Source organism: Rhinolophus hipposideros (assembly GCF_964194185.1).
Source record: "Rhinolophus hipposideros genome assembly, chromosome: 11".
Taxonomy (NCBI): domain Eukaryota; kingdom Metazoa; phylum Chordata; class Mammalia; order Chiroptera; family Rhinolophidae; genus Rhinolophus; species Rhinolophus hipposideros.
The window spans coordinates 64,751,581-64,895,759 of NC_138057.1; the positions used below are offsets into that span (position 1 = coordinate 64,751,581).

At 42.5% G+C, this 144,179-nt stretch overlaps 2 protein-coding genes across 2 annotated transcripts; one reads left to right on the top strand and one right to left on the bottom strand.

Moving 5' to 3' along the window:
• The first annotated feature begins 14,664 nt into the window (after nt 1-14,664).
• SNX30 (sorting nexin family member 30) lies at nt 14,665-109,925 on the top strand. Its single transcript, XM_081066116.1, has 9 exons — nt 14,665-15,050; nt 54,136-54,327; nt 63,061-63,171; nt 72,974-73,132; nt 75,856-76,051; nt 77,474-77,673; nt 90,169-90,255; nt 101,063-101,215; nt 103,759-109,925. Exons 1-9 carry the CDS (start codon nt 14,895-14,897, stop codon nt 103,816-103,818), a joined length of 1,314 nt encoding a protein of 437 aa, XP_080922242.1. The 5' UTR covers nt 14,665-14,894; the 3' UTR covers nt 103,819-109,925.
• Nucleotides 109,926-115,849: 5,924 nt separating this feature from the next.
• On the bottom strand, nt 115,850-125,671 carry SLC46A2 (solute carrier family 46 member 2). Its single transcript, XM_081065882.1, has 4 exons — nt 124,193-125,671; nt 122,685-122,768; nt 122,157-122,313; nt 115,850-116,758 (listed from the first exon to the last, which is right to left on the bottom strand). The coding sequence occupies exons 1-4, from the start codon at nt 125,325-125,327 to the stop codon at nt 116,701-116,703; spliced, it is 1,434 nt and encodes a 477-aa protein (XP_080922008.1). The 5' UTR covers nt 125,328-125,671; the 3' UTR covers nt 115,850-116,700.
• Between the last annotated feature and the right edge of the window lie 18,508 nt (nt 125,672-144,179).

The window sequence follows — 144,179 nt, forward strand, 5'->3', positions numbered from 1 at the left end:
GGGAGAGATGGGGTGGGACAAGGAAGTCATATAGAAAAAAAAGGATTTTTTTCAGGCAAGGTCACCTTCCATTGGGGGACTGTCACGCAGGGGACCCTGCTCGCTGCGCCATTTGTCGTGCAGGGTCTCAGCTCCCACTCCCCGCCCAAGAATGCAGGACACGGTAAGGCCAAAAAGGAACACCCACGGAGCCATAGATAGGGGAATCAAACCAATATATTCTCGCTGGCGGCTGGGCTGGAGACACAGGAAGCAGGATCTACATAATCTGCCTAACAGCAGTCTGCGCTTGCCAGCCACCATCCTCTTGCTAGCCCCCATTCTCCCTTGCTAGCATAGCCACAGCCGTTATATTAGTGGTCAATGGCCTACGGGTTACAGCTGACGGCCAACTAGCCACAGCTGCTGGCATCTGATCACAGTTGATGGCCATTTACTACCCGAGCCAGCACCTTTCTATGTGAGGCCGAGAGCCTGGAAACTGCTTTTTGGGGTTTTGTCCCCACACTCCACCCCTACAGGGTCTCGCCTCACAATCTACGCGACAAGCGTCTTCTGCGAGGGGCCCTGTGCAAGGAGCCTGGAGGTGAATGCACTATCCTGAACACAGCCAGGCTCTCTGGGCACAGCCAGGGTTTCTCAGGGCACCACCAGTACTTCTGGGCACAGCCAGACTTCCTGGGCTTCTTAAGGTACCACCTGTCTCCCCGGGCACAGCCAGCTTTTCTCAGGGGACCACCACAGTACTTCTGGTCACAGCCAGACTTCCTGGGCTTCTTAGGGTACCACCTGTCTCCCCGGGCACAGCCAGGGTTTCTCAGGGCACCACCACAGTACTTCTGGTCACAGCCAGACTTCCTGGGCTTCTTAGGGTACCACCTGTCTCCCCGGGCACAGCCAGAGTTTCTCAGGGCACTGCCACTCTCTCTGGACACAGCCAGACTTCCTGGACACAGCCAGGGCCTCTCAGGGCACTGCCACTCTCTCTGGACACAGCCAGACTTCCTGGACACAGCCAGGGCTCTCAGGGCACTGCCACTCTCTCTCTGGGCCTCTCGGGGTACTGTGCTGGAACAACAGCGGCTCACATCAAGGTGCTTACATATTATCAATGGCGGCCAGTCAAGACACAAAAGCAAACATTCTCGCCAGTCCCACTACATGGTGGTATGTTCCCAAACAGTCAAGCGTCCATTAAATCAGGGATAGAAGGCAATTCCCCATAGTCCATAGTCATTCGCCAGGGCTGTCCTGGGGGTGAGGGATAACCTTGACCTCACCCTCATCTCCCACAGAGGACTCAGCAAGTGTTTCCTCCTGGGACAAGTCCCGCATCCGGGCTGCCTCAGCAAGCAGTTCCCAGCCCACAGGGCGGCAACAACCTTCGCTTTCTCCACTTTCTCCGGCCTCTGCTGGTTGGGGAACCGTCCACATCTTTCCACCCCTCCATGGGGATCGAGCTCTCCGGCAGCTGCTCCTCCTGGTCTTCCTCAGACTGAGCTTTCATACGCACAAACTGCTCCACTGCCCTTCGGAAAGCTTTGGCCAGCACTGTATCCTGCCGACCACGCCATGTGTCACGCAGGAGACCCTGCTCGCTGCGCCATTTGTCGTGCAGGGTCTCAGCTCCCACTCCCCGCCCAAGAATGCAGGACACGGTAAGGCCAAAAAGGAACACCCACGGAGCCATAGATAGGGGAATCAAACCAATATATTCTCGCTGGCGGCTGGGCTGGAGACACAGGAAGCAGGATCTACATAATCTGCCTAACAGCAGTCTGCGCTTGCCAGCCACCATCCTCTTGCTAGCCCCCATTCTCCCTTGCTAGCATAGCCACAGCCGTTATATTAGTGGTCAATGGCCTACGGGTTACAGCTGACGGCCAACTAGCCACAGCTGCTGGCATCTGATCACAGTTGATGGCCATTTACTACCCGAGCCAGCACCTTTCTATGTGAGGCCGAGAGCCTGGAAACTGCTTTTTGGGGTTTTGTCCCCACAGGGACCAAAAGGGTCTATTAGGTGAATGACCTCACTGGTGCTAACCAGAAAATCCCAGACTGACTGGTTAAGATTACATTTCTGGGGAAGGTTGAAACTGCAATTAGGTTAGGTATTAAGTTTCAGTTTGGTGACGTGGGCTTAGCATAAGTGACTCCATTTAGGACCTGTTGTTTCTTTTGAACACATGACTGAAGCATGACATTGATTCTTTGCTGTATGACGCTAGATTTGCTTTAAGAAATGGTAAAGATTGCATTATAATCAGTAATTTGATAACATTAAAATATAACCTAATATTCTGCAGTAATAATTTATCATGTGTCTCCATTTCAATGTTTTAATATGATATAGAAAATTTATGATTCATGTCTGAATCTAAGTATTACTTTAATAATTGAATTGGCAATTTCAGTTGTCATTCCTTTACCAAAGAACATGTTTTCCCCAACTTGAAATTAATAAAAAAACTAAGAACTACAATCACTCAAGTAAGTTCATACAATTTGACATTACTGTTGTTAAATTAATTAAACAGGGAGGCCATTAGACCGAGGTGGCTCTAATGCCATGGTGGCATTCATAGGCAAACCAAAACCAAAGCCTGTGAATACCTCAAGGTTACAAAATTGAAATTTAAGGACGACCAGTCACAAACAGCCTACCAGGCTTTAAGCTGTAGCCAATCACTAATTAACTTACTTTGCTTCTGCTTTTTCTCTGTAAAATGTTTCTCCCTAGCTCCTATCCGTGGAGCTCTCCTAACCACTTCTGGTTTGGTGCTGCCCAACTGTAATTGATTTTTTTCTCAAATAAACTCTTACAGTTTTTAATATGCCTCAGTTTAGCTTTTAACACTGTCCATGGAACACAATTTATGTGAAAAATTTTATAATCTTATAATAATGTAAATATTATTTTGCTGCTATAAAGGCAAGAAAAATAAATTTTATGAACTATTTATGTATTTATTTTATTACTCATATCAAATATCAACAGACCACCCAGACATGCAAAAATAATAAAGATAGCTGTCTTTGATAGTTAGCCAACTTTCGGTCATTTTAAGGCCATGGCTTTACACATATTTGTTAGCTTAATTTATAACTTTCAAATATTTAGACATATGGAATGTGAGCCTGCATCTGTTCTCTTGCCTCAGGTCCCACAAATGCTCGGATGGCCTGACTGGGCACACGTTTACCTGTGTTAAGCCTGCTGCTGTTCTTTCCTCATTAGCAGAAGAAAATTAAAATCAAAATATTCGGCAGTTTCTTGATCTTTAAAAGTAAATGTGAGAACTAACATCTTTTCGTTAGTCAATTATATAGTGGCCATCCAGATGACTCAGCATATGTTATATTTTATATTCAGAATGTATTCAGAATATTAAGAAAACTTTTACTTTACTAACCATTGTCACCCCAATAAACTTTAATTAAAAAAAAAAAGAGTATTAAGAAAACTTGTAAGGTCATCAAAATAAAGATGCTGAGAACACATACCAGTTCCAGTTAAAAACACACATTATATTTAAAGTGAACAGCAAAGAGACATAATTCTGAAATGTAAAAATATTCTAATTAAGTAAAATCAAAGTTTTTTTCTAAAATTGGAAATGCTTCTATAGTGCACCTCAAAGAATATGGCATAAATTGAACCTTGCTTGTTAACACGTCTCACATCTGATAAAAATGAGGGAGGACGAAAAGGTGTATGTCTGTAAGTGGAGGAGAGGTGTGGGACGTTAAGGTAGGAGAGGTGTAAGGTGGAAGTCTAGGATTGTGCCTGAAAATTGTCCTGTTGCTACTGAGTAGCATATAAATGAAATTTAAATAGAAAGTGACACCTGTCATAATAATTTTTTAAGTGCTGTGGACTGTTAATTGAGGTGCAATGGAGATTTCGTAAAGTTCTTTTTAGAATCCTATCACCTAGGAGTGGAGAACGGCAAGCTGTAGGTTGACTGACATATAATATCGCTTACCTTGGAAAAGAAGTAGGAGGAATTATAACTATGTTTAACTTAGATGTTTCATGTGCTTTGATTTAAATTTTTTTCCTTATTAGAATATTTAAATTACAGAAGAAATAAATGCGTATTGTAATGTGTGAAAGTAAACAATATGAAGTTGTAGAAAGAAAATGTTAATCTTGTCTGCCCCTGCCCTGCTGCCCCCTCACCCTGAGTCAAAAACCCTAACAGTCTGATGCATTTTCCTGTTCTTGTATGAACATATACATTCATATATGTATATATATATACATATACATTCATATACAGTCATCCCACTATACATATTACTTCACCACTTGCTTTCTTAAGTTATCTTAGACCTCCCAGTACATAAGGCTCTCATTTGTCTCTTATAATATAGGGTAGATGTGCTATAATTTGTTCAACCTTTTCCCTAGTGATATATATGTAGGTTATTTTCACCTTCTCTGCCTCTGCAAACAATGCTGCAATAAACATCATTGCACATACAGCCTTCGGTAATAGTGCTTTTATTTTGATAGCACTACATGTTTGTGCGGGCACTGAAAGCACCTGTTTCCCTGTACCCTCACTAACCGGGGATGAGGAGGTAGATTTCACGTGAAGCTGATGAAACATACATTTCAGGAACCCTTACTTGAACGTGTATCCCTACCCTCCCAACACCCCCCGCCCACCCCTATAGGCCTTGGGAGAAGTCTTGGCAATGTTTTCACAGGGTCATTATTTTTGTCGTATTTGAAAAAGTAAGTTATTTTATCTACAACCAGTTAAGACAACTGTGCCTTTCCACTACGAATTCTCTTCTGTTCACACTTCTCCTTGAGCTGGATGGCCTTGGAGTGGCTGCAGGCATTTTTGAAAGTTGAATTGGGATGCAGGTTAGTTTTAGCAGGATGTATTTAGCAGGTTCACTGTCACTTCTGTGTGTGTTGGGGTGGGGTCGTTGCTAGACATCCTGGTGGAGGAATAGCTTCTGGGTATACTCCTGTGAAGATGCAGGGCCAGAGGTGACATTGTGAAATGAACTGGTTTTACGACACCTGGCACCAGATGTTTAGGGTACTAGAAGAGAAACAGAATTTGAAATGTATGGAGCCAGAAGCTGGTCTGTAGAAAATTCTTCTGATGGTCAGTTACAGAAGTGTAAGCAAATGATTCCATTCTCATTGATGAGTTGCCAAGACCAGAAGTTCTCTCCTATTGGGAATATCCTTGATAAAGCAGTATATACAATTATAAACTCACCATCCTTTTTTTTTTCTTTTTGGTGGAACTTAACCTGAAACAGAATAAGAATTCCTGGGTTCATAGGCTAAAAATCTGTAGTTCTACAAACAGCAGGTATGTTTGGTGGTAAGCCACATATTTTCTGCCTGCCAACATATCAGACTGGATCTTAACACATTCCCAACAATGAATTTGAAGGTGAATTTTATCTAAACTATCAGTAATAAAAAAATAAATTTCAGTCAGCTGTACTAGAAGAAAAACGTCATTAACTTCCTGTTCTCTCTATACAAAATAGTATTATAAAATAGTTGTCTAATGAAGACATTCTTAGAGAATATGCATCCAAAGACTATGAAAAAATAGTATTGCAGAAGTGTGTCAGGCAGTAAATAATCTAAAAAATTTTTGTGATATTGGTTTCATAAAACTTATAATTGTGATGATTTATTTTCTCATTTTAAATATTCACCTTTGTACAAACACAAAGTTTTATATTTGAAGTTTTGAGTTCCTTTACTTGAAAAAGGCCCCCAAATTGTTTAAAGTTTAGGCCTCAGAAAGCATGAATCCTCACCTGGTTATAATTTATTGATCTTTCACTATTTGCCAGCAGGACAAGCAAAAATTGTATCTTTTTACTTTTGTTGACATTTCATAGATCTCTAGTGAGACTGAACATTTTTTCCACATACATATTGACCATTTGTATTTCATCTTTGAATTGACTATCCATATCCCTTTGTCTGTTTTTTGATTGATTCTTATTAATTTGTAGGAGTGTGTGTATTAAGTATATTAATACATAGTGGGTCATTGTGTTCTAAATAATTTTCTCTAGATTATCCTTTGTCTTATTTTGGTGACAGTGTTATTGCAATCTAAGTCACAGACCATACAATTCACCTATTTATTTATATTGTTTTTCCAGTTTTATTGAGATATAATTGACAAATAAAAATTGTATATACCTAAGGTGTACAGTGCAATGTTTTAATATCCATATGCTTTTGAATTGATTATCACAATCAAGCTAATTATCATATCCATCAAGTTATTCATTTAAAGTATACAATTCGATGGCTGTTAATATAGTCACAGAGTTGTGCAACCATCTCTGTAATCAATTTTAAAATACTTAATCACCCCCAGAAGGAATCCTGTACCCTTTAGCTATCACCCTCAATTCCGCATCACGATTTGTCTTTTGATATGTGATATTTTTAGTATCAAATTTCCTTAACTTTCCTATAGTCAAATATCTCTACATTTTCTTTTCCAGCTTTTAGGTTTCCACTTTCCAGTGTGGCTTAAGGTCTCTACTCTCGCTAAGGTTATTTAAATATTCTGCTCTAATATTTTTTTGCATTTACATCTTTGATTTATGTGCAATGTATCCTCAATCTTCTCCTACCCTCTAAGCAGGTAGACCCCCACTTCTTAACTAGATTTCGAGAAATTACTATACCTAATGACGAAGAAGTTTCTATTCTCAAACTTGGGGGTCAGGCCCAAAAGGCCAGAGCAAGGAAGAGGAGCACCCTAAAAAGGCAGAGTCCTGATCAGCCCGGTGTGGTTGCTACGGGGCATATGGTATGTGTTCACATGATACTTCGAGACCTACCTTGACAAGAGAACTTTCTCTTTCAAATAAAGAGTTGAAAATGGGGTCCAAACAGCAACCGTCAGAAAGGAACCAGACTGCTCTTAGCAATGTGCTTCCAGAGACTACGGTATGGGAAGTGGGGGAGAGAAGTACAGTGAAGAAACCTGGTGAACAGTACCTCGGCTAGGTAGTCAAGGTTCACATCCTGATGAGAAATCATGTTGATAGTATGTACCCTTGACATGAGGCGATGAGAATGGCACTTCAGCTCTGCGGTCTTCCTCCCACAACTCATAATCTGAGTCTAAGCCTGAGAAGAACACCAGACAAACCCATTGAGGGGCATTCTATAAACCGCCTGATTTATAGGGTTTATAGGGGCATTCTATAAACCCTGACAAAACTGTCAGGGTCATCTTCCCAGATCAGAGGAGACGGGCGCGTTCAAGGTGCTGTGGCCATTAGGGTCATCTTAAACAAGAAAAGTCTGAGAAACTGCCACAGACCAGAGGAGACTAAAAGACATGACTGTGAAATGCAATGCGGTACCCTGGATGAGATTCTGTAACAGAAGAAGAACATTAGGGAAACACTAATGGAATCCAATAAAGAAGACAGTTTAGTTAATAGTAACGTACTCGTGTTGGCTCCTTAGTTCTAACAAATGTGCCATAATGACAGGATGCTAACAATAGGGGATGCTGAGTGAGGAATACATGAAGACTCATTATTATCTTTGCAACTTTTCCGTAAATCTAGAAGTCTTCTAAAATAAAAAGTCTACATTGAGAGGGAAGGGAGATACTTTTGCCAGCCACATCCTTCCTGAGGGAGTCTATCTAGGCCAAGAAAGCATCCAGCCTTCTGAAAATAAGAGTTGGTGTCTCTTCAACCTAGTGCTTACTTTGAACCAATTATGTGGGTGGGTCAGAAAAGAATTTTGAGAAGTTCTTTCCCCTGTCCACATCCCCCTGCTAGCTCAGAGCAGCCTTCCAGAACGGCTGCTTCGGGCTGTGTGGGCCATTCCATGCAACCCACCCCAACAAGCACAGTGGTTCGCAGTGGCATCCCCCATCCCCAACCAACCCCCAAGCTGCTGCTCAGGATCCCCAGAGGGCTTATTTCTTCACCATTGACACTTGGCTTTGACCACCCTCCCCTTGCTTTAGTGACCAATTCAGACCACTTACCCTGGTTTTTTTGATCTTGGCTCCTCATTTTACTCAACCCCACACAATCTCTTGATTTCTGTACTACCTGAAGCTGCAGGTGAGAGAGATTCCTTCCACCGTCGTTCACTGCCCAACTAGCCCAAAGCCCCCTGGGCCCCATTTGGAAGGAGTGGACAATGTGTAGCCTCTCCTATCCATGGGATGGGAGACCGGCAGCAGCAATATCATCAAATAGAAAGGGCATCCTCTACTTGAGGAAGAATATAGGAGCTCTCTAGATGAGAGTAGCTTTAAAAAATTCTATTAGTAATTATACTAATATATCGAATTATGATTTTGTAGCACGTGTTCCTTTTTTTTTTAAGGGAACAGTGACATGATGTATTATAGTTTCTGGCGTCCCCATAAGTTTCCTGATCCCCAGACAGTACTGGCCATATACCTGTGTACCAACACTCCAGGGGGTCCTGGGTAGTCTCGGGGCTGATGGATGGACTGAAGTCAGCAAAGCAGATCTTAATTCTGAGGCTGTACAGAAATCCGGTGGGCAAGACGAGGCTAGGGTTCTGCTCTTACGTTGGTGTTAAATGACTTGTATTGTCAATAACCTCCTAAGATCCCACTCTGAGGGACTGGCTGTGTGGCTTTTCCTGGGAAGAATATAGCTCTTCCTGACTGAATGACAATCAGTTGAATGAGACTGACAGCTCACAAGGAGGCTGACCTGGAAGAGCCGAGAAACACTGTACCCACGAGAAACGTGGAGTTGAACAAACCTTCCTTCTCGTGTGGGCTTGGTCTAAGTCTTGCCGAGGACTGGGTTTGATTTTGGAAAGAAATGAACATTTCAACAGATAAAACTTCTACACGTTTCAGTGTGTTGGCTTAAACTCAAAGGCTACTATTCTGGCAAGCAGAGAGATTCAGCTTAATGGGTGTGTATTGAGTGCAGCTTCCTGTATGTCCCATTTTCTCCACGAGTGGTGGTGACAGTGTGCTGTGTGCCATATCCCAGGTGGCCCCGCAAGGGGGCTCAGGGAACACCACGCCCCCTGCTCTGCCAATCAGAGAATCCTGAAACTTCAGCATAATTCCTTACCTTATCATGTAGCTGGGGGTATCAGGGGAACCCTGTTTAGCAAGTCACCTTACCTGGATCTATGATCTGGGGACTGAGTGTAGTTTTCTTGCTGTGCCCCGGCACCGTCGGCTCACACTGCCCACGGGTTATACAGAAAGACAAGGCCTGGTGCCTGTACAGTCTCACTACCTCTGTATGATGAGGATGAGCCCGCGAGCCTGCAGTCCTTTATGGCCTGGGTTACAGAGCACAGGAGGGCCTGGCCAAAGTGGGCTTGGCTGGAGCTACCACAGTGGTAGAAGCTGGGGCCAGGATCTGCTGGTGGAATTTAGAGGCTTTGGGAAGGCCCGGAAGCTCTGCCTTAGGACGCAGGAACTCTTCTCCTCCTGTTTTAGAGCTTTTCCTGCATCTTTAAAGAGCAGTGTTTCTTAACCATTTTTTTTCTTACCATAACCTGTAATGGGAAAAGTTTATTAGGTTTAAATTTTCCCTAAAAGGGAATTTAAATACTAAGGAATGAGATTTTGCCGTGTAGCTTTGGAGGGCCACAAGTCATCATAGTATGTAAGACTTTTTTTGTCCCACCCCCACCTCAAGAACCAATTTTCACCCCCTTGGGGACGGTGTTTCCCCTTTTGAGAACGCATGTTATACAAGGAAGGTCCTGCTGTTGAGAACATTGCTACCCACAAAGGGGAACTCTCAGACTTCCTCCTGCCTGCTTGTTTTACACAGCTTCTGAATCCATAAGGATGAGTCAGCTGCATGTTACAGGACCCCCAATTAAACTGCCTGAGACCACAGGGGTGTTTATTGTTCACTTAAGAAATCTGGGGGTGGCCGGATGGCTCTGTTGGTTAGAGCGTGAGCTCCGAACAACAGGGTTGGCGGTTCGAGTCCCACAGAGGCCAGTGAGCTGCACCCTCCACAACTAGACTGAAGGACGACGACTTGGAACCGATGGGCTCTGGAGAAACACACTGTTCCCCAATATTCCCCAATAAAATTTATTTAAAAAGTCTGGAGTTACTGGGTGCAGTGGCTCAAAGAGGCCATCAAGGACAGAGGCTTTTTCCATTTCTCCACTCCACTATCCATAGGGTAGTAGGAATGTCTCCACTCTTGGCCACAAGATGGCTGTAACAGCCCCAGACATCAGGTCCTCCCAAGACCACGTGAAGGGAGAGCGAGGAAGAGAGACAGGACAACAAACAGTGAAAAGCAGGACAACAAACAGTGAAAGGTAGCAAATGACTGGTAGGCAAATAATAGTCGCTGGCACCTCTCTGTCTCTCTCTTATTTCCTCTCTCCTTTACCTTTGGCTTTACCTAAACTAGTATTCTCCAAACCCACGTGTGAATCACTATGTATCCAACATGGAAGGGAATAGCATTAGCACTAGCTGGTTGGCCTTGAGCAAGTTACTTGATATCTCTGGGTCTCAGCTTCCTCATTTATGAAATGAGAGCCCCACACTAGATGCCTTTTTTGACGTGAACTTGCAAATAGTTCTGCTGTTGAGATTCTTGAATCCATCTTTGATGAATATACACGTGCATTTCTGTTGTGTTCTGGGAGTGGGACTGCTGGGTCATATGATGTCTGAATGTTCATCTTCTAGGTTCCTTTTAAGGATGGATCCTAGTGATGGACCCAAACACGATCACGGAGCACACAGCCAGTAGTACATAGGTTTTTCATCCTATCCAAAGATTCACTGCTAATAAGACGCAGGGCCAGGGTTTCCAGTACTTTTCAGCCTGCTTGTGAAGAAAGCCAGGTAGCAGGTGTCCCTTGTGATGGCGGTGAATCACATTTCTATGGCCGGATGAGGCCCAGGTACTATCGGCCCGCAGGGCCAGCCAAGGAAGTTTCCGGGGCTCTGGAAAATATCCACTCCATTGTGAGGCACTTCACAGCCAGCACTAGAAATGACTCTGTCAACAGATAGTTTAGTTCATCTTAGCCCTGCTCCCAAACTTTAAGCACCTGGTAGATTGTCAATAAAAATAACCATAAAAGTTTAGGGTAAAGGACCCTGTAATAGCATTTTGTAAGAGAAGTTTGTCTGTTAAGCAACATTTCAGCCAACAGGAAATTTCTCCAAAGCAAGCACCTAAAATACTATTTACAAAAGGAGGTTTGGAATGTCAATTTATGGTTGAGAGAAATGGGCAGAGCTCTGAGAACAGTGCTTCTCAAAGTACAGTCTATAGAGCAGCATAGCATGAGCACCAGCTAGGAGATTGTTAAAAAAAATGCAGATTCCAGGCCCCTTCCCAGAATCAATCTCTTAGATGGGGGTCTAGAAATTTGCAGTTTAACCAACTCACATCAGTCCACGATCTGTGCTGCATTACACATTGCAGAGGGTCTCCATGCTTTTGGGGCCAGGTACTTTGACATGGAAAGATAAAATGATCCTATCATTTGCCCTCAAACCTCTGTGCTGGTTCTGGGGCAAGGTCCAATTTCTTGTTTGTAAAACTCTTCAGATCCTGGCCTCAAGTGGAACTGCTGGCTTTTGCTTTTTCCTGGGACATTGTTGACTGAATTAAATGGTTCACACAATTTTGTCTGTTGGCAACAGTGCCTTCTCAGTTGCCCCTCTTATTTGAGACAGCCCTCTGTGGCTTTCTCCATGTCACCATGAATACTCTTTGAAAACCTCCTTTGTCCTCATCAGCCGTCCACTTCAGAAGTGCTGGTGTTATTTTGAGGCAAGGCTTGGGATGCCATATAGAATAAAGCTATGATTGTATTGAAAACCAGAAGAGGGTAAGCAGCTAACACAAACATGAATACGGCCTAAGCACATGCTGTACCAGGGGACAGAAAGAGAGAATGCTCCTTTGTGGCACTGCTTTGTTTCTGAGATCTGGGTGCTCATGTAAAGTCCTCACAAACTTTCTAGTAAGATTTACAGGATTCCAGCGTGGCAAATTTAGGAAATTCTGGGGCCGATGGCACTGTCCCCCCGAAAGGCACCAACTTAAGTGCCCAGGGTTGCCTAAGGATGGGGGAAGGCCCCATGCTGTGTTCTTGGGTTCTGATGGCAGCTCCCCATGCCCCCATACACATACATCCACTGTGTTCTTCCTCAGAGCTCAGCCCTAAAAATCCAAGCGTACCTCCACAAATTCCACCAAACGCTACAAGCTTCTCGGCTGTAAAAACTGCACGTTTCTTCCTCACTACCATGTTGCTTTGAAAATTTTTAGTGGAATTACAGTCACATCCTCCGAGACACTTTTAACGTTATTTCAGTGACAGTTTCCCAGCACAAGGAACACTGAAATACAACAGGAAATGGTCAATATGAATAGGCAGCCCTGGGCTAAATTTGAATGGTGGAAACTTTATACCAAAATGTTTTCCATAGAAGTCCACTTTCTTTAGTTTTGATGACTACCCACTGGGTCATTGCGGCCAGGTGCCACTGACCAACGGGAAATTGGAAAGTAAATAAACTGTTCCATATTGCCTTTTAGGAACTCTGGGGGTTTTTGTTTGTTTGTTTCTGTTTTGTTTTGGGTAGGGGCATAGAAAAATGGTACTCTGACCCAAACTGAGCAAATAGGGGTTTGGAGAGCATCGTGTTTAATTATGAAAACTTTAGGATTTTCTTTTCATAAGAAGGGTAGAGAAAACCCAACAGAGAGGGAAAAGAAGTGAATTGACATCTGTTCCATGTCAGCATTTTGCAAGGAGTGTTAGGGAAAGCTATTTCATTCTCACACCCACCACCTAAGGTAAATATCATTACCTGCTCCCTGTCCTCCTCCCTTTTAGGTTAGAAAGCAGGCTCATTACGGTTAGGCAACTTGCTCATGGTCACCCACGTGTGGTGACTCAGGAGGAATTCAAATGTGGTTCACTTTTCACTGTCCTGGTGTCTTGAAGAGAAAGCTGGGTGGAGTCTTATAATAACATCTCTGTTATGTTAAGGCAACCTGGTTGTTAACATAATGCCCTTCAATAAGAAATGCCTCTGCTATCCATCCCTAGCACACTCTAGTTATACGGTATTCATGCTATTTATTTTAATGCCAATCAGAAGAACAGTGAATAGGGTCTATGGTCGTTATAAGCAGTCCTTGAATATAAAAGTATTATTAATTTTACCCAACTCTGAGAGGACCGGACATTGGCATTCCTGTGAGGTAGATGCAGCATTTACATTGTTCCCAGAGCCCCTGTGAATCCTGTTCTCTGGAACCAAGGCAGACACATGAGGACTACAGCTCAATGAATTACACCAGGGAAAACAAGGTCTTTGAAGCTCAGTGAGTCTCCAAGTGATATTTTGGGTCAGCTTCAACTCTCTGCATCCTCCTCCTGCTTGATGAAGTGTCACTTGTTTCGAGATTAAAGTGTGGTGGAGACCACAGTGAACCCCAACTTGAAGATTTGTCAGGTGAAATGGGACAAACCTATAGAATGTGGGACTAGGTAGCAGGAAAGGTACTCCTTCACAATGAGCCACACAACGTGTTACTTTGTTCACAGCAATCTGTTCTTGCGTGGACTGGTGACCTCTACTGACTTGGCCCTAAGAACAAAAGCTGCACAGACAGTTACGGTGGAAAAAGGTGAACTTCCACGCCAAAGAGCTGAAGTAACGACTCGACTATCTCCCCTCTGCTAGCAAATAAAGCTGAGACTCCAGCTCAGCCAAAGGCCCGGAAAGGAAGCACAAAAGCATGAAAATCAACTTAAACCTCTTTCAAAAGGCAGTCCAGTCGAGGTCTGAGTTTGAGTCGTATGTTAGTAGCACTCCCTGTATTTACTGATGCTCTCTTTGGAGGCTCAACCTTACATAAACCCGGCGTAGCTGTAGAGGCAAGATGGCACGGGGATCTCAGCGTGCATCTGAAGAAACCCCACACTGTCTCCTTGTTCGCTGTCTCCTCTGGCCTCATAGCCTTTTATGCCATTCCTTCCATTTTCAGTTATAATATTATAGAGGCCGTAAGCTCCCAACCCACGTGCGTACCCCAAAGCCCCCAGCCCCAAGAGTGGCTGACCGTGGGCGCCTCAGTAAACGCGGGTGGAATGGAACACGATCCTCTAACGTCTTTTTCCATCTCTGATTTCCGTTAAACATTTGCTCTGGGGACAGAGCGCAGTCTCCACAAGGCCGGCCTCTCGGAGACGAGGTGGGACGTTACGAGGCCAGCTGCGGAGGGCTCAGGGCGCACTTCCTGCGGGGCGGCGGGCGGGGCGGAGCCGCCCGCCTCCTCCCCTCCCACCCCCCCCGCTCCCCCCGCCCCCCCACTCCCCCCGCCTCCCACTCACCCCGCCTCCTCCCCTCCCGCCCCCCCACTCCCCCGCCCCCCACTCCCCCCCACTCCACTCCCCCCGCCCCCCCACTCCCCCCACTCCACTCCCCCCGCCCCCCGCTCCCCGCTCCCCCCGCCCCCCCGCTCCCCCCGCCCCCCCGCTCCCCCCCCCCACTCCCCCGCCGCTCTCCCAACCCCAGGGCGGCGGGGGCGCTGCGGGGGCGGGGCCGCCAGCGGGCTGGGCGGCGTGGCGGAGCTGGCTGCTCGCCGGGGGCCAAGGTGCGAGCGGGACCGCCGCGGGCTCGGGCGCGGAGCGGGGGCGCGCGACGCGGAGCAGCCCTGCCCAGCGCGGGCAGAGGCGAGCCGGCGGGTGGCGGAGGCGGAGGCGGCTCGGAGCCGGGCCGGTGCAGGGCCTCCGACGGAACTGCGGCGGAGCGGGGCCTCGGTCGGGGCGCCGGGGGATCCCGCCGCGGCTGGCAGCAGGAGGAAGCGGCGGCGGCGCGTCCCGAGCGGTGCACGCCATGTCGGGCGGGCCCCCCAAGGCCCTGCAGTCCACCGGGCCCCACTCTCTGCGTGACCTGCCGCACCCGCTGGCGGGCTCCAGCAGCGAGGAGGCCGTGGGCGGCGACAGCACGCCCAGCCCGGACCTGCTGATGGCCCGCAGCTTCGGCGACAAGGTGGGGTGCGCTTAGCTGGGGATTCGGGGGTCTCTTTTCGCTCCTGAGGGAGGATGATGGACCCCGAGCTCCCCTGGGCACCGGGCCGCGCCCACCCTGGCGCCCCTTACGCTGGGACAGGCGTGTCCTCGCCCCGCAGATCCTTTGGAAAAAGCGTCTCCTCTCCGCGGGCCCCGTGGGGTCGCAGCCGCATGGGAAGCGACCAGAGAGGACAGGCTTGCTCGGCTGTGAGTGGTCGCGAGCTGGTGACAGCTGGTGGGGAGGGTCCCGCCTGGGGTTGGGGCCGGAGGCGTGTGTGTCGTGCTGGCGCCTGTGACTTGGGAGGGGATCCCGAGTTCCTCCAGGTGCATCTCTGAAGGCCGAGCTGCAGAGGAACTTGTAGCTCCTCCCGTTGGCTGGGGCTGCAAAGAAGTAAGAGTTAATGGTTTTCCGTGGTAGCCCTGGGCAGCCTTGGTCTTACTGCCAGTCGTCTTCTTCCCCGTCTGTCATGTGGGAAGGCATCTTTGTTTAGGTTTGTTGTGTGCACTGAGAAGTCACCTGACTCAGACCCCAGCCGGCGGCGCGAGGAGACTCAGTTGTGGTTTTCTGTCTGGGACTCCATTCACCTCTGACGGCCTCCCACACTGTTTAAGTTTGGCAAAGATTGGTTTTGTGGTTGATGGGAAGACAGCTCGCCCTTTGACCTTCTTTGTGCAGAGAGAAGCTCCTGATTTTCTTAGAGCAGCATAGCCCCCCTGCTGCTCGGAGAGACAGCAGAGTCCAGTGAGTGGTAAGGGGCCGCATCCCCCACCCCCATCGCCATTTCATCTGTGACCAGGATTTGAGCTGTGATTGTATCAGTGCGGCTGTTGCCACTAACTGCAGAAATGAGAATTGTTCTCAACACTTGTGATCAGGATTTCCTCCTCCCAGTAAAATATTAAACGAATTCCTTCTTGTCCTAATAGTGAAGGAAATAGGGGACCTAACTTTCTTTCCCCCTGAGATGGGAGGGCATGTGGTACAGTTAAAATGAGTATGCCTGCACTGGGCACTCAGAATAGCTAGGGGGGGTACTTGATGTACCTTCTTGAGAGAGTTTGTGAAAGCAGAGTGGGGAGGTTTAACGCATTAGGAGCAAGAAGGCTTTAAAAAAACTAATGAAAACCAATGGGTTGAGCAGTTTGAGGTGTGTGTGGGGGATGCTTTTTGTAATTATTTGCCTTTATTTTATAGATTATGAAGTATATGAAGGCTTACGTCACTTGGAAATACCTTCCCCATATTTAACATTCAATATGTAATTGTTGAATGACTGAATGAATAATTTGTTGCTTTCCGTGGAAAGAGAAATTGTCCTACATGCATGTAGGTTAGGAACTGAGATTAAATCTTTTGACTTCCTTCTCAGGGCTGTGTAGGATAGTGAATTACCTACTGCTGTGTAACAAATTACTCCAAAATTTAGCACCTGAAAATTGTGTCTGTGGGTCAAAAATGTGGAAGTAGTTTAGCTGGTTTGTTCTGACTCAGGTCTTTCATGAGGTTGCCATCAAGCTGTTGAGTACGGTTGCCGTCATCTGAAGGTTGGATCGGGGCAGGTGCACTTCCAAGTTCACTCACACGGCTGTTGACAGGCCTTAGTTCCTCTCCATTGGCTGCTTGACATAAAATTGGTTTGCCCCAGAGCAAGTGATCCACAAGAGCAAGAGATCCCAAGACTCAAGCCACAGTCTTATACAATCTAATCTTGGGAGTGACATGCCTCGGTCACATTCTATTGTTCACACAAACCAATGCTGGCACAATGTGGGGAGAGGGCATGAATACAGCAAATCCTTGAATAATGTTGTTTCATTGTAACACTGATGAGATGCTGTAGAAAATTAACTCTTGTTTCTCAGTTAGCATATGGGAAAATTGGTTTCATTAGATGTAATTTCACTTAAAATCACAGAACCCATCGAGGACAGTAAGTTAGGGATCGTTAGGGCCATCTCAGAGGCTGGCTACTACAAATGGCTATTTTAAATATTTGTTTAATGATCCACTCTTGGAGGATACCCGACTCAGAATACGGGCATTTTACTAATAAGCACTGGAAGGACAAATGCCCCGTACCATCAAGATCTTGTTGGTGGGCAGGAAGTCAGGCTCAAGTCTAATGACTGCTGGCTGCCTTTACCGAGACAGTTCTTTGAGAGAGAGTCTTGAAGACCTTATTATTAATTATCGAATATTTAATATGTCTCCTTACAGCAGTAAGGAACAACCAAATGACATCACTCCCAAGGGTCTTATTTATAGTAAGCCACTTTTCCTTAGAGGCAAAGCAATATAATTTCTTTCTCTGACTGGGAGTAACATTTTCCTTGAATCTTGGCATGCACATGTGGTTTCGTAACTCTGGAGAAATTTCTGTAGAGAGAAGCTAGCAAGCAACAGAGGTGAATCAGGACCAGCGGAAGGAAGGCTTCCCTTTGCCCTGCTTTTTCTTGCCCAGGCAGCATGGAGGGCAGGGAGGGAAGTTGAGCATTCTGTTCTGTCTTTGAAAAGAAGCCTGTTCTCTTGCATTTTTTGTTCTCTTGCATTTTTGGACATTACGGTTGTGATTCTGGATTCCTGATTCAGTCAGTTCTGGACTTGGAGAATGAGTGTGACCAGCTGCTCACAGTGTGCAGGGTGATTACATTTTGTGCAGGGCATTGGTTTCTGTGAGCCCAGGATGGTGCCACGAACAGGGAAGGCTTGTGTCTCCATCTAGCAGACACGTCTGAATGGCCTCTGGGGTGTCGGGAAGGAGGGTAATACCATATGTGATGGTCTCTTCATCCACAAAATCTGAAATCATTCAAACCATAGAGTAATGGGAAGAATCCTTTCTATCTACCAAGGGTTGCTAGCAGTAATTCTTTTGCCAGCTCAACTCACCAGGTTTTCTATCACTATGTGCTTCATCTCCACCTAAAATGTAAATAAGCCATTGGCCCATCTCTCTTTTTCATTTTCATCTGCAAACCACTCTGCGTTGCTTCTCCCCTGACTCAGCGTCCAACTCCTGCTGTGCCTCCCAAAACTTGACATTATCCCACTAAAGCCCCACCTGTGGTTAACACCCCTGCCTACATCCTCAACCTTTTCACTGAACTCTTCCACCTACTTCCTGTCCCCTTAGGTGGCTGCCTCCTCTGAAGTCTTCAAAATGGAGGTCGGTGTCTTTTCCTCTTGTGCTCATACTAGGATCAGGAGATGGGGGTCAGTGTCTTCTCTCTCTCTTCACTGCCTTTTTTTAAAAAAAAAAAAAAGATTTTATTGGGGAAGGGGAATAGGACTTTATTGGGGAACAGTGTGTACTTCCAGGACTTTTTTCCAAGTCAAGTTGTTGTCCTTTCAGTCTTAGTTGTGGAGGGCGCAGCTCAGCTCCAGGTCCAGTTGCTGTTGCAGGGGGCGCAGCCCACCATCCCTTGCGGGACTCGAGGAATCAAACTGGCAACCTTGTGGTTGAGAGCCCACACTCCAACCAACTGAACCATCCAGCTCAGCTCAAGGTGCCGTGTTCAATCTTAGTTGCAGGGGGCGGAGCCCACCATCCCTTGTGGGACTCGAGGAATTGAACTGGCATCCTTGTGGTTGAGAGCCCACTGGCCCATGTGGGAATCGAACCGGCAGCCTTTGCAGTTATGAGCATGGAGCTCCAACCGCCTTAGCCACTGGGCCGGCCCTCTCCACTGCCTTTTACAAACTATGTCCTGCTCCTTTGAGGCTCATGTCCTTTTTTGTTCTTTCAGCAAATATTTGAGGGTGTACTAAGAGTCAGGCACTGTTCTAGGAACTTGAGATGAAGCAACCAGTTGAAGCCCCCTGCGTTCATTGGGTACATTTAGTGAGTGCATACTATATTATGGAATAGATGCCATGGAAGGAAAAAAAGTTCAGGCAGGGAGGGGGGTGTTCAGCATCACTGGCCACGGGGAGGGGGATTTGGGTAGGCCTCATGGAAAACTTGAGCAGAGACTTGAAGGAGGTGAGGGACTTAGCAAGTGGATATCTGGAGGAGTGTCCAGGTGGAGGGAACAGCCAAAGCAGAGGCCTGAAGGCGCGTTCCTAGTGCACTAGGGAATAGCTCACAGGCCAGTGTGGCTGGGGCAGAGTGAGCAATGGAAAGTCATAGGTCGAGGGCTTGGCAGGGTGGCGGCAGATTGTATAGGGCCTGGTAGGCCACGCTGAGAACTTTGACCTTTACTTTGAGTGCCAATGCAGGGTCTTGAGCAGAAGGAGGGCAGTTTGTCTTATATGTGGAAAAGGATCATACAGGCTATTGAACTGAGAATACTTTATTTGACTATTCTACTGAATTAGGTTTCTTTCTAGTTAAAAAGACAGAAACCGTACGCATACTGGCTGAAGGAAAAAAAGAAAAAAATACCGGCTCATGTTGTTGCAAAGCTCCAGGTATTTGGCTTCAGGAATGGCTGGAACTAGGTATTCAGATGATGTTGGGAATCTGTCACTTTCTATTTCTTGGCTCTGCTTTCTTCCGTGTTAGATTTATTCTCAAGATAGCAAAGGGATATGTTATACAAACAAGCTTCCCAACTCCAGCAGAAAGAGAGCACCTCTTTCCTGATAGTTCCAGCAAAAGCTCTGGGCTGGTGTCTCAGGGGCCTAAATTGGGTCAGGCGCCGAAACCAATCTTTGTAACTGATTGCCCAGACCTGGAACAGTTCCTTATCTTCAGAGTGTGGAGAAGGGAAGTTTTTGTATGTTTGTTTATTTGTTTGAACTATGAAATATGCATCTGAAGTACATTATCTGTAAAGATACAAAATGTATCTGTATAGTCTAAAGAATAAAATGTATCTATATAATTTTTTATATAGTTTTTAAAGAATAATAACATGAACACTCATGTTCCTACCACCTAGATTAAGCTATAGAATGTTACTAATAGTTTAGAAGCCCCCTCTGTGCCTTGGAAGGAGGTGGTTTCCAAAGCAAAATCAAGGTGCTGTTATTAGAAGAAGGAGGAACCAGTGAATATTGGACCTGCAGAAATAACATGTGCCTTATAGACCTTCCACTGTCATTTTCTAACTTTCCTCGTCTTATTCCTATTCATTAAAAGCTTGAGAGACCCCCAGTTTACTGTCTTCTCAAATCATGTCCTCATCCCAGGGGATTCCATCCAAATCTCCAAAGCTCTCAGTTTCTTGACCCTATTTCCTGTCACCTTCACCTCTTTTTCCAATTCAGTTGCCCTCTGCCATGGCTACGCCCTTGCATTATAACACCTAGAACCGTTCCTGCTCTGAAATAATGCCATCAGATATCATCTTTTCTTGGCTTACCCTCCACTCGGCCTGTAATAACTGACTACACCCGTTCTCTGAGCTCATATTCACCCACGTCCTTTAGATTCTTTGGCTCATCTCGTCCATTGCTCACACCACTGCCCTTCACTCAGTTCCTTTGCTCTCCTTTACACCCAACCTGGATCATTCCATTTGTTCCTGTCTTTTGCCTTCGCCTCGGGTGTGAAGGTGCCTTGAGAATTCCTGCCAGCGTAAAACCACAGATTCCAGCCACACCTGGGGACTCAGTGGGGCCCTCCTCTCTTTCCCCAGGAGGCCGCCGTTCTGCAATGTGGCGACCTGAAGCTTTTCTCTGCTCCTCACACCCTCCACTCCTCCTTCTACTGAAGGCCTTGTGTTCAAGCTCAGAGAAGATAGAAGCCACCATAAAGGAACTTCTTTCACCCAGCTACAAAAGGATCTGAATCTGTAGCCATCCTTGCTTTCTAGCCCCCTGTTGCAGAAGAGAGTCTAAGTTGTTCCTGCCCTATCCGGCCCACCCCTCTGGCCTCTTGGAGACCCTGCTCTGTTTTCCTCCTCCTTCCCCACTCCTCTCAGACTCCCTCTCTACTGGCTCATTCCCATCGATGTTTAAACATGCTCAAGTTGCTCTTCTTTCTGAAAACAAAGCAGGAGTAAAGAAAACTGCTGTGATTCTCCCTTCTCCTCTATCTCCTGTCCGGTTTTGTGACTCCTCTTCACAGCCAAACTTTTTGAAAGGAAGGTTTGCTTCTCTTGTCTCTACTTCCTGACCTCTGGCTTACTGCTCAGCCTACCGCTGTCTGGTGTCTGACTTTCCTACTCAAGGCCCCTCTCGTGACTTCCTTATTGCTAAATCCAGTGGATGCCGCACAGTCCTTATCTCACCTGCCTCTCGGTAGCACTCCATCCTGGGGAGCACCCCCCTGCTTGAAACCCTCTTCACTTGGCTTTGTGTTTTAGAGTGTGCACCTGGAGCCAGGCAGTCTGGATTTGCATCCCAGCTCCACCAGTTACAGTCTTTGTAGCAGCAAGTTATTTTTATCTCTCTGACCCTCAGTTTCCTCATCTTAAAAAGGGGGTAACAGAAGTGCCTACATCACAAGGTTGCTATGAAAATCCGGTGAGTTCATTTCTAAAACATGAAAACGGAGTGCCTGATGCACAGCGAGCCTTTCATAAATGTGAGGTGGTGGCGGTGGGTTTTATTCTTTGAGATTGTGCTTTCCCCGTTTTCTGTGTACATTTTCGTCTAGTCTTTGTCCATTTCTGTATCAGTTGTGGTCCGATCAGGAAATAAAACCACTGTAGGCATCTCAAACAGAGAGACTATACTACAGGGAATTAGAAACACAGGTGATGGAAAACATGAGCCGTCAGGCAGAGGACAGGGAGGTAACGCAGAGAGTAGCAATAGCAGGAAGCCGCCATCATCCGCGGGGCTGGTGGGTCAGTGGGACGGGGTGATGTCCGCAGACTCCAGGAGCTTCTGTGGGGATTAGAACCATGGTTCTGCTCAGTGAGGGCTGCTCAGTGAGAGCTGGGGTCACAGAGGAAGGGGGAGCCCCCACAGAGGAGAGGGAGCAAGTGCTGCCAGGGACACAGTCTGCACCAGAGAGAAGGGGTTGGCGAGGGAGGAGAAATTTCCTGGCTTCTCTCCTCGTCCTGGTGTATCATTAGTGTCTTCCATTGGCTGAAGCCAGAGAGGAGAGTAGAGCTGGAGAGGAAAAGGGGCACGAGCCTGAAGATGACTTGATCCCTGGATGCACTTCTGCCATATATGCCTAAAGCGAGCTAGCCCTGCTCTCTGGGCTTCCTAGTTACAGGAGGTCAAGAATTCTCTTTTGGTTTATACTATTTTCAACTTGGTTTGTCACTTGAAACTTAAAAAAAAAAAAATTGACCATAAAATGTGAAGTGAAAATTGAGGTTTATGGTTTTATGTTGGGAGGATTGAGAAGGCGGTCCTTCATTCCTGTTGGTCAGCCCCACTGTTGGGATGTCCGTCTGAAAGTCAGTTAAGGCGGCAGAAGTGTGTTCTCCCCAGATCCTTGACGTACGAGGAGGCTGTCACGTGCTGGGTGGGAAAGCAGCATGGGCCACGCGGGTCACTTGAGCCGAGCTGCTGAGCTGCCAAAGACCTGTGGCCGCTGGAATTGGACTGAGTTGGGTTTTGAGAGTCTAGATGTGGGGATTCGTAAGACACGAGGTGGGAAGTCAGGTCAGTGGGAGCCTGGAGTCTGCTTTGAGTGCTGTAATGTGAAGGTGTCCCGTTTTGAGCAGGGGAATGTGTGATCAGGGCTTGGGATGAAGAGAGACTGGCAGTGCAAGAGGTATAATAGGAAGGTGTTAGCTTGGTTTAGGTTGGGGTTGTTGTCTGGAAGAAGAAGAAAGATTAGCAAATGTAAAGAGGACTCGTTTTGGTAAACTGGGGATGACTGGTTTTCTAGTCTAGGAGATTGATGCTGACTGGCGCCCCCGGTTGAGAGGGAGAACACAGATTGGAAAGCAAGTGCGAGTGGGAAGTGTAAAGGTGCCCAGGATGCAGTTTGAAGTCAGGAATGCCGGACACAGGTGGTGTCCCCGGGAAGCTCGGCTTTGTTATATAGATGCGTCACGCCAACAGGCCAAATAGAGATGGGAGTGAAAGATGCAGACATCAAGGGCACACTTTTGACAAAGTGGATATTGACAATCACGTGGAAGGCAGGAGGTGATGGCAATGTAGTGTTAAGAAGGGTAGCGTAAGGAAAAAACAGGGTTGAAAGGAGGTCTTTAGGAAAGGGGAGAATTGAGCATTAGTGGAGGTTATGGGGAAGAAGACAGATGTTCATAATAAATGAGTCTCTCAAATTAAAGTAAGTACATAAATAACAGCCTGGCAAGGATACACTAATTCACGTATGAGCGATTGGGTTTGTTTACCAGATATTAGAAGGTCATATGCTGTCTCACATCTGCCTTCTCCCAGATGTGAGAATTCCTTGTTTCAGCTGCCACAGCAGGGCTCAGGAATCATTTTCGTGTGTGTGTGTGTGTGTGTGTGTGTGTGTGTGTGTGTGTGTGTGTGTTGGGGGGTTGCCAGAGATGGACAGGGCAAGAGGGTTATGCAGAAAGTGTTTCAGGACTCCTATTTGAGAAAAGGCACAGAGACAGGAAAAGCACATGGCATGTTTGGGTAGTAGAGTTCAGGCACTTTTCAGAACCCAGCTCTGTGCTAAGTGCTGGGGATGTTGAGAGAGATTTTAAAATAGAAAGTCTCTCCTTGAGAGGTTCATGGTCCAGTGAAGAAGAGAGACACATACACAGATGGTTGCAATAGAATGTGGAAGATGCTAAATGTACTTACTAAGCTCTGCGGCCTTGGGCGAGTTTCTTCACCTTGTACAGTAGTCCTCCCTGCTATCTGAGGGTTTGCTTTCCGCAGTTCCAGTTACCCACAGGTCTGAGAATATTACAAGTCCCCAGCTATCCACATCTCCCATTTCTGACATCTAACTATTGACATCGTCATGGCTCCATGACCCGGGATCACCCGGGCTGATCCTCCTGATGTATCATCAGAAGGTCAGTAGTACCCTCATGCTGTGTCACCATGCCTGCGTCATTCACCTCACTCCGTCTCACCACGTACCATTCACCTCACTCCGTCTCCCCACGTGCCGTTCACCTCTCTTCGCCTCCCCACGTAGGCATCCGTATCATCTCGTCTCACACAAGAAGGGCGAGTACAGTAAGATTCTCAGAGAGAAAGACCACATTCTCGTAACTTATATTACAGTATAGTATAATTGTTCTATCATATTATTACTTATTATTACTTATTAACCTCTTATCTGTGCCTAATTTATAAATTAAACTTTATCACAGGTATGTGCGTACAGGAAACAACATAGTATATATAGTGTTTGGTCCTAATTGCAGTTTCAGACAGCCACCGGGGTCTTGCAACTTAACCCCCACAGGTAAAGGGGACTACTGTAATGCCTCCGTGTCCCCCAATCTCAATTTTGGATTATCTCACAGAGGTGTTATGAAGATTAAATAAGTGTTTAGAATAGGGTCTGGCACACAGTAAATACTATGAAAATGCTTAGTGTTATTACCTTAGAAGTAGACCCTGAGAAAGGATTTCACTGCCAGTCGTTGCAGAAGTGAAGGACAGTGAGATAGGGAAGGGAAGGCAACCAGTCAAAGGCATGTTACAAAGCTGGTTCTCCTGGAGCAGAGCTGGAGCTTTGCTCTCCTGGGGAGCCCTGAGAGCCTGTATAGAACATGCATGTGGGTTATCCCCAGCCCAGGGCAGGGAGCTGGGGTCTTCAAAAAGCAACCCTGTCAGTACAGTCATTGGTTGAGGGCTGCTTGGCTGGGGTGTTTGGCCATGAATCCCCAGGCACTTTCCAGCCTGCCCCGTGGGTGAGCAAAGCAGGGTCAGCAGCCGGGAGAAGCAGTCAGGCCAAGAAATGCAGGTGCTGCCAGATGGAAGTCGGGACCATGGGCACTGAATTGGTCAGGGTGAGGGGACATAGGTGGGGCACTGGCACTATGTACTATTAGGAAGATAACACACAGGGAATGAAGTAAGGAGTGTCCATGCTTAGGAGCATGGTGGCCTCCCCAAAGGAGATGATGTTTGAGCTGGAGAATGAAGGAGAAGTGGACATTTTACAAATGGACAGAGGAAGGAAGAGTAATGCGAGCAGAAAAACCAGCATGTGCCAAAGCTTAGCAATGTCAGGTTGCAGGAATGGTGTGTGAGGGGGTTGGTGAGCGATGTGGCTGGAAAGGTAGGTAGTAGGCAGATTGTGGTCCTTAATGGCAAACAGTAAGGGCTTTCTCCTAAGTGATGGGAGGCCAGCTGTATTGTAAGCAGAGGAGGTGCAGGGCCGTATTTGTGTTGAGAGGTCACTGTGACTGCGCCCCTCGCCTCGGGGTGGGTGGGCGGAGCCAATCGGCATGGAGTCTAGGGAGAAGGCTGTTGCAGCAGAAGGTTGGCGGGGGCAGTTCAGGAGGCTTTGGACTTAGTGGATTCAGGGAGTGTACTGGTCAGGAGTTTGGTTTGCAAATGATAGAAATCCAGCTGGCACTACTGTGTCTGCAGGGTTCATCCATGTTGTGGCATGTGACCAGATTTTCTTCTTTTTAAAGACTGAATAGTATTCCAGTGCATGTGTATGCCACATTGTTTTTATCTGCTCCTCCATTGGTGGACACTTGGGTTGCTTCCACCTCTTGGCTATAGTGAATAATGCTGCAATGAACATGGATATGCAGATATCTCCTTGAGATCCTGTTCTCATTTCTTTGGGGTATATACCCAGAAGTGAGATTGCTGGATCATATGGTAATTCTACTTTTAATTTTTTGAGGAACTCCTATACTGTTTTTCATTGCAGCTGCACCGTTATACAATCCCACCAATAATGCACAAGGATTCCTACTTCTCTACATCATCACTAACCCTTGTGTTATTTTCTATTGTTTGGATAGTGGCATTTTAATGGATGTGAGGTTACATCTCATTCTGGTTTTGATTTGCATTTCTGAGGTGAGTAGTGATGTTGAGCATCTTCCCTATGCTTGTTGCCCATTTGTATATCATCTTCAGAGAAGTATTTGTTCAGATCCTTTGTTCATTTTAAAATCAGGGTATTTGATTTTTTTCTTGTTCAGTTGTAGGAGTTCTTTTCTACTCTGGATATTAATCCCTTATGAGATATATGATTTGCAAATATTTTCTTCCATTTCCTAGGTTGCCTTTTAATTCTGCTGATTGTGTCCTTTGCACAGAATTTTTTTTTTTTTAAGATTTTATTATGGAAGGGGAACAGGACTTTATTGGGGAACAGTGTGTACTTCCAGGACTTTTTTCCAAGTTAAGTAGTTGTCCTTTCAGTCTTAGCTGTGGAGGGCGCAGCTCAGCTCCAGGTCCAGTTGCCGTTGCTAGTTGCAGGGGGCGCAGCCCACCATCCCTTGCGGGAGTCGAACCGGCAACCTTGTGGTTGAGAGCCCACTGGCCCATGTGGGAATCGAACTGGCAGCCTTCGGAGTTAGAAGCATGGAGCTCTAACCACCTGAGCCACCGGGCAGCCCCTGCACAGAATTTTTAAGTTTGATGTAGTCCTATTTGTCTATTTTTGCTTTGGTTGCCTGTGCTTTTGGTGTCATATCCAAGAAATCAATGCCTAGTCCAATGTCATGAGGCTTTTCCCCTATGTTTTCTTCTAGGAGTTTTATAGTTTTGGGTCTTAGGTTTAGGGAATCCACTTTGAGTTAAGTTTTGTATATGGTGTAAGATGAGGGTCCAACTTCATTCTTTTGCATGTGGATATCCAGTTTTCCCAATATCACTTGTTGAAAAGACGGTTCTTTCCCCATTGAGGGTTTATATGCTTTTAAAGCTTATTTCTTACCAATATCAATAAACCACATTAACACTTGAAGTGCTAAGATGAATTTATTCTACAAGTGTGTGAGTGACTTCTCTGCACTATGCAATATATAAAGCGTTATGTTCCTTGGGAGTTACGATATCTGAATTCTGGAATTGACATTAGTCAGGTCTCGGACATTTAGGTAAACAATATTTTACTGTATTTAGAATAAAAATGGTTATGGAATAGTTGTTTTATTGCAAATATAGAAGCCTAGACCTTCTTTAGGGCTATTTAATTAGGACAGAGGTATATTTAAGGAATTGGGCTTGTCTTCTTGCTGGCACCAGCATCTATGCTGCAGAAATGCAGTATAGCAGCCTTTCTCTGCCCTGTCACGTCAAGAAAATCTTGTTTATTTTATGATTTGCATCAGTAATTGTGCAGGACACCTAGACTTTTTGTTCATTCCTTAAAGATTTAGGTGAGTCTATTGTATACCATGCCTGAAGGATACATAGATGAACAAAGTGACCTTACCTTCTAGGCACCTAAGGTCCAGGAAGGGAGACAGAGGAGGCACAAGTGAATAACCGCAATTTTACATGATGGGGGTATATTGTACAGAATGCCGTTGGAGTAATCAGAGTGATTTCTTTGAGTAAAAGAAATTCTAGAGCGAAGCATGTTTGAAGGAGGCTTTGGGTTCCCTATTGTAGGTAATAAGTCTTTTAAATTAATGGTCAATGTTGGAATTTCAGTGAGAATTTGAGTAATTGTTTTCTGGTCTGATAATAATGGGAAATTCTTTACTGCTTTCCAGGCTTAGATTTTATTATGTACATACAACATATGTTAATCCAGTGAATGTTCTTTATCAGAGTATCCGAAATTGGCTATAATACTGGTGAGACCCAGTGCAAAATTAAAATGTTTGTCTCCTTGTTAAGAAATTATTAAAAATTTCAAGACAGCAACAGCCAGAGCATTAAACCTAGTGTGGAACTCTTCTGAGCACAGGATCCCATGTGATCACACAGATTGCACACCCACGAAGCTGGTCCCGAGTGTCTCCTTTGGATACTGGTTTTCGGGTCCTGTTAAAATCACCAATGGGATTTATTGATGATGTAATACGTAATTGTACACCTGAAATTATGTAATTTCATTAACAATTGTCACCCCAATAAATAAATTAAAAAAAAAATCACCACTTATCCATCTCGGTGTTCTAGTTCGGGACCGTTGTCATCCTCTGCGTATACTTGCAATGAGTTGGGGTCCCCAGGGCTTGCTTCTCCAGTCTGGATTGACTGTGGAACTTGCCTGGAATACTCCACCCTCTCTCCATCAACGTCCTAGCATTCCCTGTTTCTAGAAAAACTTAATGTGGTTTCCTCTGTGCCCAGGCTTTCATGTTTAACATACGCTTGCGACTGCTTTTCACTTTTCTCCCTGTTGTTTCTACTTGTTTTTCCTTTGTGCTGGTCACTTCCCCATCAGGTGTGTCCAGCCTGTGTTCCCTCAGTTATCCTCACACTCACCCAGAGATAAGAGTAATGTGTGTTTATCATCATTGCTAACATTTGTGGAACACTTATTTGGTTGGGAGCTTCACTGCAGCATCTCAGTGCACTCTCCTATGGCTTAGTTACTGTCTCATTCCCCTTTGACAGCTGAGGAAATGGAGGCGTTGAGAGGGGAAGGAACTCATTCAAGGTCAGAGCTAGAAGAAAGTGAGGCTGGGTCTTTCCGATTTCAGAGCCCATTCTCTTCACTACCACCACTGCTATAGAACTGTCGTCCTTTCCCAAATCTCTTCCTCCTTTTTTTTTTTTTTTTGAGCTCTTAAACGCATTAGGCCCTGTGTGTTGTATTTCTTATACAAAGCACAGTCTTCAGGCCAAGGGGGATGAAACCATCCTCCGCTGTATCTTAGCCTGTGTCTCTTCTCTCAGTTTCTAGCCTTTTCAGACTCGTCCTCCTCGTTGTACCAGTCTCCCTTGTTAGAGAAGTTTCCGAAGGCTCACTGTCTTCTGCTTGCTCACTCTTCCCATCGTCTCCAGGCTCCTCGGATGATCGGATGAGAGGTCCTTTGTACACTGCTTTCATCTGCATCCTTTTGCCTCAGCACCAAGCAGGCCCCCTGGTCCAGGGTCTGCCCCCACCACTCACTGCTCACAGAGGTCCACAGGGGAGACCTCTGTTTTTCTGCTGCAGAATCTCAGGCCTTTAGAGCTACAGAGGTCTCAGAATGCCTTCTTACATCTATGGAAATGATCATTTGATTTTTCTGCATTAATCTTCCAATAGAATTGATTTCTTAATACTGAACCATATTTGAATTTATACTTAGGATAAGTCCTACTTGGTCGGGTTCGGTTTGCTAATGTTTGATATGGAATTTTGGATTTATTCTATATTTCCTGTTCATTATGCTGTCTCTTTTCTCTCCCTTTTCTCCATTTCCTGACTTTGGGTGGATTGATCTAGTGTGCTTTGTTCAATTTTATTTTCCTCCAAGTTCTATTTCCTGTTTCTATCTGACTAATATTTATAATTATATTTTTCTACTGTAGGCATGACTTAGTATGTGTAACTTTCTTCAGAACAAGGGGAGACCTTGGGCTGGCTTTTACTTCCCCTTCTTTGAAATCATTCTGAATTTAAGTTCCTGATTGTGATTCATCGTTTTTAAAAAATTAATGCCCTGTCTTTTTAATGAATTTTTTTCTTAACAGTTGCTCCAAACTTCACAGTAACATCTTTTTCTTTCCTTCCTTCTTTCTTTCCTTTCTCTCTTTCTTTCTTTCCTTTCTTCCTTTCCTTTCTTCCTTTCCTTTCTTCCTTTCCTTTCTTCCTTTCCTTTCTTCCTTTCCTTTCTTCCTTTCCTTCCTTCCTTCCTTCCTTCCTTCCTTCCTTCCTTCCTTCCTTCCTTCCTTCCTTCCTTCCTTCCTTCCTCTCTGTCTCTCTGTCTCTCTCTCTGTCTCTCTCACTGTCTCTCTCTCTCTCTGTCTCTGTCTCTCTCTCTGTCTCTGTCTGTCTCTCTCTCTGTTTCTCTCTCTGTCTCTCTCTCTCTCTCTGTCTCTGTCTCTCTCTCTGTCTCTCTCTCTGTCTGTCTCTCTCTCTCTCTGTCTCTCTGTCTCTCTCTCTCTGTCTCTCTCTCTCTCTGTCTCTCTCTCCTTTCTTTCTATTGAGGAACAGTGCATTTTTTCCAGGACCCATCAGCTCCAAGTCAAGTCATTATCCTTCAATCTAGTTGCAGGGGGCGCAGCCCACCATCCCATGCAGGAATTGAACCGGCAACCCCATTGCTAAGAGCTCGGGCTCTAACCAACTGAGCCATCCAGCCGCCACCATGTCTTCTTTCTTAAACAAAGCTTTATTCTGATGCATTTTTTTCAGTGTGCTACATTATGTCTATGAGTAATATAAGGGGGAAACAAACCTTGGATGTTACATTATATAACAACATCTGAGAGGTCTACATTATTCTTTTCTTGTCTGAATGGTAATTTAGCTGAGTTTTCCCCCTTAAGATGTGTAGAGATTGTTCCATTGCCTTCTTTTTTACTTTAAAAGCATTTAAGTAGGTTAAAGCCTTTTTGAAAGTCAACTTTTTGGGGTGTAATTTATATAAAATAACTATCATTTGAGCATGTGATTTAGTGAATTCTGGCAGTTGTATACAACTGTGAAATCACTACCCTGTTTACCCAAAAATAAGACCTAGCCAGACAGTTAGCTTTCATGTGTCTTTTGGAGCAAAAATTAATATAAGACCCAGTATTATATATTATATTATATTATATTATATTATATTATATTATATTATATTATATTATACCTGATCTTATAGTAAAATAAGACCGGGTCTTATATTAATTTTTGCTCCAAAAGACACATGAGAGCTGATTGTCCGGCTAGGTCTTATTTTCTGGGAAACACGGTATCACAGTCAAGATACAAATCATAATCTACGGAAGTTTTCTTATGCTTCTTTGGAATCCATACCTTCCTCCACCCTTGGCCCTAGGCAACCACTCATCTGCTTCCTGTCACTATATTAGTTTGCATTTTCTAGAATTTTGTATAATTAGAATCATAAAATATGTACTCTTGTGTCTGGCTTCTTTCACTTAGCATAATGATCTTTACTCACATTTTTTGCTATATCTGTAGTTTGTTCTTTTATTACTGAATAGTATTCCATTGAGTAATTATGCCACAGTTTATCCATTTAGCCATTAATGGATATGTAGGTTGTTTCCTGTTTGGCACTATTACAATTTAAGCTGCTATGCTACACTGAAAAAAGAACAGACGAAACCTGAAGCAAGCAGAAGAAAGGAAGTGAAGATGAGAGTGGAATTAATGGAATAGATAATAGAGGAACAATAGAGAAAATTATTGGAACCAAAATTTGGTTCTTTGGAAAAAAATCAACAAAATTGACAGTCTTTAGCTGGATTGACCAAGAAAAAGAGAAGATTCCAATTACTAAAATCAGAAATGAAAGAGTAGACATTACTACCGACCTTAGAGAAATAAAAAAGGATTATAAAGGAATACTGTGAAGAATTCTATGCCAATAAATTTCATAACTTAGATGGAATGGACAAATTGTTAGACACAAATATGAACATTCATGTACAAGTCTTTGGTTGACATGTTTTCATTTCTTTTGGGTAAATACCTACTAGTGGAGTTAAATTTATGGGAGTGCCAGCAGCTCCACACCGTTGCCAAGACTTGGTATTGTTAACCCTTTCAGTTTGATCAATTCTAGTGGACGTGTAGTAGTAGCTCATTGAGGTCTTAATTTGCATTTCCATAATGACTAATGATTTTGAGCCTCTATTCACATGCTGACCATTTGTATATCTTTTGTGAAGTGTCTTCAAATCTTTTGCCATTTTTTTTTTATCGGGCCGTTTTTCTTATTGCCAGATAATATATGTGTATATATATTGAATTATTTACATATTATGTATATATTCTTTTTTAAAAGTCACTCTATTGAGGTATGATTGACACGCAAAAAGATGTACATATTTAATGTATACAACTTGATGGGTTCGGAGATAAGTATATACCTGTGAAATCATCACCGCAATAAACATATCTCCAAAAGTTTCCTTCTACCTTCTTTATACATGTTTTTATCATTATTGATAAGAACATAACGTAAGATCTATCCTCTTAGCAAATTTTTAAGTATACAATACAATATTGTTAACTATGGTCACCATACTTTACATTAGATCTCTAGGACTTATTTGTCTTCATAATTGAAACTTTGTACCCTTTGACTAACATATCCCCATTTTGCCCTCCCATAGCCCTGGCAACCACCATTCCACTCTCTGCTTCTATGAGATTGACTATTGCACATTCTTTATATACGTGGCACCATGTCATATTTGTCCTCCTATGACCAGCTTATTTCACTTAGCATAATATCCTCTAGATTCATTCATGTTGTTGCAAATGGCAGGATTTCTTTTTTAAGGCTGAATAATATTTCATTGTATGTATATACTGATACATTTTCTTTTTTTTAAAAGTGGGATAAAAATGTTTTGATTATTAAAATACACTGGTAAATTGAGTAATTTACATTGTAGTACTAAGTGGATGTACGTAGTCATTATCAATAAAATAAGAACTTTCCAAATGTCCCGCTAAGCCTCACTCACAGTCCTTGAAAATAGTATGGAATGAACGTGATACAATGCCATGGTCTCACAAAGGTAGAATGGGGAGATTCAATGGCTAGAAGTATTTGTAGTTATGTAAGTCTTGGACTAAAGAAAATAGGACACTAGTCAAAATGTGCATATGGCATTGCACATTTCAGTGGTTTATTTTTAAATATTACATTGTTCCTAATAAAGGAAATTCTGACATTTAAATAAAACTGGAAGCCAAATAGAAAAAAAGGGAAAGGGGTAACAGTAAGAATCACCTCAATGATTTTACAGTTAAAAATTAATGTGAAGTAGAAATAATGATAGACAAATATATCATTTAGGTAATTCATGCACAATGCCTTATTATTTTAATTTATAAATAGAATAAGGATTGTGCTATATAAAGACTATCAGAAAGGTATCAGTGAACAGACATGATCTTCATGAAGTGTGTTGCACTGCCAGGGTGAAAATGCTGTCAGAGCACTGCAGGAGGGCTGGGCAACAAGTTGGTTAGCCTGTCTTTGGTAGGTAGACCACAGAAGTTCCACACACGAGTGTATTGTTTAACCAGTTCCTTTCCAGTACCACGACGTTCAACGTGTACCCATGGTTTTAGCTATAGACTTAAGAATTGGAGCGTGGGGGGTGGTTGCAGACAATTCAGAATTTCGTTGGAAATGTCTGCACATTATACAGTGTCTCACGGAGCAAAATTCCTTCCCGGTCTTGACGAGCAAGTTATTGATGATTGAGTCGTATTGTTTTCTTACAGTTTTTTGTACAGTCTTTGGATACTGTATTGACAGCTTCAGCTGGCAGACCAGCATATACTCCTATGTGGTTTCTGCTCTTGTTGTCTTCGGTTATGATTCTTCTTTAGATCTTTAGCTGTTCCTGTAGGGCCTTGGCCTGCATGCGAGCTGGTGGCAGTGAAGTTCCCGCAGGACACTAGTTCCCGCAGGAGTCTCTGGCCAGAGATGGGGGTGGGGGGCTGGCCCTGGAGGTAGAAATTGAGGGCAGTGTGCCCCAAGTGGGAGGGAAGTTGGCAGGGGGCGCTGGGGACTGTTGGGGTAATTGGTGTGGGGAGGGCCTCATGGGGGCTGTCCTCTCCCCAGGCAGATGAGTGTAGGCGGGGCGTGGTGGAAACCGCCCACATATATGTATTCTTATTAACAGTTCTTGATGTATTCTGGATACAAGGCCTTGTCAGATAGATGTATTTTCCCAATTCTGCTATATATATATAATATATATAAAATCGGAGAGGGAAACAGATTCGATTTTTTTGTTTTTTTTTGTTTTTGGTGTAGGCAGTGCATTCACATGGCACAAAATTCAGAAAGTACAAAAAGTTATCTGGTGAAAAGGCTCCTTTTTGCCCTGGACCCATCATCCCCCTTCCTCTGGCAGCAGGTTTTCCTCTCCAGAAGCAACCGATGTTACCAGTTTCTGGAGAAACTTTCTAGAGATACATTTTATGCCTAAATATGAAACTGCATAAATGTAATGTTTAAAAAAATCCCTCAAATGGTCACGTACACAGTGTTTTGCACCTTGCTTTACACAGTCATAGATCTTGAAGATTGTTCTATATTGGTCCAGAAAGATCTTCCTTCTCCTCCACCCCCTTTTTAGTGATTGCATAGTATTTCATTGTTTCAGTTACTTGAGCACTTAGGGTCTAGGATGAGAGGTCTGTGCCAGATTCTTTTTCTTTTTCGTGTACTTTTCCACCTAGCTCTTGATTTTTCTTCTTAAATTTAGAATTTTCACAAGCCTGCTGGTATTTAGTTGCGTATTTTTCTGAGGTGTTACCACTTGAAACCCTTTCTGTTTTATTGCTCTGTCTACATCCGGTTCATTTCTCCATTCTCTTTTTCTGAAGAAAGGACTTACGGGTATTTGGGTTTCAGTTTGTCCTTTTTTCTTTGGCTTCAATTTTTTACTTGGCTCATTTTATTGCATTATATTTTCACTCTGTGTGTTGGGAGAATTCCTCGATTTGATCTTCTGAATGATGGGTTTATTTTTCATTTCATTCCATTCCAATATTTCTGATTCCTTATTAAATTTAAATGTAGCCTCACTTCTATTTGTTTTAGCAATCATATTTTTGGACCTGCTCTCAGAATGTGATGTCCAAGGTAATGATCTTGACTGAGGGCAGGAACTGACCACCTCAACTAGAGCCCACTGAGTTTCTAGTCCGCACCAGTGGGGCTGCTGCTTCCACCTTCTGGGGAGGAACGTGCTGTTGCCACACGCGATGAGATTTGTTCTTGTGCCACCACTGGATGCGTGTCTGTGTATGTGCATAGAGACATGTATGTGTGTGTCCACAAACAGTGTACAAAGACTCGACGGTTGGCTGGCCTTTGTCCTGTGACTGCAGTTTGTGTTGAGCTCGGGTGGGGGTGGGGGCAAGCCCAGCCATAGCCTCAAAACACCTTTGGTTAAAAAGAGAAGGTGTGAAAGGATGTCGGCTGCTTGGTCACCCACACTGTGAATGTACTTACCACTGAACTGAACTGTACACTTAAAACTGGTTAAGATGGTAGATTTTATGTCATGTGTATTTTACCACAGTTGAGAGATAGAGAGAGAGAGAGAGAGAGGTAAATCCTACTTGGCACAGCCTAAGGAAATCATTCTAGAGACCCGAGATACTTGATGTGCATGTTCACTGATGGCAGCTGGAAGATCTCTTAAGCCTTTGGGGCTGGGTGGGATGAAGTAAGGAGGGAATGGACAATAGATCCTTGAAATTGCTCTTGGGCAGGCTTCCTGTCAGGATGTGTGGCTGATAACAGGGCAAAAGGCTGGATGGACTCTTTGGAATGGAGGAAGTGGGAAAGGAGTTGCTCTGCAGATGGAGAATTTCACAGCTGATCCCCAAAATACCCTTCCTCTTTTCTTTTTTCAAACTGCGCTTGAAACAGCACTCTGCCGTCTTTGATCATCCACCCCTACACGCATTCTTGGCGCCCACTTCTGTTTTCTGTCACTCTTGAATTTGGGGTTCTCTGAGACCCCCCCCCCCATATTCAGCATTTCCCACTGTGGCCCATTTAGGGTTTTGTTTCTCAACTCTGGCTACATTTGATTTTTCTGTAAATTTGATCCTGTCTGCTGTATTTACAGAAATTCCTCAAACTTTTTCTCTCGAATGATAGGAGCCATCCCTGTTTTCTGGCTTTTTAAGGGGTTTATTACTTTCATATTTCTTTTGTCATTTCCTTGGAATTTGGAGTGACATGAGAGTCAAACAAAGGGCTCAGCCCATCCCGACTGTGGACTGAGTGTCCCTTACGCTTTTCACTGGCAGGGCTGGACACAAGCCTCTGTAACCGGTCTCTCCTCATCTGTGCCCCTTCCACGTAATTTTAATAATAGCAGCAGCTATTACATTGAGTGTTTGCTGTGTGCCATACATCATGTCAGAGCTGATTTCGTTGTTCTTTCATTTTGAAGCCGCTGTGTACCAGGCAAACACTGTTCTCTATAGGCATGGCTGCTTACCAAACCACCCCAAAACAAAGTAGGTTAAAACACAAATTTATTCTTATCTCATGTGGTTCTATGTGTTGCCTCAGCGATGTGGTTCTTGCTTGGAGTCTTTCATGTGGTTAACAGAAGGCTCAGCTGCACTGAATACCTGACGTGACTCCCCTATAGCAGGCAGTTGACTTGAGTGACATCTCTATGTGGCTTGGGCTGCTCCGAGCAAGGTGGATGGATTCCTGGACCCCAGGAATGAGCATTCCAAGACACAAGAAGTAGAAGCTGCTGGGCCACATGAGGGCTACACCCAGAATTGGCACCGCATCTCTTCTGCCCTATTCTTTTGTTCAAAGCATTCACAGGGCCTGCCCAGATTCAACAGGGTGGATTGATAGACTTCTTGATGGGGAAGCAGCCAGGTCACATTGATGGCACGTGCGATAGGAGATACTGTCATGGCCATCCTTTAAAACAACTGCCACAGACACCATCTGAGGGATATGGTGGAGCTATCGTGGTAGCTCACCGATACCCGAAAGATAACCGATACCAGGTACATAGCTCCTCACACTTGTGGTTCAGTGGCAGAGGCAGGTAAATAAACAGGTAATACCAGTGTAAATGGTAAGTGCTGTGAAAGGGCTAGGCACAGTGGCCTGAGGAGAGCGTGCTGGGAGGTATCTAACCCAGACTTGGCACGCGCTGGTGGGCTGCGGGATGCAGAGGTCGGTTGAGAAAGAAGGCATCTCAGCAGGGATATTTTTGAATCTTGAAGCACAGATGGCATTAGCCTTTTACTTGCACTTTTGGAAGCTGTTATCTTTGTATCGAAACCCAAGAAGAATGGGTTTCCTGCCTTTTCTGCATGGACTCCTCCCTTGGTGTAGTAACACCATTGTGCATTGAATTAAAAAGGTTTTACACCCAGTTTCAGCACAGCGTTTGGCTGACCGCCATTTGTGTCCTTTGCTTCCTTGGATGATTTTGAGGACTGTCTGCTTTTCTGGGGGCTTGAATTTCATAGTAAGATGAAATTCATCAGGTATTAATATTGCCATCTGCCATTAGTCACAATGACAGAGGAAAAGTACTTCCGTGGTTGTCTCCATTGAAGACAAATGGAGATGGGTAATGTCTCCTGCATTTTTGTCCTTGGCATACACATATGCATTGATAACATTTAGGCATGGCTGAAGATTGGATAAGGGCCACTAGTTCTATCAGCATTTCAGCTAAAGCAGAGTCCTCAAGCAGGTAGCTCAAGCAGAGTCCCCCAACCACAGTATATTGTCACCGCCCCATATTCTGTCTTCCTGTTTACAAAGTCTCTCCATGCTCTTTTGGCTCTGAACAGAGCTTTGAAAAAGCCATTTTATTTTTTATTTTTTGTTTTCCTAAATATTTCTTAGTGTAGTATAGTGGAAACTTTAGCACCAGAGGTAATATTTGCCAATTTGATGCGAGAAAATGCTATCTTGTTTTCATTTTGTTGTTTACTCTTGATGTTCCAATTATTGTTTATTGGCTATATTTGATTTTCCAAACCTTTAATATATTAAAACAACAACCTTTTCCCAGTGTTCTGTTATCTTTTTATTTTTACTAACTGTGTCTTTTTCATATAGAGACAAAAATTGGTAAATTTGTTGTTCGTTTCCTTTATAGATTCTGCTTTTGGTTTTGGGTTTAGAGAACTCCCTCCCAACTGCAGGATTTTATATACTGTTCACATGAATTAGGAATCATCAAACAAAGGCCAACAGGTCAAATCTGGCCAGCTACCTGTTTTGTACAGCCCATAAGTTATTTTCTAACTTGTCATTTTGAAATAATTATAGATTCATAGATGACCAAAAATGTGTATAAGGAGATTCCAGGTATCCTTTAGTCAGTTTCCAACAATGGTACTATTTTGCATCATGATACTAGGAAATTGGCATTGGTGCAATCCACAGGACTCCTTCGGAGGTCACCAGTTCTACATACGCTCATTTGCATGTGGGTGCACGTGTGTATTTAGTTTCAGGCATTTCTATCATGTGTAGGTTTCTGTAACCAGCACCACCACAATCAAGATACAGACTGTTCCATCACTCCAGGATCCCTCCTGCTACCCTTTTATAGCCACACTCACCCCATCCCTAACCCCTGACACTATCAGTCTTCAGAGTGGTTTTTCTATTTTTAAATGGCTGAAAAAAAGATTTATATTTGGTGATATGTGAAAATTGGCATAATTCAAATTTTAGTGTCCAGAAATAAAATTTTATAGGAACATAGATACACTCGTTGGTTTACCTACTGTCTACGGCTGCCTTTGGACTACAGCAGCAGACTTGGGATGCTCTGCAACAGAGACTGTAGGGCCCGCAAAGCTGAATATATTTACTGTCCGGTCCTTTGCAAAAAAAGTTTGCCAGCCCCTGATATAAATCATCATCTAATATTCTTTTTTTTTTTTGAAAAATCTTGCATTTAATTCTTTACATGACCTGATATTTATTTTTGCATTTGGTGTTAGAGAAGGATGTGACTTAATTGTTTTCTGGATGGTTAACCAAATTCTCCATCAGCATTTATTGAATATTCTTTTCCTCACTATTTGAAGTTCTATAGTTATCCTATATTAAAAACTCTGATCTGTTCCATCAATTGAGGAATGACAGGGTAAATCATCAAGCTATTTGGGCAGGATATTTGTTACCCATGAGTTCTCGGGCAATGAGAAGCCTTTACCCCCTGCATTAACACTGAATGTTCAAGTCAGATGTGCCCACTCACAGTGGTATCTGACCACTCAGGTTTATTTCTGTGCGCAGACGCTATGGTGGGGTCTTGTTTAATTTTCCAGAGTCCCTGGGGGATTACAGACGGCCAAGTGCAGCTGTTTGTTCATGGTTTCTGGTCCTTTATGTTGGATCCTCCCTGGAGCTGACTGGCTCTTAAAATCCCGTGAGAGGGGCAGTGGCTTGATTTATTTCTCTGACATTGATGTATCAGGATTGTTTTACGAAACACGTGTGAAAGATTGCTCAGAGCCAGGTGCTGGTGCAGGTGCAAAGGTGATTGGATTTTTGTCTCCAAGTCCTGTAATATTAGCCCCAAGAGTTTGCTTTCTATTTTGGGGTTTTGCTGTGTTTTTGAGTCAACACATAGCCCAGCCTCCCAGGGTGCTCAGCTGGGCACCTTCTGCTCTCTGTTCCTTGGGTCATTTGTTCAGATGACCCAAGCAGAACCCTCTGGCCAGATGTCGCAGTCATGCCATGACGACAGCCTGTGGGCTGTTTGTTTGTGTGGCCACTTTAAATGGGCTGTGGTGCAAAATTCCCTGTGTGAATTCCCGCGGTGGGGGTTGCTGGCTTGTGCCGGTGGAAAAATGACTTGAATCAGGCAGGTATCACTGAAGCAGAAGATTGAAGGTGAGTGGAAAGAATCTACTCTAGGAGGCAGCTCTCACCTGGGTAAGAATGTTAGGTACTCAGTGACGTTGGTTTTAAGCCTTTGCTGAAGAGTCGTTTTGACAGGACTTCCCTCTTGTTTTAAGGATGGGCTCTGTGGATTTGAGAACAAGCACATAGGGCTGCTGAACTTGAGTTGACTGTATTTTGTTAGCACTGCAGCAATTGCTAATCCCCTGTAATTTACCTGTGTTTGAAACATGATTCCCTCCTGTTGTGGCCAGACTGTTTTTTTCCACCTAGGAAACATTCCTCAGAGTATCCCAGGCCATTTGACCTTACTGTTGACCACACTTCTCATCTGCCTTTTTTTCTGAGTGGCTTCTACCACCTAGTTCAGGTCCCATTGGAGGGGCGGTGGAGAGGAGGGTGTGCCTGGACCATTACAAGGGCTCCCCCAACTGATCCTTCTCTTATCTCCTATTTCTTGCCCTTTTTATTTGTTCCGTGTGCTTTTTTTAAAGTCTTTTTTTTTTTTAAATTAAACTTAATGTATGATTGCCACTTGCTTGCCTAAAAGCTTAGTCATTGCCTATGAGGGATCTTAAGATCCCTCAGCGTCTGGAGCTAATCGGCTTATTCCCTGCTGCTTCCTGTGGGCAGCTCAGTTCTGTCCATGATGATGTTCTCCAGCTGCGCCTGCGCACTTCACACCATCAGCTTTGCTGATGCAGGATCCAGGCCAGGCACGCCTTTCTCTTCCATGGACTGACTCTTCATTGTGTCTAGTGGGCTTTCACAGACATTCTCCATGATCTCCATACAGTCTAGCCCCCTGCTCCCGGCTCTCTTGCCGTCTTCCAGCGAACATTGGTGAGTTTAGGTGGTCTTTTTTATGGCCGCATAGCTACTGATAGGAGAGCTGCAATTTAAACCCAGGCCTTCTGCCATCCTACGAAGCCATCAAACTGCCCCCTTGAAGCCTTCCTCCCAGCGCAGAGTTACTCTCCCTTTCTCTAGACTCTAGCACAGCAGGTTCCTCCTTATTCCTGTGTCTATCACTTTAGATCACAGTTGCTCTTTGTCCTGGGTCTGTGCCACACCCCATACCCACCCTAATTCTTGATTCTTCAAGTAAATTTCTTATCTGCTTGCTTTCCCCTGCGTCTCCAATAGTACCTGGTGTTCAATGGGAACTCAATAAGTGTTTGTTTGGATGAATGCATGAATGACTAGATTTTTCTTTCCATGGCCTCTAATTTGTGGTTTGGAGGAATATGGTACCGTGGTAATCAGGCTCCTTAAATCTCCCATGTGTTGGAAAACATCTCCTTTGGTCTATAGAACAAATAGAAAGCGATAATTATTTTGCCCCATTCCCTCTGCCATCTTATAGATATAATCGAGTTTTTTATTTCATTACTTGGAGAAAGGTATTTGAGACATATTTAATTATATATATATTATAGGAATATATATGTATGAATATAGGAATTATAGGAATATATATTCCTGTAATATACAGAGGGTGCCAAAAAGTATACACATTTTAAGAGATGTTACCTTAAAATGTATACATTTTTTGCACCCCCAGAATATCTATATTCCTATTTTATATACGTATGTATATATAAAATTCCTTTTATGTAAATTTTGCAGCCGTACCTAAGATTGGCTTTGATGGTAGTTAGCTCTCCCTTAATCTATTAGCACCTCCTCCCCCGACAACAACCTTAACTAAAAAATAATATTTTTTACTTTGGACAGTTGACATTTTTCTCTGTCATATGTGAAGTGTAAATAAAAGCATCATGAGAAATCCTTGATACTTACTGATCTTTTGTAAATTGGCGTCAAAACAAACCTCCACCCTACTCCCACCCCAGTGTAGACGGTACCCCACAGCCACTGCTGCTCCAACATGTGGGAGCTCCCTCATTTTTGCCTTTGTTTTATACCTATAGGTTATAGGCAAATAAGGTTGTAAGATTTTTTCCCCTCATTCACTCTTTGACTTCCTTCACCTGTTTCAGCCCGTCTGCCATCTGTACCTCATCTGAAATTTTTCCACTTGCCCTTATTCAAAGGGCTTGTTTCTGCCTCTGAAGCTCATGTGAGATGGCCAGACCGATTAGTATTAAGTTTAAGGTCTTTTTCTTTCGTGTCCTTCCTTCCTTCCTTTTTCCTACTTTCCTTGTCTGGTTACTTAGTTGTGAATCTCTAATCAGTGTTGAAACTCTACGAGCAGTGTGGCTCTAGACTGTCCCATTCCTGCTTTTCCTTTTGCTCTTGACTGTTTAGACTGTGGTCAGACTCTTGGTTTTTGTAAGTGCCTTTTTCTTTTCCAATGAATCAATTAACCATGGAAATAAAAAGGACTGCACCACATCCAGTCTGAGTCATGTTGATAGGAACGTGAGAATTACATCTGGAGCAGACAGGTAGCCAGATGTATCTAGAGCCTGGCAATCCATCTGCACTTTTAGGTAGGAGACAGGTAAGATTCTGGCTTCAAAACAGGATGCCGTGGGGGATACTGTGTCTCAGGCTTTGAAGAGTCCAACCGAAAAGCATCTTTGTGGTAAGGTGCAGATTCCTGAATCAGTACAACAGTATTGGCGGCCACAAAACTAGTATTGGGAGAAGCCTGTGCATCCTGTAGGAGGAAAGAAATGAAGTGAAATTGTTTTCAAGCGTGAGCTAGTTGAATATAGTCACATTCTAATTTAACAAATTCTCATCTCAGGTTAGTTTTAGGTTTGGGGTGAGGGTTTAAGGACATCCCACCCCCAAAGGTCAGGGATATGTGTCACACAGCATTGAATATGAGAGTACGCTAGAGGTCAATTTGAATTTGGGTAGCTCATGGAAATTGAAATGTACTTCGATTTCTCTTTTTAGTTTAGAGGTTTGTTTAGAATCTGCAGTGCCTAACTGTATTCCTCCATGGGTATTTTTAGGACTCTAAAAGTGATAGGCTCTCTCTGAAGGGAGATTCAAATTCACACATGCACATGCAAAACTTTGCACATAATTTTGGTGTGGGGTGCCTATGGATTCCAGGGAAAGAGGCCCTGTTGCAGAGGAACGGTGAGCTTTAGGTCATCTCTAAGGCAGGGACACTTTTAGTCTTGCTAAATGTGCAAGGCTTTTTTTGAAGCACAGCTGAGAGGTGTGGGCTGTAAGTGTGGAATTAACAGGAACCACCTGGCACTTGCTGTTGGCTGTCTAGTCCTGCCCTGTTCTGTTCCTCACCTGAGTGGTTTTTGTTTTTGAAAAGGTTTGCTCTGGGGTGATGATTCATCAACAGGTATTTGATCACCTAGTACACAGTCAGCTCTCTATAGTATGTTGTTTTGTCTAGGTCTTTGTCCTGAACACCAAACTGGACCTTTCCTTTTAACTTTCCGTAGGCATCTGACTTGTTTCATCAAACACTGAGTGTGTTCCATATACTTAAGTCTGTGTCAGATGGCAGCGTAAAAACATGTAAACAGTTTTGTAAAATGAACAAATGGCACAGTTAAGCGGTCGGTATGGGGTGAAGGGTGGGAAAAAACTGACATTTATTAAGGTATTGTAGTAGGCACATTGTGTTTTCTTTAATCCTTACACTCACCGTGTCATAGATGGAGAAAGAGAGATTAAGTACCTTACCCCAGGACCAGCGAGGAGCAAAACCAGGATCAAGGCCAGTCATTTGGACTCCAAGCCCAGGCATTCCTTCCTTGTCTCTTCTGTTAAAGAATAGAGTGGATGGAGTAGGACAGGGTAGGAAGAGCATAGAAATGAGAACCTTACACTGAGTCGCCACAGTAGGTTAATTTCATATCTTTACGAAGCATCATTTATCCTCTGTTGATTTCCACTCACAATATAATTTTTCTCAACTGGCCTTTTAGAGCTCTTTATTTGCTTGTCTATGTCACTCTCTTCCTATTTAAGATACAAGGAAAGCGTCTGGGTCTTGGTGCAGCACAGCCCCAGATGACAGACCAAAGACCTGGGGTCCTCACATATCATATGAGTGACCTCATGCCTGCCACTTCTAAGCCTCTGACATTTAACATGACAACTTGGATGATCTCTGAGGGCTACTGGGCCCCAAATCCTTGTGTGATTTGGTGCAGAACTGTCAGTGGAAGAATGAATGCCTTATTTAGCTTTATGGGTTTTCAGTTGCAGGATCCTGACAACACGTCAAGAAAACACAGCAAGGTTTTAGGAAGAGTCACATTCTCTTTGGATATGGGCTTTTGGGGGATGTTTAATCCATCTTTTTAGAAAGCTATAGCTTTCTAAAAAGGGCTTTGAGGTCCCCCGGACGGCATGCACATACGTGATCAGCAGTAGGGGCAGGATCTTCATGTTGTGGGTCTTAGTTATCACTCAGTTAGGGACAAGCTTTTGGAAATACTGCTCCTCCTTCAGTGGCCGTGATTTATCAGCCTGGAATGTCCATGCCATGTTGTCTCCCAGACTTGTTTTTCCATGTGGCAAATTTACTCCTCCCCAAGTTGTCCCAGCATCCTTTGCTCGCCTCCTGCAATTTGCATGGAGCTCTATTATAACCCATATTGTGTTCTGTCATAGTTAGAGGTTTTCATGTCCATACATCTAGCTAGATTGAGTTATTTAAACACAGGTGTCATATCCTATTTGTTTGGTAGCCCTGCATTGCATTTGGACTGTCTAATATGTACTTGAAATAGTGGATCTCCGTAGAAGGAATGGAAAGGGCTCATGTTTAAATTCAGCTGAGAGTGGGGAAAAACCTTTGCTCCCAGGAATCACAGGAATGTCTGGAGAAGCGATTGCTAGTCTGGCGATTCTTAGAAAAAGCTAGGAACAGACATCGGACAGTTAGCCAAGGAATGTGGACTCGCACTCTTTCATTTTGACATCATTTGTGATCTGGTTGGAAGTATTGTTTTTTTACATCAGCCCTGCGGTTGGGTTTTAGTTGAATGGCAGGTTTACTAGTAGAAGAGGTAGGGAAACATTTTCAGTTGTAAACAACTTTATTAACCTACAATTAAGCTTTGAAACAGGTGGTCTCCTAAATCATGCCTAAAGAAGAAGAGCCTTTTTCACCTCATAAGAAATGGTCCAAAATCCAAAGAAGGAAAATATGACTCTTCAGGGAAGATGCCGGAAACCATAGACTGGTGGGCCTTGGGAACTTGGAAATGCTTGTGCAAGTGTCCTCAGAAGTTTTGGAGAATATTTTGAGCTAGGTATTCTAGGGTGGGGGTGGGGAAGAAGAGGGAGTAAACTTCCTACTAACAATAAGTCCCAGAACTTAGGATATATAGTTCAGACGTGTTTGAGTAATTCTACAGAAATCCAACCAACAAACAAAAGATAAATCCCCACATCTTAAAATTACTTACTGTTTATATCAGGTATTTCCTATTTAGATTTTAAAAATATATAGAGAATTTAATAGCTGTATGTATTAGTCAGCCTTACTGTGATAATAAACAACTCCAAAAATTAAAAGGTTTGCAGCAATCGTTAATTTCTAAGCCACGCTATGTGTCGGTGTCTGTGTCAGTTGCTGTGACTCTTTGTCACAAGTCTTCCTTCCATTCTGAAGGAGCAGCCCCTGTTTGGGACATGCGAGTTTCAAGGCAGAGGAGAGAGAAATCGAGAGCCAGTGGGAACACGCAATGGCTCTTAAAGTGACTGCTCCCATCTGGTCTATGCCACTTTTGCTTCCGTGCCCTTGGCCAGTGCAAGTCGCATAGCCAAGCGAAAGTCAGTGGGGTGAGGATGTGTCCTCTCATGGGTAGTCACTTGGCAATAGTAAGACTGTATAATGCTCTCAAAGGAAGGGAGTTAATAGCTGCAAACGATGATATCACCTACCATATAGTTTGTGTCCTCGCTTTTGGTCACTGAACATTATTTAGTAAATCCATCCATTCCGATGTATCATTTTAAAATGCTTTAAATACATTTTCCCCTGTTATGTGTATTCCATTTTTACGTTAATTTGGGGGGAAGCCGAGCCGACGTCTTGCCAGGGAATGGTGCGGTGGAAGGTTGCCTGTTTTCAAGTACCCGTCAGTACTGCGGTGCACTGAGCGCTAGCGGGCATCATTGCAATAGAGTCTCTGCAACAACTGAATAGTGGGGTGAGATTAGGTATCAGAATCTCGTTTCTGAATTCAGTAGACATGCCCCCAGGTTTACACATTGTGCTTTTAAAAAATTCATATTGAGATTTTACTCACATACCCTAAAATTCACTATTTTAAAGTATACAATTGAGTGGTTTTTAGTATATTCACAGTGTTGTGCAACCATCATTACTATCTAATTCCAGAATATTTTCGTCACTCGGAAAAGAAACGCCGTACCCGTAAGCATTCATTCCCGTTCTGCCTTCCTGCCAGCCTCTGGCAACCAAAAATCTGTTTTCTGTCTCTCTGGATTGGCCTGTTCAGGACATTTCATATCAATGGAATCATACGCGTGGCTTTTCTTGTCTGGTTTCTTTCACTTAAGAGTAATATTTTCAAGGTTCATGGCTGGTGTTCTCTGATACACACTCTTTAACTTATTTAGGAACTTTCATTACTTAATTTTACTTAGAGATTTTAATGAAATCATTGATATTGAAATCATTTAATATTCAACTAATGAAGAATACCAATAAGCATTTTGGTAATTGTGGACATGATTATATTCATCAGTGATTATATGATCAGGTAATGTAATACATTGCATTAGTAAATTTCTTAATGTTAAATCATTCTTGATTTCCTGAAATACGTTTGGCTTAAACCTGGTATATACTTCCTTTTAAAAGTTATTTTAATATACCACTTGCCGTTACTTTATTGACAATGTTTACACTTAAATCTAATTTCCTTATTTGGCCTAATAGATACAGGTAACCTTCATAAAATTATTTGAAAGTTTTTTCCATTTTTTAAAAATCTGTGTCTTAGACTGAGTAAAACAGGACTTGCTCCTTGAGGTTCATTAGAATTCAGCTGTAAAACCATTGGGGCTTAGCTTACCTGTTAGTAAAAGTTCTCTGATAACTGTCCTGTGGTTATTTATTTGTTTAGGTTTTCTCTCTCAACTTAGTCTCACTTTTGCGACATATTTTCCTACAAAGCTATCTACTCATATAGACTTCCAATTTTATTGGCATAGTTATTCATAGAACATTTTTATAATTTATAATCATATATAGAGGTAAGATTTAAATAGTTATTGCCTGCTCTCCCCTACCCCCTTTCTATGTTGATCAGGCTTCCTAAGTTTAGTTTATCTAATTCATCTTTTAGAAGAATAAAATTTGGGTTTTGTTAATAGCCTTTACTCTTTCTATTTGCAATTTGTGCTTTAATTTTTTTATTCTCTCTTCCCCTTGTTTTTTAAATGGAAGCACAAAGTGGATGTAGCCTAACATGTTGTTTTGTGGGATAAATGTTTTTCAAATGTATATATTTATCTGCTCTTGAGGACTGTGCTTCTTTCTTCGTATTTAGGTTTTCTTGGGTCTGAATGATAAGTTGATATAGCTCGGATATGTTTTTCAGTTTTCTTATGCCTGATAAGGTAACGCAGGCCTACTGTTTGCCTCCCATCAGAAGAAGTGAATGATTGGATCCCTCTGTTTCTACTTGATATTAGGCTTGTCTTTCTTGGGTCTTAGGTTGAGCTGAGTCATCAGTTGAGTGATCTGTCAGTGGGGAAAGGAGTCAGATAAGAAAGCAAGCCAGGATCCTGGACAGTCGGTCAGGGAATCTTGGTCTGCTTCTTCTCTCTGTCTGGATGGAGTGTAGCCTGGCTTCCTTCTCGTCTTAGGTGCTCTCCCCATCTCTGTAGAGACCACCCCTTTAGAATTTGCAGGCCTGCCTGCTTTGTGCTTTGTGGACCCCCTCAGGGAAGCTGACCCAGTTGCCTTCATGTTCTTCGGACTTTTCTCTTGCATCGCTCCCTCCCATGGCGAGATACAGTTGTGTGGGCAGGCCTCCCTCTGCTGGTAGTCTTCTCATGGGGTAACTGCCTGTGCGTGACTTGCCCTCCCTGATGCAGCCAGACACTCTGGTGGCCTCCCTTTGTCTCGCTGTTGGCCCTTGCACTCCCTCAGACCCCCTAGACAAATCAGAGTGTATGTGGAGAGTTCGGGACATTTCCTATTTCTTAGGTATCTTAAGTAACCTCAGTGACATGGGTCACTCTTAGTTCTTTTCTCAGTTGTGTCCCAGTTATACACACTGGAAAATCTTAGAGAGTTTTGCATTTGGATGGCACCCTTTCCCGGCTTCCAATCTGGTATGATTCCAGTCACTGTTTCTCTTCCCGTCCCCCTCACCCCCTTTCCTCTTTCTGTCCCATTCTCCAAGTTGTTAATATCTGGAGGGTTAAAAGAGGAAGAAAGCAAAGGCTTGTTTGTGTTCAGTTCACTGAGTTTATCTAGTTTATCTAGATTCATCATTTTAAAATGAGTGTGTACCATTCTTATTTGTAAATACAATCATTTCCTGGGTTTGTTGTAAAGTTAAATTTACAAAGTTTAATTGAACCTTTGGGATTTTTCCAGGGTTCACTCTGTGTTCTTTGTACTGTTATGAACATCTTTGAACAGAACATTTTGGGGATTTTCCCTTTGAATTTATTCTCCAACGTGGGCTTAAATTTAACTTTACAACAAAGTCAACAATCAAGAGTGTTCTGTTCAGTTTGGACACATTCATTCTTCAAGCATCTCCTGTGGGGGGTGGAGCAGGAGGGGGTGAAAGGAAGATAAGTCAGGTGCAGTCTGTGTATTCAGAGAGCCCCATTCTCCCCTGAAGTGTAAGGATACCCTCAGAGGCTTTGTCAGGCTCTTCTGAAACCGTCACCCACATTCCTCTAATAGTATCAAAAAGAGAAATTAGTCATTAAGCATGACTTATATTTATTAAATCCATATTGCTCCTAACGTACACCACTTTCCTCTATGTTTAATGTAATATAGAATTTTGCCAGTGATTTATGTTAATTTAATAATCTCTCTCGTGGCTGGCTAACCACAATGGCAGATCTTGTAACTGAAATTCTCTGAACCAGAGGGATTTCTGAAGCAGCGTAGGCATGTATTTCTCTTCCTAGGTAAAAAGGGGTAGAGGGGGAGAAGAACTTCTCTTATAACTGAAACCTACATAGTGAGAGTTGATATTTTGGAGCAAGGAGGAATTTTCATTTATTTATCAACTATGTAGTTGTAACTTTCATAAGGGATTCTGTGGATATCTGTTGCTGCAGTGAAATCATTAAGGAAAGTGTATTTCCGGTACCAACTATGACTGTCAATACAGTTTTTATTTTCAGCAGCATTTAGTTAGTGTTTATTGTGCACCCAGCCCCATCATCTAGAAGGGCATGCAAGAATACTTGTAGACAAGTGGACTTCATGTTTTTTGTGGTATGTTACCAGTGACGTAGCGCCTACCATGTTCCAGGCACTATTCCAATTGCTTTCGTATACTAACAGACTCAATCCCATTATACCCATTTTATAAATGGTGAAACTGTGGCCTAGAGAGATTAAGAAACTTGCTTAAAGGGCAGCCAGTTCATTCAGCTGGAGCAGTGCTCTTGACAACAGGGTTGCTGGTTCGATTCCCTCATGGGCCAGTGAGCTGCGCCCTCCACAACTAGACTGAAGACAACGCCATGACTTGGAACTGATGGGTCCTGGGAAAAAACACACTGTTACCCAGTAAAATTAAAACAAACAAAACAACAACAACAACAAATAGCAAACTTTAAAAAAGAAAAGCGACCTGCTTAAGTCACACTACTAGCAAATAGTGGAACCGGGGTTCAAAACTTAGCAAATAGTGGAACCGGGGTTCAAAACTGGGCAGGCTGGTTCAGGTTAGCTTCAGTTTCACTCTTTCAAAAGGTATTTACCAGGTATCTTCTATTGGTAAGGGATTGAGTGAGGTCATTTCTAAGACTCCTTTATTCATCAAATACTTACTAAGTATCTACTTTGTGCCAGAGGATAGAGGAGTGAGCAAGACAAAGCCTTTGCCCTTGTGGAATTTACTGACTAGCGGGGAGTCAGATAATCAGTCAATCACTAACAAATTTTCAGATATTGACAAGTCCTTTGACTAAAGCAAAGCCAGGTAAGGGACTGGAAAGTGATGGAGGGTACAGGGATATTTTTAGATTTTGTGACTGAGGAGGTCTCTTGGAGTAGGTATCATTTGAGCAGAAACCTGCTTGAACAGAGGAGCCAGCCACATGGGAATCTGAGGGGGAGAGGAGTGTTCCGGGTAGAGTGAGCAGCAAGTACCAAGGCCCTTAGGTCAAAATGAGCCAAGTGTCTAGAGCAGGACAATCTAGGGAGAGAATGTCTATAACAAGGTCAGAGAGAATGATAAGGTCATATTGGCCCTTGCAGGTTATGGGAGGGAGTTTGGAGAGTTATGAGCAGGAGAGTGACATGCTTCAGTTAACGTTTTTTCTTTTTTAAAAATTTAATTATTTTTAATGAGGTATAATTGACATACAACATTTTATTAGTTTCAGGTGTACAACATAATGATTTGCTATTTGTGTATTTTGCGAAATGATCACCGCAGTTAATACCGCAGTCTAGTTAACATCTGTCGTCACACAGTTACAGAATTTTTTTTCTTATGATGAGAACTTCTGAGATATGTTCTCTTAGCAACTTTCAAATACACAATATAGTATTAACTATATTAATAATGTTAATCATGATTAATGAATAATTATAATAAATGTTAATAATGATTGACATTTTTCAAGGAGCTCTTTGGCCGCAGTATAGAGGACTGACCATAGGGTAGTAAAAATGAAACAGAAGGTCTTTGTGTTGAGCCCAGGACTCGCACTTCTTGATTCAGTACTTCACATTGTTCATAAAGGTGCTGCTCTCCCACAATCGCCGCTGTAGATGCTGGTGTGTCCGAGTAGCCGACCCACTGATGGAGGAGTCTGGGGGCGGGGGAGCCTGTGTCGTTCCATTCTCCTAGCCCCCTGCTGTTTCCTCCTAAGATTTTTCACATTTTCTCTCTGTGTTTGTTTCTCACAGGGACCATATCTTGAGGGGAGTCATTTGGGGAATACTTGTATTAAGACCCTAAGTAAAATGTTAGCTTTTCTTGACGGACTTCAAAAACAGAAGCTTCATGTTTACCCAAAAGGATGTATGGCCAGAGAGTGGAGATGAGGGACTGTGTTGGGTTGGAAAAAGCCACGCAAAGAGGATTCAGCTTGATAAGAACCTTGAACTAGGAACCAGAAACCTGGCTCAACTTACTAGCATAGCGACACCTAGTGTCGATACATTTGAACACATTACTTAACCTTTTTGGGTTGCTTGTTCATCAGTGGAGACCGTAACTGTCCTGCTGACCTCGCGAGGCTGACACGGGGTGCAATGAAATAAGAATGTGGAAGCACTGTGTACAGAGGTACCGTAGAAATCTGAGCTGGTAGCATCCCTTTTTAGGAAATTACAGATATTTGTAGTTTGTCGGCTATTTGTGTATGTTCAAATGGTATTCTGTGAAACCCTCGTAGTAAGAGTGTGAATGTTTTCCCTGGTCATGTAGTCCTAAGAGGAAAGAATGTGCAGGGTGCTATAAGATCTGGTTGACTGACTCTTCCCATCCCCACCTGTACTAACTGATTAGAAAACCAGTTAACATCCCACTGTCTGGTCAAGACATTTCAGACCTTTGTGTGGGCTGTTCCTAGAAGGCTGTTGGCTGAGGTCCCCAGAGCAAAGGTTAGTTAGGGGAGTTGACTTGGAGTCGCTGGGAGACCTGCAAACGGACAGATAGATAATTACACATACACAGCACACACGCACACACGCACGCACACACACACACACACAGGTGAACAAGGCACAGTAACAGTTGTTGGGGACTCACAGTGTTTGTGGATGTTATATATGTAAATCAATCATTAAAACTGTGAAAATTGTTTCAGTGGAAATATCTTCCAATTATTGAGAAGAGAGTGACTAATTCCCCCAAGTGGTGAGTAGAACGAGGAAGGCTACTGAGAAGAGGGGCATTTGAACATATTCCTGTGAGATACTTGGAGATCTCTACATGAAAAAAGAGGGGGGCTTTACAAAAAAATATTAGGTGTAGGAAAGAGCATGGTGGGTTTCAGGAACTGATGCCATGAGAAATGAGGCTGCTGAAATGGGTCCAGATTGTGGAAAACTGCTGTGGGAGCTGATGTTGGTTTATCTGACTGCAGATTTTGAATTCTTTGTTGTGCAATGTTTAGCCCTCTATAGAGCCAGCTGAGGCCCAGGGTGCTGATGTTAATAAAGTGTAAGGGTGGGCCCCTGAAATGCCAAGCATGGTGCCTTGCCCGAGGTCAGCGTTTAAATATTTACTGAAATGATGAAGATGACAAATCTCTGTCTCAGAGCTTCAGAGAAGATGACTCTCTCAGATCCCCAGACACTGTGGTATGGACGCCGCGTGCCCTGCGGTGTCAGTATGCTGACAAAGCAGTCAAATCAGATGGTTGCTGCTGTAGCTAGCTGACTAGATTCAACAGTCATGTCCACCCCAAGAGCAGCTGCTGAGGAGTTCGCCTTCCCAGCTGACAAGCCCCTGGGCAGACTAGGAGTAGAGGTGGGTTCCAGTCCCATAAGTATCTTCTGTGAAAAGGGTCCTCTTTCGATAATTACAAAACATCTCTTTGGTGTTGCCTATTAAGTATGGGATTAAATGATCTATGGTCAGTAGAGATGGGTGACAAAGGAAGTTGCTTTTTCTGTTTATTTTCCATCACCTATTGAGTTGGGTGACACTGCCCTCCACTCCAGGCCATGCTTCCCTTTGCCTTGTCCCACCCAGCGCTCTGAACAGAAGTCCCATAATCAGCTAGAACTCGTGGATATGACTGCTAGGTTGACCTCTCATCCTGTATGTTCTTTAATCTAGAGGCTCAGTCATATGAGTATGCAGCCTGCATACAAGAACAGAGAATTCAGAGAAAAGCACTTCCCATCCCCAGCCTGGAATCTGATGACCCCCACAGGTCAGGAATGTTTTCTGCATTCCTGACCAAGGCCCTTTCCATGGTGTCATGTCATTTTCTTTTTTTTTCCCCATTTTTTTCCTTTTTTTTCTTTTTTTATTAGTTTCAGTTGTACAAAACAATGTAATAGACATTTATCATTTATATCCCTCAAATAGTGATAACCTCCCTCCCCCCATCTGCTACCCTTCTAACATCGCATACAGCCATTACATTTCCACTGTCTCTATTCATAAGGCTGAACTCCACTTCTTGTAACTATATATATATATATATATACATATATATATATGTATATATATATATATACGCGTATATATATATAAAATTGTAGTTGACTTCATTCTTGTTCAGCTTCAGGTGTATAGTGCGTGTCACTTTCTTGCCATGTTCCTTAGTGTTTGCCTCCTAATGATTCCAAGGTAACATTCAGAGGCTTTCACATCTACTGCTAGACAGGACTTTGTTCTGTTATCAAACCTTAAAACAAACAAAAAAGGTAACTGTAAGCTTGCAACTTTTTTGGCTATTGTAGGGACATAATTTATTCAGGTGGCTTCCTACTAAGGCCTAAATAGAAAGAGGTCCATAAGTTTTAAAATCTTTCCCTTCCTTTTTTCCCTGGCATTTGCCCACCCCCCTCCTTTAAAACTTTTTTATTATGGAAAAATTTAAACATATACAAAAGAGGAGAGAATTGTATAAGAACCTGCAAATACCAACTTCAACAATCACCACTTTTGGGTCATCTTGTATCATCTATATCCCCACCTACCCATCCTTAATTGTTTTGAAGCAAATACCAGACATCCTATTATTTTATCCATGAGTATTTTAGTATGTATTTCTAAAAGACGAAGACTATAAAATCTTAATACTTCCATTATCATATTTAATAATTCCTTAATATCATCAAATAACTGATCAGTATTCAAATTTCTCTCACTGTCTCAAAAATCTTTTAACATTCTGTTTTTATCAGGTTCCATTGCAATTGTTTATAGATCTCTTAAGTTTCCTTACACCTCTACATGCTCCTTCTAACTCTTATTTTTTTTCCCTTGCAACTTACTATTGAAAAAACTGGGTTTTTCATTCTCTTTAGTTTCACAGTGTGGATTTTGCTGATTGCATCCTCAAAATATTGTTTAATTATCTTCCTCACTCCTCTATATTTCCTATAAATTGGTGTTGTGTCTAGAGATTTGTTAAGGACTCAGATTCCGTTTTTTGGCAAGCATACTTTATAAGGGGTGTTGTGAACTTCTTTCAGGAGGCGTATAATGTTTAGTTGTCTCTTTCTGTTGGTGGATTCCGTTTTTAAATGTGTTTATGTATTTTAGAAGGTTCAGGTCCCTTAATGTTTACCTGGGCCCAGGTCGTGGCCTTCAGAAAGTGGGGAAAAAAGAATATGTGGTGTGCTCACCGAGTTCTTTCTGTGTTGAGGCCTGGTGGGGGCGGGGCTCTTAAGCTCTCTGTCCCTGACCTATTTTCTTCTATTGGTTCCTCCAGTACTTGCCAGAAGATGAATGAGCATGCATTTGGTGTAGGGCACGGCCGTGGTGTGTATGTCTTGGTCATAAAAGACCTGTTCACTTGAGAAATGTTAAGGAAGGAGAGGCTCAGATTCTTTGAAAGTTATTTTTGTATTTAGAGGTGTTTCTCGGTTTGGCTAAACAAGCTACTTTTGCTGATATTCTCCAGGTGTGTGTGTTTGTTTACTTTCTAAAGTGATTCTTTTCTTATTTCAGGATCTCATTTTGCCCAACGGTGGTACACCAGCAGACACTTCAAGTCCAGCTTCGTCATCTTCCCTTCTCAACAGGCTTCAACTTGATGATGACATTGATGGTGAGACCAGAGATCTCTTTGTCACGGTTGATGATCCCAAGAAGCATGTCTGTACCATGGAAACTTACATCACATATAGGATCACCACCAAGGTCGGTCCCTTTATTATTATCATCTGCCCGTGTTGGATGATCTGAGAGAATTGGAGTCCTGCCTCCATGATTTCTGTCTTTGCTTTCTTTGTCTTTTTTGTTCAATTCTGTTCTCCTTTATTACAATTGTGGGCGTGGCTTTCTGAGAGAGTGGAGATATATGTGTATATATATATATATATGTATGTATTTTAAATCTTAAAATGAAGAGAAATTGTGACTACATTATTTCAAAGAAAACATTTCATCCTTATACAGTTGACTCGAACAACATGGGTTTAAACTTTGTGGGTCCTCTTGTACTTGGATTTTTATTCCCCGATAAAGATTATGTATTTTCTCTTCCATATGATTTTTGTAATAACATTTCCTTTTCTCTAGCTTCCTTTATTGTAAGAATGCAATATATAATACATACAGCATACAAAATATGTGTTAATTGACTGTTATTTGTAAGTTTCCCATCCACAGTAGGCTATTAGTAAAGTTTTGGGAAGAGTCAAAAGTTATACATGGATTTTTGACTGTGTGGAGAGGTCAGCACCCCTAATCCTCATGATGTTCAAGGGTCAACTGTACTTTCACTTATTTTCTATCATGATACTATTTAACATATTAATATCACATTGCACTTGAAATTTATGAATCATTGTATCAACCTAAATCTCTGTGACGAGACCATGAGTATAATTTGGTGTAATTCAACTAGAGGGTAGGGGGAGAAGGAGTATGAGAAGGATGGAAAATAATATTCATTGATTTCTTGCTTCGTGCTACTATGATATTACTACTACCTTGTCCTTTCCACACCTGGTTCACATTTGAATTTGTCTATGTCTGTGTGCGTATATGCATGCACTCACACCGTCTTCCCCCATTACCATTGCCACTGGGTACCTACTACTTCCCAGGCATTGGGCTTGGTGCTTAGATGTGTATTATATCCTCAGAGGTCCTAGGTCCTCATACATATTCCCATCAGTTATTTCCAGTTACTTATTTTTCCCCCTAGGGCCAACTTATTTTTTACACTATCGTCAGTGAAATGCAAAACCTGTTTTTCCTGAATATGTGCTCTAAACAGCTGAATGACAAGGTGACTGCCTTGCTGGCACAGCGATGCTTGCTCCCTTGATGTTTTTCCTCCCTTACTTGTTTCCTCTGCCCTGCAGTTTGCTTCCCGAAGTGCTGATACTGCAGACCTCTGTTCACTGATTCACAGGCTAAGGCACGCACTGCACCTCACCACTCTTTCCTAGGCTTCTTCCCTTCCCCCTTCCTTTTTGTGCTCTTATTTCTGTCCTTTTTCCTGGGACGATTTGATTTCCTATAAGTTAGATGTCTTAGGATACTATTTTCCAAGTTGCAGTCCCACACTTTCACTGGCTGTAATGCTAACACGTCAGGTGAACTTGTTGCAGTATTAACTTTTCCTTGTTACTGTCAATTCCCCTTCTGATCTCACACCAGAGTCCTTTCATTTTCCTGTTTCAAATAGTGACAGCAGGTTTAGTCTTTTGGTGATTCATTTGGAGCCTTCTTTCCGAATGTTGTGTTAAAGGATAGGTAGGGTTGTGTCAGGATGAGAGAGAGAGAGGACAAACAGGAACATGGGGTCCCAAACACTTGAACTTGTCCCAGGATCCCCACTTCTGCTAAGGTTCTCAGCAAATTTAATGGTCAGAGGACAAAGTCATATAAATATTTATTCTATTGCTTTGACTTTTGACTCCCTGTCCTAATTTAGATTCCTGATGACCAAAGCTGGACAAATTACAGAACTGTTTTTGCCTGAACTAAAAAGAGTCTGGAGCTGAAAGCCAATGTAGGCAGAGCATTCTCTCCTCAAATCTAAGTCTTGGGTATCATCCTGTTTCTCTAGCGGTGGAGAGAGGTCTTTTCATGGCAGGCAGATCTTGGCAATTTTCTCTTCAGGGTCCTAGAAAGTATCATCATATTAACTAATGATTGAGCACTGAACCATGTGCTGTATTTTTTTGCAATAGAAACCCTTTAAATTTTATTTTATATAAGTAGTATGTGCTCATTATAGAGAAATTGGGAAACTCAAGTAAGATAAAACAGTGAAATAAAAGATCTATAAACTCACCAGCCAGAAAGAATCACTTATAACTTTATGAACTATTGATCTCTATTCCCTTACAAAAATGAGCATTTTGCCTGCTGTCAATTCACTTAATATGTTGCAAACATCTTTCTATGCTAGTAAATGCCAGTAAGCATGCTTTTATGCTATTATTTCTAAGACAGCAATAGTGTGCCACTCTACGGATGAGCTGTCATTTATTTTGTGCTAAGTGCTTTAAATATATCATCAGTTAATCTTCACACTCAATGAAATAGGCACTGGCGGTATGTTTGTTTTACAAATGAGGAAACTGAGATACTGAGCGACTTTAAAAATTGCTCAAACACATGCTTTTTGTTTGCTTTTTAAGGATGGAAGAGACTTATTTAAGTGCCAAGTGGACAGTGTGGGTGGAGAAGGAGACCTTAGGCTGAAGATTGGAGAGTAGGATGGAAGCCGTGGGGAAGGTGGAAGGAAATAGTATCCTGAGCAGAAATGGAGGGAGAGAGTGGCTTCTGATGAGGGAGACAACGTTTTTCATTGTTTCTGGAGGAAGAAGGGACTTTTTTTGTGGCAGAAAGTTGAGTGTTATTTGCTTATAGCTGCGGTTTTCTAGATGGATAGATAATGAGGCCTTCTACTAAGTGTTGAAGTGGGGCTTAGTTTTCAAACTTATACAGGCTTTGTATTAACTGATGTAGAAAATGAGGGAGAGGCCATAAAAAAGAATGAAATCTTACCGTTTGTGACAACATGGATGGTCCTAGAAGTTATTATGCTAAGTGAAATAAGTCAAACTGAGCAAGACAAATACCATAGGACCATACTCATATGTGGAATCTAAAGAAGAATATGAATGAACAAATAAAAGAGAAACAGACTCATAGAGAATAAGTTGATGGTTGCCAGAGGGGAGGGTGGTTAGGGAGCTGGGTGAAAAAGGTGAAGGGATTAAGAAGTACAAATTGGTAGTTACAAAATAGTCACAGGGATATAAAGTACAGCGTAGAGAATATAGTCAGTAATGTAGCAACAACTATATATAGTTGCCAGGTGGGTACTAGACCAATGGGGGCGGGGATCACTGCATAAATTCTGTAAATATCTAACCACTAAGCTGTACACCTGAAACTAATATAAAATAATATTGAATGTCAACTGAATGTAACTGAAAAAAGTAAATAACTTTTTTAAAAAAAGAAAGAAAATGAGAGAGATGGTTGATAAGGAAGTATAGAAAGATTTCTTGGCAGTGTTGAAGGTCCAGTTATGGAATTTATTGTGTTGATCAGTGTGTTTGTCTGATTTTGTTTTTCCTTCAGGTCTGCTAGAGTGAAAAATGGATGGTTGCATTTTTGCCAGAGTTGTGTGAATGGACAGTGGGGAAGGGGCATTTAGGATATTGGCAAGTCAGAGGTGGAAGTGATGGGTCATGGAATTTGATGCTGATTAAGGAAGGAAGTAAAGAAAAGAATGGACAGAATGTCAAGGAACTGTAGGTCCCAAGGGCCTGAGAAGAGGTATAGGGAAATGGACGAGTCTGAAATGTTGGAGGTGCTGGTTAGAGCAGGAGATGTCTAAATTTCTGTGTGATGACAGTTTGTGGAGAGGCTGTGGGAAGGAGACATTGTTGGTGTAGTGCTGGGTATTGTATGCGCGAACTACCTGGCTTTTGAGGGCACTCAGATTATGGAGGGGCTTTGGAAAGGAAGCCTGAGAGCTAGGTCCTCTCAGGGAATCGGGAGAAATGACAGGGTTGTCAGTAGGTGACAGGCGTGAGGAGGGACAGAGATGGATATATCTTGATGGCATGAGCCTCAAAAGGGTTTTCACTGGGCTGTGGAGCGGTGGTGGTAAGGAACAGTGTGGAATGAGGACAATGCCAACAGCAATTCTTGGTCTTGGGGTGGAGTGAGATTTGTGTAACATGAGGAAATGAGCCCCTTTCCACTTGATGGGACAGTAGGAAGGCTGTGTTCTTAGAGGAGAGCCAGCTTTCAGAATTTGAATAGGTTGAAGAACTACAGGACTTCAGTACTAATTATGAAATGAGTGTTCCAGAGAGCTTAGTGGAAAGATCTAAGAAAAAGGAGATAAGTGGCAATTTGTATCAGAAGATAGGAAGCCCAGAGCAGCCTCTCCAGACATGCTCAGGTGCTCTCTTAAAGCTGTGGGATTCTGAAGCAGAATGCCATTAGCTGGCTAATATTTAATGCGGGAAGAGGTTCCTTTTGCGGGAAGGGGATCAGTTAGACTTCTTGGAATCCAGCTATGGCCTGGACAGATAGCACTTCTGACAAAGACCGAAGGTCTCTAGAGTAAGTTGGTTGTAAATTTTGGCTTGAATGGAAATTCTTTGGAATGGCTCCAGGCAACAGCCACTGGACACTTTAGCTCTTGGAAAATAAGAGGGGTTCTTTTGTGGGAGGATGAAGCCCAGAGGATAGGTTCTCACCTGGGTGAGTGAATGATTGTACTGTGGCTCTGTGCTAGGCCTTCCAAAGTGTTGAATTAAAAAAAAAAAATTGTCAGGAATGCCCAAAGATGATCAAGAAGATATTCATATGGAGTGATGGTGAAAATAAATATTTTTCATTTCCATTCTAGTGTGCGGTCACCTATTTGTGACGTTAGATGTGAACCATGACCTTGTGATCTTTGTGGGTCTTTCTAGATTATGGAACACGCTGTGGAAGGACACAGAACAAAATGGTATAGTGGTTGTCTCTGATCCTGCACTGTGGGTGTGCACTTTTCTTTCTTTTTTATTGTTTTGTTTACCACTGATATTAGAAAATAGAGACAGACACTTATTACCTTATTTTCTTTTCTAAGTTAGACCCTGAATTTCACAGAGGAAAAATTGACTACAAACTCATAGTCGGACTTTTATTGGCAAGCATATTTTATGAGGACCATGAGTCTTATAACTGACTGGGTTTCTCTCCAGAAAGTCACAGTAATGTCTGTGGCCCAATTTTAGCAAGTGTGCCGAATTCCGAGGTGTGTGTCGCTCGCCTCATTCCTGGCTCTGCTTTTCTCTCTGTCCTTTGTTTTTCCTTTGTCTTTCTCACCTATTTCTAATGGATGTCATTTGATCGTATTTCACATATCTCTGTTTCTTTCCTAGAACACGTTGTGGTAATATTGGGTCAGAGAGTGTGAACACCCTTCTGTTTCGTGATGATTATATTTTACCTTATTGCTTTCCACAGCATCATACAAGTTTTACTGCATTGTTAAATCCCTTTTGTCCTTAAAGGAACTGTTAAAAAATGAGCAATATTTTTTTTGTACATATGACTATAAAAGTGTTGTGTGAGAATAATAGAAAATTTGGATATAAAAATGAGTATAAAGAGGACAGTTGTCATCACTTCTAGATTTTTCTTCTAAACTTCTAAACTATATCCAATTTTTTTAAAGTGTTTTTTTCCAGGACCCATCAGCTCCAAGTCAAGTAGTTGTTTCAATTTAGTTGTGGAGTGTGCAGCTCAGTGCCTATGTGGGTATTGAACCGGCAACCTTGTTGTTAAGAGCACCACGCTCTAACCAACTGAGCTAACCGGCCTCCCCAAATTTTTTAATCCAAAAATTTGGATTAAAAATATCCAAATTTTTAACAACAATGAAATCATAGTGTATATACAATTAATTTTGTACCCTGCTGTTTTCTCTTAAAACTACATCGAAACATTTTGTCATTAAAAATGTGTTACAGACATGATTGTTGATAACCATAGAATATATGCCATAATTTCCTTAACCATTTTTGTTGTTGAACATTTAGGTTGCTTTGATTCCTTTGCAATTTTAAATAATATTGCAGTGATCATCATTATACAAGTATCTTTGCCACAGTTTAAAAATTGTCTTTTAATGGTCAATTCCTAGAAGTAGAATTGCAATAGTTAAAGACATAAATATAAAGCCATAAATAAAGGAGAAAATACAGGTGAATATTTTAGAAATCTTGCAATGGGGACAGCTCCTAAGGGATGAAACCAAAAGGAGTAACCATAAGGGAAAATAATGGATGAATTTAAAAATTGTGTATCCGGAAAATCACTTGAAAATTATGATAGACATGGCTATAAAGAGCTTTCACAAATGAAAAAGACTTGACTCACAATTTTACAAAGAGACCCTCACAAAAGAAGAAAAAGTACAGCCAACAAATATTTGAAAGGATGTTTAATCCCAATAGTCATTAAAGAAACAAAAGTGAAAGATAATATATTATTTTTCATTTATAAATCCATCAGAGATTACCAATGTTCATGAGAATATATGGTAAGAATATAAATTTGTATATTTCTGGAAGCAATTTGTCAATTAAAAATTTATATACTCTTATCTATCAATTCTATCTTTAGGAATTTATCTTAAGAGACCTATCAAACAGGTGCCCAATGATCTTTACTGTAGCACTGTTTATTAATTAAAAAATTAGAAACAAGTGGGGATTTGGTTCAATCATGATATATCTATTCAGTGGAATGCTATATGTGTTAAAAATTATTATGTAGAACTGAATTCAGTGACATAGAAAGATTTTCAAGATGTGTTAAAGAGATATAGAAAATATGAGTGAACGAATGAATATGCATATAAAAAATATGAAAATATATAAACTAATATTAATTTCATTTTTCTCTGTTTAGAGGGAGTATGATTGATCTTTTATTTTTTATTTCTTTATTTTTCCTGAAGTTTTAAAATAATATGTCTAACCTGAATAAATAGAAGGAAGAAAAAGAAGTTCCTCCAAAGTAAAATTGGTTACAGCAGAAACAAAACTTGTGTTTTATTATACTGCTTTTTATAGTTAACAAATATTGATTTCAAAGTTAGAGTAGAAATATTATTTACATACACTATAATTTATGAAGTGGATTTGCTAAAGCATAATAAAGAGAAATGGTCCCTTGATATCATGTAACATTTAGGAAGGCAAGAAGTAGAGCCCTCCATCGGTTCTGTTTACAATGAAAATCATTTAAATTCATTTGTCACCTTTCAAAATCTATCTTTTGTGGCCCCATAATCATCAGCAAGTCCTCAGATGGGGCCTATTGGGGGACTCCATGGGTTCTCGAAGAACGCCCCTTCCAACTCTCTTCTTACTGTTGTGGAAACCATGGCTCTGGGAGGCTTAGTGGTGTCCCAGGAATCTGGTAGGGGTGCTACCAGTAGGACTGCTTACGTGCAGGCTTCTTCCCTCCCTGCCTGGGGAAGAGTGTCAGACTACCTGCCCTCAATATTTCCATGACCGTATGCCTGCAAATTCATCAGCAGTGATTTGTCTGTGGATTTAAATATTCTCCCTCCCCCCCCCCAATATTACAATGCTACCTTCTTTGGGGAGTCTTCCAGTAGATCATACAAACTACGTTGAATGAATTTCTCTCCATCTTCCCACCCCTACCGCCCATCATAGGGGAAGGTTGTGTTTCATGGGCATAAGCTGGTGCATGGGACTCAGCAAAGGGGAAAAGATGCAGAAAGAGTTAGTTGGGGGTCCGTCCAAGACCCAGGCCTTTAACTTCACAATTTTGCCTAGATTGCGTGAGCACAGCTTTTGAGGAGGATGAAATCATAATTTTCAGTGCCAAAGCTATTCACAGCTTTTTCTTTGATGAGTGACTCTTGTTCATGTGTTTTAAAGATATTCTTGGTGTTATGGGTGGAAACAGACTTTTTGGCTTAAAAGGGCAAATTTATGAAATGTAGCTTAAGCCATTTTTATTTTGTACTTTAATTTTGAGAACTGTGACTGTTGTATCATCAGTATTCCCATAGGGGAAAATGGTTTATCTGAGACATAATTTTAGTTTGGGCAATTAATGTGCAAAACTCTTATTTTGCTACAAATAATTTTATTTTATTTAACATTGGTTTTCATTATCAAAGTGCTATTATCTACTAACAATTGTCACCCCAATAAAATTAATTAAAAAAAAAAAAGTGCTATTATCATAATTCAGAAAACTTAAATTCAGGAAAGAGGATGAGATAAATATTTTTCTTCAATATAATGACATTTTGATATTCCTTCTAGATTTTTTTTCTTATCATCTAAAATATAATTTCAAAGTTATGGTTCAGGGCAGAATATGGCAGATTATGCAAAACCCTTTCTATTTTCATCTAATCTGGATCCTAAATGAGCAGGTGATCTGTTATTTTTTGTTTGTTCCCCCTCTGCCTATGGCAAAACTTGTCAGCGTATTTAGCAGAAGGTGGAGGTGTAATTTCTTTTAACAGATTGACAGCTTTGGATTCAGTAGCAATATCCTCAGTGGAAAGATTCTGCTAAAAAAAAATTCTCAAAGTTAAGCTTGGAGGAAATAAATTAAATGTTTCTAAACACAATTCTGCGAGATAGTTGAGTTCTTTTTTCTGAGGGTAGAAATGAAAACCCTCCACATTTTCATTCTAGATCCTTGAATTTTTAACTGGGTCCTATGGCCCAGAGTTGTCATTCTGTATTGCTAAACCCTGCCATTTGGCTGGTGCGTTTGGTGAAAAGAAAATGTTTTCTTGCCAGTTTGGTTACTCAAAGAGAGGTTTTTTCCTCCCCTTCTGCCAAGATATGCTCCTATTCCCTTATGCTTATTTTGTTCCATTCTTCTTATTTGCAGAGTACTCGGGTGGAGTTTGACCTGCCAGAATATTCTGTTCGTCGGAGATACCAGGATTTTGACTGGTTGAGGAACAAACTGGAAGAATCGCAGCCCACTCATCTCATTCCCGTAGGTACTAAGTCATTATAGCTTGTTACTCATTTTTCTTGCATTATCTTTTCCTGTGGAGATTTACTCAGTTTTCACCCCTAAATTACAGGCAAGTGCTACCTTACATCTGATACCGTATTCACCCAGCAAATGTACGTAAAACATGTTTATGAATACTGAATAATCTATTTCACTTTTTGGGTTTTGGTTTCTGGTTTCTATACAGTATGCCGGTTTCTAGAGTAGGGTGGGGTTTTCACTTCCATCCTGGCACAGTTTTGAAGCATAGAGAGTCCTAATTCTCACTTGCTGCCTCTTTAAAGACTGTTTCACTCTTCCTGGACACCATTCTTAAAGTTTGGATGGCTGCCACCAGGTGAAGAATGATGCCTCAGGTTACAGCTAGCTGGGCTTTCTTTAGACATGGGTAATTCAGGGAGCAGGAATTTAATGCACAATCCACTCAACCACAGTTTTTCATTTTAAAAACAAACCCAAAAGCTACCTTAGCTCTATTTATTTAAGCAACATTATATTTTATCTATTATTTACATCTGCTCTTTTTTTTTTAACAGAACCAGAGCAAATAAAAGTGAAAAGACTACTTAAAAATCAGCATACATATTGAGCACTTCTCTGACTACTTTGTTTTCAGTAGAAATAACTATACCCCAGATGTTTTGGGGGCTTTGGTGGCTTTAGGGCCATTTGGGTCATAAACCTCGTCAGCAGGACTTTATCTTTCAGTAATAACCTTGGTTGAAGAACTTCTTAGCAATATTCCTGTTACCATTGCATCTCCTAATGGAGATCTCCTAATTGCATCTCCCATTGCATCTCCTTTTACCCTATGGTTGAAAGAGGCTGAATATGCACTGGCAGTTTTTTGGGCCTTCAAGCTGAAAGCAGCCATGTTGGCAGTGCAGTGGTGGAAATGACGGGACTTGGCTGGGACTCCATTCTTTCTCGGGGAACCCCCCTCCGCCCCATCATGTGTCCCCTCTGCTCTCCAAGCCTGAAGTTTTGCTTTTCTGTCTTCTAATCACTTAAAAATGTGCCTGAAGAAAAAACTATAGTTTTTAAATCCTTGGAACTATTCCTTAAAGTAGAATCCTAAACAAAAAAAACCCCAAAAACGTAATGTGGCAAAATTGGCAGCTAACTAGTGAATTATTTTTTAAAAATAGACTTTTTATTTTAGAACAGTTTTAGATTCCCAGAATTATTGTGAAGATAGTACAGTGAGTTCTCACATACCCACATGCAGTTTTGATTAAATTTCACATTAACATGGCACATTGGTCCCATTAAGTGACCCAGTAATGGTACATTATTATTGCCTAAAAGTCCTTTATTCAGGTTCCCCCAGTTTTTGCCTCATGCCCTTTTTCTAACCAGGATCCCACCTAGCAGACATACAACATTGGTTTTAGTCATCGGGTCTCCTTGGCAGGTCTTGCTCAGGACAGTTTCTCGGGCTCTCCTTGTTTTGGACGACCTTCACAGTTCTGAGGAGTACTGGTGAGGCATTTTGTGCACTGTCCATCAGTTGAGATTTGTCTGACACTTTCCTCATGATTAGACTGGGATAATGCAGTTTGGGTAGGAAAAGCACAGAGACCGAGTGCCGTTCTCGACGCATCACATTAAGGGTTCATGCTATCAGCAATATTTATCTCTGTTGCTGTTAAACTTAATTGCCTGACTTGAGGTAGTGCTTGCCATGTTTCTCCACTGTACAGTAACTCTTTCTTCTCTCCCTCTCCATACTGTACTTTTTGGAAGGAAGTCGTTCCTTATGCATGGTAGCCCACACTATGTGTAAGGGGAATTGTGCTCCATCTCCTGGCAGATAGTGTATTTCAAGTTTGGTGCTTAACCGTCAAAGGTTAGATAGCAACACCTGCTGGTGAAACAAAGTAGCGTGCATGGGTAGACGCTGAGGCCAGAACTGAAATGAAGGAGAATGGAAGAGTCTCCAGAATGCCCAGGAATGACCCAGAGTATCTTTCAGTATGGTTTCTTATGGTCTGGGTAGGAGCAGAGAGAAAGAAGGTACTTTAGAAGAAAGTGGAGCCTTAAATTTCTTCATAAGTTCTTCGTGCGTGTCTGGGCTAGAGAGAGGTTTAATGTAGGAGAGCATCTCTGACTTAAACATGAAAGTCAGACTGGAAACAAACAAAAATTTTCCCCTATGGAAATTCGTTTTACAGCAGCTTTGCTAGGAGGTGTCTACCCATTATTAAGCATCCACTTTGTGTTAGTCTTTTTACAAGGCTGATGAGCACCCTTGGGAAGGTGAGGGGTCGTAAGACAGACAAGGGAGCTCCCCCTGCCCACCCTGGAGAGTTTATTGTCAGATGGAGACAATAAACATATATTAGTAACATGTATTAGTGTTTTAATTTTCACTTATTTTTTAAAAACAGTTTTATTGAAATATAATTCATATACCATACAATTTGCCCATTTAAAATGCACCGGTAAAGGGCTTTTAGTGTATGCAGAGTATTGTGCAACCATCATACAATTTTAGAAACTCTTCATCACCCCAGAAGGAAACTTGCCACTCCTTGCCTGTTACTTCCAAACCCTCTACCTTTCCCAGTGCCTGACAACCAGTAATCTATCTACCTTCTGTCTGGAGATTTGCCTATTCTGGACATTTCACATAAGTAGAATCATACACCACATAGTCTTTTGTGACTGGATTTTGTCACTTAGCATAACGTTTTCAAGGTTCATCCATGCTGTAGCATGTATCAGAACTTCATTTCCTTTTTATTGTCAAATAATATTCCATTGTACAGATGTACCACATTTTGTCTATCCACTCACCTTTGATGGACATTTGAGTTGTTATTACTTTTTGGCTATGAGTCAGGCTGCTGTAAACATCTGTGTGTAAGTTTTTGTGTGGCCATCTGTTTTCATTTTGGGGGGTTGTATACCTAGGAGTATAATTACTAACTCATATGTAACTATATTTAACCTTATGAGGAACTGACACTGTTTTCCAAAGTTTTACAAAGAGGATAGTTTATTGAAAACAAAGGGTCAGAGCTCCCGAGTGGAGGGGGTACCTCGTGACTGAGGCAAAAGTTCTTTCTTTTATACCTTCCGTTGCCTGCTTGGGGAAGGGGGCTGGAGCCTTCTAAAGGAATTCATCTATCAGGTTTGTCCTGTGCCCATCCTGAAGGGATTAACGAAGTAACTCATTCCTATCTATCAGATCTGCTTCTTTGTCCTCCAGAACGGATTTGAGATAATTTATTACTCTCAAGCTTCTCATATCTTTGTCTTGGAGTGAAGGAGACATTCAGGAATCCAGAGTTTCAGGATGTGGCTGCTTTGTGTTTATTTCACCAGGAACCCGCCCCCCCCCCCCATACTAACCAACCTGTCTCACTAATCCGACCTTCACTTTTCTCTCAACTTGATCTTTTCTGCCTTGTGTCTTTAGCAAATTCTGTCCTGTTACTAGTATCTTTGAATTTTCTGGTGCTGCAACAGATTTTTCTCTTTTTGCATTGCTTTGTTCCCCTGGACTTTTAAAAGCAGAAAGAAATAATCATGTTCTTAAAATGCCATCTTAAAACTAGAAGTGTGCTGGATATGTATATTTGTCGTCCCATAATGGCAATTCACTTTGTATGTCTTTGTTATCTAATAGCAGGAGCCACCAGAAAGTCTTCATTGTGACATGTTTTTGGTTTTTAATTTATTTTTTTGGCTCAGAAGTTGGTTTTAAACACTGCTTCATTTGCTAGAACCCAACTAGTTACACAGCAGATAGATTTCATGATTGTATAGGCACTGACTTTGGAAATGAAGCAAATGCATTTATTAAACTCTATAGTGTTTAATTTCACCTGAAAATTTAATGCTTGCTTTAGTTTTTATGAATGACAGTTTGCTGGAAGAATGCATTTGTATTTATTATGCACCCAGTTTTTTATTTTGGGTAGTGGTAAACACATAGAAATTAATTAGAAGAAATTCATAATGCAACAACAGTTTTTCTTAATATGAAATAATCAGTAAAAACTTTTAACTTCATTTTCTAGTTGGTTCCTTCTTTGTTGTATTGTTAAATATACATGCCTTTAGTTTGCCTTATAGATAAGTTAGTAAGTAATGAAACATTGGTTGAACTTTCAAGTACTTTGAATTAAATCAGGCTTGGTGATTGTTCTTTACTGGGACCAAGCTTTTAATCTTGATGCTCTTTTATTTATTTGTTGGTTATTTTTGCTTAGGAGCAATATTTTCTGTTAACTTGATTGGATAGGAAAAATAGTTTTCTGTCATGTAGTGGTGTGCACTAAATATTTGTTGAATTGCATAGAAGAAGCAATTTAAATGCTGACAAGAGTTAGTTCTTTCAAGACCGAGCTATTGAAATCTTTGTTTAGATTTCCCACCCAGAAATAGTGGCTTTTCAGTGACAATCTATAGGAAAAATGCTTTTGTTTCAGATTATAAAATACTTTCTTATAAACTATTATAATATGGAATATAAGTGCAAGTGTTTTACCAAAGTATCAAGTGCTATAAAAATGTAAATATTTTAAGATTAAACCTTGAAATAATTAATGGGTTATTGTAATGCTTTGCAAATAGGATTTTGGTAGGTTCCAACACACATATGCATATATAGTTTTTTTAAAAAACTTTTTCATTATGGAAAAATGTCAAACATACTAAAATAGAGAGATTCAGTGCAGTAAATTCTCATGTATTTATCACGCATTTTCAACATTTATCAACTATGGCCAATCTTGTTTCGTATCTATCCCTACCCACTCCCTCACCAGGGGACTTTTTAAAAAGTGACTGAAACAGCAGAAATTTATCATCTGAGTTCTGGAAGTCAGAAGTCCAAAGTCAGCCTCAATGGGTTCATATCAAGATGAAGACAAGGCTGCTTTTCTCTGAAGGTTCTAGGGGAAAATTTGTTCTTGCCTTTTCCAGCTTTTACAGGCAACCTGCATTCCTTGGCTCACGGCCCCTTCTTCCATCTTCAGAGCCAGCAGGGGAGCAGCTTCTCTCCTCTCTGACATCTTCCATTATTACAGGAGAATGGGTCATTGGTATCATCACAGGAAAGAATTCAAGAAAGTCAAGCAAACAATGCCATGCAAGCGGTAGATTTATTAAAAAGAAAAGAAATAGTGCGCTCTCAAAATGGCATGAGAGTGGGCAGGGCAAAAGAAGAGCACCTGCACAAAAAGGCAAAGAAGCTTAGGATTTTATTTGAACGAAGGCAAGAAATGTTCAAGTCTTAGGGGTGGAGTCCCAAGTGTTCCCAGGGCAGGTCCGCACTGACTACTCCTTCTCATCGGGGAGGTTTGACTCCCGTGTCCTTACTTGGCCTTTGTTGGAACTGTCATGGTGACACAGAGGATGGACATTTTCCCTGCCTCAGTGCTAATAGTATTATAATCCATTACAATTAGCTGTAGGTGCACCTTTTCTTAAGAATGATCTCCTTACTTTCCTTCATCTCCCCTCTTGTCCTCATTCCTTTCCTTCCCTCTCTCTCCCTCTGTGGGCCTCTTCTTTCTGCCTACGGTAACTCCATCATCACACCGTTTTTTTGTTTGTTTGTTTGTTTTTAATTGAGATAAAATTCACCAGTTTAAAGTGTACAATTCAGTGGCTTTTAATATATTCACCATGTTTTATAATCACCACCACTAATTCCAGAACATTGTCAATACCTCCAAAGGAACCCCGTGCCCATTAAGTAATCACTTTCCATTCCCCATTTTCTTCCGCCCAACTATTATGAATAATGCTGCTTGAACATTTATTGTGCAAGATTTTGTTTGAACACTTGCTTTTAGTTGTCTTTGTTATATACCAAGGAATGCACGTGCTGGATCATATGGTAATTCTATGTTTAATTTTTTGAGGATCTGCCATTTTATATTCCCTATGAGACTTCCAGTTTCTCCACATACTTGCCAACACTTGTTGTTCTCCTTTTTTTTTTTTTTTTATAGCCATAATGAGTGTGAAATGGCATCCCAGATGATTTTTAAAAACATTTGGCTTAAAAGGTATATGGAAGTTTCACCCTTTAGTTCACTCTCCTTTTTGCTTTCTGTTCTCAGTGTTTACAAATTTCTAAAAATATCTGGCATTCATTAGATGTTCACTGTGTGCTTGGAGCTGTATTGAGCTCTTCACTTGAGATTACTTATCTCATGTACAGAGTATAGATGCCCTTGATTTTACTAGTAACCCAGATTCTGTTGCATAAACAACGCAGGAGGTAATTGTAAAGGTGAGGCTGAGAGTAGGTGTGTCCCTTTAAGGAAGCTTGAAATAGGAAGAAACAAATTTTCGAAGCCATGTACATTTGGGAATAATAATGCCAACTACAGAAGGAAATTCTGTTTGCAAAAGGATTCACCCCAGGGTTCCTTTAAGTAGCAAGCTTCCCTGATTCATTAAACACAAAGTTCAATGTACTAAATCTGAAGAATGGATAACTCTTTCAAGAGGTTATCTGTTATGTTAAATGAGGCACACCTAACCACTTATTTGCTCATTCTGCCTTCGTCCCAATTCCTTTTCTTTTTTTTCTTTTTTTTTTTTTATTAAATTTATTGGGGTGGCAATTGTTAGTAAATTTACATAGATTTCAGGTGTACAATTCTGTATTACATCGTCTATAAATCCCATTGTGTGTTCACCACCCAGAGTCAGTTCTCCTTCCATCACCATATATTTGCCCAATTCCTTTTCAGCATAAGCAAATGAGAGAATGCTCAACAGGACTCCTGAGATAAGAACAGAAAAATATCCACTGGATTTGGTAATTAGAAAATCACTGCTCATCTTTAAAAGAGCAGTTTCTGCATTGGGTAAGGATGTGGCAGAGAAACGCAGCAGTGAGGGCATTACCAAAGCCAGCGTTGTTCTGGTCTGGGGGAAGGTTGGGGGTTGAGAAGTCAATGGAAAGAGAGGAAGTAAAGAAAGATAAATGACTTTTTTCAAAAAGGTTGAATGAGACAGGAAGGAGGGGAGAGGAGATGTAAAGTCAAAGGATAGTTGGGGTTTTGTTTTGTTTTGTTTTTTCAGGTAGCACGAGAACTAGCCATATTTTTGTAAACTCAGGGAGTAGAACTGGTTGAGGAAGAGATGTTGAAGATACTGAAGAAAAGGTATAATTAACTGATGACAAGTTCATGACAGTGAACTAATGAGTCCAGGAAACAGATGGAATAGTTAGCTTTGGAGAGGAGTATGTTCTTCACAGGGACCTGAGGAATGTAGGTGAGGGTAGTGCCCAGTAGATGAGCTTCTGTGGAGGAAGCAAAATGGTTAGGGAATTTCCATGTGATGCCCTTACACCTGGTTCCTACTTCAGAGAGATACTAATCTGCTTAACATGAAAGGTTGGCAGTTGCATGCAGGGTTTAAGGAGAATGGCTGCCTGAGGGAATGGGAGAATTGGGCAGAATAAAGGAATTATCTTAAAGGACAACCGTACCCTATTAAGACAGCTTCTCTGATGATAGAACATTTAGCTGTGTGGCCTATGTGTCTGACCCGGTCATACATTTCAAATGTTCTACCCAAGTGTAAGCTCTACTGGACATCTGACTTGGACATGCTACCCCCATGTGGCTCTGTAATTTTATTCCTGACTCTACTCCCTTCCCTTCCTTCATTGCTAAACCTTTCCACTGTGCCCTCTAGAACTCCTTCTCTATTCAAAAGAAATCCCTCAATTTTTAGTCTCTTCTCTGAACACTCCCACCATCTAAAGATTGTACTGAACACTGGCTTCCCTGAAGATGAGTAAGTAGTCCCCTGAAGTTGCTGCCACTCCTACAACCAAAACCACACAAACTTATATTGAGTGTTTACTCTGTGGCAGGAATTGATCGAAACATGGTCAACCTTATAGCTTAATTTAATTGTCATGACTTTACAAGGTTGGTACTATTGTTATCTATTTTTTTTACAGATGAAAAAACTAAGGTACCAAGAGATTATAAAAACTTGACCAAAGTCAAACAACTTGGCAGATATGAAAGATGAACCGAGGAGGCATGGCACTAGGGTCTTTACTCAGGAACTATTAATAGAACATAATGACTTTGCAAAGGTCTTTCAAGCTCAAGATGTCGAATTCCTACACACCCCAAATACTTCATTTCCAGGGGTGCTGGTGTTGCCAGTTTCTAAATCTTTAATAGATTTTGTGTTATCAATCTGAGTTGCTTCTTGGCTTTTCCACTCCAAGTGGTTTAGGATTCCAGTTTTTGGGGTTGGCTAAGTTCTTGTTTCCTATTTCTGTGTTTTTCTTTTTTGTTTTTTGGGGTTTTTTTTGTTTGTTTGTTTGTTTTTGTTTTGTTTTGTGGTCTTCAAGGGTTTATAACTTAAAAAAAATCTCTTCATGGCCATATGAGGTTTGAAGAGGTTGTAAACTTAAATGTTTGTTCCAATTTTTTCACATCTTCACCAACATTTGTTTTTTCTTCTTTCTTTAAAAAAAATTGTGGCCATCTTAGGGGTTGTGAAGGGTATCTCATTGTGGTTTTAATTTGCATTTTCCTAATAACTAATGATCTTGAACATCTTTTCATATGCTTATTGGGCCATTTGTATATCTGGAAAAATAGTAAGATCGTTTTTTTAATGAAAATATGCTTTTAATATTTCATACTAGAACATTTTTAATTGTGCATTAGTAGATACTCTGTTTCCTTGTGGTGGCAGTAACTTAACAAGGAAGGACTTTTAATCAAGCATTTAATCCAGCTACTACACAGAAAGGTTAAAGCTCAGAGATCCTTTGGTAGCTGGGTAGTTTGAAATTGCCCACAATAGTGGTTGACAGAGCATAGGATAGAGAAATTTGTTTAAGGGGAGTAAAGGAAGTTACATCTTTAAAAAATTTTGAGTGTAAACCTAAACACACAAAAAAGACTTGGGAAAGGTATTTTTTAGATACATGGATTTGCCTAATAATGTACTTATTTCAACATCTACCAAGTTCTTTTATTCCCTGAACTAGGAGTAGAATCTTATTATATTTAAATATATTTTTGTGTTTGATGTTGTCTGCCTTCTTTACACTGTCTTATCTTGTCCTAACTTTCTCATTATATCAAGCAAGGTAAAGATAACTATACTATTGGATTTACTGGATAAACATTGACTGACTTCTGTATTGCATGGACTATGCGCTAGTGTTTTATTTTGTTTCTGTTTTTTGTTTCTGTTTTTTTTTTAACTTAAAATTTACTAGGTGACAAGGATTAGTAAAATTACATAGGTTTCAAGTGTACAATTCTGTAATACATCATCTGTATGTCACACTGTGTGTTCACCACCCAGAGTCAGTTCTCTTCCATCACCAAATATTTGACTCCCTTTAACCTCTTCTGTCTCCTCCCTCTTACCCTTTTGTAACCACTGATCTGACACATAGTCTGTGTCTATGAGTTTTTGTTTCTTTACTTGTTTGTCTGGCTTGTGCTCTGGTGTTTTATTTCTTGCATTATAACATTGACAGGGTAGTTGTGATTTATTCCATCCATATTTTTCAAAAAGGTTTATACCGATGACTAGCTTCATGAAGATCTGACTGATTAAGAAATACTGTTCTTGGAGGCAGAGGGTCCAAGATGGCAGATGAGTACCTTGGCAAAAAAAAAAAAGAAGAAAAAAGAAAGAAAGAAAGAAAAGAAAAATACTGTTCTTGGACAGTTGAGTCATAGAATGATTTGCTAGCCTGGTGGTTTTTCTGTGCACCATTTTATCAGTTACTCTGAATATTTTCTTCCTGTCTTTATAGCCGCTTCCTGAGAAGTTTGTGGTAAAAGGTGTTGTGGATCGTTTTTCAGAAGAGTTTGTGGAGACCAGAAGAAAAGCTTTGGATAAATTCCTGAAAAGAATTACAGATCATCCTGTGCTGTCTTTCAATGAACACTTTAATGTTTTTCTTACTGCTAAGGTAAGGACAGAATTTTCCATATTTCTTCCCCCAAGTTAGCATTCTTTGGACTTCTTAAACGCCATTTTGATCTCTCACAAGCCACCTTCATGCATGGCATGCTAGAGTGGGCGTCATTGACCTGCTGTGTTTTTGATGAACATTTGCATTAGCCTGGCTTCTTCGTGAGAATTCAGGAGAAACACCCCGTTGCAGCAGCAGCAGAAGTTAGAGTATTTTCACTTGGCCAAAGCAGAGACGTGTTTCCTTAAATACTTCTTGGTATATTACTGGGAAAGGCCATTCTGACCAACAGTGGGCACAGAAGGGTTAGAACGTTTATCGAGTGTTTGATAAGGATGTCCTTCACAAGAACCCTGTGAGTGTTTCCTCGTAACCCCACTTTATAGATGAGGATTGAAGTTCATGGAGTCTGTCCATGTTCTAATGGCATCACTAGGACTTGAAATTGGCTCTTTGTGGTCTGAGGCCACACTTGCCCTCTGTATCACTGTCTGACCAAGAGTGGTTCAGCCCACAGCCAGGTTCCTATCTGGTGGGCATTTTCTAAGGCTTTGCCAGAGAAATATTTGGGGTCTACCCAGCTGCCAGATTTTGTGTATTCAAACTCAAATTGATCATTCACTGATTTCTCTCTGCAATTCCCTGCTGGCAGAACTGGCTAGAAAACCTGAGGTACTCTACTCTGTTGGCAGAAATGGGATCTCATGCCCAGACTCTCATGCCAGCTTCCTTCCAGCTCCATCCATTTAGTTTCATGTACCATATTTCCATATTCAGGCCATAGGTAATGTGTTCTGTATTGGCAAGGGTACTGAGGCCCAGGTATTTTCCAGTTTTCTTTTTCGAAATGGCAAAATTGAGAAATATTTACAGATTGCATCAGTTGACATTAAAGCCATTATAGAGGATATCATTCTCCAGACAGTGGAAACCACATGGCATAATCCTTTAGTGTTTGAATATTTTTTAAAACCTCAGTTGGCATTTAGCCTCATTGGTGATGTTCCCGTTCATCTTCTCTTTTTCCCTGGAGGCTTTTTGCCCTATAGGTCAAACTTGTGTTCTTTTTTAAAATAAGTATTTCCTGGTGAACGGATCCTCAGATATAGTTCTTTCAGCTTATACACTAAGTAAACTCTATTCTGTTCCCCAAAAGCACAACTCACTGATTTACCCAAATTACAGGCCCACTGTCCAGGCAGGCCTTCAAGCTTAGTCATTTTTATTAAGCAGAGAGAGGTAAGGGGGTTGGGAGTACTTAGATCCCTGGTCACAGGAATCTGGGCCCTTCTAGGACTAGGAATTAACATTCTGTTTGTATAAATAGGAAGGGGTGTGTGTGTGATTTATCTGTGGGCCAAGCAGTATGAAATAATTTTTAAAAATGTCCTTGCATGTCTTAATCAACATCCAACTTCATGTGAGTGAGTAAGGGGAGTTGGCTTGTATAAACTGAACAAATTCTAGCCCTAGTTGAGTTTTACTTGCTGAACTATATACACTGAATGACCCCATGTTTTCTATATTTCTTTTTTCTTTTTAATGTTGGTAAAATACAGAGGGTGCCAAAAAAATGTATACACGTTTTAAGAAAGGAAAAAACTATATTAAAATTGTAATGCTCAATATATACCGATAACAAAAGATGAATACAAGTCACATTTGACTTCTGCAGTTACAAGAGGTGCTCAAAGTGGTTACCATCAGCATCCAGACACTTCTGATTATGGAGAACTACTGCTTGAGCAATGTTGACCAAAGTGTCCACTTGTATTGCTACACATGCCGTTTCAATTGCTTCCTGAAGTACCACCAGTGTAGCCGGTTTTCTGCGGTACACCACATCCTTTAAGGTCCCTCATAGGTAGAAGTCAAGGAGTGTTAAGTCAGGAGAATGTGGGGGAAACTCAACCACACCTCTTCATCCTATCCATTGTCCTGGCACATTCTCATCAAGGTAAGCTCTCACGCCTCTGTGGCAGTGCAGTGGGGCACCACCTTGTTGGAAGTAAAATCAGTCATTCCCCAAAACAGCTTTTGAGTGAGCATCAGACTACACATTGTTGCCATAATTCAGTTCAACTTTGAAAAGTAATACATAACATCTCTTAAAATGTGTGTACATTTTTTTGGCACACCCGTACACATAACAAAATTTACCATCTTAACCATTTGAAAATAGATGGCTCATAAGTATTAAGTATATTCACGTTGTTGTGCAACTAATCTGCAGAACTCCCCATCTCCCCATCTTTTCCTCCCCCCAATTCCCCCATCTTTTCTTTTAACACATCGTGAATAACTTGGTCTTGCTATTCAATTACCCACTTACATGTTCTGCCACTGCAAATGCAGAAGCATGCCTCTTCCTTATGATGACGATCTCATCGCAAACTAGAAGTGTCTTAAAGAAGAAGCCATTCATGCTGGGAGAGGTAGGGGACACTCAGTATCAGCTCTGTTGAAATCAGTGTTTTCATCTTTAGCAGAATGGATGCAGCCATCATATAGGTACTGCTAAATAACTATTATAAAAATATTCAAGATGTTAATTAACTTGGGGAGGACACACTTTTGTGTCTGTGGTTAGGTCCTCTCACTCAGCTCCTTATTTTCTGAGTCCCCCATTTCCAAAAAGCAACTTCCTAAAGGAGTTGGTTTCCTGAGTCCTGACTGTGCGAGTGGTTGAGCCCTTTGAGTTTGTTCATTTGTCATCTCAGGACCTGAATGCCTACAAGAAGCAAGGGATGGCGTTGCTGACCAGAGTGGGCGAGTCCGTCAAGCATGTCACCGGAGGCTACAAGCTTAGGAGTCGGCCTCTTGAGTTCGCAGCCATAGGAGAATACTTAGACACATTTGCCCTCAAACTGGGAACCATAGATCGGATAGCCCAGCGGATCATTAAAGAAGAAATAGGTGAGCTCTTTGTTGAGATTGTGTCATGCTCAGGGACAACATTTGCAGAAATGACATTCATGTGTGCTAAGCAGTCAACTGCAGAAATGCTGGAGTGACAGAACTAGAACTTTACTTATAAAACTAATAAATAAATACAAGGAGGGGAGCTGGTAGTTGTGACCAGAGTTTAATTTTATGCTCCATCCTTTGCTCTGTGTTTCCGCCTTTTGTTTGCTTTCTCCAGGACAAACAACCACATCTGAGCCTCTAGACTTGCCCACTTTTCTCTTTCTTAACTTTAGCTTTCAAAATGGAGACCAGACCTTCACTCAGCTTCCCTGCATTCATAGAAATGATCATTTAGAAAAACAAACTTAGGTATCTTTTTCAGCAGAAAGATGGTTCAAAAGGGTGCATGGTGACTTGTGTATGCCGAAATTATGATCCTAAGGAGCCTTCAGACTTGAAATTGACTCACCTACCCCATCCCTGCTGCATTTAAACCCACTTGTCCTGACCTGGGAAGTTATGAGGCCTTTCTTTATTTCTCCTGGTCGTGGCCACCGTTTCCTTCCCACCCGTCTTATGGTCACTTGCTTTTCTGTATCCCAGAATTTTGGGGCCTTTTGACTTCTTATACAGCTGTAAGCCAAACAGACCTTGAACCAGGTTAATGATCATGCTGACACGTGATGTGAAATACATGAAAAAGAATTCACCAGTAGTTGCCATCCATTGGGTACTAAAAAAATGGTAACAGCATTTTATTGTCCTGGGAAGAATCCTGGTGACAAATAATAGGCCAGATTTTCTTGTTCCCTGTGCTTTAATTCTCCTTTACCCACTGATGATGTCATGTGGATACTGCAGATTTTGGAGATAGCTTTAGGTACCCTGCACACCGAAGGACCAGTTGGAGTGAATTCTGTTGGGACCAAGGTGTTGGGGTGATGCCTGAGTGAGAGAGTGAGTCTGCCTATGGAAGACCACCTCCTGTATCAAATGTTTTCTAGAATTCTATTATATTTTCATTGTGAGTGGGTTTTTTCCCCGTTTTAAAAATGTCCCCTTAGCCCTATATGAAACTCTGCACCCACTGCTTCACTGTGTGGGTAGGAGAGTGGTTATTTTTTAAGATATTTGGTGGCTGTAGCTCCTATGACTTTTCCCCAGAGGCATTGTGGTCTCCATTACTCAGAGGCATGGCTTTCCCATTATGGTGTGGAGTCGATTGGTGTTATGATGTAAGCTGTCACATGAGCTTTTCAAGATTAAAAAAAAATTATGTTTTAAGCATAAAAGAGAGTGTGCTCAGGTAGGTGACTGGCCAAGGAAACACATCTTAATGGAGAGAGAGCTCTTGGCTGCAGTGGTTATTGAGTCAGTAATACCAGTGATTGCGGCCCAGCCAGATCTTACTGATTTCTCTTCCACCTTTAGAGTACCTTGTAGAGCTGAGAGAATATGGCCCTGTGTACTCCACATGGAGCGCCTTAGAGGGGGAGCTGGCTGAACCTCTGGAGGGTGTGTCAGCTTGCATCGGCAACTGCTCCACTGCCTTGGAAGAGCTGACAGATGACATGACAGAAGACTTCCTACCTGTACTCAGGGAATACATTTTATACTCCGACTCCATGAAGGTAAGCGGGCTCATTTCTTGTGCACTTAGGTATTTTGTTGTAGTCGTCATCAAAAAAGTAATTGACTATTGCCTATTTGCACGTGGTACAGGTTTTCTTCTCCCTGGGTAGGCAGCATCAGAATATGACTAACATCATGGAAATATAAATAGAACACATGATGGACCAAGTATGTGATTATAAAAATTTAAAAAATAGTTTGGAAGAAATTCTTATTAGTGTTCACTAAGAGTTCAAGGGGGTATAAAATCTAAACAAAAACAGGATGCTGTGGGAAAAGAACAAGTCAATAATTAGAGCTCTTGGAAGTTAAAATATGATTGCTGAAATAAAATTGAAGAGTAAAGTTGGAAGATGACGATGAAAAAACCTTGGAAAGTAAAACAGACAAAAAAATAGTTGAAAAATAGAATAAAAGTGCAAAAACACTGAAAATGTGAAAGAATGATAAGAGACGTACAGGATAGTCTCACGGGTTCAGTATCTGACTCATAAGAGTTCCTGATTGCAAGAACAGTGAAAACTGAGGGAAGGAAATTATGAAAGAAATAATACAAGGACATCTTCCAAAGCGGAAGGACATGAGTCTTCAGATTAAAAGGACATTTTAATTGCCCGGCAAAAGAAATGAACAGAGAACCAACGCAAAGCATATGATTAATATTTTAGAACAAAAGTGATAAGGATCAAGTACAGGATCAAGCCTTTAATGCCCACACCAGAAATTGCCCCAGCCTGTTCTGGTAGGAGAGCATAGCTGCAGGGAACTCCTATTATGGTGCCATCAGTTAGAAAAGGGGTCAGTCTTCCTGAAAAAGGTATGTGGCTCTGTATTGATCATCCGCATCTTCAAGTGAACATCCCTTGTCTACTTCTCAAAGGAGACCTCTGTGGGTGGGATTGATGACTCTCTAGAGAAACCTGTCAATCCACTTGGGTTGTGAAAATGGAAAACCAGGAAAATCATAGTGCTGTGAAAATCTTCTATATCTTGGGAAGGGGGGTGAAAAAACAAAAAAATCAACTAATTGTAAAAACTTTATTATTGAAAATTGCGAACCTAAACAAAAGCTGAGAGAATCGTATGACGAGCTCTCATAGACCCATCACTCTTGTTCCGTCTTGTTTCATCAGGTATGAAGTTTTAAGGCTCTTGATACATATTACAGTGTGGACAATGGAAAATAGAGCCTGTTCCTAGTAGAATGAATCACTGTCTCACGTATACAGCTTTATAAGCTGCTAATAAAACACTTTCAAAGACGGGATCGGGTCTGGATCTCATGATGATCAGGGAAAATGGTATAAATTTCCTTTATTTGTAAGATGGAAATAGTAGTGTTGGTGATAATAAGGATAAAACTCACACATGAGATCATTAACTTGAAGCAGCTTTGTTAGTAATTACTGCAACTGAGGCTGAAAACCAAAGCTTCTGACTGCAAATTTGTAATTCATTCTCTTCTATTACATTGTGTGTTTTTTAAAGTTGAGATCTACACATTGCATATTTAATCCTGGGCCTGAAACAAGCTTAGGAAGGCCTCCTGGGTGGGGGATGGGCAAAATGGGTGTGTGTGGGGGGGTCAAAGGTACAAACTTCTAATTATAAAATAATTCATGGGATTCAGTGTACAGCATAATGACTGTAGTTAGTACTATATTGTGTATTTGAAAGTTGCTAAGAGAATAGATCTTAAAAGTTGTCATAACAAGAAAAAAATTGTAACTGCGGTGTATGTGGTGATGGATGTAACTAGGCTTATTGTGGTGATCATTTCACAGTATATACAAATATCAAATCATCATTTTGTATACCTGAAATTAATATAACGTTATATGTGATTTATATCTCAATAAAAAGGCATTCTGACTTGCTTAAAATGAACCAGAACACTTTGCTTTACTTATAAAGTTAATAGTATCTGTTTTTGTGAACAGATACTATCCTTGAATTTATCTCATCAAAAATGCTCCACAGTCCTGGGACATTACAGTACATATTACTTGGTTCCTTCATGTGGCAAGTATGTTAGTACTTAATATATTTGTTTTCACCTGAAGCAGGAATTTAAATTGTCATTTAGCAAGATTTATCTGACATCTTTATTAAAATATTACACAGTGAGACAAGCTTGTGTGAGTAATTGAAGTTACACATCAAAGAAACATTTATGTTTTCGCTCTTTCTTCACCCCAGGTGTTAGGCATATGTATTAAGTTTCTTGTTTACTGAGGCTGAACAAATGTTAAGCAGGTTAATCAAGCTGGGAGAATGGGATTGTATATAGTGTTGTCTGGGAAAGGACACGGGAGAGGAAGTGTTGACTGACAATCTCTGAAACCCTAGCTCTGCCCTGGGTGAGCTGAGTTAAGCCCAGTTAGAAAGAAATGAGGCCTTATGCTCCCCATCTTTCCTTTCCAACAGTAAAACACGTCTGGGCAGGAGTGGAGTGACCTGATGGCAAAGCCACAGTTGCATGTAGGATTGTCAGGGTCCGGACCCTGGGAGAATGAGCGGTACCTTAAGCGGCTGCCCTGCCTTTTAACATTGCTGCTTTTTAAGAATTCTTAACTATATTTTATTCTTCAGAGAGAGAGTCGTATAATCCCACTTCCAAAATAATTTTCTGATTTTAAGGTATAAATAGGACAGACGTTGCTATAGAGTATGAAAACTAAACCTGGAGTAAAGTGCTTGCTGCAGGCCTGTTGTGAAACCTGTTCTTGTCAACTACCAAATGGTCTTCAGAACTGAGAAAGCCCTGGTCTTGCTTGGGAGGGAGATAATCGGTGTGCTGACATTGTGTCAGTCTGCTCTTTCTGTGATAGCCCTGCGGGAACCAAAGTGAGTATTTGTCCTCATTTGGAGTCAGGCGTGTGCCCTAGGAGTTTGAAGTAGTTGGGTGTTGGATCCATGGGGAAAATGCTAGAGGTCAACAAAACCCTCTCCTACTGGGGCTAAGGTTGGAGTTCCTCTCTGAGGTTAGAAAGCTCATCTTGTCTGTCTTGCTCATTTTATAGATGAAGAAGCAGAGCCACACAGGTAAACCTTTTTCTCTGTCCCATGACCACGGTTCTAATGATCGGTCAGTCACCTTGAATCTGTGTCTTTACAATGGCCAAGAAGGAAACTGGATAAGCTCCTCCTTTTCATGGCTGAGTCTCAATTGTGTCTCTTTAAGTACAACTGTGATTAGGTACATTCTGTTCCCTTTGGAGGTAGAGAGAAAGCACAGAAAAACGAGGGCTGTTATCAAGCCATGTGGAACAGGTGGACAATACTCAATGAACAATGAGGACAGTTTTTCCCAGAAAGATGGTTGAAGATGTGTATTCTAAGGGTGCTGTTGGGCGAGAGAGAACAGTGCCAGAGACGGATGGTAACAAATTTACGCTGAGGCCCAGGACTCAAGTTAAACATGCCGTAGACATCTGCAGATGAGTCCTTATATGGGATTTCACATCCTATACATGGTGTGTATGTAAAACGTGATTAGGATAGTGGTGGGCTGGGAGCATCTTAGAGTTTTTCCCAAATTTCTGGCAATGCCTTTTAAGTACTGGTGTCATTATGACCAGGCCAAGCCATGGAGAAGCTTTAATTAAGATTCGGACACAACCATCTCATTTCCTACGCTGTCTTATTCATAGAAGGTGGTCAGCAAGTATTTGATTGAACTTGGAGTATTTACAGATACAGATCTGTAGCATATCCTCCCTCCCCCTCCCGTTCAACCATCGCCGGTCAGCAGGCAGCAGCTCATGCTAACCTCTGGCTGCTCACGGCAACCCAGGGAGAGCTGTTGTTCACAGTCTTAGCTGTAGAGGGCGCAGCTCACTGGCTCAGGTGGGAATCGAACCAGCCACCTTGGCGTTAGGAGCACGGCGCTCCAACCACCTGAGCTACCGAGAAATAGGTTTATGTAGAAGTCAAAGAGCATGCTTATTTCAGAGGTGTTAGTGAATGACTAGGGTAAGATGAGAGGAGTGGGTGGTAAGGAAAAGCCACACAGAGGAAGTGGCTTCATTTGGAGACTTGAATGATGTAAATGCTTAGCTGTGCAAGGATCAGAGGATTGAGCATTTGAGGTAGAAGGAACAGCCAGTGCAAAGGTTCAAAAGCAGAAATGAGCTTGGTGTCTTTGCAGGTTAGAAAGGCCAATGTGAGTGGAGCCCAGTGAGCAAGGGAGGAAGTGGGAGGAGGTGAGGTCAAAGAGATAGGTGGGGGCCAGGACGTATAGTAGAATCTTAAAGGCCCTGGTTGGTAACAGTCTGGATTTTATTCTTAGTAGGAATAAAAGGGAAGCTGTTTGGTTTTATGCAGGGGAATGACAGGATACACTTTTTACTTTAAGAAGACAACTAGTGCTGCAGTATGGAGAATGGGTTGTAGAGAGTGAGAGGGGAGGTAGGGAGATGATTTAGGAGACTGTCAAGTGGCAGAGCACTAAAGTGGTGGAACTTGGACTACGGTGATGGAGAAATGGGTGGATTGGGGGTATGTTTTGGAGGAGGGGCCATCTGGACTTGCTGCTGTATCAGTGTGGAGTCGGACAGGGAGGAATTGAGGACTCCTGGGTTTTGGCTTCAGCAACTGTGTGGACCGTGGTACTATTTATTGGGTGGGGAAGTCTGGGACGAATAGATTGGGTAGCTGGGAATCAAGTGGTTTTGGCCATGTTGAGTTCAAAAATGCCTATTAGTCATTAAAGTAGAGATGTCATGGCAACTGGTGAGGAGTTTAGTGAAGCATGCAAAGAGAAATTTGGGAGTCATCTTTATATGCGTTTAAATGGGTTTATATAGATGTCAAGGAGCATGCTTATTTCAGATGGCATTTAAATCTATAAGTTGGGGAGATCATCTACCGTGTTTCCCCAAAAAATAATTAGACCAAGTCTTGTATTAATTTTTGCTCCAAAAGACGCATTAGAGCTCAGTGTCCGGCTAGGTCTTATTTTCGGGGAAACACGGTAGTGATGAGATTGAGGTAAATAGGCTAGGCCTGCGCCCTAAAGCAATATTTAATGGTCTAAAACCTAATGAGGAGGAGGAACAGTAGAAAAGGAGCCTGAAAAGGAATGGTCAGTATTGTAGGAGAAAAAAGGTAGAGGATTACCTCAGTGAAGCCAAGAGAAATGTTTTTAGGAGGAAGAATGTGATAAACAGTGACCACTGGGTTTTTAATAATGTCATTGGTGATCATGATTAGAGGTCTGAGTGTGGATGCAGAAGTTTAAGTTTAAAGACAGAGTTTGCCTTTGAGTTAGAAATACTTAAATACCAATTATTGAATAGTAAGAGGGTTTCTTTAGCCTGCCCACCTTTCCAGGGGCCACAAGGTGGCACTAACGAGTCAAGTAACTAGTTTAGGCTTTAGGTTGTTGACCAGTTCTGGTACTTTTCAAACACTATTATAAAAAGGACATTTTCTAAAAGATTGAGTGGGAGGAGGGAAAGATCCTCTCCTAAATAAAAGTGATTATAGGTCCTAATTTCTTGAAAATATGAAAAAGTAGGACGTAGAAATGTACATGATCTCGAAGGTTTAAAAAAATCAGAAAAGTGTAAAAATTAAAGCTCATTCTCAGTGATGGCAGACGGAATGTATTTTTAAACTTCCTCTTCTTCATGAAATTGCACCTAAATGACACTAGAATGATTTTTGTTTTAAAGGTATAAACCTGCAAGACAAAGTGGTAGGAGGGGAAAGAATAGCAGTACAAGTGGAGACTAGAAAACAAATTTGGAGGTGACAAGTAGCTCAGGTGACTGAAAAACACTGCCGTGGAAGCTGACTGTGGGGTAAAACTAAGAAGCCACCTGGTTTACACTGGGCAACTCTTCAAAAAGGACAAGAATTAGCAACGCCAAGTACCCCTGGGACTGAGGAAGAGATGGAGCTGAAGAGAAAAATTAGCCAGGAGTCTAAGAAGCAGTGAGCGCTTCTGATTCTTTTCTCTCTCCTCACACAGAGGCTACTGTCCCTTCTCCACTCTGGCAGAACTGGACGTATGTTCTCTGCAGGGGGTAAAATAGAGTCTCCGGACCAAGGGACAGTAGACGCAGCTGAGGTTGGGGGCTAAAATCCTAACATCAGGATTTTAAGTAAAAGGTAACTGAATCCTGAGACTCTTCATCGTCTTCCTCTACTTGGCTTTCAGCCCTATTTCTTCCCTGTGGGTATTACAAAAGCCTTTTCTGGAAAATCTGAACAGGCCAGGAGAAGAGACTAGATATACTGATATTGGAGGAATAGGGAAGACCCTCAACAAAATGACCCAGCAGAATCCCTGTAGACAACCGTCAAGAAGCCCTTGGTGTGCAGAGCTTTCAATCAGTGCTTTCGTGTTTCCCTCTTGGATAAGGGGGCAGACAAGTCTTCAAGTGTTTAAGAGAAGATTCTAAGATGAGCATTAAGTAAAAACAATGAAATAAAAAAAGCATATTGAGTGAAACATCATGGAGGGAGAAGAAAATTTCCAATAAAAAGAAATTAATATTTTCTGAAAGAGAAGAGATATCACAGCCATAAAACAAGAAGTTTTTTTTAATCCAGAGAACAAAAAGCTCACAGAAGTTAGGACCATGATAGAAATGAAAGAAAAAAAAATCAATAGAAGAGTTAGAAGAAAAAGGAAATGACATATAAAGTGAAACAAAAAGACATGTGGAGGATCGAAGAGGGAAATATGAAAGTGAAAGGACTAGATCATAATATTCAGCATCTGAGTAACAGAATGCCAGGAAGGGAAAACAGAGAAATGGGGAGCATCGAAGAAGTCATTCGAGAGAAAAGACTGAAAGTGAAGACAATGTGTTACTGGTTGTACCTGATAGATGACATTTAAGGATGCCTTTCCCCCTCCTGTACATTTTTCTGTATTTTCCAATTTTCTATAACAAATATCTTCCAAAATTAGGGGGAAATATGAGGTTTCAATGTTATCAATAATGCCCTAGAACATTTAACTCACAGGGGGTTCCGTTTTCAATACGATGAATGCGTAAAAGGAGCATGTTTAAAGGGACAAACTAAATTCAGTCATTTAATCTGAAATGATGTCACCACGACCAAGTCAGACTCGTTTTCCTGCCTGTAGGAAAATGCTGTCCTAGAGGGCCACCCAAAAAGAGGCCACAGGGCTATCTGTGTCTGGTGTTTGATTTTTATTTTCATTTGAGCTTCTTTCTTTATTACTGAGCAACCATTATTCCACATGAATTCCTGTTGGGTCTTTAGAGCTATCAAACACCCGGCACACCAGAGAATGAACCATTCTGTCCTCAGTTCTCTCTTCAGGGCTGAGCTGTCTCTGCTGCTTTCCTGTTCTTTCTCAACCCAGCATCCGAATGTCTTTCTTAGAAAAAAAGATTTGAAGCTTAAAAAGCCGCAGGGACCAGAGCAGGTTTTTGGGTAGCTTCTGACCTTTTGCATTGGGGCTATTTTTGGAATGTCTTTTTTTTCCCCTGCAAGTTTCCAAGCCCTCAGACTTATTAGGAGAAGACGTGAGCATGAGCTCTGTGGGGGTGGAGGGAAATGTTGAGCTTTCTTGTTGATACTAACCATTGTGGCATTTTCTTGGAAAGAATCCAGTGTAGGTGCTGAAAGCCAAACCACTCCCTTTCTGGAGTGTACCAAATTCCAGATCCTCTGTCATTGCAGTTTAATATTACTAGTTTGCAATAAGTATTTTTGATAACTACCATGTGTTATCATGTTTGTCTGTTATTATGGATAAATTCAAACATATCCAAAAAGAAAGTGGAAATATAACGACCCCTCGTGAACCCATCAGCTAGCTCCAACAGTTGTCCTCTCGTGTTCCATCTTGTTCTACTATGCAACCCCTCCCAACCCCCATTCCTGAATTGTTTCAAAGCAAACCACAGATATCATATCGTTTCATACAAAAATATTTGGTACATATCTCTAAAATACAAGCATTCTTTAAAAAAAGAAAAGAACCACATTATCATCACACCTAAAGAAATTTTTTCTTATCCTCAAATATCCAATTGGTATCCAATGTCCTCAGTTATTTCAGACACTCTTTGTATAGTTTTTTTTTCCAAGTCAGGATCCAAATAAAATCCATGTGTTGGTTGGTATATTTCTTACGTGTTTTTAAAAATCCCTCCTTATCTATTTATTTTTCCTTACAGTTTATTTGTTAAAGAAATGAGTCCTTTTTTTGCTTTCTATTTTAAAAGAAGGATAGTGAAGTTCCTTATTACTAGGACCATTTTGAAATCATGATGAAATGCTTTACTTTTAAAGAATACAGTGTTTGAGAGAGATTTAGTTCATGTCTTGAATTACAAGTCACCTTGTCATTGAGGCCCTCCCTGGCCACTCTGTACAAGTCCACTGTCCTCCAAACCTTCGACACTTCATATCCTCCTTTCCTGTTTTACTTTCCTCCTCAACACCTGGCATTACCTTGCACACTATTTATTAATATATTTTACTTGTGTATTGTCTGCCTCCCTCCAGAATGGAAGCTCCATGAAGGGTAGGGTGTTGTGGGTTTTGTGCTCTACTGTGTCCCCAGCTCCTGGGTAGACGCATGAAGAAACATTACAGCAGGACAGAGACAGAGTGAAGATGGCTGTGTAGAGGAGGTGCGAAGGCATGCAAAGTGTAACGAGGAAAGTATCTCCACACATGTCACCATTTTGATTTTTTATATCCACTGGAATCAGAGATCCCTATAAATTTCTGTGAGAAGCTCAGATGATGAATACCTTTTGCTTGTCACTCAGTGACGGGGACACCTCTCTGTCAATGCTGACTCCGTCTGTTGGCCCTTTCACCCCATTGCAGGTTCAGGCCCCATCAGCCATTGGCTGGTTGACCAGTTTTATCAACAGAGCCTGTGGTGTTTGGTGTGGGAGGCCAGTCCTTTCAGACCATCACCAACAGTGTGCAAAGGTACTCTCAACGAGGATGGTAGTCTTGAAGAGATTATCTGGATTCAAAACAATGTTTCCCAACCTTTCGTGTGGTTGCACTGCAGTCAGACTGGGAAACCACAGCTCTGCTGGAATGCAGCAGGAAAAGCCTGAGTGAGTCACCACTGTGGTATTAGCCAGTGGTGTGGCCTCAACCAGGTCCCTCCACTGACCGTTAGTGTTCTTGTATATAAAATGGGGTTGATACCCTTTCCTTGCTGCAGGGTTGTTTCATTACAGCAGGGTTGTGGGTTTTCCGCTGTCCAGTGATAGCAGGGATATTAGCACAAATCCACCAGTCAGCCTACATGAGGAGGCAGCATTCTGGCCACTCCAGGTGACGTTAAGGATAACAATGGCTGAGGAGACAGATGGCCAGCTCTCCTTTGGGCCAAGGAAGGCCCAAGCTAACTGAGGAAGGACTATGGCTGAATCTTGGGGCCCCTTCACCTACTTGGTAGCTAGGGGAGGAGATGCCCTGGGGCTGTTTCAGCTGTGTGGAGCTCACATATCTCTCACCGTCCCTTCCCACCCGGGGGCCTTGGCAACCTCAGCAGTTCTTAGCACACTGGCAGAATTTAGGACTGGGACCACTCATCTGTGTTCCTGTTCCTCGCCTGTATATGTGTTTTTTCCGGTAAGATGTGAGGCATCCTGTGGACGGAGGATGTGGCAGTGATAGGGATTCCAGTGGTCCCCCTCCCTGCTGTTTCATTGCCCCTTGGGGTAGCACATTGGCATCTCCAAGGATCATGCTGTGTTTATTCCTCTAGAGCGGAGATTATGATTTGTGGTATCAGACTAGTAGATTTAGATTTAGAATATTTTCTGGATTTTACGAAGTCCAGAAAGGACCCCTGATTTTTTTCGTTGTTGTTAAAATTTGTTTAATGGGGCAGATTGGGGAACTGTTTTTCCAGGACCTATAAGTCAAGTCATCGTTCTTCAGTCTAGCTGTGGAGACCGCAGCTCACTGGCCAATGTGGGAATCGAACTGGTGATTCTGGTGTTGAGCACTGCGCTCTAACCAACTGAGCCACCCGGCTGCCCCAAGGACCCCTGATTTGTTTGTTTGTTTGTTTTACTCTAGATTTGTGCTGTCCAATACAGCAGCCACTAGCCAAGGTGGCTATTTAAATTCAAATTAGTTAAAATTAAATTAAAATTTAAATCCAGTTCTCCAATCACACCAGCCATATTTCAAGAGCTCAATTGGCACGTAGGGCTGGTAGCTACTGTATTAGATGGAGTAGAAAGTTCTATTGAACAGCACTGTAAGCCTTCCTACTCCAAGGTTGATGAGTCTGGGGAGGGAACATGTGAGCACTTAGGAGAAAGATGAGTGGCAAACAACGAAAATAAGCTGTTGCAAGTTTTACCTCATGTTCTTCTCATGGTAAAACATTTCTTCTTTTTTTTTTTTTTTTTTAGTAATGAGAGTAGCTTGTTTGCGTTTTAGAAATTAAAACCTGTGATGTCACTTTTAAAGTTTAGGAACACAACAAGATCCTTCATAAATATTTATGGATAACCTCATGTTTTTCAAAATTGATTATATTGTAAACATTTTATTTTATTTTATTTTATTTTTTTTAAAGTATTTATTCTTTTGACTCATAATAGTGTTTATTCTTTTTTTTTTTTAGTTTTATTTTATTTTATTTTTTACATCCCTCACACCGTGAACCCCCCTCCCCCCGTCCACCACCACCCCGACCTCACACCGAGCCATCACATTATACACATAAAATTATAGTTGGCATTCATTAATGTCCAGTCTCTGGTGTACAATGCCATGACCAGGCATCCACAGCATCCCTGAGGTGGTCTCCCAAACAGGACACATGTCCATCGGACACCCAACAAAATCCCCAAACACTATTGAATAAGTTCCCCAAAGTAATCTCAAAAAACCCTGAGGCCATCCTGTGGTCACCAGCCGCCCCCCAATCCCTGCACCCTTCCCCCCATCCCCAACCCCCTCCCCCCTGCCCATCTAACAATTCTCGGTTTTTTGTGTCCCCAAAACTGGGTAAAACATTTCTTGAAGTAAATTCTTCAGGGGAAGACTTGAGGTGCCCTGTGTTGACACGTTCCATTAGAAGATTGTCCCCAGAGCACTCTCAACTGCTCATTCACACATCACCTTTCAGCACATTGTCGGGGACACAGGATGCCCACTGCTCAGCCAGGAAAAGGCTCCTCCTTCCCACCTGACTTCACGCTCTGCTGGAAGGTCGCTATGGGAAAGTGCAAGATTAGAAACTTTTATAGCAATGTGTGACTTCTGAGTTAGCAGGAAAGAAAATTCTTACCACTCTTGGTTTGCCATTTTCTAATTCTACTAAAAGCAGACAAAAAGAAACCCTTGGATGAAACATGCTTTTCTAGAATGTTGGCTGCAAGCTTTTCAGTTCCACCTGGTGGCATCTTAGCAGCAGAGCCGGGACTAGGTGATCCTGGGTGACATTCATGCTCAGGGGCCAACCATGTACTTGTACAGGCCCAAGAGTGAGTGTCTCCTTAAACTTTGTGTCCTGGGCACCTGGTTTTCACCCAAGGCCTGTCCAGGCTGGCTCTCTGCGGGCCCATTTACCACTCACACTGACAGGTTCGCCACATGTTTGTTTGCAGGGATGCTGTACTTGTACACAGCTCGTTTAGCACCTGTAGCCGCCCCGTGTATGTCTGCAGCTCTTCCCTCAATGGAACCCCTCAGGTCGAGGCTGTATCTCTTTACTCTTTGTGTACCTGGCCTAAGCGGAGGACAAATAAGGGGCTAATGGATCAATGAGCAAATCAGTTGGCCAAGGATGAATTCAAGAGCCAAGAACTCTCCGGACTTAGACTTTTCCCATCAGCAGTTCAGAGAATGTCCTGCATGGTCACCTGCCAAGCTCCACATTTCGGCACAGCTACGTTCTCTCTGCACATGGGGAAGCCAAGAGTCCTTGCCCCACCACGGCTATGGATGGCCCGTTCATCCCACTTGCCATTCTTCGGAATTCTGTCTCTTTCAGAGTCAGGCTGAGGTACCTTACTAGAAAGCTCTGTCTCTGAGAATGGTTCTCCTACTCTCCTTAACTCCCCTTGAAGTGGAAAATGAGTTTGAAAATTATGGATAAAATCATATTTTGTTCAAATGTGGCAAAAATGTTTATATAAATTGTTACTGTATTCCCTCCTGGAATTGGTTTGGAGGTATCTTAAATCTCTCTCTCACCCGAGCTCATTTCTTAGAAGGCCTTTTCTACCGGCTTTACCCTCTCTCTTCCCAAGTTGGAAAATATTTGTATGAATTAATAAACAAGTTTGCTCTTCTGCACCCCCCATCTCCCCCCCCCACACACACACACAACTCTGCTTCCTCTAGAGTCCATGTCACATGTCACAACACAGCCAGACTGTCCCAGGAGCACATGGCTGGGCCTGGGTGCCATGATTTGAGGGAGGAATGGGATAAAGAAACACTGCCTGGGGCTTAGAGGCCCCTCTGTGAACTCTGTGTTACAGGCTTCCCCTTTCTGCCTCCCACAGAGCGTATTGAAGAAGAGGGACCAAGTGCAAGCCGAGTACGAAGCCAAACTAGAAGCTGTGGCGCTGAGGAGGGAAGACCGCCCCAAGGTGAGCGAAGCCTCTGGGGGAGGGAGGGGCTGCTCAGGCCGCAAGCTGTAACCACCGCGCGGGGACCAAGCCAGCCTTGTCCCTAGGTAGATACGTACGGAGACTAACTGGTCAGTGCCAGCTGGGCTGTGTTGATGCTGTTACTTCCCTCTTTTTGCCCCCTTTTGTGTCTTATTTCTGGGAGTTCCTAATGTGCACGTGAGGGTGATTTTTCTGCTGTTTCCTGGGTTGGTTTTTTTTGTTTGTTTCAAAGACTTCCAGTTCTGCAATTCATGGGCAGTTTCTCTCTGTAAAATGGGACTGAGGAGAAAGTGTAAATCAGTGTTCTCAAAAGTGAGATTTCTGGACTGGTCCACAAACTGTTACTGATCCTTGATGGTTAAAGTATAGACGCTGAGAGGATGCACTTTTATGGCAATTTGACATTTATTGAAGGCTCAAGATGAGTTGTCAAATGAGGGCGGAGAGGTCCATGTGGAGGAAGCTGCATACTGGTTATGCACAGTAGGACTACAGCTTGGTTGGATTGCGGGAAAAGGCCAACAAAACGGGGTCTTTCACCACAAAGTTTGAGAAGCACTGATCTAGCTCATTTATGATGCCTTCCAGCTCCAGTGTTCCGGGTCTGGATAGAGGATCATAATTGTAAAAATGCATCTATTGTATTGGTCACTCTTCTTTGTTGCCTCTCTCTTCCCCTAGAGAGCCAAGATGAAAAATAAGACGACTAATAGCCAACATGCAAGTGCTTACAGTGTGCTCAACACTCTATATTATCTCATTTATTTTACACAACTACCATGTGGTTCAGATACCATCATTATTCCCATTTGAGAGATGAGCCAATAAAGGCCCAAGATCACACAGCTAGCAAGTGGCAGATCCCAGATTATAGCCTGCGGTCTGACGTTAGAACCTTGCAGCTACCATTATGTTACTCTACTCCTTTTGGTTTGTAATTGGAAGGTGTGTTTGTTTTTGAAAAGGAGTGAGATAGGGAATGTTACTAAAAATAAAAATAGCAGGGCCCCAAGTTTCAGGGAACTAGTTTGACATCAGAACTGTGTGTTTGGTTTTCTTCCTCTCTCCTGGTTCTCACTGCTGCTGCCATGCTGAGATATACCTAGAAGGGAACTAGCTTGGGGAATTTGAAACCCAAACCTCAGAAATGGCACACCTTGTCTCTGTATAGTACTTTTGTATGTTAATTGCTTCATATGATAACCACAGCAGTCATCTGAAGCCCACGGGAACACTGTGTTCTTTCCCAATTTCATAGGTGAGGAAACAGGGACAAAGCAGCTCAATAAATTGCCTAGTTTTGTTGATGCCGAAGGTCTTTATCCAGTGCGCTTGGCTCAGCAGACATACAGTACAGGAATGTGGTATCGCTTCATGTGTCACCCATTGTCAGTGTATGCAGGGACGTGGCCAGAGAGCTAGCACCGTCCCTTTTGTCCACAGGCTGTCAGCCTTCTTCCATCCTGTGTGTCACAAGGGAGGACATGATGGGCATGCAGCTGTGTGCCTGGCTGCCCTCTGTCTCCCAGCTGCTGTCCCATTGGCTAGTTTGGTTGTCTCTGTGATATTCTGGAACATGGTGCTGTCTGCTGAGCCCACGTCTCAGTCTCATTTAAAGGAATGACATAGAATACTGTGTTTATATATTTAAAATTTTCATTCTCACAATTTAGCTTCCAAATATAAATATAGAAAAATCACTTTCCTGGATAGGAAGGGAAAGAAAGATGGCATGTCAAGCCACGGGCCAAATTGGGAAGCTGAGGATCCTATATTTAAAAGAATGTCACTGAAATAGTTCTGTCAGCATTCGTACCTGCTCGGCCCTAAGGACAAGCTTTCTCAGAGGCTGATTTTGTCATTTAATATATGTTCAGCCCTGTGTGGAGCTGTTGGTTTCCAAAGACAGGAGCTGAAGGTTATGAAGAAAAGGCCGAGTTAAATCTTCACTGTGCCATGGCTTGCTGGCTGCCAGAAGTTCACCTTGGAGCAGAGGAAACGGCTGTTTCTGGCTCCCACGTTCCAGCTGACCAAGCTGGGGGCACTCCCTCCTCATACTCTCCCCTTCTCATTGGCCCTGGGTGACTTCTCTTCTCCTCCCAGTGGGTGTTGAAATCTTCCTGCTGCTGCTTTTCTCACTCCTCTGGAGCATGACTGACCCATCCGACTCATTCTCTTGGCCACAAGTGTTCTTAGAAGAGGGGAAGGTTTCTTTCCATCCCATAAGACTAGTCAGTAGGTTCCAAACACCGCTACATTCTCTTAGTACGCCGCAGGTAGGCAGTCTTCATCCTCCCTCTTTCTGGTGGGATGCTGAGCCAGGCCAGTTATTATTGCTACCTACTTAGCAATTGTGATATTTAACAACAGAACAGGGGCTGTCTTGATGGAGGTGTACCAGTGAGTGTGACCCAACAGTGGGGGCAGCAGAAATTGTAGCACCAGTTTTGGACCCGAGGCAGCAACTACTATGGTGGGCAGAGGGCTCATTTGGTGGCCTGTCCAAGTCCACGAGGGATTGGTAGAAAAAGCACAGGATGTAGAATCAGACGGTCCTGGCTTCACATCCCAGCTCTGCTCCCGTGGCTTGGACTGGCTTGCTCATTGGCCTTTGTGGGGTTCACACATGCGACTGTTGTGTGGCATAGCACTGGATTTAGTAACAGAAAAGCTCCATCAGTAGAGCTTCTGCTTTCCATACGAGCTCTAGCTATCTCTCGTAGGAATACTGAATGAGAACTGTGTTTTCTGGGTTTGTCACTTATTTATTTATTTATTTTTAATTTTTGTGGCTGAGCATACTGTTTGGGGTGTTGTTTGTTTGTGTCCTAAAGCTTCCCCTGCTTTCTCACCCTCCCGACTGCCTATCCTCCCTGACCACCCATCAGCAGGTAGGGAGATACCTAGGAAATAAAGAGCTCCAGCTTTTACTGGGCTTTGTGTTATGAGGTTTTGAGCTCCATTTTCCAGAGATGTTGTTGGTGAGATAAAAGCCCGGGTACCGGGAAGTGGGTCCAGGCTGATTTTACTCCAAGGACTCAATGAGTTCTGCTGTTAGTAACTTGTAGTGGGAGCAGGATTGTGCACAGGGAGCAGGGATGCGGGAAAGGAAGAAGATTCCTGCTGAAAGATGGGAAGTTCTCACAAGGGAGGGACCGGGCCTGAGCATGTTAACAGACACCCAGGGGGCTGGGGGCTTCCTTATATTGTTGTGAAATCTTAAAAAGTTGCGCTAAAGACTGAGGGAAAGCTGATTTTTATGAAGCTGTAGAATAGTATCAGATCTAACCACTTTCTCTGTAACCCAGAAGAAGGAAATAGTCTGTGACCCTCACTACGAATTGCACACTGGGAGCCCAGAGCCTGTGGCTTGTCAGCATGTGCTGAGGAGGTGCAGTCGCTGAGGCCTCTGGAGCTGAGGGAAAACGTCGGCATCAGAGAAGTCAAAGTTTTGCTTTGTTTTTAGGTTGAGAAAACTCAGCAGACCCTGAGGTGGTTTATTCTCAGGCTAATGAAGCTTTGGATTGTGTACACTTGGCTTTCCTCATTTTAAGTTTTAAATTAGATTAATTAGAGGTTCTTTAGTTGGGGGCCAGCGGCCTTCTGCTGGATCTGTCAGGACCACAGACTGTGATGACCCTCCTCACAAGCTGGCGAGGATATCCAAGCTATTACTAGACACAAAGAAGGGCAGAGGAATTGCGTTTTAAGTGGGACGGGAAGCATACTACCCTGATGTGAACATGGAGGGAGCTTGCACAGTGTATTCTGCATTTGACTCCTTTCAGTGCTAATATATTCAAGTCTTGCTAGCTCAAAAAAGAACAAAGAAGAGATGCCAAGAGAGAATGCTTTGTAAAAATCTTACAACGATCTTCAAAAAGTAAAAGAGATAAAGGGGGAGAGTGTGATTTTAGGCCCTAATCTACAGGTGGCCTTTTGCTGGGTACGGTGCCAGGTGAAGAATCTATTGGAAATGGGTAGTATCTTGGTGGAACTGAGAAGGCGTGTCACGTGGAGGTGGGTGGGGGCAGAAAACAGGAGGTGCTGAGCTGCTGCCTCTCAGGGTGAGCACAGGTAGGGAGGGGAAGCAGAACTTAAGGTCCCTTGGACAAACCTCTTAAAGGCTGTGGACCTTTAAAAGCTTTTAGGACTACCAGAATGGTTAACGTTCTGGCTGAGGGAAGATGTGGCACAACAGCAAGAACTCTAGTTCCAAAGTGGCAGAAGGGAGTGAGGAGACTTCTTACTCTGGAGCTTCCCCAGACCTGAGAAGTAAGTGAGGGTATCTGTTGTTTCCGGCACTTTTGACAAGTGAGCAGAGACACTCCTGTGGTTTCCCGGTTCTCTTCACAGCACCCTTGATCTCAGCCTGGGTTTGAAAGCCAGATTAATGACACGGAGGTTATATCAGCCAATTCCTACAACGACCTGTATCAATGTGGCTGTTGTCATCTTACAGATGAGGAACCAGGGCTCAGGGGAATGACATGTATAACTTATGTGCCAAAGCTAACAAGCAGTGGAGCTGGGATTGGCCCCCAGATAGGTCTGGCTCCCAATAATCTTTGTGCCATTAACGGGGAAGGTTCTGGCTTTTGTAAGCATGTATAAATGAATGCTAGACGGACTGGGGGAGAGAATATGCACTTTCTGTGAGGTCCTCAGTCTCTGTGTCTGCTAGTTCCTTACAGCCATCATGCAGGTGAGCTCATGGCTCCTCATGGCTGTTCTCGACTCATCTTTGGCCCTTTCTTCCCCCTCCTCATCTGTTATTCTCTGAAGTTTGTTTCTTTTTATCTTTTTTTTTTTTAAAGCATTCTTTCAGGGACCTGACTTCCTAGTTGCCAAATTCAGTAGTCTCTTCTTAATCTTGACCCTATCTCAGTGTTTTCTCAACATTTTTCCTTCTCACGGCTCACATAAAAAAGGATAATATTTGTATGACACACTAGGTTGAACAGACCAGGTTGCTTGAAGCTGGAGATGAGCGACCTAGGACTCTGGCTTCCCAGAGAGCTGGGGGATCCATGTTGCTCTCTGCCCCGCCTTTCACCCAGCAGCACATGGCTGAGAAGACTACCATCTTGAATTGCTTCTGTCATTGCTCCTGGCATCTGTCCCATAGCAGTCAAGAACTCCTTCTCCCCACAAGTTTTGGGATCATGTCTGCCTTATATAATCATTGGGAATTTTTAAACCTATTATCATCATGGGTACAAATAATGTGACATCTCCAGCCTAGCCCCAAGAAGGACACTTAGAGATTTATATTGTAGGGCCTAGAAATACCTGGTACACGGAAAGAGCTCAATAATACATTTTTAAATGACTGTTGAGTGAATTTGCATTGCCACCCTGCTTCCCAACACAAAAATGCTTAATCTCATCCCATATTACCCTTCTCCCATCACTCCAACAACCCATATTCTGTAATGGATATTCTCATGAGAAATAGGGAAACTGATGTGAAAAATGCAGCCTTGTTCTCTATTTAGGAGTTTTTGTCTTTTGAGGTCTTATTTGGTGATTTTTTTTCTATCTTCTTGGTGTCTTGTGATGAGCAACACCCAACAATTTGCATTGAATATAGCCATCTCAACATCCTTCACACAAGATAACATAACTCTAACAATACCTCAGTTAAAATATGAAAACATTGAGATAAGGAATATGGGATGTTTCTTTCTATTCAGTTAACTAATTGTCACAAAAATATCATTGAAAAAGAAACAAAAGTGAAAAAAATGCGATCCTGGGTGTCTGATACCAGTGGCCCTCCTTTTCATCAAGTTGGGCAACTTCAGTAACTGGTCATTTCAGATAGCTCATCCCAATTCCTCTTATTCTCTTCTTTATAAGCCCTTATTCTCTTCTTTTTAAGCCCTTATTCTCTTCTTTTTAACCCCTCCCCCCTCCATCTTCAAACTCCCTCCATCCCTGTACTTCTATGGCTCTTCTCTCTCTGACTCACTTCTTGCTTCTGTGCCCATCTTTCTTAGTGACGTTTGCTGATTTCTTTATTAACTCTATAAATGTAGGCTTCTCCACGAGTTCTACCCTTTGACCCTCTGCTCCTCAACCTCTTTTTTTATTCCCCCACATATTAAAAAAATTTTAATCATGTCAAAATACATATAACATAAAATGCATCACCTTAACCATTTTTCATTGTAGTTCAGTAGTGTCAAGTAACTTATATAAGTGGAATCAGGCAATATTTATCTTTTTGTGAGTGGCTGATTTCCCTGAGCACAATATCCTCAAGATTCATTTGTGTTGTAGCATGTGTCAAAATTTCCTTCCTTCTTAAGGCTGAATAATATTCCATTGTATGTATATACCACATTTTGTTTATCCATTCACCTGGAACAGATACCTAAGTTGCTTCCACCTTTTGACTATTGTAAATAATGCTGCTGTGAACATGGGTGTACAAATATATCTTTGAGACCCTACTTTCAATTATTTTGGGTATATACCCATAAGTGGAATTGTTGAATCACATGGAAATTATATTTTTTATTTTTATTTTATTTATTTATTTTTAAAGATTTTACTGGGGAAGGGGAACAGGACTTTATTGGGGAACAGTGTGTACTTCCAGGCCTTTTTTTTTTTTTTCCAAGTCAAGTTGTTGTCCTTTCAATCTTAGTTGTGGAGGGTGCCATTCAGCTTCAAGTTGTTGTCCCTTCAGTCTTAGTTGTGGAGGGTGCAGCTCAGCTCCAGGTCCAGTTGCCGTTGCTAGTTGCAGGGGGCACAGCCCACCATCCCTTGCGTGAGTCGAACCGGCAATCTTGTGGTTGAGAGGACGCGCTCCAACCAACTGAGCCATCCAGGAGCTCAGCGGCAGCTCAGCTCAAGGTGCCGTGTTCAATCTTAGTTGCAGGGGGCGCTGCCCACCATCCCTTGGGGGACTTGAGGAGTTGAACCGGCAACCTTGTGGTTGAGAGCCCATGTGGGAATCGAACCGGCAGCCTTCGGAGTTAGGAGCTTGGAGCTCTAACCGCCTGAGCCACCTTGTGGTTGAGAGTCCATGCTCCAACCAACTGAGCCATCCGGGAGGCAGCTCAGCTCAAGGTGCCGTGTTCAATCTTAGTTGCAGGGGACAGAGCCCACCATCCCTTGCGGGACTCCAGGAGTTGAACCGGCAACCTTGTGGTTGAGAGCCCATGTGGGAATCGAACTGGCAGCCTTCGGAGTTAGGAGCATGGAGCTCTAACCGCCTGAGCCACCGGGCCAATATATTTTTTATTTTTTGAGGAACAATCATTCTGTTTTCCACAGTGGCTGTACCACTTTACATTTCTACCAATAGTGTATGAGGGTTCCAAGTTTTTCACATCCACACCAACACTTCTTATTTTCTGTTATTTGTTTGTTTATTTGTTTGTTTATTTATTATAACAGCCATTCTAATGGGTGTGAGGTGATATCTCATTGTGGTTTTGATTTGCATTTCCCTCATGATTAGTACTATGGAGCATCTTTTCACCTGTTTGTTGGCCATTTGTATGTCTTCTTTGAAGAAATGGCTATGCAAGTCCTTTGCTCATTTTGAAATCAGGTTGTTTGTTTTGTTGTTGAGTTGTTTTAGCACACTCTTGTGGAGGGTGGGTCCCTGAGCCTTACGTAGACTATTGCCACCCTCCTCATCCAGAGTAGACATGTCAGGCTCTTCTCTGACTTTCTGTATCATAGCTCATTCAGTTGGTTGCCAAATCTGTCAGTTCTGTTTCCACCAGGTTGATCTAATCTATCCTCTCCCTTTTGGTGTTATAGTCACTGCCCTGGTTCCAGTGTGCAGAGAGTGAGCTCATGGCAGCATAGTTTGGTGTTCACTCATCTCTGGTCTCTGGTGAAATCTTGGGCGGGGTTGTATGGGTGAAGAGGAGCATGAAGTTTGAAATAACATATTTAATTATATTATAATAGTTTATATTTGGAAAATGACAAAAGTAACCTCTTTTTTTTTTAAGACTGGAATAAAGCTCAATAAAATATTTTGACCCGAGGAACTATGCAACTGATAGATTATCTTTTGTGAACATCAATTTGTAATATTGATACTGATCAGAACTAGCAAGTATTTGTTGAGTGTTTAATATATGCCAGGCACCAAGTGTTTTATCCATTCTATCTCATTTAATCTCATAACAACCTTGTCAGGTGGGATAGTATTATCTAGAAAAAGAAGATGAGGCATAGCGAGGCCCAAAGTCATCCATCCAGTAAGTGTAAAGGTGATATTCAAACTCTGGAAGTCTGGCTCCATGATTGTCTATGTAGTTAGAGGAAGCACGAAGCCTTTTTATTTTCCAAAAAGGGGCATGAGTTAAATGGACCTCAGAAAACCTGCCCTTCAGGAAGAGTCCCAGGCTTCTTATCTTCTACGCGCAGCGGTCTTGCCAGATGGAGTACTCTCCCTATGCCTTTGTGGATACTATGGCCTGTGAGCTATTCCTGAGGTGGATCTGGGTATTTTCTCACGTCTGTCACTTGCATATACTGTCACTCTAGAGTGCCCTCTCTCATGTCATCACATGCCCCACTTCTATCATCTTTGAAGAATTGACTCAGTGGTATTTCTCGAAGGAAGCCTGATCCTTCATCCCAGTGGAACTCACTGTCCAGTTCCACCTCAGTACGCTCATCACGGGCTCAAGAGCGAAGTGAAAACACTTGTAACACCTCACGTACTGTCCAGGCAGGTTCATTTTCTTCCCAAGTAGACCGTAGGTGACTGGAGACAAGTTGGCCCATTGAGACCTAAGCACTTTTGTATTCCTCACTGCCAAGCATGGGTGTGTTGTGAAAATGATAAGCCAAAAGTATCTCCCAAAGCGAGGCTCAGGCTATCATAAAATATAGAGCTATAGTTCTGACTCTTAGTTTTTGTGGGTCAGCCAGAGTTGCCATCCACAGAACAGACCCAGACATCTTTCCTACCTAAGAACTCCATTGAATCAGGCAGCCTAGCCTCCCTCTTCTCTGTGTGCCCCAACAAGATTCTCTTTTCAGAGCGTTCCTTTTTCCTCTTTGCTGAAGTAATTTTATTAAGCAAACCGGAAAGTATTGCCAGGCACTGTCACCCAGATGCTAAAATGAGCAGTGCCCAGGAGAGGAAAAAGGGAACTGGACTGTGCCTACAGGGAGGCGAGGCCTGGCCAGAGACACTGGCTCCCTGAGTGTTTGTTGAGGCTGGTTCACTGGGCATTTGTAGGGGAATGGCTCGGGTGCAGTAAAACCAGGGCACTCTTGTTTGTTTCAGTTTCCCCTGAAATGGCTAGCAGTAATGGGTGATTCAGCAGAGAAAGGCAAAACTGACTTCAGTCATGGCATCAGAAGAAAAAGTCAAGTCTTTTTTTTCTTTTTTAATTCCAGAAGCTTAAGTGCTTTGAAAAAGGCTTCTTTTCCCCTCTTAAAAGAAGTTCCTTCTTTTCAAGTTGCCCAGGATGCGTCGCTATATCTTTCTCTCTAATTCATCCTTGTCTCACCCAAGTTTAGTTCCCAGACCTGGGTGAATCCCCACACTTGCCTTGTTTCCGTGTACTGCAGCCACCTCCAAATGGTCTGGTGGCAGATGGCTAAGTGCCTTTGGCACTTTTGGAAGCCCTGAAGGTGTCTGGCTCCCTCAGGCCTGGCCTTACCATAATTGATGTTTCTGGGTCAGCTCCTTGCCCATAAGGGCTGGGTATAAAACTTCCCTGGTTGGTAGAGATTGACCCTGAAGGTGATCCACAGCTTGGAGACATTGGGGTTCACAGGCCCCAGCACACAAAGTGTACAAGGCCTCATTTGTGGTTGGGAAGCATTTGATAGGTAGGTGTTTGACCCAACTTTGGGTTTGTTGATCCCCTGGCCACCATCAGGGCCCAGTACAGCTCTTGAGTTAGGAGAGAAGGTAGCTTTATGCTTTGGTAAACTGGCTAATCATATCCCATTACCTTCTCATGATATTGAATGCTCTCTCTAGCTGTTTAGGATGGCTGAAACTCATCAAAGCAAAGTGAAAGTTGTGAAATTCAGATGACATAGTTCCATTTTGAGAAAATCTTATGAACTTCTTTAAGAAAAACTTGAAATAGCCTGTTATATTTTTCTTCTTTATATTTCAGATTCTTTCGCCACACATAAACAATTTTCCTCTTGTTTCCAAAGAATTACCTAACTAACTTTTCATTTGATGACCTGCTATCTTGAGTGCGTGGACAAGTTTCCAGTTTATTTGTAATGTGGGGTTCAGAGGAGGAAGCCAGCAAATAGTCTTCTTAGTGCAATTAATTCTCTGATTAAGAGGATGGGCATTATCAAACTTCACAAGTGATGGAATAGTTCACATGACATAGGAAAACCTTCTTTTCTAGTTTCGTTATGGGAAACAGGAGACTAGCAGGATAATACCAAATACTGTTAGATATTTGTAAAACTTATGCACATTTTTATGTATGGACAGGTAAAACATAAAAGAAGAAGCAAAGATATATGACTAAACTGCAATGTTTCTTCTTCCTGTTTGTAAATGGGGTGGGGTGTTTCCCCCCATGAGCCTCTGTTTTGTTTGGGAGGGTTTGAAGATCTGGGTCAATATAGCCTTTTTCATAATTCCTTCTTAGACCTGAAAACCCTAGACTCTGCCTTCAAACAAATGCCTCCAGAGGAAAGAGTGTGTTCATGGCATTTTAATGTAGTAGTTTGGCTCTTCACAAATGTGTGAGCAGGGGAGCTTGAGTCATGAGAAACCAGTTACACATACAGAGCACCCACTTACGCGTCCTCCTTCCAGGTGCCAGCAGATGTTGAGAAATGTCAGGATCGGATGGAATGTTTCAATGCTGATCTGAAAGCCGACATGGAGAGGTGGCAGAACAACAAGAGGCAGGACTTCCGGCAGCTGCTCATGGGAATGGCTGACAAGAATATCCAATATTATGAGAAGGTAATGAGTATGCTGACAAGACCACAGCCCTCTCATTAAGGAAGCATTTCCAGTAGCCAGAGCCTTTTGTAAGGGCCTGTCAGAAATCCAGGAGCAGGGATCCTGCCAGGCCCAGCTCCTTCCCTTACATGATGTACTTATTCTTAGTAGCCCCTGCATGTCGTTGCCCCTCTGTGCTAGATAGATGTGGTGCTGAGCTTGGGAGCAGAGATTCCCCAGGGGCCCACAAGAGTTTCACTTTCATTCACTGTTGATGTCTGTGCCCTTTGGTCCTGGCAGCTAACTGCTTCCCAGAGTCAATCAGGCCTTCATCGCAGGGATGCCCTCAGTTGTTGAGGTTTTGGGGTTACTTTAATGGAGGCTTTGGGGTTACTTTGGGGTTATAGCTTAAAGTAATCACTTGTTGTGGTTCTACATACACGGGTATGTAGCCATGGATCATTTAGGTCATCTGACAAAGCCCTATGGACCCCTTATCAAAATAATTTTTTTAAAGACTTTTATTAAAATGTGGCTAACATATAATATATTAGTATCAGGGATACACCATAGTTATTTAACATTTATACTCCTAAAGAACTGATCATCATGTTAAGTCCAGCAACCATCTGACACCATTCCACGCTATCACAATATTATTGACTAGGTTCTCTGTGCTGTACATTACATCCCCATGACTTATTTGTTTCATGCCTGGAAATTTTAACCTCTTATTCTCCTTTACCTTTTCCACCTTTTAAAATGTTTTAATTACAATTGACATTGAATATTGACTGTTTTTAATAAAAATAGACTTTAAAATATTGCTTTTAAATACTTAAAAAAAATGTACGTCGGATTACAAAGGAAAACTATTAAAAACAGTTTTTTTCATGAGTTCCCATACACCACAGACCGGATCACTGTCTTGGGGCCTTGCCTCGGCTCCTACGTACATTTGACAACTGCTTTCTGTGTACTTGCTGTGTGCAAGGCAGGGGTACACATTAATGAACAAAACAGCAGGACTCCTGCCATTAAGGAACCCTCAGTCTAGTGGAGGATATTTGTTAATCCAAGAATTCCACCATTTCATAGTGAGGTAAAGAACAGGAAACTAGGAGAAAATACTAGTGGGCATAATTACGGAGGGAAGGGGGCAAATGGCTTGGGCAGGAAAGGCCAATCTGAGGAAATAACATTTAATCTGAGTCTCAGAGACAAAGACTTGAGGAACAAGTATTCTAGGCGAAGGAAGAAACATTATGCAAAGGTCCTAAGGTACAAAAAAGCTTGAGCCTTTGAGGACCAAAAGGAAAGCTGATGTGGCCTTGGTTCCCCATCACTGACATAGAAGGTCCCTTCTGGATCCAAGATGGCCTAGGGAGAGAGCCGGACCCAGAATGCCATGGACCCTACCCTGGGGCTCTCACTGAAAGCAAACTCCTTGAAGCTCCCCAGCCTTCCTTATGTAAGGGAGGGTCAGAGTCTAGCTTCTTCTCCAACCTCAGAGTCACCAAAGAAGGGAAGCAGAGAGCGATTTCACCACTCTTCTCCCTGGCTTGACCTAAGGATGCCTCGCCTCCCTCCTCCTCAGAACTCTTCTGAAATGACTCAGCACAAAGTCTTGCTTCACCCCTGCACTGCTTCTAAGAAAGGCCTTGTGTGATTCCTCTGTCTTTCCCATTTTGCCAAAGACTGCTCACAAGTAGTCATTTCTGCTAAGCAGGGTGCTCTTAGGGGAGAGTACCAGAGTCATCTAAGTTTCTTGGCCCTACGCAAGGATCTGCAATGAAAAGGGATTGGTGTAGAGAACAGAACATTTGTTTTTGGAATCATGAGCTCTGCCACTTACAAGCTGTGTTGTCTTGGGCAACTTATTTAACCTCTCTGGGTCTCATTTTCCCTATCTCTGAAGTAAGCGGGTGATAAATAATAATAATAATAATAATTCTACTTCATAGACTTGTGAGAACTAGTGATAGTGACTGCAAAATACATAACAGTGTTTGCACATAATGAAACTCAGTAAATATAGAGTTCCCTCCATCATTTTCCGTTGGGAGATCCAGGAGTAGCCCATACGAGTGACTCTAAGGTAGGTGAGGAAGAGCGGGTTTTCCACCCCCGCAGAGTCCGGTGGCTGGCTCATTCCAATATGACCTACATCCTTATGCAAGCACCACCCCTACCTGGAGCCAGGTCTCCATCCTAGCTGAGAACCTGGGGCCTCATCAAGGGTTTGCAGCCTGGTCTCTTTTCTGCTTTTTCTTTCAGTGGAAAAATTTCAGTGAATCCATTTCCACTCATTGGACATGAGCTGTGTGGACGTTTAGGCCTTGGAGAGACACTCCTGTCTTTGGTAGAGATGGGAGAGATGTATTCAAAACAAGCACCTGTTACCTCCCTTGTTTCTAACAGCTATGGATAATACACATAGGTGTCATTAGACAAAGTTGACCCAGCAGGATTGACAGTAAAAGGTAGATGAGAGCAGAATTAATCGCTGATACGGTGAGAGCAGAATTAATCGATGCTGATAATGTGTGCGTATGTTGTTTCAGTGCCTCATGGCGTGGGAGTCGATCATTCCACTACTGCAGGAAAAACAAGAGGCCAAGTAAGTTCCTTCCTGGGACAGACTCTTCTACCTACACAGGGTATGGCGCCCCATACCGGAATGTCCCTACAGTGCCAGAGAGGCGGCGCTGAGAAAACCACAGAAACATCTCTTCTCCTGTATTTCTTTCCCTTCTCCACCTTCCTTTGTCTGACATTTGTTTTCAATTAGTATTTATTCCCTGGTGGAGTCTATAAGACTATAATCATCTCTCAGCAAAAAAAGCATACCTCCGTGTTGTGAAGGAACCTAGGAAATGGAACACTACAAAGATTTGAAATTGAGGGACGAGACAACCCTCAGGTGACATTCTGACATCTCATTACAGTTTCCTGTTTTGGGACAGCGGAGTTTTCTGTTATGGAAGAGAACTCGGGTCCTGCTTTTCAGGGACATGAGAAAGGCATGACTAGAAGGCAGGTCTTGCTTTCCATGGATACATGGCGGTTCTGGAACTGACCTTTGTGGGCATTGGCTTGTCTCAGCCAAGAAAGAGGTGTTGTCACCTCCGTGGGAAGTCCTTAATGTACAGTCTCCTGTAGCTGCGAGTGTGGCGCGCTGCCTGCTTGTGATGATTGACACCGGATTTATGGTTTCTGGTTCGTATAAGACCGTTGTCTAAAAGCGTCTGTGCTAGAGTGGCAAGCCAGCGTCCTTGTCCTTATGCGATGTCTCGGGGAGCTGAGGGGGCAGTGCTCCCTGAACTTGTTTCCGACACTAGAATGCAGTAGTAGATTAGAAACTGTTTTTGTGTAAAATGAAAAAAAGGTGCATTTTATTCTGTGAAGTTCTTCAGCGTTTTTCTTTGGCTCATTAAATGTCATCAGAGTAGTGTGAGGGGATATCTGTTGTCTTGAAGTCAGAGTAGCTCCCCAGTAGTTGAGATCATGGGGTAGATATCAAGCCTCGCCTCCCACGTCTGCTTTATGCAGTTGCCTTTACCTCACCCCAAATTCCTAGTTAAATGTTTCCTGTGGTGTCCACTGAATGTTTAAGTGACTTTGTGGTGAGAGGCTGGCATGTTGTTAGGACATAGTCGAGATTTTGTAAACTCCGTATGCACGTCCTACATGAAGTGCTTTAACCCTTAATATTTCCTGGTCAGGAAGAAAAGTCAGCCTCTGGTCGAGCCTCCAAGATGACAAGTGCAACAGTGAACTCTTTGCTTCTAGTTAAGCTAAAGACTCAATTTGCAGCCAAATTCCTGGGGACTGCTGGCCGCATCTAAAAATCTTTATTTCAAACTATTGCCAGGTCTACTTTTCATATGAACACAAAACAAGCAGACAAAAAAAAGGATCTATCTTTCAACTCATTGTTTTCTTCTCCTGAAATGAAGCTACGTGTGTCACATTTGTGTTCTTTTGTCTGTGACTCATCCTATAAAGTTATAAATCTGAGTCTCAAATAAGCGGTGTTATTTTTTTTCTTTACTGAAGCAGCTGTGCTGAGACACGGCTGCATGTGGAAGTTTGTCTGCAAACACCAGTCAGCGTGCAGCACGTGGAAATCACTTCTAACAGTAGAGTTGACCTTGGTCAGCCGCAGCTGTGACGCTGCTGGGGCAGCAGTTGGATGGCACAGTTGGATGGTTCTGTTTCATCATGTTTGAAAAAGTCACAGTTTAAGTTATAATTTTTATATCCATCGGTACTTGCCTGCACTCTTAGACCCCATTCGTGCCAGTGTAAAATCCTTTGATGTGAATTTTCAGGTTGGTACAATTAGAAATGATTCATTGAAATAGAAGGGTCAGAACAGTCCATCTACCCTGAGTGGTGATTCTGTGTTTCATTCTACCTCTAAACCATCACGTTGGAGTAGGTGTAGATGCCCGGGTCCAACGTGACAGCTCATTGGTGGAATCAGGGTGTATGTCTAATTTTGGGTTGATGGCCGTCTATTTGTATTTGACAGAAGATACTAGACTGACCCAGCAACAAATGCTCAACTTTGGGAATGTGTGAAGCCTTGCTTTGTGGAATATGTGCTTTAAAAATGTTTCCCAGTGTAACGCATACTTGGAAAGAACTATGGAAGGAGTTGCAAGACTAGAGTCTAGTCTGCTGCTAGTTGCTACATTCCTGTCAGGATTAGTTGCGAAAGAAGGCAGCCCTTCAAAAAATCATCAGGTTCTTCGCTGGGATATATGGGGAAGGGAGTGAGGTCTATAGTCATTACCTTACGTTATTGGAGACAGAAGACTGGCTCTGAAGAGATTTGGGCTGTCTTGGGATTTCGTCTTTCTCTATTTGTTTGGTCTCCATGTAATGTTCCTGTGCTTCAAGACAGCGGAGGGAACTGGAAAAAGGTAGACTGTCCTCCCACAAGGTAGATTGTCCTCCTACATGCCACTGATAACAGAGCGGAGAAAACCGGGGCATGTTACAGGCTTCCTTGGAGAAATAGTCTAGGCTGGCATCTGATGAGGTGAGGAGCCTGGACCAGAAGGAAAGGGGCAGTGGGCGGAGATGGAGGCTCTCCAGCCCTTCCCACTCCCACGCCTCTTTTGGGCCCCTGAGGGTCAGCAGCCCAGAGAATTCGCCTCTTTATCTCCATCAGCACAAAAGTGATTCCCTGTGAGAAGTGTAACCAGAGACTTCTGTGCCAAAGACGGCCTCGTAGAGGCTTCGTCACCCCAGCCTTCTTGGCTCCACAAAGTCGAGGTGCTGAGCTCACCAACTCCCGTCTTGTATTTATTTTCCAGGAGGTTTTTGCTTGCAGATGCGCCTTACTTCAGGCAGACAGACCTAGACAGATTTTGAGGTGTGAGCGCATGGCAGTGGAATGGAAAGTCATCCCTGTCAGCTGCCTCTGGGCCTGGGAAGTGAAAGGTTTCATTTACCCAGATTAAAAATACAGGCTAAGTAAGGCAGCAGAGAGAATTCCTAGAAACGGAGCCAATTTTAGAGAGCAAATAATGTTGAAGAGGGCAGTTGTAATCTGTAGCAGAGGGGGCACTGCTCTTCCTTATCATGTGATGGATCTATAAGAAGATTCTAGGCTACTCTGCTCAAAGCAGGCAACCACTCCTCCTAATGGAGGAGGGAACGCCTTAACACAGCCAGGTTTGGGGTTGGAATTTCTCCTTTAATAAGACTTAATAATGACTCCTGGTGAGCTCAGGTAAGTGCAATTATGGAGGTGGTTGGCTCGTATTTCACTGTGCTGCTCCTTGAACTCACCGGACACCTTTCTTTAGCTGAAATCACAAAACCCAGCACAACGCTGGGGATTGTGGTGAATGTAACGTAAGTTTGCCTTCATGCCAAATTTCAGCCACACCTGGAGTATGTTCTACATGTGGTTAAATTGAGCGTGTTTTCTCGTGAGGAAACTAAGGCGCACTTGCTGCTCATTTCTAGTGAGGCCGCCGTTTGTGATGGAATGACAGGGAGTTGTGCTTCAGAGGAGGGCGTGATGGGCATGTGGCAGTGTGCAAGTGGAGTTTCTGTCTTAGGATGGTGTCAGCCCGAGAAACACCCAGACTTTGTGTGACTTAGCCCTGCCAGTGATAGCATCGAAACCGCGGGCACCTGGTTCTGTTTTGAGGCCATTCATCGGATTATAGGGTAGCCATTGTCTACACTCTATCCTGAGCTGTGAGAGAAGATGGACAGCAAGGTCCAGAGCAACCTCCGAGGTCTGTGTTGGCCTCACGTGTTCGGATCTTGGGATGAGTTAGATCTGAGCTCTGGCTGCCTCACAGGGTGCTTCCGCTCCGAAGGCGCGCTGCTTGTGGTCAGGGCTGGGCACCCCAATTCTCGAACCTATCTTTCCAGGTACCTACTTTAAAGGGCTGTGGACTCTGGGTAATCTAATTATAAGATTGGAATAACACTGCTTTGGCCATCCCCATTTAAAAAATGATGTTGGCAACATGGGTTTGCCTCTCACAAAAGTCCTCCAGATGGCAACAGATTGGACATGTCCTCTCACTGCTTATGTTTTCTCTATTCTGATGGCAGGTGGCATTTATCAGTAAATTTGAGGAAAATGTCATCCCCTGGGCCAGACTTACACATTGAGCTGGGTGTGATGGAGTTGTCTCATTCCTTGTGTTGTTGTTTTTTTTAATTCACTGAATAAAATAGACCTGATTTTGAATCAACCCATTCAATAGGTGTTTAGCTTTTTGTTTGAGAGATATCTGGCCTCCCCATAGTTGCACAGATCAGAGCATCAGGGCTGACTGCATTAGAAAAGGTGGGGAGGGGCTGTATCTCAGGGGGTTTGACTGGTTTTTCTTAATCATATGGGTTTGCAATGCTTTCTGGGTATGGCTGTCTAATCCCTTCTATGACGGCAGAAAAATATGTTATCCAGGTGATTTTTACTCTTATAGATAGCCTGTAAGTAAGTGCTTTGGAAAAAATAACAAACCAGTAAGGTATTTGTCTCATATATAAACATTCTGGGTATTTAGCACTTGAAAATCCATGAGTCCGGACCTTTAAAAATGGTACAGAATGTTAAAATCCTAACTCTGCTTTGTGAGAATTTGTCAACACCTATTTTAATGCCTTACTCTTCAACTAGTGTTTTCTAGATTCTGGATAAAAAGAGGTTTCAGAAATGTGATCAGTTGTTCAGCTTGAATACTGGAGGTCTAACCCTGCAAGCCCTCAGTTCTCTTAAACAAGCAAGGGAGTGAGGTTCATAATTAAGACTGCCTTTTGGGAGGAAAAAGCTTAAGTATTGCTATTGCCAAATGATATTTTTGATAACGTCAGGAAACACAGGGACCACAAAACCTTTTTTTGTTTCAAAACGTGAAAGATTAATTTAGTGCCTTTTGGCACGCTTTTGGTTGTAGAGGAGATATATCACTGACAAACCACGTGGACACAAAGAACTCCATAGATTGTGACAGTATGAAAGGTTTACCCTGACTCTGCAGAACAGCTCTTTAGAGATACTGTGGGGGCTTCAGAGCAGTGTGTTTCAGAAAGAAATCCTCCACAGGTTGAAATGCCAAAAATATAAAATGTATTGTGTTGACTCACATAATTTAGTCCGTTTTAACAGAGCTTTCACTCTTAAAACCAGTGATTGAGTATTGCACATGCACCTCCCTCAGCATTGTCACCCTCTTACCATGTGACTCTGGGCTCCCTGTAGGCAGGGTGAAAGCAGATAACACCTGTCAACACCCCTGTTTGACAGGCCGGTTCACAGTCACAGACCAACCGTCCAGCCACCAGTGATACTAGAAAGGAGAAAGGGGGATTGCTTTTTCCTCAAGTGTGGAAATGAGGAAAGTAGATTGCAAGCAACAATGTGAATCAGTATGCTAAAATGATGCCAGCTGGGCCTTCATCAAATAACAAACCAGCAGCTCTCAACAGTCAGCACCGTTCACCTGGACACCTCTGAGGTTTGGGTCCTGTCCAGTAGATGCCCTGTCCATTGTACTTCTGTGTACCTGCTCCCTTGGTGTCTGTGCGTTGGGAATGCATTGAGAAATGATGTACATCTGATATATTCCCATGAAATAAACTGCCAGCAGACTTTCTAACTTGTATTTTAACTGTTGAAAAAGAGAGAAAAACTTTTGCTTAGGTCATGTCCAAATTATGGACTGTATTTCTTATTTTTAGAAATCATTCTTTACATTTAAAATTTTAAAAGAATAAAAACCTGCTGAGGTATTGATAAAGTCCTCTGTGTAAATGTGTTCTCTTCTCTCCATGCTGCCATTAAGCCAAATCAAAAGCTGTGAAAAAAAAAATGTGCTCGAGAATGTGTGTAGGTGAAAAAGTGATTTATTTACAGATCAAAGTCTTTGTTTCATGAAGTTACCAAGTTTTAAAAAGGATGGCACCATTTTCTTGTTGTTGTTATGGAACCCAGAGACTGTAAAAAGAAAAAAGAAAAAAAAGGAGTGTTTGTTGCAGTTTTGATGCTGGCACAAGGTTTTTGTCCACTTTTTTTCATATATCTGTGTATAAAAAATTCTGTTGTTTACTATGGGATTAGTATTACATTTTGAGGTAAACAAAAGAATTTGTATTGCTTGATAAACTGTTAGCTTGTAAATTTAAAAAGTTTTCTTTACCTCAATTAACTTAAAGTAATGGACCAATAAACCTATAAAAGATGCTTTCTTTACCTTGAGTCATGTTCTCATTTGTACCCCTTTATTAGAGAGGAAAACATGCATGCCTCTTCTCTCTCTCTCTTTCTCTTTCTCTCTCAAGTTTGCCTGCAAGAATCAGGATACACAAAGCAACAGGAACAAAATATAATTGAACTATTTTTATTCGTCTTCACTTCTTTATAAACTTATCTTCAATTTACCAGCTCCTACATCTATAAGTTGGCACCAGTTTGGGGAAATGAAGAAACTACCTCGTGTCTGTACGTAACCATATCTGTAACCGTGATTGGCAGGCAGGCTGGCAGCCAGCCCAGGAAATTACATGAAGGATTTCTTCCTACTCCATCCCATAGCAAAGCACAACATTATATTCTGGGTCAGAACCAGTCATTTCCTCATTTGTTTTTGATTGCTATAATGTTATGTAAAGCAAAAATGTCTGTAGATCATTAGAATGTTGCAGATTAGAGACCAGTTTGCTCTCTGTTAGGCTTGCTTAATGATGTCAAGGTACTGAAATGGACTTAAACTGGTGTTAAACTTGGCTTGCTGATAATAGACATCATCAATATAAATCTGTAGTCATATAAAATGAGGCAGCAAAGTGGGATAAAAGGAAGATATTTGGATCAAGACTCAGCCTTTCCGTAAATCTCCCATGCAAGACAATTAGATACTTCACCATAAAGGAGGAAGAGCATAACTCCCTACTCTTCCTACACTCCCTTAAATGTGGGCTGCACAGATTGACTTTCTTCCAAAGAGTACAGTATGGAAAGAGGAAAAAAAGCAACTGTACCGTAGAGAAACCTGACAAATACTACTTCAGCCAGGTGATCAAGGTCAACATCAACAGGTAAGTCATGTTGACAGTACATATTTTTGATGACGAATGTGGTACTTTACTGCTATGATTTTCCTCCCCTAAACCCATAGACCCAGTCTAATCATGAGTAAAACATGAAATTCCAATGGTGGATCATCCTACCAAAATGCCTTACCAGACTCCTCAGGACTGTCAAGATCATCAAAAATGAGGAAAGTCTGAGCCAGGCCTAAGCTGCTTGGCATTAGAGGCAACCAGCCTTGGTTTGCAACTTGGCCTCTCAAGGTGCTTCCAAACACAGCATGGGTGGCAGCCATCTGCATATTTCTTTGTGGCTCCTGCTGGGTGGCCCCCAGTGGGGCACGGGCTGTGGCTGAACTTGACCTATTGTGGATCCCCTCCAAGATGGTCCTGGGGCTGGCACCCCCAGTGGCCAGCTTCACAACGATCTGGAGCATCACCCAGCCGCTTCCAAGTACAACACACCCAAGGGGCAGATTTGACAGGCACCAGAGTCCTGCTGAGGCAGATCCTGCTCTGTAGGGTCAGCGCCTGCACCACAACTCCTCCATTGTGGTCAAGGCCAGTCCTCACAACTAGTGAGCCCAAGGGTCAGTCCCTCCCGTTGATGTGCAATTATTAACAAGGCTCAACTACTAGAGGAGGGCACACACAACACACACAAGGGAAACACCTGGAGCGCATGGCTCAGGTGACGAGGAAGACTATGTCACTGAACCTCATAGCACACCTACTACATAAGGCCATTCTTCTAAGACCGGAAGACATAGCAGCCCTACTTAATACACAGAAACAAACACAGGGAGGCAGCCAAAATGGGGAGACAAAGAAACATGTCCCAAATAAAAGAACAAAACAAAGCTCCAGAAAGAGAACTAAATGAAATGGAAATCAGACGAGATAAGCAATCTATCAGATGCAGAGTTCTAAACACTGGTTATAAGAATTCTCAATGAGCTCAGGGAGAACTTCAACAGAGAGATAGGAAGTGTGAAAATGGAGATGGAAACCATGAAAAAGAACCAGTCAGAAATAAATGGTACAGTAACGGAAATGAAGAATATATTACAGGGAATCAACAGATTAGATGAAGCAGAGGATCCAACCTGTGATGTAAAAGATAAGGTAGCAGAAAACACCCAACCAGAACAGCAAAAAGAAAAAAGAACCCCCAAAATTGAGAGTTTAAGGGGTCTCCGGGACAATATCAAGCGTACCAACATTCGCTTTATAGGGGGTACCAGAAGGAGAAGAGAGAGCAAGGAATTGAAAACCCATTTGAAGAAATCGTGGCAGGAAACTTCCCTAACCTGGTAAAGGAACTAGACATACAAGCCCAGAAAGCACAGAGTCCCAAACAAAGTAAACCCAAAGAGGCCAACACCAAGACACATCATAATTAAAATGCCAAAAGTTAAAGACAAAGAGAATCTTAAAAGCAGCAAGAGAAAAGCAATTAGTTACCTAGAAGGGAGCTCCCATAAGACTGGAGGCTGATTTCTCAACAGAGACTTTGCAGGCAAGAAGGGAGCGGCAAGAAATATTCCAAGTGATGAAAAGCAATGACATACAACCAAGGTTATTCTACCCAGCAAGGCTATCATTCAGAATTCAAGGACAGATAAGGAGCTTCCCAGATAAGAAAAAGCTGAAGGAGTTCATCACTACCAAACCAGTATTACAAGGAGTTACAAGGTATTACAAGTATTACAAGGAATCTTAGAGGGACCCCTTTAAGATGGGAGGAGTTTAAGGATGGGTGAAAAGGGAAGGGATTAAGAAGTACAAATTTGTTGTTGCACAATAGTCATGAGAATGTAGGGTCTAGCCTAAGGAATATAATCAATAATATTGTATTATAATAACTAGGTATGGTGCCAGATACGTACTAGATCTATCAGGGTGATAGAAGGGAATGGGGTTGGGGGCAGGGTGAAAAAGGTGAAGGCATTAAGAAATACAAATTGGTTGTTAATACAGTGTGGGGAATATAATCAATGTTGTAAGGATCATGTACGGTGCCAGATGGGCACTGGACTTATCAGGTGGGTCACGTCATAGACTGTGTCCAATGTGCTGTACATCTGAAGCTGAAGTAGAATAATATTGAATGTCAACTATCACTAAGTATGTAGGTATATGTAGTCACAGGATGTGGAGTACAACATAGGGAAGATAGTGGTATTGCAACAACTACATAAGTTGTCAGAGGGGTAGTAGCTTGGGGGTGGGTTATCACTTTATGAGGGGTTTAAATGTCTAACTATTACGTTACTTTGTACACCTGAAAGTGATAAAAAAAATAAACTAAAAAAACTAAGGAGATATGAATAAACTATGTATGTTAGTTAATAATGTATCAATATTACTTCACTAATTGTAACAAATATACCCTATTAAGATATTAATAGGGCAAACTATGCAGAGGATATAGGGGAGCTCTTCTGTTGCTTAATTTCTCTGTAAATCTAAAACTTTTAAACAGTAAAGTCTAGCAATAAAAAATTTAAAAAGTAGACACTTAGTCCTAAAAATATGTGCATGGATAATTTCATACATATAATAAATCAGGTCTGAATTTATAATGTCAGAAGCAGATTAGTGGTTGTCTAGGGTTAGATAGGGAGTGTCAGGCAAGGGAGGGGATAGGAATAAGCATTAGAAAGGATTAAAAAGTGGCATGAGAAAAACTTCTGAAGGAAAAATGTATACTTATCATCTTATTTGTGGTGATGGCTTCACTGGTATATACACATGTCAAAACAACAAAATGTACATTTTAAATATATGCAGCTTATTGTATGAAGACTATACCTTAAAGCTTTTTCAAAGTATAAACAAACAAACAAAAAAGAGCCTTTCCACTTACTATGTGGCTTTAGGCAAGTCACACCTCTCTGAACTCCAGTCTTATGATCTTTGAAATGAAACATACCTTCCCTGAAGGGTTGCTGATAGGACTAACTAGCAATAATGTACACAAAGCACCCAAGTGTGTGTTGGGCACTCATTATATGATAGCTCTTATGGGAAGACTCTTTCTATTGTTTAAATATGGCCAACTTAAATGTTTAGGTTATTCCCATAACAATCCTTCCTGTATGCTTTGCCATTGAAAATTAAAAAGCAGGATTACCTTTTTTTGATTGTTTTATTTTAAAGAAGATAATGGAGATAGTATGCTGGGGGATTGTAGTCAGACTAAAGGCCTGGGGAATAGATGGGAATAGATTGAAAAAGTGGCAAGAAGCAATAAGAAGATGGATTTAAGAGATTTCTGTGGTGAAGGGGAGTCAGAGAAGACTTGGAGACTTCCAGCCTGGGAGTTGGAAAATCAATCAGGAGAAAAATATAAAAGATGGAGTGAGTTTAGATGGTGCAGTGGGATAAGAAGAATTTGGTTTGGATTTATGTTTGAGGAAATCCATGTGGAGGTGTTGAACTATATTGTTGGAAAGAGAGTTCTGGAGTCCATGGGAGTTTACTAGATTACATGGGAAGAGAACCAAGAACGCGGTCTTCGGGGCCTCAAGAATTCAAGATGCAGGAAGAGGAGGAGGGGGGCTCAGGGAAAGATTTTAAGGAGAAAAAGCCAGGACCATAGATTAGAGCAGTGGTCCTTAAGCGCGAGGGTTTGTGAAAACCCCAGCTGTGGGGTCCCATCCCTAGAGTTTGATTCTTCTGGGGCCCAAGAATTTGCATTTCTAACAGGTTCACTGGTCCAGGAACCACACTTGGAGAACCTCTAGGTTAGAACATCTGTTAGAAGAAGTGGTGACTTTGGAGAGTAAAAAATGTTTGAAACTGCTACCCTAGTGATAGGTGGGATTGAAAAGGACCCAGTACTAGGGCTTTGAGAGCCCAACTTAAAGGTTAAAACCCACAAGTTTATGACAGGGTCAATGAGGACAAATAAGGATATTTTTCTAGATGTTGAGAGCAAGCTTTTCAAGAGTAGCAATGAAGAGGCCAATGATTAGATTCATTCAAGCTGGGGAACTGGTCAGGAACTGGGGTGGGAGGCAAGGAGTCAAGAGAAGTGAACATACTGGTGAGACTTTCGATAAGAGCATGGCCTTGAACTTATCTTCCCCATGGCACCTTCTGGATTTATGTTACTTGTCTGAGTGAGGGGCTCTACCTTCTTCCTAATTGCCTGAAACCCAAATCTGAGTCATTCTTGCCTCCATCAACTTAACCTCTCCAGTCCATCCATCACCAGTTGCTGATGACCTCTAGCTTCCAAACATTACTCCAAGTGCACCTACTTTTCTCCAGCCTCATAGCTTCTTACCCAATGTCAGTCCCCCCTCATCCTTCACCTGGGCTACTGGAGGCGTCTCTTGTCTCCTTTCTGCAAAGGCTTGCTCCTTCCTCCACCAGTTTGTCCTCAGTGCTGCCAGAGTGCTCTGTCTATCTGAGAGATGGAAGTAAGCATTCCATGTTCCTGCTTAAAACCTTTCTGTAGCTACCCCCATTCCTCTAGAGAGAAACTTTTTCTAAAGGCTCAGTTTTACATCGTTCCTCCTGACCCACCCCAGTCTCATCTCTCAGTTCCATCCTCCTGGTACCTCTCCCTCTCACCCTCCCTGTTCGCTCCCCTCACATTGAATTCCTTTACCTTCTGAAATTCTCACCTCTTCGCCTTCCCAAATGTTGTTTGGTCTGCCTGAAATGTCCAACTTCTGGCTTTGGTAACTCCTTTCAGTCTTAATCATATGCCACTTCTGAGAAGCCCTCCCTCTCTCCTAAATCTGGATTATATGATCCCTTATGTTAGCATTGATTATAGGACACATCAGTGCCTACTGTTCTGTCTGCTCCACCCACTGGCCAATACACTCTGTTAGGGCAGGAGCAGTCATCTCCTCGCTACCCCTCAGCACCTAGCATGGTGCTGGGACCTAAGTATATGTGCCAATAAACTGTTGTTCATGTCCTGCAGGGAATCAGATATATAGACCTTCTGAGCCCAAGTGCTCTGAGATTTAAATGCATTCTCTAGCTTTGAGTTTTACCCCAGGATAAAATGCCATGTCTGTCATTATAGAGGGAATCTTACCTGGGAAAGAATGAGTCACACACATACTATGAATGTTGATTTTACTAGGAGGTAAGTCTGCTAGTTTTATATATGTGTGTAAAATAGGCAGTAAAAACACCTCAAAATAAAATGGGTCTTAGCATATGTCCTCTCTCTTTGCCCATCAACACCACTCACTTGGGGAGGTATAGTTGACTGAAAGTATTCAATTGAATATTTCATTAAAGAAAAAAATCTTTTGATATTTGCTTCTTAAAAACAGAAACGGTGACAACAAAACTACCCTGAAGCCAACAGCCTGAGCTCTAAGTCCCTCCTGAGTGTTCACAGCTAACAGGACCTCAGGAAGAAAGCCAGCTTTTTTTTTTTCCAAGGTTTTATTTTTATTTAAAAAGTATTGACTGATGTTCACAGTAGGCAGGTTTTACATCCCTTCCACATTCTCCTCAGGTTGTTGAAAATGCGTGCCTTGGTTTGAGTTCTCACATGGGACTCTGAGCGCCGCAGCCAGGTGACTATTTAGCCATACTTTGGAGTCCACAAGACAATTTCTGGAAGAAAGGTATCTGTTGTCTAACGCCCCTTATAGTATCAGGTATGGCTGTGCGTGCAGCTTGCATATAAACCTGAAAGTTCGCCCTCTACTGCCTGCAGAACCTAACCTCTGCCTAACAGGGACATCGGAAAGCTGAGAAAGTTCTTCCATCACCAGGAAAATGCTTTTCCCCACCCACCAGAGATGCCTGAGCCAGAGAAGGTCATTCTGAGGCTGACTGGCTGGAACTCGGGTTTCTTGGGCAGTGGGTCGCTTTGGTCCCCAGTTCCTGGTCTCTTCCTTTGTCTTCAGAGGGGCCTGGCCATTGTTGGTGTTTTCAGCTCCTGCAGGTCAGCGCCTTCATTTCTCTGTGATGTCTGCACATTTCAACCATGAGGCTTGTTTATAGGCCACGATGCTGTAAGAATTTATAAGGGAAAATTACAAGAGAAGAGCTGGAACGGGGCAAGCTGAGCTCTAGCCACTTCTATCACTAGTAGACTGAGAGACTCTCTCCCTTAGGGCATCAGAATGCTGTGCTGAGTGGAGAGAGATAGGCCAAGGGAATTTCTCTCATCCCGGGCTCATTCCAGTCATGTAACATGAGCCCTATGCACCTACATTTTCCTTTTCCTGGAATCTCCATCTTCTGCCTAAGCATGAACTCCCGCGTGTATCTCAAGATTGGCTAATCCCAAACACAATTAGCTGCCTCATTTTCTGCCTTTCCAGAGCCCCTCTATTTCTTCCATAAATCGTTACATGGTTTAAAAATATTTGTAGGTGAATGAATTGTAGGAATTAGGAGCTCCGAGTTGAAGTCTTGGATCTGTGTGACTTTTGGTGGGTCCTTCGACCTCTGGAGCCCTTTGTTTTCTCATCTGTTTGAGCACTCAGGTTCTAAGGTTCCTCAGCTGCTCGGGTTCTAAGCTCTTCCTGATGGAAACACAATATCTGGAGCTGCTGCATGGGGTATGAGCTGAAACCCAAAACTTCTAAGCGAAATGTTTGTGGAAACTTCCAAACACTCTGATTTCCCACCTTTCATGAGCCCCAGGGCACTACAGGGAGGAGGAGCACTTACTATACTTAAAACACAACTCATTGTGTTGCAAAACTAACAAGAGAGCCAAGACTTTGGAGGCAGCCCACCCAGGACCACAGGAACTCTGGTCGCAGACTCCACAGCTGAACCCTGCTGTGGACCACTATAGCCCAGCACCATGGTGATGGCCAGCCCCTCACTTCAAGGTCAGCCAATAGGCAGCCCTGGGGTGTGGGTAGTAGGTGCCATACCCTTCTGACAGATCATTCATTCATTAAGCAAGTGCTTTCTGAGTATTTCTTTCATGCCAGGTTCTGCTGGACGCACAGGAGACTGTGGTAAGCCAGTCATGGTCCCTGCAGAGAGTCTGCAGTCTAGGGGGCAAGCCCATGAAACAATTGCTAAATAAGCAACTGTCATGCTATGAAGAACAAGTATAGGAAGCGAGGGGAGCCTATAATAGAAGGATCTAATTTAGATTGAGAAGGGGATTCTCTCAAATTTTCTTTGTGAAAGGGGTGATTAAGACCACAATGAATTGGGTTAAGAAAGACATGTGGGTGAAGAAGGGAGAAGAGCATGAGGGGAGGCTACTGGGACTGAAGCAGAGTGGGGAGGGTGATTAGTGGCAGGAACAGGAGGCCAGCGAGGTTGGCAAAGCTGGATTATGCAGGACCTTGTGGTCCATGGTAAGATGTTTGGGTTTTATCCTAAGAGCAGAGAAAGCCAAGTGCAGAGCGTTGACCAGGAAATGATGTGATCTGATTTACCCTTCAAGGAAATTGCTCTGGCCACCTGATGCAGAGAAGATGGGAGAGGAACAAGAGTAGATATGGGGAGAATGGCTCAGAGGCTAACCTAATCATCCAAGTGCTTTGGACTAGGCATGGTAGCAAAAAGATAAAAAGAAAAGGATGAATTTGAGGCATATTTTGCAGGTAGAATCAATGAGGCCTAATGGGTTGGAGGTGGGGGAGGAAGAAGAATGTGGGCATTGGTAATTTTATGATTTCTACCCTGGGTGAGTGGTGGTCTGCTTAATGAGATGGGAAAGACTGGCGGGAGAGCAGACATAGGAGGACATTAAGAACCCAATTTTGGAAATTTAAATGATAATTTGAAGTTTTGAAAGTACTTTGGATTACTTAGAGAATATGAAGTGAGAAGACAACCCAGAGCAGAGCCCCAAAGAAGTCTTCCGTTTGGAGGCTTGTGGAAAAGAAGTGATCATAGAGGTAGGAGAAAAACTGGGAGAGGGAGGTATTGAGAAAGCCAAGTACAGTGACAAGTGCCACCCAAAGAAAGAATGATGCACAGTGTTGGGGGCCATTGAAAAACCATGTGAGGTGAGAACTGCAGCGAGTCCACTGGATTCAGCTTTGAAGAAGTCCTACCTTACTTAGTCTGAGAGCAGGGGTGAAGTTGAGCGGGGACATCAGACCGTAGTGGGTTGAAAAGTGAATGGAAGGTGAGGACATGAGACAACATGTGCACACCAGCCTTTGGAGAACTCGGCTATAAAGAGAAGCGGGTGGGGTGGGGGTGGGGGAGGGGGTAGGGCAGGGAGTAGCAAAGAGGGTGCTAGATTGTGTCAGTTCTGATAGGAAGAATTCAGGAGAGAGCAGCTAATTAGTGCAGTGAGCTCTCTAAGGAGATGGGAGAGGTGGCATCCAGATACCCAGTGACTTTTCTAAGAAGCAATGTCATGTAGTGGATAAGAAAGACTGCCTGGGTTCAAATCCTGTCTCTGCCACTAATTAGCTGTGTAACCTTTGGCAAGTCATGTAATACCTTAGAGTCTTAGAGTCGTTTCCTCATCTGCAAAATGGGGATAATAATAGGAATTACCTCAAAGGACTGTTTAAGAAGATTAGTTAAAATGTATAAACTATTTAAAGTAGTGCCTTGCACATATTAAGGGCTGTTTAAGTGTTTGCAATTATTTTCATTTAAAAAAAGGAGGAGGGAAGGAGAAGAATAGGATGGGTGCAGATGAACATAGGGGAGGATGAGGCCATTCCACTCTGATGGCTTCTGTTTATGAAGCATGAGGCAATAGCTGAGCACGTGCGTGTTGGGTGGCGAGTGTGCTGCAGATAGGCAGAGGCAGACATTTATTTCCTCAGCATCTCCCCGTTGCATATAAAGAGCAAGCAGGAGAGAGCAGGTCCTCATAGTAACGTGAAATCAGCTCGCTGTGGTCCCAGGAGGTGCTGGGACCAAAAGCCCGTCTTACAAATAGGCTGTTAGCAGCATCCTGCCCTCCATGGCCGCCTCTGCTCCCCTGCTCTGACATGACTTCCTAGGTTTTTATGTTGTTGGAATGTAGCTTTTCTTTCTGCAGTCAGGGAGTTCTACTGGTCTTTCCTGTTGATCTTACTTAGTGATTAATGGTAGAGCCTTGGCCCCTTCTAGCTGTAAGAATGTCTCAGGATCTCATTTATTTAGTGACTTCGTGGAAGGGAAAGGTAATGGAAACACTTCCTTTACACCAGAGTTTCTCAATCTACATTCGAATAACCTGGAGGGCTTTTAAAAATTCCTGTGCCCAGGCTGCACCCCAGATCAATGGAATCAGAATCTCTGGGGATGGGATGCCAACATCAGTAATTTTTAAATCTGTCCAGGTGATTCGAGTATACTTTGAGCAAAGGAGGCTATTTTGCACATGGGTCTCTCTGTTGCTAAATGTCTACAAAAGAGGGAAACAATTAGCAACTACTGAAGCACCTCCTTCATATAAGCACTCAATTATTTACTTAATTGGTTCAAGATTCTATCCCTGCTTCTGTGGTATAAGATCACGACGACCATGTACGGCCTAATCAAGATTTTGTGCACAGGATGTATGACTGTGTCCCAGTGCACGTGACAAGTGCATTGGGGTGAAATGTCAAGGGCAGCACAGCTGCTTCATGTGCCCTAAAGTCTCTTAACAAAGGCAAAACATCCTACTTAGCACACACATGAAGCAATGAAACTAAAAAGGAACCAGCTATTGTATTTTCTTTCTCATTGCTTTCATTTGTCTGTTTCTATCTCTAGCTTTGACACACATGGACTACTAGTCAGACTTGTTTTCTTTTTTCTTTTATGGCTTTTGTTTATTTGTTTAGGTTAAAGAGAATATTGCAACCAACTGCCAATCAAATAGGACTGAATCACTTCCAAGGGACACATTACTCACTTGGACAAAGAGCTGGGGCTCCTGAGAAGTTTGCATTGCATGCGAGGTCTAGCTAAGCCCAACCCATTCAGCCAGGGCTCACATGAAACCGAGCATAAGAAAAGGCCTAAGGGCTGGGGAGTTTGAGAACAGGTCTGGTTCCATCCTACACCTTGAGAAAATTAGAACTGGGCCAGGAGGACACTAGTGGTCACGGTTGCTGTTTGCACAAATTCTCTAACCTGTTTGCTCTTCATAGCTTCTTAACTGTGAAATAAAGCAAACAGCCTTAATGACTGATGGCTCCTGTCTCAGGAGGCCCAATTTTCTAGGCAAGCAGTGGCCTGTATTGTGATGTGATGTGAGAATTCACAAAAGGGATTGATACACTTCCCACTTCTTTCACCTGACTTTAATTATTTACTACTCTGCTGCCTAGGATACCACCATTACTGATATGTACAGCTCTCATGTGCTCCTGGGTAGGTTTAAAACGCAAGTCTATATAAAATCCCTTGCACCTTTTTGTGGAAGGATTTATTTGTATTCCTTTTTCCTCTGGTGGGATTGATACAAGCATGAGAGAACCTCACTTTAAGGGGAGGTGGTGAAAGGACCTAAATGTGCTGCCTAATACGTAGCTACTAGTCACACTGGCTACCAAACACTTGAAATGTGACTAGTCCACATGGAGAAGTGCTGTTAGCATAAAATCCATACCAGATTTCAAAGACTCAGTAAAGGAAGAAAGGAAAAAGAAAATCTCAATGATTAATTTTGTAAATTGACTACATGTTAAAATGATAGTTTGGATATTGTGGGTTAAATAAAATGTTGCTATAATTAATTTCACCCGTTACTGTTATCATTTTAAAATGTGACTACTGAAAATTTTTAAATCACATATGTGGCTTGCACGTGTGGCTCACAGTGTATTTTCATTGGACAGGGCTGGTCAAAGACCAAACTATTCCATATGGTCCAGTTTGGTGATAACCTAGGTTGGTGTTCTGGCCATGGGACTGGAGTGCCTCTCCTTTGCTTTTCCAGCTTTTCTCTTGCCTGTTTATTCCCGGACTCGAGTGTTTGTTTTACAAATGAGACAATTCCCCCAAAGTCGTCAAGGGAATTGCCCAAGTCCTACTGAGAGCTCACTCAGTCCAGCACTGAGCACAGAAGCTGCCAGGTACCAAGCCCTCAGATGGTACTAAAGAGAACAAGTACTTGGAAGTGAGGTGGGATGACTCTCACCTAAAGGAAGCTAAACAAAAGAAGTCTGAAAAGTTTAAGAGGGTTTCTAATCGCAGCCTCTCATTACAAGGAAGTAGATGAGGCTTCTATAAATAAATTGTATTACAAAACTGCCAGGAAGTGAGCCAGCTGGTGGGGCCCTCTGTTCATTACTTATGACTTTGGGAATTCCCAAATGATTAGTTTGGGGGTAACAATGGGACATTTTCTTTGTGACAGAACCTACCGAGAACCCACTGAAAATAAATAATGCTTTATGGTATTATTTGGAGACAGCTGGAGATCGTCCAACTGTCCTTGACCTACGTAAGCCCTAGGGCCCAGCCCAAACAGCAGACACTGTTCCTGTCTTACCCAATTGGGATGATGGCCAGGAAGGAGAGGACGGAGGAGAGAGCAAAGCAGGTACCGACGAACTTTTCCATGGTGAGCTGATAGAGCTCATTATACAGTGTAGATGTCACCACCCACGTCACTGTCAGGGACAGCTGCAGGACGACAAACACCTTTCCTGCGGAAGGAACAGAGGTTATTAAGATGTACTGCTATCCCTTCTATGTTCCCAGCTAGTTGAGACTCTGGGGAGCTCTCGGGAGACCCCTCGCCCTTCCCTGGCTCATTTCACCAGGACTCCTGCCTCCATCCAGTTGGAGCTACCTGTGACCTGTGGATGGTCGTGTCTTCCTTTGACTGTGGCTTTTCAGTAACTGACTTTCTGAGTCTTTCCCATTTTCACTGGATGGACACCAGTATGTTCCTAGAGTATTTGAGATTGCTTCTGGAACTCTCTTGTGTGCCTCAGTGAGCCTGACCCCTGTGCCTCAAGCGGAGCAGCTCTAAAACAGCCAGGCAGAGAACCTCGGAGAGATTCCTTGTACTCACCGTAAGAGGAGTCCTTTATGAGTTTGGACATTGCCGACCGGATGGTTGTCACAGGGATGAGAGCAAACAGCATGACGACTCGAGCTGGAAAGAAATCACACAAGAACACTCTTCACTATAGCTCATATAACCTTGGCCAAGGAGTAAATTAGAATAAAGCAAAAGTCTCACTGAGAATCCCCTCTCCCCAAATCTCCTGCGTGATTTTCCCTGGAAGAAATGGTTTCTCTGCTGGCAGACTCATGCCCTTCCTGGGGCACGCTGTCCCTGAGCTCTGACAGAGCTATAGAAGCTGCAGACCCATCTGCAAAGTGACAAGGCACAGTTGATATGATGACAGATGGTGAAAAGTATCTTCATTGGCAGTTACGTGGTTTCTAGGGAAGTGGAACTGATACACTAAGTGACTTAAAACTCCTCTCCTTGCCTCCCAAGAGAGAGGTGTCTGCCCTTGCCATTCATGAGCACTGCTGGAAGACCGTCCCAGGAGCTTTGGAAAACTGCATCCAGAAATGTGTGCCACTTGCACAGCTGCCACATAACACACCGCCCCCCCCGCTCCCCCGCCCCTCAGGCTCCATTCATTATCCCAATGTGGTGTGTGGAGGGGGGGTTAGAAGTGGGGGGTTAGAGAAGGGAAGGGGAGAGGAGTACTCTGGCCTTTGCATATGGCCTGTTTAACTGCGAGCTGGCCAAAGGTAATCTTGCCATTTTGTTGGATGCTTTTCTGAGGTGTGTGACCTCAGCCAGGGGACAGCTTCTAGTAATCGTCTAGTTCTTTCTAATATGCTAGCCACTCAAGTGTGGCTATTTAAATTAATACGAAATAAAATGTAAAACTCTGTTCTTTAGTTGCACTGCCCACATTTCAGGTGCTCCATCGCCACACATGGCTAGTGGCTTCTGTATTGGACAAAACAGATAGAGAACGCGTCTATCATTGTAGAAAGTTCTCTTTGGAGCATTGGTCTAGAGCTCTGCTTGTGGTTGTTTGAGCTGTGTCCTCGCATGGAATCTTCATTCTCCTTCCCTGAGGGAATTTGTTGTATTGGTTGGGGAAGGCATTTATGGAGAGTTTTCACTCAGTTTTTAAAAACCCTTGGTTGGCCTGAAATGATTTTAATTAAGGGACTTTTTCAGTTGGATTACTTAATGTTTTAAAATTGGGGAGAAGAAACCCAACCCCATCCTGAAGCCTCTTCTACTGACTCCAGGCACCACTGACCACCCCTCCCTTGACCTCCTGGGGCCATGGACATCACTCTGGTAGCATTTCAATAGGCTACCAGATAACACTAAGCATACAGATAAATACAGATAACACAAAGCATAACACAACTCGGATAAACTCAAGTGCTCCTAACCCTGTCTCCCTTGAACCTTCTGGGCAGCAGGTCTAATGCCTGGTACTGAGCTTGGACACCTAGACCACGGCATTCCTGGTGTCAGCCCTGTGACTCGGGACCCGCAGTATCCTTGTCCTGCCTCCCCCAGAATGCCAGACTCACCAATGTAGAACATGTAAGTCTCTTTCACAAAAGCCAGGAGGAGGGCTCCCGATCCAAAGGAGACCATCCCGATCATGATCATGGTGGTGTCCTGGAAGCAGCGGGAGAAGACCAGGACGCCCAGAAAACTGGTGATGAAGATGATGTACCCTGCCGCCATGCCATAGCCCACCTGCACTTGGTTCCAACTGAGAGGCTCCCTGAGCACAAAAAGGGGCATCACTTCCACTGTGCCCACCACTGCCAGGTCGTAGATGATGGCACCCGCAAAGAGCAGGGCAATAATGGTTTTTTGGGGCTTTGCTTTCCCAGGAGATAGAGGGTGCCCCACCACACTCTGCTTGTCTGGCTGATCAGGGTCCAGGGTGCGATATGTGCCAACTGTGCCAGACACTGTATCCACTGTGGGGAGTGTCTTGCTGGGCGTGGCCGCCGACTCCGGTACCTTCAGGACCACGAGGCTGTAGAAAAGGGCAAAAGCGGCACAGCTCACGCTGCAGGCCGTCAGCACCAGGCCCTGTCCGGAATGCCCAGATAACTGCTTAAAGAGATGCCCGGAGACCATGCTCCCGCAGAATCCTCCCAAGCCCAGGATCAGGTCAATAAAGATGAGGCGTAGGGAGCGGCGGCCTTCGGAGGAGCTAAGGGACCCCAGGGCTATAACCCCTGACCAGTACGCGGAGAAGCCGCCGCACAGCCCGTTCAGCGCCGATGCCCAGTACATCACCTCCACGGGCCAGTCCCAGAGCACCTTGAACAGCAGCCCGAGTCGGCAGAGCAGGATACCCAGCAGGGCCACGCAGACAGAGATCTTGCGGTGGTAACGGTCACTGAGCCAGCCCAGGCCGTAGGCAGACAGCAGGGGCGACAAGCCTGTCACGAGGTTGTAGATTATGTAGAAGTTGGAGATGGCTTTCTGCTGTTGGTCCTCCAGAGCCCCCCGTGGTGACGGGCTGACGCTGTGGTTGGAGGAGGTTCCGGCCCCAGGCGGGAAGGATGCTTTCACCACCAGGAGGAGCCCCGCGTCGAAGAGGGAGCCGGCCACCTGGGTGGAGGCCACCATTGGCTCTACCCAGGTCCTCATGTGGAGGCGAGGCAGGGGGCCCCTGCACGGGCAGGTGGTCTCAGGTCCCATGTGGTCTCTCTGATGGGGGGTGGAGCGCCTTGCTCGCTGGCCGCTGCTCCAGGGAGCCCGGGCGCAGTCCCAGAGCACGAGTGTGAGCTGTGTGTCTGGGTGCGCGCGGGAGAAGGGCTAGCGAAGCCGGGCGCTGGGCGCGTGTGACAGCAGCCAGCCCAGCGGCCAAGAGACCTCCCTGGCCGCGGCCACTCCTCTCCAGCTAGAAAAATAGAAAAGAGCGCACTCCGCCCCGCCCCCACCCACGCCCTCACCGGTTGAATAGGGCTGGTGGCAGCCCAGGGCAGCCAGGAGCGGGAGAGCGCAAGGCGAGTGTTGGCCCCCTGTGTCCCCACCCTCTGGCTGCCGCGTCACGCTGCTTCGGCAAGCGCGTCCGCCTGACCAGCCGCAAATTTCCCTACAGCCAGGCGTGCCTGGACCTCCCGCAGGCCCCTGGGCATCTTCCTCTGGTCCTGTCACTGCATAGGTTCACACACACACACACACACACACACACACACACACACTCCACCAGGCAGGGAGCAAAATTCTGATGTCCTTGGAAGGCAGGTTTGGGCGAGGGGTGGGGCGCCTAGGATTCTGCCTGGGATCAGTGATGGTGTGTGAGGCTTTATTTGTTGGGTTTAAAAGTAACTGGGACCCGTGTATGTGCTGGGTGGCACAGACACTGAGAGAAGTAAAAACTCAGGAGTGCTAATATCTCTTTGAGATCCTGATGTCAATTCTTTTGGATATATACCCAGCAGTAGGTTTCTGGGTCATATGGTAATTCTACTTTTAAGTTTTTGGAGAACCTCTGTACTGTTTTCATAGAAGCTGCACCATTTTGCATTCCTATCAACAGTGCACAAGGGTTCCAATTTCTCACATCCTCACTAACACTTTCTTCCCTCCTTTCCTTCCTTCCTTTCCTTCCTTCCTTCTCTCTCTCTCTTCCTCTTCCCTTACCTTTCTTCCCTTCCTTCCTCCCTTCCTTTCCTCCCTCCTTCGTTCCTTCCTACCTTCTTTCCTTCCTTCCCTCCCTCCTCCCCTCCCTCCTTTTTTTCCTCCTTGGCTTCTTTCTTTCTTTCATTTTTTTGAGAATAGCTATTCTCACAGGTGTGAGGTAATATGTTACTGTGTTTTGATTTACATCCCCCTGAGGATTTAGTGATGTTGACTATCTTTTCATATACTTGATGGCCATTTTTATATCTTCTTTGGAGAAATGTCTATTCAAGTCCTTAGACTATTTTTCAATCAAGCTATTAATTTTGCTTTTGTTTTACAACTGAATTATAGGAGTTCCTTGGATATTTTGGAGATTAATCCCTTATCAGACATATAGTGTGCAATATTTTCTCCCGTTCTGTAGGTTACCTTTTCACTGTGTTGACTGTTTCCTTTGCTGTGTAGGAGCTTTTTAGTTTGAAGTAGTTCCACTTGTTTATTTTCAGGAAACAACCTAAATGTCCATTGGCAGTTGAATGAATAATGTGGTGTATACATATAATTGAATACTATCCAGCCTTTAAAAAGAAGGAAATCCTGCAATTCGTGACAACATGGATGAACTTCAAGGGCATTATGCTAAGTGAAATAAGCCAGTTATAAAAAAAGACAAATGCGGCATGATTTCACTTATATGAGGTATCTAAAATAGTCAAACTCATAGAATCAAAGAGTGAAATGATGGTTGTCAGGGGTTGGGGTAGGCGAGGGGGAAATGGGGAATTGCTAATCTACAAGCGTGAAGTGTCAGTTAAGCTAAATGAATAAGTTCTAGAAATCTGCTGTACAACATTGTACCGTAGTCAGCACTAATGTATTGTACAAATTTGTTAAAAGGATAGCTCTCATGTTAAGTGTTCTTACCACAATTAAAAAAAAAACACCAAAAAACCCTAAATAAACAAAACCTCAGGAGCAGCTAGGCTCAGCCCTTCCTTTAAGCCGAAGGCCTCGTGGAGGAGAGTCCTGTTTCAATCACCTGTATTGGCCCAGAGCCATCATGGGCCCCAGTGTGGGCCCCAGCATCCAACCCCAAGGCCAAGGGAAAGAAGGGGAGGTTCTGCCAGCCCTAGGCATCCCTCCAGATGATGAAACTGGGCTCTGACAGGCGGAAGACCCCACCAGAAAGAACGGAGTCACCAGTGTCATCTGCTCCTGAATATAGTCCTCAGGACCCTTTCTCCTTCTTTAAGGTTGCTCTTCTTCCATCTCATGGGCTCACTGTCTTGGGCTGGGTTAAGACCTCTGCTTCCCAGGCTGCCTTGCTTCCTCCTTTTAGTACACACTTTTGCAAAGAGGACCAGGGTGATGGTGGGACAGGGGCAAAAAGGCTTATGCCCAGGGATGTAGAGTCAAAATATACAACTTCTGGGCTGGCCTGGTGGCTCAGGCGGTTGGAGCTCTGTGCTCCTAACTCCAAGGGCTGTCGGTTTGATTCCCACATGGGCCAGTAGGCTCTCAACCACAAGGTTGCCACAACCACAAGTTCGATTCCTCGAGTCCCGCAGGGGATGGTGGACAGCATCCCCTGCAACTAAGATTGAACATGGCACCTTGAGCTGAGCTGCCGCTGAGCTCCTGGATGGCTCAGTTGGTTGGAACGCGTCCTCTCAACCACAAAGTTGCCAGTTTAACTCCTGCAAGGGATGGTGGGCTGTGCCCCCCGCAATTAGCAACGGCAACTGGACCTGGAGCTGAGCTGCGCCCTCCACAACTAAGACTGAAAGGACAACAACTTGACTTGGAAAAAAGGCCTGGAAGTACACACTGTTCCCCAATAAAGTCCTGTTCCCCTTCCCCAATAAAATCTTTAAAAAAAAATATACAGCTTCTCTCCCTGTCTGTTCAATCCCAACACAGCCATGGCAGCATAGATAGGCAGGAACGCAACGTCACACAGGGGAAACTCAAGTCTGTAGGGAGAGTTTATAAAGCCAAATGGATAATGTGCTTTTTGGTGTAGAAACTAAACTCTAAATGATTTTCTGTAGATATGTGTCCTTTAGGTAGTTTTTACGTGAGCTATAATCTTCTCTACCCCTCCATATCACTGCTCAGCCCCCTGTGTCCAGGCCCAGACAACTCTGCCTTCTGCAAAGAGAAAGACTCACTTAGTCTCCCTCTTCAAGATGTGCTCTGTACAGCTGACTTGGCAATTCCCTCAAAGCTTCCTCACTTCCTTCTTCCTCCCCCTCACCTAGGCCCACCGTGGGAGGTGCTGGTTTCACTCAACCCATGCCTGGCTCTCCCACTCCATTCCTAACCCTGTTTTTCCAGAGGCTGCAGCAAAGCAGTCCAACCAGCCTGTTCCTGAGGGACGAGGCTCCAAGGGAAGGGTGGGTTATGGGGAAAGATGGTATTCGGCAATCAGATGCTGCCCTGAGAACAACAGCCTGAACAGACTGTCTATTCTTAGGGCTGCAGATTCTAGAGGGCAGCTTTTATCTTCTCTGGGAGGGTCTGTGGTATCTCAATGCTTCCCATCCTCTTGTGAAACCAGGAATATTTGAGGGGCCTCTGAGAGATTCACACAAGCTATAAGACAGGTCTAGTGGAAGTGGGTCATCATGCTATTAGCCAGCCCTGGAACCCGCCAGGCTTGGGACCTGAATCCTCTGACCCAGAAATTAACTAGACCCAGGGCAGTCGGTATCTCTCCCAGCGTAGACTACTCTGGTTTGGATTATATTTTCATCATGTCCTCACTTCTTCCTCCATCTCTAAATGCAGGTCTCAGCTAAGTTAATGCCTGGCCATCCTCTCTGCTAGCAGGGTACCAGCAGGGTATAGCCCTTGAGCCAAGTTAAACACTGACCCTACCGCTTTAGTCTCTGTCTCAAAGCTGGCTTTATTAAAGTACAACAGTTAAACCTTCTCATCTTTTACGTTGATAAAGCCATGCTAGTTAAGGAGAAACTAAAAAAGAAAATATTTTTAAAGGAGCAACTAACATTTACAGAGCTCTTACTATGTACTAAGCACTTTACATAAATTAATTTAATCCTCCCAAGAAGTCTACAAGCTAATATATCATCTCATTTTATGGGTGGAGAAACTGAGGCCAGAGAGGTTAAGTAATTTGCACAAGATCATATAACTAGTAAATTGGGGAGCCAGTATTTGGCACCCGTCTTTGAAAGCCTATAACTATGGGGAATTTTATTTGAGGGTGTCCTTTCAATCAACATAGGAATGTAGAGAAGAGTAAAAACACCTTAGTCATTTTGAAATTATTATTGATCAACAACGGATTGCATAAACGGAGAGAAACAAGGAGTGGATGGATGTTTGTTTATTGAATGTATATCCCAGGCACTTTATAATCAAGTAGGAAACTCTTTTATTGTTTTAAGAGATGGCCCCGAGATTCAATTTAGAAAGGAAAAGTCTTTGTTTGGGGTGGGGAAACAAATCAGTTAGAAGGTGAAATCCCCAGGCTTGGATTGCAGCTGTGGAGGAAGCTTGGGAGAGAGAGGGGGTGGAAAGTCTGTTCTGAGTCAAAGAGAGGAACTTGTCTGGCGTTCTGGAAGGGAGGGGTGGGAGAGAAAGCAGAGGAGGGAGAAGGGAGTGAGAGAGGGAAAGAGATGTGGGAGGAGGGAGGCTATTGTTGGGAAGGGCCAGGACAGTAACCGCTGGTGTCAGGGTGGTCAGAGCGGCTGTAGAAGGACAGGGAATATCTGATAAGGATTTCAAACAGCTTTCTATGTCCTGTGTGAATCTGAATCCTCCCAGAGACCTCTCCCTGCCTCCTCAGTGCTTTAGAATAGTCTGCTCACGAATGGTTTGCGTACAAGGAATTTTTTGTTTTTCATTTTGACGGAAGTCAGTGAAGCAGCTGTGATTATTCGTGCCTGGGTTGACAGAATGCTGAGCAGAGATCATGAGGAAACAGGTGGAAGAGGAGACCACAAGACACAAGGATTTGTCAAAATCGTAAATGGGCGTAGGACTTTCACAGGCTATGGACTTGGGGAGTGAAGCCATGTAGCCCAGAGTCTGAGGCCCAGAGAGACCCTTGACACCGAGGTGCAAGCAGCACTCATTGAGAAAGGTGTCATTGAGAAAGGGTTCCCCAAGGCCCTGCAAGCAAGAACAATAAGATGCCCTTCAAAATATAAATACATAATTGAACAAAGCAAAGATGCACAAACTCATTGTAAGAGACAGAGACAAACCTTGACAGTGAGCACTTCTTTTGAGGGTTTTCCAGTGGCTGGTCTATTGCCTACATGCAAGATGCAGCTCAGCTTGTCCGATCGCAAGCAATCTTTTAGTTATGATTTTACTCCCCAAATATAGTTGCACTCGGGGATAAAGTGTGATAGCTACTTGAGTGTTCCAAATGATTTCTTATGATAAATTAATAAGTTAGCGTTCTGATTTATCTATCTGCCTTTCTAGTTTGGTGAACGTGAGCCTGTATTTAGGAAATGGCTTCCCTCTCCCTGTGCTAATGAAATGAAGTTTTGTTTGTTTGTTTGTTTTGTTTTTTTATTTTGTCAGGCTGAGAGTTAGGCCCCATCTATAATAAATGTATCAAAATAATGAATGTTATGTATGGGAGATTGTTTCATTGTCCATTCCCCCTTGAGGTAGCACCCTAACATTGCTCAATTTTATAGATGTGGAACCTGAGACTTAGGGTAGCTAAATAATTTGCACAAGGTTTATACAGAGCCAGGATTCAAATCTAGGTTTGTTTGATTTCTGAGTCTGCTATTTTCACAATGCTCCATTTTTGCTGTAATTGAACAGAAGAGATACAGTTTAAAAAGGCATTTGTTTGTTGAATACTTTCCATCAAATATTGTGAGCCTAACCCTAAGGTATTTTCAAATTCAGTGGTTCATTTGTTTATTCATTCATCGTCTATCATCGACTATCCATCCATTCACCCATCTGTCCATCCATCTATTTACAAGAATATTTTGAGTATCAGAACCATTGGTAGGTACCAGGGATAAAATGTCCTTTGCCCTCAAAGATCTTTCAGTCTGAAGAGTTATCAAAAGGTACTTGTACTGACACTCCAAGTTCTGTTTTACACCTGAAGTCACTGATGCCAGGCCATGCCTCCTCTTGCATCAAAGACTGGTTTTGTGGGATTCCTCTCCATCCTAAGCGCTGCTACCAACTCAATAACCTCATGAACAACCTGCTCAACACTGTAGAAGAAGAAAGACACCTGTTTTTTTTTTGCTGGCCAGCATACATTGACTCTTCCAGTCACAACACCCCATTTGTCCTTTGATAAACTATCTTCCAAGTGGATATACGACTCAGGTCTGGCCCACCACAGCAATGTGTCCTTGTGATTGCAGTGATTGGTTCAGAGATGGGAATGTGACCCAAATTTGGACCAATCAGAATGAGGCCCAGGACTTAGGCTTACTTAGGGAAGAAATACTTATTCTTTTCTGCTCTTATTGGACTGGTGAGGATGAAAGCCTGGAGTTGCTGGCAGCTGTTTTGCTACCACAAGAGGGTAGCTTACCTGAGATCAGAGCCCATACAGAGGACAGCTGAGCTGAAAGAGGGAGAGTCCAGATTTGATGGCATCATAAGAGCTGCGCCTGAAGCTAAACTATCCCTCAACTTTTTAATAACAAAGTTTCTGCATTACTTTTCTTTTAAAGTTTGATTTGGGTTTTCTATCAATTGCAAATGAAAGAGATTTGATGGAGTCAAACCCATGGTTTTTCATCTCTAGTGACCTTCACCCTCATTCCAAACGCCCTTGGATCCTGGATCTGATCATCAGCTGCAGCTGTGCCACCTCCAAAGTCATTAATTCAAATATCTTACTCTCTGATTACAGCCTCCTCTTCTTCCATGTTACTTGTTCAACTATTTACACTTCAATGATTCTTTGATTTTACCAGGAACCATGTACCCTATACTAATTAATGATTTTCCAAGCCAGTAGCTGTTTTCTTTCTTCTCTTCCTCTATTATCTAAATTAGATTTTATGGTACATCATTTCAACAACGTCCTTTTCAATAGATCAAACTCTCTGGTTCTTCTATCTTTTCAATGCATGTCAACCTTGGAAGAACACAGGTATCTTCCGGCCTTCAAGTAGCTGACGATTGTTGGGAGACGTCTCACAATAGGGCAGATTTTAAAGTTTTCTTTTTTCCCCCCTTCTTCTGCCTCCCTCCTTCCCCCCATCCAGTTCAAGCCATTGTTTCTCAGTCTAGTTGTGTAAGATACAGCTCAATAGGGCAGATTTTAACTATAAATTTACAAATTCCAATCGCAAATGAGCCCTCAAAACCATCCAGCAGTCCTATGTTTCTCTAGCCAACTCTCACTCTTTAACTCTCCAAAATTACAAGTTCAGAAATTTGCCGTTCCCTTCAAACTTTCAAACTCTTCTACTATTTTCTATTTCATTTCCAGCTCTATCATATCACTAAAATGGATTTCCTGATGTCTTCAGTAATTCCATGTGATTAAATCTAATGGGAAAAAAATAAATCTAATGGACATTTTCAGTTCTCATCCTACTTGACTCTGAGCAACCTTTGAGAGTTTTGACCTCTTTCCTAAACCATTGAGAGTTTATTCCCTTGTTTTGGCAACAGCATACCTCCTGGCTTATCTCCTTTCTCTCTGATCACTCCTCTCATCTTTGGAAACTCGTCAAACTCTAACCAGTCTTTAAAGTTAGAATTCATATGACTCAGTCATACGCTGTCTTCTCAATCTCTTCTCTAAACAATCTCATCTACACATATATAGTTTCAGCTACCATTTATATATAGATGACTCATGTCTCCAATCCAGACCCTTCTTTGAGCTCCAGACCCACATATCAACTACCTACTTTGATATCTACCTACTTGATATCTTTTTTACCTCATAGTTTCCTTTTCCTACCCCCATTACAGTTTTTCCTTATCGTTGTGAATAGCGCTACCATTTAACCAGATGTATAAGCTAGAAACATATCTTTGATATCTTCCTCCCTCTTGCCTTCTTTACACAATTCCTTCCCAAATCATGTTTATTTAACCTCTTAAATATTTTGGAATCCATTCACTTTTTTCCATTTTCAAAGCAGTGCCCTCATTCAAAGTATCATTTTCTCTTGCTTAGCCCAAACCAGAGACTACTATATTATTTTATATGAATCCATCATATAAAATCCATCCATTAGTAATAGACTACTAATAGACTATTAATTAGTAGTCTATTATTTTAGTCTATTAGTAGTCTATTAGTAGTAGTCTATTATTTTATATGAATCCATCTTCATTCCTCTCTAGTGCTGAAACCAAATTTATCTTTTCAAAATACACATCCTAATCCAAATCCAAATCCTCTTATGATGGTCTGCCAGCCTTGCATTGTCTGGTCCGTGCCTACCTTTCCACCCTCATCATGTCCTGTGCTCCTTCTTGTCTTTACTCCAACTATATTGGCTTTCTGTTTCTCCAATGTCTTTTGCTCCTCCTACCTCAGGCCTTTGCCCATGCTATTCCTTCTATTTACAACTGGCTGAAGTTCCGTTTTTTGCCCAGTGAGCGTCTGCTTATCCTTTGGGTCTCAGGTCACGTGCTACTCCCTCAGGAAAGCATTCCATGACTTTTCTAAGTCATTCCACCCCATCCCCATTATAGGGTTCCTTAGCACCACATGATTCCTCTTCTTGTCAAAATTGCAATTTTCACATTTGTTTTGGTGATAAATTTGATTCATGTGTTGATGAAAAAGGGGCCACACATTAAACCTGACAAGCTTGGGGAGGCCACCAATGGCGGGCCTTACAAACTCAAAGACTGAAAGTTACCACATAGGATGGTCTGAACATAAAAATTTCTAACTAAAAGTAGGTCATGGCCAGTAGTCACATCCCAGTCCTGTAGCTTCCTTGACAAAAGTCAGTCTTTACAGTATGTGAGCCTGTCTGTTCTCTTTGTGCATCAAAGATAACATACCTTTGAAATGTCAGTCATCTCCTTTTCCAGAACCCTCAGGGCACAACCATAGCACCAGAGCACAGACCACAGAATCCCTCATTGTTATCTTGTTCCCCAAATACCATCTCTGTGCTGTAAATGTTAATTATTAACTACCCTGCATCCACCAATGTAAAAGAAGTATGTGTCTTTCCATTTTACCTTTTATCCCACCCTAGAGATTTCCCCACTTTGCTTTCTCTCACCCCCTTCATCTATTCCCAATGGATTTCATATAATCCTCCATACATCTCCTGCTTTGATTCTAATGTATAAAATAAGCTGCCAAACTGCCATTCTTCAGAGCGTTTTCTCAGTTTGTTGAGATTTTTGCTTCCTGACAATTGTCATCCATTTGGTTCAAACAAACTCATAAAAATTCTCTACCGGTTTGGACATTTCTTAAGTCAACAGTGTCTTTTGGTGACATTAGACTGTAAACTCAATGTGGGCTTGGACCCTATTTTGGTTGGCATCAAATCCCCAGAGCCCAACACATTGTCTGGCACTTAGAAGGCATGTAATCAATATTCGTTAAATAGTGAATAAAGATCATATTATATTCCATTGTCTGGGGAACCCATGGGTTTAGCCTTTCAGAGATAGAAAAGTTAAATGTCAGTCATTATTTAGACCAGCCTTCTAAAGAACCTGAGGCCCCAAATCCACAGTTAGTAAGAACGAGTCTTCAAATTCTGTGATTCAGACCTCCTATCATACCATTCTCCCTCCCATCCAGCAGTGATGATGTGTTACACTAAACTAAGCCCTCTGACATCTTAACATGGATTTGCAGTGGAATAGCATATGACTATGGGTCTAGGTTTAACTCACTGGTACCTTTGGGAGACTCTTAGCCTCATCAATACTACACTTTGGACAAATTGTCACCACTAAATAAAACCTACAAAGGTGAGCTCAGAACCCTGCTATTCTTCCAAGCCCTGATTTATTGAAAGCTTTGCAGCCAGTGGGGCTGGATGCAGAGCTAGGAGCTACAGCCCATATTTCCTGTCTCATCACCTTCTGACATCTCCTAATAAAATATACCAGGTCATGTTTTGGGCAAAGGAGGCTTTGAAGTCACATTAATCTCGGCTAACCAGCCCTCTGGTCATCCTTGGGCAAGACATAGCAACTCTTAACATACACACATCTCTGCCTCTCACTCTCTCCTCAAAAGCGAATTCCACCACTCAGGAGGTTCACCACAGGGATTCTCTAGGACAAAAGATCCCCACTGTCAGCAGCTGATGGAGACTTGATATTCCCTAATTAAGGGAGTAGGAACTCTGAGCTACACTCTTTTCCTAACATGTGATCAGCTACCTCAAAGTGAAAGTCTCCACAATGTTAAAAAAATTAAGAAATGAAAATAAAGTTTCTGTTCCTTAAAAAAAAAAAGTTTCTTTTCCTGAGTACTTAATGAGGCATTGTCTCAAAAACCACACTGTGTATGTAATTCAGGGAGGACAGAAAGTGAGGGAAGGGGCAGTATTCCTGCTATTTTAAAATTCCTGACTCAGTATTTACTTGTCTGCACTGTCATTTTATTGGTCAAATTTTGCTTTATGAAACAGGAAAAATAGATCTTGGAGAGACATGGCTGGTACAGGCCAGGAAACACCTCTGTAATGAGCTAAATCAAGTTAGTCACCTAATCACTTTCTGATTACAGGGAGTGAAAGTGTTTGGAAAACACAAACCCTGCAGAAAAAGCTTGACCTAGTCCAGAGGAAGAAAAGAAACAGTCAAAGTTATTTCCCACATGTAAATATTGCCCAACTTGTAGAACCACAGAGGGCCAAGGTGAAAACAAAAGACACTTGCTTCCCCTTCCAGAAATCAAGTTAATGTTTTGAAGATTTAGGTCGAGTCATAATATATTTGGGCTAGAGTGTGTTCCACATCACTTCCCTTGAATGAGGGAAGAGAACAATGCCATCTCTTCCGACTGGCTTTGGAACTTCTCTGTTTCATGGAGTTCACCTCCAATCTGATTCTATCTGCTCAGCGTCTTCCAGATGTTTCTTGATGGTTCTGGTTCACCAATGGCATGTATCCTGTTTGCCTTTGGTTCAGTGGAGTTATTCTTCACTTATTCATATTCCCTCTGCATTCAATAATATTTTGAGAGGAAAGAGAGATAATGCATATATGTCCCCACCATCTTGAGATAAAAGCCATATTATATCTTGAAGTATCTAGGCTTTTATATAATTTAGTTTATGGCTCATTTGCGTAAACCTGTATTTGTGATTACAATACCTAACTCCTGAATCCAGAAATTAAAACCATGAAATAATGTAATCTATTGCACTGATATTTAGTGCATGTAAAATTGCATTCTTTTGGCTAATCACTTAAAAAATATGGTACAAAATATATTCTGTTGATTGGGGTAGCAATTCTTGTCATGATTTTCTATAAACATTGTTAGATGGTGACATAAAAATTTATAGAATGGCAGATAGCTTTCATGCTAGATTTTTTTCTAATAATAAATAAAAGTAAATGCCATTTCTAAGGTGGAAATATGTTTTAAATAAAATAATATTTTCTAAGTATAAAATTGAAAAAATAAATGTAAAACTACAGACAAGTTCTAAAGAAAAAAACTCCAATCTGACAGGGAGACATAACCATTGTTAACATTCCAGCACTTTGTCTTTAAATTTAAAACATTTTTCCTTGTTTACTATATCAAAAGAATTTCCCCATATCATGAAATGACTATTTGAAATTCTTGACTGAATATGGAGTAAAATGTAAAATGCTCAATAGTTCATAGAGCTGAGATGGTAAACTCATTTTATTTAAACTGATACATTTTTAAAACTGTCTTAGTTCTTACTTGATAATATTCTGACAACTAATGAAGTTATAAAAGACATGTGTATTAGTCATGATGGGCTTGATATACTGTGGTAACAAATAATCCTCAATCTCAGTGACTTAAAATGACCAAGATTTACTTCTCTCTCAGGCTCATATCTTTCTTGGGTTGGCAGAGGGGTTCTGCTCACTGCAATCACTCAGGGACCCAAGTTGACGGCACCACCATCAATTCAAGTATTTCTGGTCACCTTTTAAAGAGAGCTCTAAAGACTCATACTGGCAATTAAATGCCTGATCCAGGAAGTGACATCCACCACTTCTACTTAAAACTCATCATCAATTGGACTTCAAATTAGCAGTTTTTGTGCTGCAAAGAACTCCATCAAGAAAGTGAAAAGACAACCCAAAGAATGAGAGAAAATATTTGCAAATCATATATCTAATAAGGGACTTGTATGTAGAATATATGAAGAACCCTTACAACTCAATAATAAAACAGTACGGGGGGTGGGGGGGTTGGGGATAAGGGGAAAGGTGAAGGGATTAGGAAGCAGCTGGTAACCACAAGATGGCCTCAGGGTTTTTTGAAAATTAATTTGGGGAACGTATTCAATAATGTTGTAAAGATTTTGTTGGGTATCCGATGGACATGTGTCCTATTTGGGAGACCACCTCAGAGATAATGTGGATGCCTGACCATGGCATTGTACACCAGAAGCTAAACATTAATGAATGCCAACTATAATTTTATATATATAATGTGATGGCTCGGTGTGAGGTCGGAGGGATAGTGGATGGGGGGAGGGGGGTTCACAGTGTGAGGGATATAAATGATGAACGTCTAAGTATTACCTTGTCTTGTACACCTGAATCTAATAAATTAAACTAATAATAATAATAATAATAATAATAATAATAAAAAAACAATAGATGACCCAGTTTAAAAATGGGCAAAGAATATGAATAGACATTTGTCCAGAGAACATATACAAGTAACCAATTAACACATGCAAAATACTCAACAAATTCAGGGAAAGCAAATTAAAACCACAATGAGATACCACTTCACACTCACTGGGATGGCTATAGGTAAAAAGAAAGACAATGACAAGTGTTGCCTTGTACACTGCTGGTGAAATATACGAGTATTTTGACTCTTCAGCATCTAGCATTCTGTGTGGCATTTAGCAGATATTCAATAAATATTTGTGAATAAACAAGTAGATGATTTGTTAAAAGAGCCAGAATTTTTCTAAACCCATTTGGCACTTCCTGGTCAATGAGAAAAAATACAAATACAGAAATGAGATAAGATGGAGAGAAATACAAAGTGCATCAATTTCCAAAAATTGACCCTTTCTCTGCTTTGAAAATTTATCTTTTTAATTTGTTGGGCATCTCTGGTTATCTTCCAATATTTCTTAAAAATGACCAACTGTTATTTTGGGTTTATATCTGACTGTTCTTTCAATGTCTTAAAATACTTTCCATCTGGGCTTCAGATTAGAATTAAATCAAGTAGTTGGAAGCTCTCTGATTATTTTCTCTTTTAGGGGGCTTTAATTCCTTTTCATTGTGTTTGTTTTTCCCTTCTAAATTTGAAGATTATTTTCCTTGCCCTTGAAAGTAGTGTACCGTAGTGGCTAAGAGCTCAGGCTGTGACGTCAGATTGGTGCTTGAGTCCTGGCTCTGATGCTTACTGACTGTGTGACTTTAGTCTCCCATACCTTATTTTTCTCATCTGTAAAATGAGAATAATATTAGGACTTACCTCAAGGGTTGTTGTGAAGACTTAATGAGTTCATGCATGTAATACGTTTCGAGTAGTCTCAATAAATGTTGATATCTATTATTATCAGCCTGATTGAGAAATCAGATGTTAGTTTATAATTTTCTAGGGGTCAATTTGTAGGTTTAACTCTTCCTTGTTTGTTTTCATATTGTAATCAGGGCTTAATATCTCAATCCTATCTTTTGTGTTCATCATAATCTCCAGAAGCTTTGGTTCATTGAGAGATTTAGTCTTTGCTGGCTAACTGAGACTCTTCTGAGACGGGCAGTGAGGATGGCAAAGAGAATTAATACTCAGGCCATGTGAGGATCTGTGAAAAGAATCATGTTTTTTAAACAAAACAAAAGAAGGACTAAGCGATGAGGGCAAGATGGGATAGAGTGGAAGAGGTGAAACAATGTGTTCCTTAATCCACTTAAAGGACTCTCATGTTGATGTGCAGTTGACTTGTTCTTTGTGGTTCCAGAAGAAAGAGCTGAGGCCACTTTTGCTTTCATATAGAGAAGGAATTTCTAATAATCAGAGCTTTCCAAAACTACCTCAGTACAAGCCACCAGCTTCTCTCTCCTGCTATACTCCGATAATCTCCTAATTTGTTGCCCACATCTCTAAGGCCCCTCCAATACATTAGCCACATTGCATCCAAAGTGATTCTTTTAAAGCAGAGATATGATCATGTCATTTCTCTGTTTATGAACCTTCAATGACTTCCAATTATTCTTGGAATAAAGACCAAAATTTGTAGTATGGTCTGTAAGGCTTACGCGGTCTGGCCCTCCCTACCTCTCTAGCCTCATTTCACTCAGCACTCCTCCTTGCTCACAAGTGACCCAGAATGATGATCCAGTGGTGTTCATCATTCACTTCCTCAAACTCCCCACAGTGCCCTCACGCATGCTTTAATCTCTGTTTATGACATTTCACTTCCATTTTATCTAATCAACACTTACCTTACCTTCAGATGTTAACTCAACCATCTTATTCTCAAGTAAGCCTTCCTTGAACTTCCTGTCTTGGTCTATTAGATGTTCTCACAGCATCATGTACTTCTCATTTGCAGTTCTTTCCACTGTAATAATTTAATGGTATTTGCATGAATTTTTAATTAATGGCCGAAAGGTCCATGAGTGCAGGGATGTTTTTTTGCTTTTTATCTGCACCTGAATCGTCAGCATGGAGTAGGGTGCCTGATAAGCAGTAGGTACTCAATAAAATGCTTTTTGAATGAAGCATGAACAAATGACTGAACAGCTGACTGAGCTCTTTAAGTGGGAATTGTACTCCTTCCACTGGAGATATTTTAAGCTGAGGATAGGCAAACTCAAAGCTTCTTTTAGAATCTGAGTCCTATAATACCAGGACCTTTGTAATAAAGGTTTACTCGGCTAAGAAAGTGCTAGTGAGCTCACCACATCATTGTGGGCAAACTCGGAACCACATCCCATAGTTGAAAACTGCCTGAGGGCCAGCCTAGTGAGCAGAAGAAATGCTCCTTTTCCCCATCATTATTGTTCCTTCATCCTGTAATGTGCAGCTGCTTAACTCCAGGGGGCACCATGTACATAGACGAGGATGTCAGTGGTACCTTGTGGAGTTGTGCAACATGGCATCCCTAGCCTTCAAGTGTGGTTAATTGGGAAGGCTTGCAGGCAGAGAAAAAAGAGCCAGTAGAAAGGAATTGGTTGAAAAATTAGGGTGGAAAGAGAACAAATGATGGATCAAGACCCTACAGTAAAGAGGAGGGGCTGGCTTCTCTTTGGACTGAAGAAGGTCACAGGGAAGAAGGTAAGATGGGCCAGATGTACAAGTATATGAGATATTATATGGGCAGAAGGCACCCTAGGAGAGAATAACTTGTTTTCTGGACAGTTTTGAGCTTTTAAACTACTCAAAGATAAATACTTTTCCATTAGACGTCTTGGGAAAATATTATATGAGGTAAGTTTTCTCAAACTTACCATTTTTCACCAAGAAGACGATACCTGCTCTATCTGATTTCTGAAATTAGAGAGTCTTGACTCTGTCCCTCGGTCACATAGGAAACCAGCATGCCCAGGCCTAGACTTTTGATGGAGTTTGGGCCCAGGAGACAATCATTCATTCTCTCCCAATATGAGAGAAGTTTCTACTGGCTCATTTCCCTCAGTGTGGGAGTTATCTCCCAGTCCCCTATTAGTTCACAGTCCCTCTTTTCCCCCAAACCCCAAGTTTATACCACTCTGTTTTGGTACCCTTGGACCTCAACCCTTTTTAGCCTAGACCTCAGTTTTTCTTTAGCGATAGGAGAGTAGGGTTCAATCTCTCACCATCTTAGCACGTCTGAAGACTGAGACATTGGAGCACCTATTGTGTGTTCATAGAAGGAAACAGACACTGGAGCTCTCGGTTCAGGAGTTTGCTAGTGACTTCAATTAAAGTCAGCAATTTTTCCATATCAAACATGAAGCCTTGGCTCAGAAGAGACAGACGAGGAAGGAGGGTGACGAGAATTCCATTATAAAGAATAAGAGAGGAGCAATCACTTCTGTGAGGACCAGGAACAGCTGGCCAGGTAGGGTCCCACATGCCTCTGTCAAAACCAGGGAAAGAATAATGAGTGTGTGTGTGTGTGTGTGTGTGTGTGTGTGTGTGTGTGTGTGTGTGTGTGTGCCTTTGTGACAGAGATGTTGAATCTGGGATTGGAAGGGGAGTACCAGTTGGTCTCAAAATTTTATCATGCTGCATTTGAGAAACCACTATCCCTACGTACTGGTATAGCTTATTCTATCGGTATGTACAAATTCCTTTGTCCTTTCCTTCATGCAATGAACACTTATTGAACATCTGCTTGTGCTAGGCACTTACAATGTTAGGGAGGCCATCTACAAGACCAGACTCATTTTGACACAAATGGCAAGTTAGGGGGGTTCCTAAGATGATCCTCAGGTTTGATAATTCTCTCCAAGATCTCGCAGAACCCACCGAAAGCTGTTATATTCTCAGTTAGGCTTTTTACAGCAATAAGATACAGATTAAAATCAGCCAAGGGAAGAGATCATAAGGTAGAGTTCTGGAAGTTTCCAAGAGTGGAGCCTGCAGTGGTCCTCTTCTAGCGGACTCATGGATCATGCTACTGTCCTGGCAAAAATGTGTAACAATATGAATAGACTATTGCCAACCAGAGAAACTCACCTGAGCCTTGGTGTTGAGTTTTTATTGTAGCTCCATCATGCAGACATGTTTGACAGCCTATGTGGCTCACCTTTGGTCTCCAGCCGCTCTGAAGGCTGAGCTAATACTGCATGGCCCCAAATCCCCATCATAAATCACAGTGTTAGACTATCTGGGGTGGCCCAAGACCCTTAGGTAAACAGAGGCACTTGTATCAGGTAGGATATTTTAAAAGCCTAGAGATACTTCTCAGTAACTGAGAGCAAAGGCCAGAATTCTCAGAAATGTTTGCAGAAAACGTTGGCCAGGATTAAGAAGAATTTTGCCCAAAGGGATGACCTTCCAAGAGAGATTCTGGGACACACTACAGGAAGATGCTGGATGGGGTGGGGGTGCGGGAAGAAGCCAGTCAAAGGTGCACAGCCTACAACATGAGGGGTAGTCAGAGGAACCTCTTAGGCAAACCCACATGAGAAAAGGTCAGCTTTAAACACCGCTCAAGTCTAGAGAGCACAAAGCCATCTTAGGATGCTATCAGCCAATTTTCACTCCCTGTTCCTTCTCCCTCCCTGGATTCCAATCTCAGAGAGGCCCGAAGATGCCCTTAGAAATCTAAGAGAGAAGAAGTGCTGAAAAGAGAAAAAAAATACTTCCCAGATGTCTGCAGTGACCTTAGCCCTAGGAGAAGGGAGAAGACCTATCTTTGCAATAAACATCAAAATGTTGATGAATGTATTATAGTGGACATTCTAATTTCAGAATGAAGACTATGTTTGTGACTGAGAGTAACCCCTGGCATATAAATGTGTGTTCCATTAAATGATTCACTATTGATGAGTTCGCTCTGTACACACAGAAGAGGGAGAGAGATTTAGTTCTAGTTCTCTTCCTCCTTGCATAGTTTTGATCTTATCTTCCTTGGCCTGCGGTCACCTCTGTTCCTCACATTCTTCTGAGATCTTGGACCAGAGGACTTGGCCTGATCAATTAGGAGCATCAACAAATAAGCCTTGGCTGCTTTCAGTTTGGACAGTGTCCCACGAGAATCTACTTTATTTGTGGGGAGTATGTACTTAAAAGTAGGAAATACGTGTTTATTAACATTAAAGCTCCCTCTCCCATACAAGGCCATATAAAAATTTCTCCACATTTGGATTGGTCAAAATGTCATCTACATAGTTAAAATGGCATGTAATTTACCATCTCACAATGTATTGTATTATACATCACGAATTCTGTTAAAAATAAGTGCTCGTTTTCCAATCAAATATTAGAAAAGAATTAATTTCTCTCTTCATACTTTAACAGGCTAATTAATATAAAAGGCTTTTTCTTAAAAAGAAAATTGAGAGAAAAGTTGCTCAAGTTCAGTATTTCTATGCAAGAAGTGTTCCTTATCTTTCTCCTTTGGTCATACTTAACCAAAACTTTTAAGGATTCTGGCATTTTGTAAATGAAGAGCCAAAGGCATTTTAGTTTAGCTGCTGAATCAAATTAATGCATAATATTACAGTGAGTGGATAGCACTCTTAAAGCAATTATTTTATAATATAATCTATACTACCCAGACTGTTTCTGCCAGGGCACGTCTATTTGATAAACAGAAGGGAAAAGATGGCTGTGTCTCTTTGAGAAAAACACCAAATGACTCCTTTTTCTCTCACAAATAGTGGAAATTTGTGGCAATCTCAAAACAAGCAGGCATTCCAAATCAACAATGGTAGATAATTTTTTGTTTTATAAGCTAAGGAACTGGCCGAGGTTGACTGTGGCAGTCGCAGCACTGGTCCCTTTTGTGAAACACATTTGGATATGATTAATTTGAATTACAAGCTATACTGCAAATTTTTAAAAATGTTTCAATGCTACATATTATGGCAAAAGGTGGTCTGATGCTTGTCTTGTGGCACTTTTATAATATTCCTTATAAGTGAACTGAAGTAAATCCCCATGTGTAAACACCTGGTTGGAAAACTATGTTAGTAATCTGATTGAGCTGTAGAATCATATAATAAATTGTTTCTGCAGAGATATCTAAAGGGGGCAGAAAATGCAAGTATATACTTAAATAAATATTTTAAAGGAGAATGTTCTGGTTATCGGGTCTTAAGCAACCA

What these genes read in the sequence shown, in the direction of transcription:
- SNX30 (XM_081066116.1), top strand. Translation starts at nt 14,895, where the DNA reads ATGTCGGGCGGGCCCCCCAAGGCCCTGCAGTCCACCGGGCCCCACTCT. An exon ending in TATACTCCGACTCCATGAAG is followed by an intron (nt 77,674 to 90,168) that starts GTAAGCGGGCTC and finishes TGCCTCCCACAG; the next exon opens with AGCGTATTGAAGAAGAGGGA. An exon ending in ATATCCAATATTATGAGAAG is followed by an intron (nt 101,216 to 103,758) that starts GTAATGAGTATG and finishes ATGTTGTTTCAG; the next exon opens with TGCCTCATGGCGTGGGAGTC.
- SLC46A2 (XM_081065882.1), bottom strand. Translation starts at nt 125,327, where the DNA reads ATGGGACCTGAGACCACCTGCCCGTGCAGGGGCCCCCTGCCTCGCCTC. An exon ending in GACTTACATGTTCTACATTG is followed by an intron (nt 122,769 to 124,192) that starts GTGAGTCTGGCA and finishes ATTTCTTTCCAG; the next exon opens with CTCGAGTCGTCATGCTGTTT. An exon ending in CTGGCCATCATCCCAATTGG is followed by an intron (nt 116,759 to 122,156) that starts GTAAGACAGGAA and finishes AAATTCTTACAG; the next exon opens with CATCGTGGCCTATAAACAAG.